We start from the raw sequence: 142,386 nt of genomic DNA, 5'->3' as shown, positions 1-142,386 counted from the left end.
TGTTTGCACAAAACACTCATGACCACAAACATTTTTAATCTATGCATACAAAATAATGTGTATCAGTTTTTATAAAAATGAGAAATGGACGAGCTGCATTAATAGGTTCATGGCTCTGTGGTAGGTTCAATCTCTCAGCTGGGATGCTCAGCAGTTCATGGGCGGCTTACCCTTATAATTGTTCGAAAACATGAGTGCGACAGTTGAGCTAAAGCAGGCAAGATTCTTCTGTGAGGAAGTCAAATGGCTCTAAGATTGAGGCCATGATGTTAGCCTAAACTGATTGGGTCAGGTCAAGCTCTTGTTAAGTCAAATAAAAGGTCAAGAAACTTTTTACTTATCCGTGTCACCGGAGGCCTCTGTTTTAAGTGCCCCCTCTGGGCAGAGTAAAAAATCTTAAGGTAACCCTATGCGCATGGACATAAACACAAGCCCAACTTGCCAAAGCAGTTTCCCTTTTGGGGTAGTTAAGCATTTATGAGGCCTGACCTCCGCTGGTTTCACTCGCAAAAACCCATTGGGTTCTAGTTCAAAAAGACGGCAAGAGAACGCCGGTCAGAAAGTGAAGAGAAATAACTCGACCCAGGCCTGTTACACCTCAGTCTAGAGTAATATAGGTTTTGTTAACATTTACATAACACTTTTGGCAGGCCTGGGATTCAATTGCTGCTCTTGTTTGCTGTCACTGATACAGCAATAATCATTATCCAAAAGGGTAATTCTCCCCATACTTGGCGAAGTCATGATTGTGAGATGTAAGTGATCGTTTTAATTTTCACTCAGTGGGATACAGCCGTTGCGCTCTGCCTACTTCTGTCACATCAACACTTCATCTTGGCCACCATTTCACAGAGGGCTATAACCGTGTCCCATTGTGCCTCTGACAAGGGTTTAAGGTTCCAATTGTCTCTATAAAACCCGGGAACAATGTTCAGATGTAATCCTTTTGGAGCCTGATGCCACTTGCTGGATTTTTATGAGAATGGTCAGTTACTGGACATAATGTCCCTTGTGTCAACAACTTCATCTTAGGGCGACTTTTCAAAGTGCTCTTTAACATTTAAGCAAATGGATAATCTACAAAACTTGGCTCTCACTGTTGTGATCACCCTGGCAACACAACAAGAGTTACTCGTTAAACACATACTCACAACAGACTAAAGGAGACTGCAGTTTCTACAATTTTTAAAGAGGTACAATTAGCACAATTGCTCTAGAACATACTTGTTTGCATTCAAGCCTTTAAGGTTTTGAGTCTTTTTATCAGATCAGCCAACTTTCAGTCACACTGTGAAAATGTCCATCCTACTCCATGGCGACCTTGAAGAACTGATCTGCTTTCAAGGTCTATAATGACTTCTGACATAGTTTACTAGCCTCCACGCTGTGACAGAAATGTCTTCTGGAGTCAAAGGCGGAAATCTCTGAAACAGGGCACCACTCTGGAAGCCTAAAGCCAAACATAGTGAGATTATACTTCAAGGGGGATTTTTTTCATAAAGGTATATGTATAAAAATGTGAGCAATAATAGGATAGATATATAATATTCTGAATATTGTCCTGCATAATTATGTTGATTTAACAGGCTCAAATCGTTTGCAAGCAATAACCTCCTACCACTAAATGATATGGACATACAGAATGGAAAAATAAAAATTATAATTATCAAAACTTAAATCTTGGGCGAGAACCTAATATGCACAAAAGGCTGAAAAGCAGCCAAATTTAAGGACAGCATGGAGAGACTGCACCCCACTAAGACACTGCTTGATACAGAGATGAAAACGGTCAAAATTGGACTACTGTAATGTATGTATGTAAATTGATCTTGACAAGCCAAAGTATTATCCATAGAACAAGATCTGATTAAAAAAACAAAAACCTTTAAGCCAAAAGTTCAAGTTCTGTGCCTTGGAGTATTCAGAAACACTGATCTCATTTAAAATGGTTACTTGCGCCCTTTGAAACCTCTGCAAGGATTTTCTTTGATCGTCTAAAAGCCTATGGTTATCATAACATGATGCCAATACAATCTGTACGGATATGCCGCAAGATTTACTGTTTGTAGACAGTCCATTTTCGCGGAGACTACAGAAAAGCATAGACTTGGTTATGAAGATGGAAATCTGTGACGATGACAGTCAAAGATTTTATATGCTTAGAAGTATTGCTTTCTCAAAGGTTTTCATGGTCCAAAGAGAAATGAAGCACAGATCAGAAAGACACTAACATGCTAGGATGAGATCACAAAATAGAGCTGTAAAACCTCAGAGATGAGATAGGTCTGTGACCTTAAACTCCATAAAGGGCATGTGTATGTGTGAGGTGGGGGTTGCCTCTCTGTATTATGGCATAACCACACATCTGTGATTGGCTCGATGTACAGCATGTCAGCACGGTTGGAGAGGGTATGAAACGTCTTGAACTATTAACGTCAGTTGGGCCAAGATGATGCCAATTTAACTAGAACTTCAACTATTGGTGTAGGAATACTATTGCATCATACAAGATATTGGCATGATTCTGAAACATTTGTCTAAACTGGCATTAAAAAGATATTTAATGTCATGTAAATCTGGAATATTTATTTAACTATGTGAGTTTTTCTGTTTTCAAACACTTAAGTTTGCTTATATCCAGTGAACTAGGAGCAAACAGAAATGGATCACTCTATAACTGACACAACTTTTCCCAACAATTTTCCCTTTGAAAAGATGCATTTTCCAACCACAAGAGTCTCTCAGCAATCAGCGTAGAATTCTGCTTGGCTGTATTTTTTTTAAACATGAGAATCAAAGCTAAGGATGCATGAGAAATCTATGTAACCCCCCTTGGACATAGACAAACATTCCATCAAGAACCAGATCTTTGCAAAACTTTGAACTCATGCACAGGGGACTAACATAAACAGTATTGTACTGCTTAAGAGCAATTGTTCCATTGGCAGAGCAATAGTCAAATCATGAGGGATTCCCAAAGAATAACATTGTGTGTTTACATTTCAAGTAATTATACTAACCTCAAGAAGAGTAACAGGAAAAATTAATTATTCAATAAAAAAGGTTGAGAGTCTAGGGAGACTGGAGGAAAGTTACGCATGACATTGAATTCCCCAGAGATGAAATAATGTCCTGAGACGACGGCAAAGGAAATTACTTAATAGCAATATAGAAGCAAAAGGCAACTGCAATGTCCTCAGATAGAAATCTTAATGTGGTCTTTTAACATATCAACTCTGACATTGGCTCTAAGAATATGAAAAGCTTGGTTTGTTAACAAATAATGAGGACATTGTGGCACACTTTACAGGATCTTAACTCTGGCTTAAATTGCGGTAGTACCAGGAAAAAAGAAAAAAAAATTTATATACATATATACACATATCTTCAGAAGCATTTTACAGTCCACTTGTGCAATCAAAAAGCAAATATTTCACATGTCAAGAGGTAATAACTGTAATATTTTTTTTTTAAATCACTAGACTTTTGAAAATCTCCATTTCAGATAATTAATATAAATAATTACTTAATCCCTTACATTTATGTAATGCTTCTCTGGGTACTTAAAGCACTTTACATTGTGAGGGGGGGGGGGGGGGGGTCTCCTCATTCACCACAAAAGTGCAGCATCCACCTGGATGATGCGACGGCAGCCATATTGCGCCAGAAAGCCCAACGCACACCAGTTTATTGGTGGAGAGAGGACAGAGTGATGAAGCCAATCAGAATAGTAGATAGTAAGCTAATGAAATGAAGATATGAAAATATTCCGTTATATGTCAGTACAGGGTACAAGTGAATAGTCTTAAAGGTCCTGTTTTCTATACTCATGTTTATATAAATACAGTTGTTTGGGTTCTTTCACATCTTAACCCTGTCAGCTCCTGCCATTTTGGGGTAATGAGTAGCACATAGACACACTACACTACTTACAGAATTTTGCTTTGTAATAAATCAGAGAACCACTTCCTTAGTAAATGTTTCAATATGTGCACTGGTTTTGAAGAACACTTGGAGTGGTATTCTCATGGGAGGAGGTTACATGGGCCTAGCAATTACATTCACCAAGGATTTCGCTGAAATACCGCCTTACCAAGAGCAGGCACTGTGGATCAGCAGAAAAAGCAGTCAACTTTTTTCTCATCGGTGTTGTTGGGCTGAAAGAAGACATGTAGGCTACTGTAGCTACATGAAGTCCACAACAACACTCATATCAAAAAACATAGTTACAGATAGAAAAAGCATTTGGATTATTTCTTAATCTTTCTAACAAATATTACTAAACAATGTAATATTTAATAGGCTGCACCAGCAACTCAATTTTACAAAATATCAAACAGCAGACTGTATCACTGTTTTGAGTAAGAATCACTGCCAAACCGCAGTTGTGAACGATGAATCGTGGTTCTGAAATAGATTCATATAAATTACACATCTGGCTAATAACAGCTGACCTAATTTAGCGGGTCATCTATCGAGGTTAAAAAAAAAGAAAGCTTCTAATAGCACACCGTCTTAACCCCCAACAGTTTTTTTTCTTTTCTTTTTTTTTCAACAGCTACATTTTAATTCCACTAGCATTTGAAACCGATCAAACGAATGCCATGATCCATAATGAGGACGCTATCCGACTCATAAAACCAACTGTTTCACAAATGTAAAATTCTGAACGTGTTTGCATAGTATGAGTTTTAAAGTAAGTGCATGATTTTAAAATTAAAATTTTCTTAAATTCAATATGAAAAAAAAACTTGTCCTATTATTAATCGTCGGTTATTAATTTGGCTTTACCTTGGAAAAAAAGGCCTAACTCGTTTTAAAAGGAGGGTAGAAACTTTACGATGGTCTACCGCCTTATTTTCACATAAATCTGCAAAGTAAACATGCATAATAAAAAATGATCAAGTCCAAACCTTTCTAAAAGGAGATGTAGTAAGGCAACAGTTAACTCAGTATTGCGCGCTGTCTGTGGGAACTGATTGCCCTCTGGCTATTGCCTTGACATTAAACTCTTCTAGGACAATTGGTTAAGTGGAGTTAACTGTTGCATATTCTCCCTGAGGTAGCTTCCTTTTTGATCTTGCCGAGACTGGCGCCTTCCAAAACAGGGCTTGTCTGCGTTATGAAATGCTTTGACTTTCGGTGAGGGGTTGCCAGTTGCGCCTCAATAGAGGCTTTCTGCAGCCTTAAAGGGCCAAGACAAGCTTTAAATTGTTGTAATGCAGCGTGACAAAATCATAGTCAGTTCAGTCACATCATTTTGTCCCGTCACAGTTTTATGGAAAAAGCTGAGACTGTTTTTTTCCATTAAACACTGGTTTTTGTTTTTCAGGTGAAACAGACTATGCGATTTAAAATTTAAATTTCAAAAAAGTAAATAATTTTTTTTTTTATCTCGGAGTCAAAAAAAAAACTAGTAGCCTATATCACAGGCCTTAATTTTCTACACATTCAATAAAACCCCTTAAAATTCTGTCCCACATGCGTTATAAAACAGTTTTCCACTATCTCCACTATACAGCGCTTTTATAAAGAAAACTCTCAGAAATCGTGGACGAGGAAGTGGTTTGTTTCGCTGTATGTTTCCAATAAGAGTTCAGTTAATGAGTACGGAGGCCCGCTATACAGACATCCCCTCTGGTTAATTGCAACAAAACTTCTCAAATGGCTCCTTGCCTCCAAGACTGGAGCCCCCAGAGCAATCAATAAACCACCTCGGCAAGACAAGTATGATTAACCATGCAAAATTTCTTTCAAAATCATTGTGACGTCTCAAAGAAACTGGTTTGACCAATCAGGACGAGCACGCGGAAAGTCATGTGGATGAAATGTCCAGCCGATTGGAGGGCGGCAGGGAAAAAAGAGAACTTTTGGAAGTTTATAGCTGCGAGTGCGCTCTGAAGAGTGAGGCAAGCGTCGCAAACGCGCGGCGGCAGAAGGGAGAGGCACTGGTGAACGAGTACAATTCAGGACGACTCATATTCTTATTGTATGGCCCCTTTATCATCCATGATGAATTCTTTTCAAGGGCCACTCTCCCAAGAAGGAAAACTACAGGAAGGCAAAAGCGCAGACAAAGAGGAGGCACAAAGCAACGATAAAGCGGCTGTCAAAGGATGTAAAGGCAAGGCGCTGAGTCTTCCGTTCAGTGTGGAATCTTTAATATCAGACAGAACAAGCACGCGGACTTTATACACGTCATCTGAATCTGGTATTATATCTCCGACCTCCGGTGGAGATGAGCGGCTGAGGCTCTCGCCCATTGCTCTTTACGCAGATAGAAAGATCCCAGTGGAGAGCGTCTCCAACCTATCCGACTGCAAGAGAGGAGATATGGAAGAACTAAATGACAAGGGACAGTCCGGCTGGTTTCAGACTCCCTCGTACACTTCTCCACCAAGTGAGTGGCTCAGCAGGGAAGCCTGTCAATAATATTATAGCCTAAACATGCATGCTTTACATAGGCTAGGCTATAGTAAAACGCACTGATAAAAATAAAATCGAGCAATATGTATATTATATTTAATCAAGCTCGTTTAGATTTAAAATTAGACTTTTGTATAAAAATTAAAAGAATGTGAGGCGTGGAGAGGAAGAGCCTGATGTCATCCAACAGTAGAATAGCTGACCAGCTACGTCTGCAAAGTTGCAAAAAAAGTTTAAGACAGTTTAGTGGATCGATTTGAATGACAAAAAAACAGGCTATATTTCCGTATCTGTATGTAGAACTTTTAAGATTAACCTGATAGGCTAATGCATAATTATGCTCTTCATAATGCTGAAAATAAACGTGTGGCTTCGGCAGAAAAAAGTAAGGCAATGGCAATGTAATTTAATGTAGCCTAAAGTAACATCACTGTAATGTAATTTACAGTAATGTAATAAAATACATATAATAATATAAACTGTAATATAATTTGTCAAACTAATCAGTTCAATGTTTTGTTATTTGTTCGCAGGGCACACAAGTCCACCTCCGTGCACCCTCAGAAAGCATAAGAACAACCGAAAACCGCGGACCCCGTTCACCACCTCACAGCTGCTCGCTTTGGAGAGAAAATTTCGTCAAAAACAGTATCTTTCTATTGCAGAGAGAGCGGAATTTTCCAATTCACTCAACCTCACAGAGACTCAAGTTAAAATCTGGTTTCAAAACAGGCGAGCAAAGGCAAAAAGACTACAAGAGGCCGAACTAGAGAAACTCAAACTTGCAACCAAGCCATTATTACCTGCGTTCGCCTTTCCGTTCCCCCTCGGAACACACGTTGGTTCTCCACCCCTCTACGGACCGTCCAGTTCCTTTCCTAGACCTGCCTTACCAGTCCCAGGACTTTTTGGTGGGCCAGTGACCTACGGAATGTATTATTTGTCTTAACTTTGTGAGCACGTCCTTCAGTTCACCGTCTGTAGCACGAGCGGTTCTGCCAGTCAGAAGACGAGTGAAATACGAGCAAAATATGTTTTGTTTAGAGAACTCTACAGCAATTTAAAATATATTACTCTTGTGATCTACACAGTTTATTCCAAAAGTATCGAGTCCACGAATTGGCTTTAAAAGTGCAATGAATCTTTCCTGAATACTTTATCCTGTATTATAAGCATACACAACACGCTATGTGGCTAATTGTCTTAGTCTCAGAGAAAATAATTTGAAAGAGATCATTTCTACTGAGGGCACCGCCGATTTGGCAAGTGTCTAGATCAGCATCACTTGTTAATGAGAGATGCGCTAGAAAACACGTAGTGTGCTCTGAAATGTATACATGGTCTGTACCAGTTCCAACAAAGCTCTTACAGAAATTACCTTATAATTATTACTAAGATTTTTCTAACTTAAAGAGCTTGTTGCGACTGACAGCAGAATCATAAAGTAAAAATAAAAAAAATTGCAGTTCAACTATGTTTTATGAGATTGCTACTTTCCATTACTTGGCTATAGGCTGCAAAATTCGGGCCTACATAGATGGTAAATGTGAGCCTTTTTAAAATGAATACGTGTATTTTCACGCAAACCAAATATTTTCTAGCATAGCCTATTACAAAGATTGTACCCAGTTAGCTACAATTTGCGAAAACACTGCCAATAGGCCCAAACGTCTTTTCTTTCCTTTCTGCATTAATTGGACAGGTTACCCAGTCTTAGTTTGAAATACGTGGCTTGTTATTCTGTTGGACTCTATTGAAGAGGAACTAGATGCAGAGACAACCAGCATCGTCCTATATAGGCTACCATATTTTTTTTTTTACTAAACTTCACCTCCCAAACGTTGGATACAGAGGACTTTTGGCCTGTTGATTGATTTTTCGCTTGTTTAGCCATAATCCCTTCAGTAGACTACATGTATGCTAGTTTGCTAGGTTGTAAAATTAATGTCTAGATTTTTATCATTGTAAATACACGTATATATCACAGATTTTGCATTCCCCATTTGAATAAATTACAAATAGAATTGCTGATATTTATACACTGTTTACATTTATCTTCTGTAAATTATTGTATATTTTATATGTATATACACAAATTAGAAAAAATCTTTTGCATTAAAAAATAATCTCACAGAGACTGATGTGTACAATGTTATTATTTATACGTTTAAAAACAAACTTTTATTTCAGTACTCCGCTAGATGATTTTTTTTGTTTTGTTTTTTGTTTTGTCATACATAAACCTAAATCAAAAGTCTAATCGATGCGCTACGCAGCTCGCTTTTGAAATTTGTATCTTAACTGTTGCTTCATGTATTAAATTGTTTCGGATACTGACAACAAACGTTTAATTTAGGCTAACAATCAGGCTAAACGGACAATAATAATAGGCTAATAATAATTTCAATGACATGAAGATTCTATTAATAATACACAGAAAAAAGAAACATATTCCAATAACAAGCAAAATAAAGCATATAAATTAAAAGATCACACGTTTTTACGTTTAACTTCACGACCAAAAAAGAAATAAAAAATCTTAAGTAGACTACATGCAGATACGAGCCCTTTAGATAACCTTCATGTTATTTATAGTGTTACAAAATCCAAATCCCCTTCAAACCGAGTGGAGAACACAGTTGCAACGCGTCTTGAGTTTTTATTAGTAGTTTTTGCGCGAGTTTCACTCGCCATCATTACACGCTTTTTATTCATTGAGTCTGAAAAATCTAGCGACGTGTTTGTGCCATTCGTTAAAAGCATTTATAAAGTTGAATATTTTTGAACATATTTAAAGACATTTTCCTCGACATTAGACTTTCAAACTCCTTGCCACAACCGACTGCCAAAGTTTTGCATCTGATTACTAATCTCAACCATAAAAAGAGACAAGACATCTTTTTAAAGACTACTTTGACAAGTTTTATTACAAAAATACTGCTCTGGACAAACAAATTCTTTACCAAGCAAACGTGGTAAATTGTTTGCATTTAATAAAAACGTTGGCCTACTTCTTTCTTCTTCCTCTGAAGCCTCTGACTGAGCCTTGACCGAAGCAAATGGATGATGGAACTCTGGAGGAAAGATGATAATCAACACAAATAGTTCTGATCACTGAGTCAACAGGGTAATGAAACTTAATCATTTATATGAATCCATGACCATAAATTCACCCACTTGTATGAATATGTTGGCTTTAGATTAGCTGTCTGCACTGGTTCTGTTTCTACAGTCTTCACGCTTTCTGGGTCCGGGGTCAAGGAGAAGTCCATCGACTCGCTTTCTTGGTGAACAGTTGCTGTTTCAGAAACCTCCATATTTGCAGCCTTCTTCTGTTGTGTCTTTCTTTCTCGCATTCTGTTGATTAGCATGAGATTATGATAAAAAAAAATTCTAGAGTGATAAAAGTAGCTAATTATATTAGGCCATTTAGGGTAAAATATGAAATGACTGGATATGAGAGCAAAATTTAAATTCCTATAATCTAAAATGGCCCATAATTTACATTAGTATTAACACCAAACCTTCCGCTCTTCTTTGCTTTGTCAAATCTGAAGTCTGCTGGATAGCTATGTGTTCTGATAAGATGATCTTTCCTCTCTTTGCTTGTTTTGAATTTCAGTCCACATCCCTCAACCAAGCATTCATACTGAAAATCGATATTAACATCACACAATCAGCAAAAATAAAATGTTTTCATAAAAAATTGCAAAAATGAAATATATTTGCTGGTTTAAACATGGAGGAAACGTGTGCTCATATTCTTTCACAACTGGTATTTTTGTCCCATTAAAATCAGTTTCAAACTACTGAAACACGCAATGAATTAAAGCAACTCGCTATTGAAACCAGTAGGTGGCAGCATTTCGCTACATAAAAGATATTTGAGTTTGATGTATATCTACTTTCCAAATGTATAAAATAGTTATGAATATATATTTTTAAATGATTTTATGTAGTATTTCCAGTGCATATATATATATAAAAGATATAAAACATATATATAGATATAAAACATCAAAAGTATATGTGCTGTGAGTATGCAATACAAAAACAAACTGCTAAAAACAACTTTTTTTTGCAGCCGCTGTTCTTAAATAAATAATTAATGGAAGGCTGCCTGCAATGACACTTAAATCCTTATTAACTTATTTAAAATGTAGTAAATAAAATTAAGGCTGATGATACACAGGGCAACTTTTTGATTAATGTTGCCATCAGTGTGCAACAAGGGGAGACACAGGGCCCACAACCAATCTAATGTATCCAGATAGAAATATGTTACCCATTCTCAGTGGGAAAGTGCCCAAGCAACATTGCTCAAAAAGTTGCCCTGTGTATCATTAGCCTAAACCTAGTAAGCATATAATCCTACAAATACCACTTAACGTGACCCCACAACTTCATACAACAATATGCATCACTCCCTACACTCCTATAACATCTGATGTTACAAATGATATTACCATGCATTGTTTCTCTGCCATGACCTGGAAGAGAGAGTCATGCCACTCCAGGATGTGCACCTCCAGCAGTTGGTTTGATGGAAATGAGCGCTTGCAGTTGGAACACACATTTCGATGTAATGAATTGTAGTGGTGTTCATACCCTTCCAAAGTGTCAAATAACTGCCTGCATCCCGCGATGTGACACCTGAACTCAGAGATACTGGGAAGAGGGTTGAAATATCAGTGGCACATTGTATCAATTCAAGAGGAAGTCAGTTGCTCAAAATGTTCTAGCACTCATCCAAGTGAAGTCATCAGTAAACTTATGGTGGAGATTCCCAGAACTTGACCTCATCTGATATGGTGGCATGACATTACTCAATAATAATACTAAAATCTAAAATCTCAAATTACATAATGACAGCCACAAAGAAAGAAAGAAACAGCCCGTTGACCATTAATATAGCGACATCGACTGATATTCTCCATAAACATGGTAATTAGCAATTTAGTTTTAAAAGCTTTAACCAATAAGATGAATACTAATGATCTCAATTGCATCTATCAATTCATTTGATTATTAATCATTTGTTAATTCATATTTGCTTAATTACAAAGCAATATTAATGGTGAAACCACGCTACTCACGTCGGAGCATGTTCATCATCTGCAATAGCCGTCACGACATCCTGTAGGTACATGTGCCTGTGAATGTCGCCATCCTGTTGAATTACACATTAAGAAATCAGGATTTTGCTAAATACCCCATCATTACGTCATTACAGTCATGTAGCCTACTCTCTACTAACTTCGTCACTCTTAAGTAACACACAAACTGAGAGATAAACAGGCAATTGTTGCTATACTAGCAAAGGGAAGGAGCTTTTCTGAAGTGCAATAAAAATAACTATCAATCTACAAACCTCAAAAAATTCATCTTCTGCAGCAAGTCGAAGTCGTTGAGGTCTGAAGCTAAAAGGAGAAGCAGCATTTTCATTCCCACTTTCTTTTTGTTGCAAACCATGCCACTCCGATTGCCTATTTTCAATCACCGGAATCTTTTCCGCAAGAATTTTGGGTGTTGCAGACCCCAACAGTTCAATTAATTCAGGTTGCATCATTATATTCAAGCTGTAGCATTGTATCAACATACTACATGTAGCCTACAACCGCCTTGCGATTCCGTGTCAAAATAAAAGTCCTCAAACTAAAAGCCACTTGAGTGCACGCAGGGTGTACGATTGCTTGAGAAGCTGTCTTGTCATTTTATTTTGATACGAAACAAAGTTCAATATAATAATTAAAACAAGGTTTATGTTTTATAGTTTTACATATGAGTCTTAAAAGCAGTGCCTGCAGTACCAAAAGGAACTAGAGAAAAACTGTCAAAATTGCACCTGCAGAATATATCCACAGGATGTCAGCACAGTCATTCCAGTTTTGCTGTTCATCCATTTTCCAAACCTTTTGTCCTTAGTATCACATAATAATATTAATAATTAACATCTCAATATATTGGCTAAACTGACAAAAAAATAACAATTTTAAATTATATCAGTTAGTTCCCTTAAACGACAATCACATTTTTAAAAATTGTTTTATTACTACTGTTTCATGTAATTGGCAATATATTAATAACTAATCCAAGTGTTTTAAAATTATTTTTTCTAGTCAAAATATTAAAATAAGTTTTTAAGAAGCCTAAATTTTATTTGGAATGTTGTTTTAAATGGTGTTTATTTTACGTGTGCATGTGTTTCCTATGTCCTCAATTACACTTTCTTTCCCAACTGTAATCTTTTGTCCTTTATGACATCTTCCAGGAAATTGCATAATTTCTGTTGGCAAAGCAGAACAAAAATAAAGCTACGATGTCTATTTTAGACATTTTCAATATTTATTTAAACTTTAAATAAAGTTTAATTAAATTAAAATATAAGCAATTAAATATTTATATCAGAGGTGTCAAACTTAATTCCTAGAGAGCCGGAGCCCTGCAGAGTTTTGTTCCAGACTTGCTCAAACACACATACCATGTAGTTTTCAAATAAGCCTTAAGGACTTGATTCTAGTTGTATCAGGTGCGTTTAATTAGGGTTTAATCTAAACTCTTCAGGGCTCCGGCTCTCCTGGAATCGAGTTTGACACCCCAGGCCTAAAGGCTTCTTGCCCTAGACAGGCTGCAATCTTACATTGGTAGTGGGAATTTATGAATATTTTGGTTCTGTGAACCACTTATAATTTCCTTTAATACCATGGTTGATGTATTATCCTGTACATGTGAAACTTGCTAAATTTGGTCATTTAAAAATAACAGCACATTCTCCTTAGAGGCGCATCTTCCCCCATCTAAACCGACTATTAGTGGATTCTATGAGGTATTAATTTGAACAGAAATAATATTTGATTTAGTTACAGAGTTGAAAAGATAGCTGCAAAATCTTAGCGCTCTAAATTATATTCTGTCTGGTGGCCTACATAGGTCTAATGTAGCCTAGAAATCGTTAATAACAAAACAAATAATTAAAAAGTATTGTCGTGCCACATTTACACAATGAAAAAATACTGACACATTTACAGGCCCGTGACTCATTAGTGACCGGTTTGCTGTTACCGGATGAGGAGGTAGTCTCTTCATGCTAATTTACCGGATAACCGAGGCGGAGCTTGAACTTTCAAGTAGTCAAGATCCCACAGCTGCCCACGAGTCCCGGAGCGAGTCCACAGGACAGTGAACCATGCGATACACTGGATTATTTATATCACTGCTTTCTTTTGTTTATACATGGGGTGAGCGCGCAGCTTTATGAAGATTATTTTACAGCGCGAATCATGTCACAGTGCGTGATGCGTTTTTAATTTACACGTAACACATACTGATGATTTGTTTATTCACTGTTGCTTTAGAGAATCTCGAGGCAGCTTTACCTCATGTGATGCGCTATGATGTGATCCGACTCCGACCTCAGGCACTGAAAGAGCGAGCGAGGAGGAGCGCCTCTGCTCTCAAGGTCCGCTTTTTTCAGACTAGTTTTGTAAACTGAAATAATATTGACATCTCTTGGGATGCTTGATTTGACTTTTACTCATGCATGCTTGCTTTCATCCTTTCAGATATATCCTGAACATCTTGAATATGATTTGGCTGTAGATGGGAGGAACTTCACAATTTCTTTGCACAAAAATATGTGAGAATATGGCTGTTTAGAAATATAGGCTATAACAACTCATGCTCTGAACTTGTATTCATACCCAGCCTAATTAAACTTTCTTTCCTTCTTTTTTTTCAACAGGGAGCTTTTAGGAAAACATTACACCCTCTTACATTATACCAAAGATGGGCTTTCAGAGACAGAGTCTTCAGACAGCACTGTATGTTTAAATAGTAGGTTGTTTCTGTCTGACACAGTATATGAATGTTGCTGCTTAACTGTTTATGATTTTGACTTTAGGATCACTGCTACTATCAGGGACATGTCCATAATTTTGAGGAATCTTCAGTCAGTGTTGGACTTTGCTCTGGCATGGAGTAAGAACATTTTCAATTTTAAGCCAATTTTGTAAACTATAGATGTGATTGAATATTAAATGCATTCAAATTAGTATCAAAATGTGTTAAATATACCCTGAATCCACTTTGTGTACAGTAAAAAAGATATTTCAGAGTTGCATTTCTTGGACTGTGCCTTTAATAAGTTGTTTTAAACAGTGTGATCTAAATAACTTCTAAATGTGTACAGTTAATATCAACAAATATTTTCTACATTTCTCCCTCTCTAAAATATTGTATCTTGTTCATCATTTAGAGGGTTTCTGAGGGTCAAAAATCAAGTTTACTTGATTGAGCCCCTAGAAGAGTCTTTGGATGGTGACCATGCAATTTATAAGCAAGAGCATTTAAGGACCAAGCAAGGGGTCTTTGGATACATTAATGACACCGTCTATGACCTTGGTCCAAAGTCTAGTGGGCTGTATAAAGGCAAAAATATGGTAATGATATTCTAATGATTCAGTTTAGTTCATATGGTGCTTTTTGTAATACATATTACTTCAGCACAGCTTTACATGAGATAAATGTTTCTAAATTTCAATGAATTTTTATCAAAGTAATGTCCATATGGCAGAATTATGCAGTAAATTAATGGCATGTATTCAAGCAAGTAATCATATTGTGTAATGTAAGCTTATTATATGAGGAATATGCTGTGTTTAGCATCATATATTTAACCATATATTATTTAGTGTTGGTTTCCAACATAGAAAATAATCCTGTACTCGCTCCTTATTTCATAATTAAGCAGCATGTTTAATTTGTACCTCAATATCTTATTTATAATGTGTTTACAATGTACAGTTGTAGGACAATAATTTTATTTCAACTGCTCTTCAGAAAAACAAAGCCCCCGTAGGAGGACAGCGGATTGTTGAGACAGTTTTGGTCATTGATAATACAGAGGTACGAATTTCGTTTAATGGGAAAAAATATCTTGAGTACTGATTTGTAGTGTTTATATTGTTAAAATATATCTACATATTTTCCTTCAGTACCAGAAGTTTGGAAGTTTTAAAAAGATTGAAGAAAGAATGATGTTGGTTGCAAATCACGTAGACAAGGTATCAGACAACTTTGATCTTTCATTAATTAACAGGTTATGCATGATGACTAAATTATTTTTAAAATATTATTTATATAATTGTTTGTTGTTGTTCACGTTCAGCTTTACCGGCCTTTAAACATACGTGTCAGGTTGGTTGGACTTGAGATTTGGTCTAATAGAAACTTGATTGATGTCAGCGATATACCAAAAGTTACTCTGGAACGATTTCTACTATGGCGTCAAGATAGCCTTCTCAAGAGGAAGAAGCATGACAATGCCCAATTTGTTACGTGAGTCACTGATTGCTCATCTTAATCAGTTTCTGTGCTGTGAATGCCACATTTTTACTCACACTACACACTTCCCTTTAAAATACATCCAACCACAAGCTTTAAGACATTAAACTTTTATGCCTCACGTTCTCTTTTTTCATCAGTGGTGTAGATTTTGAAGGAACAACAGTTGGGTTGGCCCCAATGCATGCTATGTGCTCTCCATCCTCTGGTGCTGTGAATCAGGTATTTTTATGAGCATATGTTTATATATGTAAATTAATAGATTAAAAATGTAACTTTTCTAATGTTTGAAAAAGCTTTGGTTGTGGTGAAGTATATAATGACATTTAGTGTTTTTTCTTTACAAAGGACCATAATAAAAATCCCATTGCAGTGGCATCTACCATTGCCCATGAAATGGGACATAATCTTGGCATGTCTCATGATGATTCAAACTGTGCATGCTCTTCTGACAAGGGCTGTGTCATGTCAGACACCATTGGGTGAGGCTAACTGAAAATACTTTTGATTAGAATACATTTATGCAATGGCACAAGAAATAAGGCAACTATTGTATTTGGTTTCTGCAGTTTTTTCACAGACCATAACATTTCTTACATACTTTTCCAACAGGGATGTTTACCCTGATTTATTTAGTACTTGCAGTCAATCGTCCTTAAAGGAGTTTTTGCAGAGCTATGACACCAGCTGTCTACTAGATGTACCAAATGAGGGTGAATTATATGGAGGCCCAGTTTGTGGAAATGCTTTTGTTGAAAAAGGCGAGGAATGTGACTGCGGAACTGTTGAGGTGTGACATTTTATAAAATTAGTTGTTTATAATGTAAGTTGATGCAACTTTGGCTTCTTAGTTAAAGTATGACTAAAATAGAGTTGTGTATTTGACTACATACAGTCAGGAAGAATACAGCAAAAACGATAATGTTCTGTAATGTTATTATAACTTATTATGAAATATTTAAATTTAAAATAACAATGAATGCAATTTAAAATGCATGATTATATTTAAAATTCTAATTTATTCCTGTGATGCAAAGCTGAAGTTTCAGCATTTATTACTCCAGTCTTCAGTGTCACATGACCTTTCAGAAATCATTCTCATATGCTGATTTGCTGCTCGGGAAACATTTCTTATTATCAATCTTGAAAATAGGTTTGCTGCTTGTTTTTCCTCAATGTTCTTTGATGAATATAAGGTTCAAAAGAACAACGTTATGTCTTTGAGTCTTCACTTTTGATAAATTGAGTGTGTCCTTGCTGAATAAAAGTATTAATTTCTATAAAAAATCTTACTTTTTTTTTCTTTCTTTTTTTATCCATTTTTTATTTCAATTATAGGAATGCAACAATCCCTGCTGCAATGCCACCACGTGTCGACTAACCCAAGGTGCCCATTGTGCGCATGGAGAGTGCTGCCACAATTGCCAGGTATCGGCAAAGCTGCCTACCAGGTCCCACAGGAAGACCAAACTAGTTGATATTGGACTGAAAATACATGTAAATGTAGATTATTGCCTTAATCTGTTTTGTTAATCCTCCCTTGTATAGCTGAAACATTCCGATAGCATATGCAGAAAGAGTGCTCACGACTGTGATTTGGACGAGTACTGTACAGGAGAGTCAGCCTTCTGTCCTGAAGATGAATATAAGATGAATGGACTCCCTTGCAATTATAATCAAGGCTACTGTTACAATGGACAATGTCCTACACATAAGGAGCACTGCAAGATGCTGTGGGGATCAGGTAATATTCTTACTGAGCCATTGCTCAGAAACCGCTTTGTGTCCTCTTTTATCCTTTTTACAAAGATTTTAACAAAATCTTTACAACTTTTTTTGTTAAATTAATGTGTTTTTGTAAAATAAAGATTCATAAAGAAATTTAGGAAAATAAAAAATATATATTAACATCAATATCTTGTACATGTTTAGATGCTAAAGTGGATTCTAACACCTGCTTTCGTAATAATGTATTTGACAGAACCTCCAAGAGTGATGAGTAAGTGTAACTTAACTTTTCTTTGATGGCTGAAGACTACAAATAATATTTTGTACATTGTTGACACAATGGTATTCTGAATCCTACAGGCACATGATGTGTGGGAAAATATACTGTTATGGTGGGAATTCTTACCCCATAACCAATAGAATATCAGCAGTAACAATTAATTCAAAAACCTGCTACATAGCTGTGGATTCCTCGCCCACAGGTGACTTAGGAATGGTTCCAGCAGGCACCAAATGTGACATTAATAAGGCAAGTAAATAATGAATGGATATTGCCTTACAAAAAAAAGTACAAAGTGTATAAAATCTTGAATTTTTTTTTTTTTTTTAATAACCAACAGGTGTGTTACCACAACCTTTGCCAAGACATCAGTATATATGGCAGTGAGGACTGCTCTGACAAATGCAACAGTCATGGGGTGTGTGATTTTTATATATATAATAATAATAATAATAATATATATATATATATATTTCATTTCCATTTTCCATTACTTTTATAACAAATATTCTGTTTTCTCTCTCTCTCTTTCTCTAAGAAAAACAGTGTTGCCTGCAATATTTGTAATTCTGTGATATTGTGAAAGTCATTGCTTGTATGTGCTAAAACTATTCATCCTAGTTTTTTTTATTATCCATCTTAAATTTACATTGGAGACAGATCATTTAAAAGCAGAAACATGTGTAAACATATTACTGACTTCTATTTTAAAGGTGTGTAACCATGAGAGGAAGTGTCACTGTGATCCAGGCTGGGCACCACCCCATTGTGATGTTCAATTCTCGGAACGTCAAAAAAGTAAACCACATCATTTCTATATCTTTATAACTTCACGTAATTCAGTCATTGACCATACAAAACTAATGCTATGCCATGTCAAATTTTTACCTTAACAGTGACAAAAGAATCTGTGATAATTGGTGTGACTGCATCTGTAGTTGTTCTTGGACTGATCATTATTATTGGAGCACTTGTGTGTCACTGGAACAAAATAACAGAATTTAGAAAGAAAAGGTAGGATCTGTTATGCAGCTGATAATCATGAACTATACATTTCTGTTGTCATTTAAATCACTGTACTATTAATTAAATGCATTCTATTCGAAAAGGTCTTTGAAGGACATCCACACTTCCTCAGGCCAGTGTAATCAGGCATTCCAACCAGGAAGTGCAAAGAACAGCCCCAGATTCACACAATCACGCATAAGTCAACCAACTTTCCTTGAGTCATCCACCACTATGGCCTGCAAACCTCTTTACTCTCCAGCTACGGCCTTTAGACCAGCACCAATGGTAAAGTCATTCATTTAGCCTTGAAAAGGGCTGTTCAATTTGTGCTTGCATTAAAAGTCAATTTTAGGATCAAAGACTTAATCTTTCTACCACTTATTTCTCACTATGCACAGCCTCCAAAGAATGCACCACAAACTAGGACAGAACAGGTAGTTTATCTTTAAAAATGCATGCAATTTATTTAAAACTATTATTTAAAACTAAAACAGTTTTAACAAAAATAAAAATGTGTGTTCCATATTCTATTAGATTGTGAAGCCTTCCGGCCCACCTCCTGGTATTTCCATAAACATTCATCCTGTTCAGGTGAGGCACAGAGTATCTTAAAATGCACTACTAGCATTCAAAATTATCAAGATATTTTTAAAAAAGAAATAAATACTTTTATCAGCGAGGATGCATTGAATTGATAAAAAAAAACAGCATAAAGACATCTTTAAAATTTTTCTATTCATCAAAGAATCCTAAAAAACCATGATTTCCACCAAAATATTACAGATAATAAACCGATTATAATAAGAAATGTTTCTTGAGCACTTAATCAACATTAGTGCTTGATTTCTATTGATTCATAGCAGATTTATTTCTGAGGGATCATTTAAGACTGGCATTGGAAAATTCAGCTTTTTCATCATAGGAATAAATACGATTTTTAAATATATTTAAATTGGAAACAGTTTTAATTTGTAGTAATATTTCACAATATAACTGTTTTTACTGCATTTTATCAAATTAATGCAGCCTATGTTGAGTACAACAGATTTCTACAAAATGTACCAACCTCAAATTTTTTAATGAGACTATACTGTAGAATATACTGTATAATTAAAGGTGGGGTAACTGATTTCTGGTAGTCATGTTGATATTTCAAAATCAGAAAAACAAACATGGCATATTTTAATAGCTTCGCCCCACACATGTACACAACCCAGGCAATGATTAAGGCAGAATCTGCTGTATTAAACACATTATCTTACTTTTCGGACAAACTTTAGGAGCTGACACTTGAAACAGACAGTTGAGGAGGTTTAGATGGTCCAGGCTTATAGGGTGTGGAAATGAATGTGAAGGGAACGACAATATGATTGCAGATGAACAAACAAGCGAACATGACACACGAGCGTATTCAAGAAAAAGCCAGCATATATTAGTTCTGTGAAACAAAGCAAAACCAATGTTACTCACCTATCGAGAATAAACAAAGAAACCTCGGCGTCCGATCGCTCTCTTGATTTTTATCTTTCTGTCATCAGTCAGCTCAGCTAATGTCCTTCCTGTGGACCGAACTCCACATCATGAGTAGACACGCCCCTTACTGCTGATTGGTTTGTTTTGGTACTCGGCCTGACTCTAAAGCATTTTTGAAAAAATACATACCCCACTTTTATGTAAAATTTTCATTTTAATGTTGGTTACTTTTATTGACTCTAAGCTTATTACAGAGGTGACATAAAACAGAGGTGACTTGAAAATATGGTGAGACTAAAGAGCATTGTGTCATTTCTTATGTCATGTCTAAATTTAGTTTCAGGCAAAGCCCCTACTTCCACCAACTAAACCACTCCCTCCATCAAGACCATTGCCACCACTCGCATCTAAACCTGTAAGAGGCAATTGTTTACTTGAATAATTTAGTCAACATAAAGCACACCATCTGACGAAAATACCATTCAATACTATTAACCATTCTTTGTATGCACTGATAGGGGACAAAATCAAAACCACCTCCAGTGCCTCCTGTGAAGCCTACTGGGTTGCAGCCAGCATTCAGTCCACCTCAGGTGTTGTATGGTTTTATTGCTTTCCATTTAGCAGTTCACATATAAACTATAAAATATGCTGTCAATTATCAGAAAAATGTAATTGTTAATGCTAATTTATTCAAACTGCTTGGCAGTCTAGTGAGTAAATATCTGTGTTTTAAAAGCTCTTTTGCATTTACTGTAGGTTATCCAGAAAGTTGCACTGAAGCCTCCTGTTAAGACCAGATGATCTGTAACAGTATGATTTACTCAAAATCACTGGGAGCTTCAGAAGAACCTTGGTTAACAAAACATGGGCAGCAGTTTACAAGCTGAACAAGGTTTGTTGTTGTTGTTTTCTGTGGTATAGCTCTGAATAACAAGATGAAGTTAAGGAGAAGGTAAAGCAGAATGTAAGATTTGCACTGTAGGAATCGCTTTTTTTTTTTTTTTTTTTTGACCTTGTATGTTTGTTTTGTATTTTGGCTTTCTTTTCCTGTTTATTTATTTTATACTTTAAAGAATGTTATTTGCAAATGTTTTCAGTCCGTTCAGATTGTGTCTATGAAAGTCTACAGAGTTCCTCCTTTTAAAGTCCACATCACATTTGCTGCCTAGGTGGGGGATCAAAGGTTCTCTTTTTTTTTTTCTTTTTTTTTTCAGTGTGTTATGGTACATTAATTTTTGTTTATGCAGCTTTTATGTATTTGCAGTTTTATATCTTGTAATTGAAATTTGATTTTCATGATTTTGTGTAGAATTTCCTATTTACTTTTTGAAATTTTAAGAGGGGACCTGTAAAAAAAAGCTTGAGCCATGTGACCTTTCTGAAGCATTATTTGTCCATACATTAGTAATTTGCCTTATTTATAATTTTTTTTTTACATCCTCTTTGTTGTTTGGTTGTGATCCTTGTGGTTTTTGCTCTCAGACAAAGGCAAAACAATCTTTGCCCACCAAATATTTAAATTCAAAGCGTGCAATGATCTCAGCTGGTCTGATTTTACTCTTTAAATATGAGAATGTTTTTTGGGGGGTTTTTTTGTATCATTTGTTAACTATAATAAAGTTTTTCACATTTCTCTTTTAATCCATTTGTGTGGTTTATTTCCATATATTTGAATCGCGTCAAACGTCTTTGACCTCTACAGCGCCCTGTATTTTCGTTGCCTAGTGATTTAGAGTAAGTGAAGCATTTCTTCCCTAAACTGGTGGAGCTGCAAAACTACATGCACACGAGTAACTGGAGCACCCTGAACAGGCAAGCAGATTTATTTGTGCTCCACGCAGACAGTAATGCAAACACTGCGCTGCTTATCTGAGCCCCCCGTGTCGCTTGATACATTCCCCGGGGAATTGGAGGAATGTGACATTACACCTCAGCAACAACACTGGGATCTCCAGCTGAACTGTTTAACACTGACTGAGTCGAAAAATCTACCTAGACAGCATATGTAGAGCAGTGGGGGAAATAGACAGCAGTTTCCTACCAAATAAACATCTTTTATGTTTGTCTAGAATTGAACAACACACAAGTGCATAATGTTCTCATTTCAGAAACATTTTCTCCAAGCTGAACTTCCATATACCTGAAGAGACGGTGAAGAATATTGTAGTCAGCACACAGTCTACATCAAACCAGTCCTTTGCTCTCTGAGAGTGAAGATAGAGAAAAACAATTAGATGGCACACTGGTGGGTCTGTGTGTGTATTTGCATTTGCATTGCTACAGCATCTTTCTTTCGATATAATTTCCTCTTTCTTTATAATGGTTGAATGATCAGTTATTTAACCCTGCCTTAATCTTTTTTACAGGATTTGGAATATTACAGCACTACAACTTGACAGTCCAGATCAGATAAATACTGTAAATGTACATAGAAATGTGGATTTAGGTTCCCATTGGTTATAATCTACAATATAGGGCATTCAGGGCCGGCCCTAGCGTTTTAGATTTTCAAAAGGGACCCCCGTACCTACATTTTTACCTAACCACCCGCATCCCATCCCAATGTACACATTCTACACTGACACCTAATTGTAAAGTTTTACCAATTTGTTTTACTCATTTATCTTTCAAGATATAGATAGGAAATATATATTTGGGTAGTTGACAAATATGCAGTAAAAAACACTTTTTTTGTAAAAAATTATTATGGCCATTTAACTAATTAAAGTTGTATATGGAGTTTAAAAACAGGATATCCTGTCACACCGGAAGACAAAGTTTTCAGTGACATAATGTATCAAGTTCATATGCTTTTAGAAATATATGGATGAAAAAAAAGATGGCCAATTACTAAAATAGATGCATATTTATTAACAATTGTATGCTTTTCTTTTTAATTTATAAAAGTTGTTATTTATTGAACATCCTTGAGACAGTCACACCATAGGACAATTTTGAGATTTAGATAAAAAATGTAAAATAATTGTTAAAAAATAATTGTTAAAAGTTGTTAAAACCATTAAATCCTAATGTAATGTCCCCAAAAACACAATACATGGTACCATTATTTAATGTTTTTAATGGTTAAAAGTTGATGGTTTTGGTGGGCCTATTTTGGAGAAAGTCCAAGGCCATTTTTCACTCCCAGTCCATCCCTGCTTTTTAGTTTCGCTTTTGCGATTGGGACATTTAAACAATGCCCAATTGACACTAAGGGGCCTAAAGTGTGCCAAGAAAACATCCCCCACACCATTACACCACCACCACCAGCCTGCACAGTGGTAACAAGGCATGATGGATCCATGTTCTCATTCTGTTTACGCCAAATTCTGACTCTACCATCTGAATGTCTCAACAGAAATCGAGACTCATCAGACCAGGCAACATTTTTCCAGTCTTCAACTGTCCAATTTTGGTGAGCTCGTGCAAATTGTAGCCTCTTTTTCCTATTTGTAGTGGAGATGAGTGGTACCCGGTGGGGTCTTCTGCTATTGTAGCCCATCCGCCTCAAGGTTGTGGCTTCACAAATGCTTTGCTGCATACCTCGGTTGTAACGAGTGGTTATTTCAGTCAAAGTTGCTCTTCTATCAGCTTGAATCAGTCGGCCCATTCTCCTCTGACCTCTAGCATCAAGTTTGTTTGCACATAAAGGTACCTTCTGAGGCAGCGTAAAGGTTTAGTAATCTGCAGCAAAATAAAAAGCTTTTGGAAAAAGTTGGTCAGATTTACTTTTCCGCTATGTATATTAAAATGGACTAACAAAATGGTCAGCTGTGTTTGGAAATAGGGCAAATGCACTGCATTGTCAGCACTCTTAACATTAAATAGAAGTTGCCAGATAGGTTAACTCATCATCTGATAGGTTAACCTCATCATCATGGTGTCTTAGTCGTGACATCATCTGGTTTCAGATCCATCTCCCTTTTGTTAGAAAAGGTCCTACATCTATCAGCTCCATTCACTAGATAGCCCTTATCACTTCCAACAGACTCAAAGCATTCGGCTAAAAGCCCTTTTCGTCCACAGAAAACTCAAGCAAACAGTAGATTATTGAGTCTGTTATGAGACCAGAGTAATTGTTTCTGATAGAATCATATTATCAAAGTGCAGACCATTTCTATTAAACTAACAGGAGTCCTGTGCTTTTTACTTTTCTTTTTCCTGTAGATGCTGTTCAATTTTATCTTATCTTTAATGGGATGTTTATAAGTTGAAGCACAGCTGGTGTTGATGATTCAGAGCTTAGAGCCAAAAAAAAAAAAAACCTCTCCCGCATAGTTATAGGTCTGGTGCCCTGTCAGTGTGTCTTTTTGACCTTATTGTGTTTAATGGGTTCAAATAGAGTCTAATTAGTTTAGCCTTCCTGGTTAAGCAGTTCTCATGAGCTTACAAATCTTAAAGTATGGGGGAGTACCACTCAGCTAGAGGAAATTGATTCAGTGTATTGTGAGAGTATTTTAGCCTGGAGGGATCCTGGATCTGCTGTCTATGCCAAGACCCGGCACTTGAGCCGAAGACACTTTTGTACAACACATTTCCCTTAGTGAAATGTAAAATGTTTAAAAGAAAAAACAAAAGAAAAAAAAATCTTAATCCCTTTGTCTGTTTTCTCTGAAGCCCCTCATACCAGTCCAGCCACTGTGAAGAAACAAGACAAAGTAAAGTGATAAACTGTGATGTGAAAAGGACTTTCTGAGGTTCATGAAGTCTTTCATGTATGCCTAAAAATACACATTAATAATAGACTTGTTGAAAATCTTGTGTAGTGCTGCTGTGGCCTCGAGGCCAAATGTTTTTTTTTGTTTTTTTTTTGCAATTTCGAAACACTGCAAATTTAAAGTTGAAGTGAATTTAAATCTTTTTTCTAAATGCATGTTATTGATGTTATTGTGAAAAATATATCAATGTATGTTATTTAGTGTTATTTTGTAATAATACAATCATTTTGTAGTAAAACAAAAATATCATCATTCACCTGGGTTTCTCCGATCATTTAGTCCACTTAAATCCCCTGAAAGCTTGCATTTATCTACATCTACAACTTATGAATCGTACCCTGTCCCCTCATCCTATATTTTCTATCTTACAGTGTGTTAGACTTGTATTTACATCACAATACAGAAGAAAAGGTCTGTTTGATTGTAACTGTAATGTACATAATAATTAGTATCAATTCATTTGAAATCTTTATTTCTTGCAAAAGATCCTTAAAAAAGGCAGATATTCTTTAAAAATGTTAAATCTTATGACTTGCAAATTGCAAAAACTAATAAATTTCAGCACTTTTGCATACAAAATATAACATACAGCTATGATATACGTCACTTGACAGTAAGACAGTTTTAAGGTTGCAGCAACAGATTTAAATGCTTGAATATTAATAATTTCATTTAGTTTGCATTTCAATAAAAAATATTCAGTAACTGTTCTATTTTATGAAATAATTGATCAACTTGTGTATTAAAAATGAAGGAAATGACAATGAAACAGAATGATTGCGACAGCAACCTTCCGTTTGTTCTTTAGCAATGCTGTAAACCTTTGCTTTGCAGGCCAAATCTATTTATCATAATATCTATCATATTTATCATATTCTATCTTTCATAAACATACAACCGTTATTAAATATTATGTACAGTAAATGTTTTACTTTGCTTCAGATTTTACACATTAAGGTATTGTAGCATCTTGTGCATCTTGAGATGTGGGGCGTGTTTGAACGAGCCGTTTTAGGGGGGCGTGGATAAGTCTTAACTTTTATAAAGAATATCTCTTTGGATTTGAGACTTTAGTCTTTGCAACTTTACGGATCTTCTTTATGCACCTATAAGAGCTAACTTTAAGAGATTTAACTTATTTAAGAGCTTGTAAAACAAAGAGAAAGGAAAAACTGAAATCACATCATATAACCCCTTTTAAATCTTAGAACATAATTTTCTAGAGCCTTCCAGCAGATTCAGTTTTTTTTTTTTAAGAATTAACTGTTAATTGTACTGTTATTTGAGGTCCACTTATAATGTTATCCAGATTTTTACAGTGTTTTTATTGATCCTTAGATCGGTGTTAGACTGTATTGTTGGAACACTAAGCCCTATGTTATCAGAGGACTTGCTAACATGAAGAAAACGTCCAGAGGTCTGTAATTATATGTAATTTAATGATCTTTTTAACTTAAATTACTTATTTAAACTTTAGTCGTTTTAACTGCTTTTATTCATTTTTATTGTTTAAGATTGCTGTGTGGTAATTATAGTGAGCTAAGTGCTAACTCTTAAATGATTAGTTCCCTTCTGAGTTAAAATGTCCTTATTTTTGAGGAAAACATTCCAGGGTTTTTCTCTATATAGTGGACTTCAGTGGGGTTCACTGGGTGGAAGGTCCAAATTACAGCTTCAGTGCAGTTTCAAAGGGCTCTACACGATCCCAGCCAAAGAATGAGCGAAATATTTGGTCATTTTCTAAAAAAAAAACTAAATAATAATAAAATAACATTTTCATACTTTTTAACCTTAAATGCTTGTCTTTTCTAACTGTGCATTCAGGTTCGTTTTTTCAAGAAAATGGCCGATCCGTTTGCTAGATAAGACCCTTCTTCATGTAGAATGCTTTGAAGCTGTAATTTGGACCTTCCACCCAGTGAACCCCACTGAAGTCCACAATAATGGTTCTTAAAATAAAGGCAGTTTTTGCTGCTTAACATTTCCTGGAAACATTTTTATGATTCTTTGATGAACAGAAAGTTCAAAAGAACATAATTTATTTGAAATATATTTTTTGCAACATTATTATTTTGACTTCTATCAATTAAATGTCTGTATGCTGAATGAAAACAGTCATTTCTATTTAATAACACACATATCAAACATTTGAATGGTTGTATATCATGGTTTTTGAATATATTAACGACCATAACTGTTTTTCAATATTGATAATAATCATAAATATGCAAATCAGCATATTAGAATGATTTCTGAAGATCATGTGACACTGAAGACTGGAGTAATGATGAAATTCAGCTTTGATCACAGAAATAAATTACATTTTATAATATATTCACAAAGAAAATATATATTTTAACTGAAAACTTTTTTAAAAATATAATTAAAATATAATTTGTTTACGTGTTGGCAAAGCTGAATAAATAACTTTTTATCATCAATAAATCAAAAAAGAAAAGTATCACCCCCCCCCCCCCAAAAAAAAAAGTAGCACAACTGTTTCCAACACGGAGTTTTGATCAAAGCAAAAAAATAATGTTAAAATAGAACATCATTATTTTAAATTTGGCTTGATGAGTAAGTGACATATTTCAAAAATATAAAAAATATGAATGTCTCCAAACTTTTGAGCAGCCCAGTCCCCTTATTAAGCAGACAGAATGCTTTAAGGTGCATCCTGAATGATAGAAACAGAGGGGCACTGCAGAGATAGACATGTATTACATTATATTGTTTTGTATGTTTTCTTTTTTTTTTTATAAAAACTTTGCCAAAAGATGCTTTTATTTCTGCTAACAGTATGCTCCATGTTTGAGTAAATTAACTGAGAAATTGTCCAGCAACGCTATATAACAATCTGTTTCAATTTCAGGTTCCATCTGAGAGCCAGGACTGTCAAATAGTAAGGTGAGTCCTTTTTTTTAAGTGTTCAGTGGAGGTTGAGTTATTCAAGCTCTCAAAAAAAATTGTTTGTGTGTGTGTGTGGTGTGTGTAAGCCTATATATATATATATATATATATATATATATATATATATATATATATATATATATATACAGTACAGACTAAAAGTTTGGAAACATTACTATTTTTAATGTTTTTGAAAGAAGTTTCTTCTGCTCATCAAGCCTGCATTTATTTGATCAAAAATACAGAAAAAAATTTAATATTGTGATATATTATTACAATTTAATTTAATAATTGTTTTTAAATGTATTATACTTTAAATTATCATTTTTTTCTGTGATGCAAAGCTGAATTTTTAGGATCATTATCACATGATCCTTTAGAAATCATTCTAATATGATGATTCGTTATCAAAGTTGGAAACAGTTCTGCTGCTTAATATTTTTTCAGAACACTTGATACTTTTTAGGATACTTTGATGAATAAAAAGTAAAAAAAAAAAAAAAAAAAGAAGCTATGTTTTTAAAATATTAATATTTTGTAATAACAATATACACTACTGGTCAGTAATTTGGGGTCAGTAATTTTTTATTTTGAATAAATGCAGTTCTTTTTAACCTTTTATTCATCAAATATATTAGACAGCAGAATAAGTAAACGAAACAAATGACCAGTGACATGTAGATCTCTTTAGTCCTAGCTACGTGTTTTGTCATTGATCACCTTAATTTAAATATCATAGGCTACAGCACAGAGAACTGCTTCTATTTACATCTGATGTCAAATTGACACTGAACAGACCTTACGCTGAAGGCAGTATCCAGAACCAGATGGAATCTGCAGCTTTTTTTGTTTTTTTTGTGCTTTGCACAGAGTGTTAAAGAATGGATTTCTGTTAAATGCAGGGTACTTTGGTTCAAATATTAGCTGGAAACAAAATCCTATCATTTTGTCTCAGTTTGTGTAGTTTTTTACAGAGTTCTGTGTAACAAATGCAGAAAATAAATCTTCAGTCTTAAGGTAGATTGCACTAAATGTTACATATTCATTTTTTCTGCAGTCGACATAACAGTTTACCACAATGGTTACCATGGAGATTTGAATGAAACCTTTTTTGTGGGTGAAGTGGATGAGGGAACCAAGAGATTGGTTGAGACCACTTATGAATGTCTTATGCAAGCCATTGAGTCTGGTGAGTATGAAAGCACATGCAAACAACTATAACAATTACATTTAGCTGACGCTTTTATCCAAACTGACTTACAATTGCTATATATGCCAGAGGTCGCACGCCTCTGGAGCAACTAGGGGTTAAGTGTCTTGCTCAGGGACACATTGGTGTCTCACAGTGGATTCGAACCCGGGTCTCTCACACCAAGTGCATTTGTCTTATCCACTGCGCCATCACCACCCCAACACTCCTACCCCAACTGTTTTCAACACTCATAATAAATCAGAATATTAGAATGATTTCTAAATGATCATGTGATAGACTGGATGTTACATGTGACACTGAAGGTTGGAGTAATGATGCTGAAAATTCAGCTTTGACCCACAGGAATAAATTATTTTTTTAAAGTATATTCAAATAGAAAACTATCATTTTAAGTTGTAATAATATTTAACAATATTATAGTTATAACAATATTATAGGTTTTTCAGTATTTTTGATCAAATAAATGCAAGCTTGATGAGCAGAAGAAACTTCTTTCAAAAACAGAGGGCTTTAGGTAGTAGATGTCATATACAAAGAAAAGTTTGAAACACAGATCAACTGCTTGTAGTATCGTCTTCTGTTCCATCGCCATTTTTATTTAAAATAATAAAAACTTGGTAGGAGTTTTCCTTGTCACCAAGCACCAGGACATATGGATTCTGGCTTGTCTCGTGATTCAAGTACAGCACTAATTAGTGCCAACCTTAAAAGAATTAAAAAGTTCAGTTAACATGCATTGTGATGATATTTCATTGAAACACTCACTTTACAAATGAGTGAATTTAAATGAGTTAAAGCTATAGCGAATTTAAATTGGTTAAATTGATAATTCACCCAAAAATTAAAATTCTGTCATCATTTTTTTTTTTCAAAATATCTTCTTGTAACGATTTGTATTGGACAACGTGTGTCTTATACAAAATAAATAAAGGTGAATTGACTACACAGGGCACTGTAATTTAAAGTTTTGCTTTTACTTACAGGTTGAAAGTCAATGCAGGACCACTTCATTTCCGTGTATGATGTGCACACCATTCTTCCATTTGTGTGGTATGGTGCAGATGGCAGGAAGGGTTTTAAAGACAATTTCTGCACGAAGGCCTTTAAATGACAAAAGTACAGAGAAAGCACAAGTTAAAAAACAAAAAACTGGGGATCTACTATCATTTGCACTAAGAGACAGACTAAACCAGTTTTCACTCCCTCCAGAAAATTTGTGGCAATATTTGCGGCTAATGTGAGTAAATTTTACCACCCTTTACCCTATAACTGATTTGGACTTGTAGGGGGGAACAAAAGTACACTGTAAATGAAAGTAAGCTTTGTTGGACGGAATACGGCAATACACTTATTTCACCTCATTTGTCTTTTTTCATAATTTTTGGAAGTCATAGGTCTAAGTAAAATTGAAATCTTATGTCTCATTAATTTAAATGGGTTACTTTGAAATGTTTAAATTAACAGGCAGAAATTCTATTGTTGCAATCTTTCCTTCACGAACAAGTCCATTGTCTAAAACATAAGTATAAACACATTTAGTACAACACATTTAAAAAACATGTAAATTAATCTAGCTTCATAAGAGAAATTGCTGTAATTATAGGGTATTCTAACAGATGCATAACAATATTCAATATGAATAAACCATTAAAACACTTTTACTGTACAATTAATTAGTGCTGGTGTGCTAAGACAAATATGGCTTCTGTTTTACGCTCTCCTCTTAAAGGTTTGTTGTAGGAGTAAGGTTAATGTTATGTATATTTGGGGCACTGAAAGAGCGGAATGCCTCATGACTGCGCGCTTTTATTTCGTCTGGGTTTTGAACATCTATAACAGAAAATTGCAGGTTCATTCAAACGATTCTCACGGATTCTGTTGTCTTTCGCCTGCTGATGTGCGAGCATAGCTCGCGCAGCAGCTTCATTCACTGATCCGATAGGATAAATGGTCCGTGCGGCTTTTCTAGCTTAATTCTAATGATTTCGTCAAACTTTCACATTTCACCAGACATTTTTATTAACTTTAAGTAATACTTGTCTAAAAAGTCTTGCAGTTAAAGGCAGGATAGGTAATAAATTTATAAACAACTTTCTTCCAAATTTGTTTAAACTTTCTATATATATCAATGCATAATTAAAATGTAAGTACTCTGATAAAAAGAGTATAAAAATCGAGTGACTCTAGACCGTTTTATCTGTATTAAACACAGCTCATTATTTCCATTTCGGGACGAAACATACGATTGGCTTAGGCGACTGTCACTCTCTCGCAACCATGGCATTCACAGTACCGGCCTATGCAGTTAGTGAAGGCAAATCAGGCAAAAAAAGGAAGACAGTACCAGTACAATAAAAGGCAATGAACAAAAAGTCTTTGGATAAACAAAGAAATAAAACACGAGTTAATATCGGCGTGGCTTTCCAGCGATGGCGAGAACTGAGGGAACTCAAGGGGCTGAAGTGACTCCTTGGTGGATTTATTTCTGCTGGACAGGTAAATCTTTCTTTTTGTATTTCGATCATACATATTTTTTTGTTTATTTTTTCATGAAGCATGTGTCATTAGCACACGTAGCTGCATAATATAGCTAACATAACATTACTTAGCGAGCCGTAGTAGAGACGATAAATAATCTATAGGAGCCCAGAAGGGAGGGGGTGGAGTGAATGGAAATAATGAGCTGTCTTTAAAACAGTCGTGAGAGGTCTACAGACACTCGATTTTTATACTTTCTTTTTCAGAGTACTTACATTTTAATTATGTATTGATATATAAATAAAGTTTAAACAAATTTGGAAAAAAAAGTTTTTTATACATTTTTTTACCTACCCTGCCTTTAATCTTTTAATTTATTAATGCTGGCGAACAAACAAGAATAGGATTCCTCTCTGGGGGAAACAAATGGACTAAAGGGAATTAAAACTTTTTTAACGTATGAAAAAAAAAACAATTAACGTATCAGACACATTACTTAATGTTATAACAGTTATATACATAATACGATTATATTAACAGTTACTTACCCTTCATAATCAGGCAGGCTGCCTGTGATGTCGCTGACTGTGAAGCGGGAAACATATTTAACCCAACAGTTGGGTTATAACTAAAAATAACCCAACGACGAAAAAAAAAATGACCCATCAAATTTTAAGATAACCCAACACATTGACCCAATATGTGTAACCCAACGGTTACTGTGTACTGTATATATATATATATATATATATATAGAGAGAGAGAGAGAGAGAGAGAGAGAGAGAGAGAGAGAGAGAGAGAGAGAGAGAGAAAATGAGCTGGACCAGATCCGACCCACATTTAGGCCAAATCATCATAATTCAAACCACATTTGGTCCAGAGCTGGCCCAGTTCTGCTCCAGATCCGGAAAAAACTGATCCATGCTGGTATTGACCCGTTGTGCCAAAAGACACCGGCCTGAGTCCGTTTCGCGGATCTGGACCAGAACTTCCAATTGGCCCGGACCAGATTTGGCCCATATGATTCTTGCTATCTGGGAACAGACTAAGCAAAAGTGATCACATAATGAAAACAGTTACACTTGTGTGGTGCAACATTGGATCCAATATAGTTGGTGCAGCATCATCTTCTAGTTTCAATCTTTGTGATAATCTTGCATTGAATTGTGCCATGTTCATAAATCAAATAAATTAATTCATCAAATAAAGTTTATAGTCTGGTTTCTGCATAGATCTGCATTTGTGTGTCTTAAATTTCTACACTACATATGGGAATCGGTGAGCGGGGCTAAAGTGATGTAAAAACAGGTGTTGATTTCATTCTGACCTCAGAATGGAAACTTGACTCATTTGGCCAACATTATTTGACAAAAATTATGCATGCTTATTTGCATAGATACTAAAATATCCTATGCAGATAATTTAACAGGAAATAAAAGTGCTTTTATGATGAAGCTTCACTTCTCCTTTCGTTAAGAATAAATATATTTTACCTCCTTTGACACATAGGAAACATGGATTGATGGTTCATGTCAGATTGTGTTGTTGACATATTTTTTTATAAACTGTATATCTTGTGAATTTGTTCATTTTTTGCTCAAATGTTACTTCAAAAGCAAAGAATGGCTTGAAGAAGGCTTGTCAGTAAGCAAATGCCCATGCCATTCACTTCCCCCTTGTGCCTATCCAATGTGTGCAGGGGTACTAACACATCATATTCTCTGTATTTCCCTGGGGGGATATAAACAACTCACTGTTTTCACCACAAGTTGTTCTTTATCATAAAGTCATCAAAGAGGAGACCAGTAATTTGGGCCTTTCCTTCAACAATGCAGATTTGGCTCCAGCAGAGTTGCAGCCACTCATCCTCTCTCTGCTCTTTTGGCCAGAAGAGTTCACAAAGCCATTTTCGGAATAGTATTTGCAATCACTTTGTGTCCCTCCCGTGAGCCATGTGTTTATGCTAACATCAAGCCCATGTGGAAACCTCAGACCAAATGTAAACATTTCTGAAGCAAAGTTATGGTGACATATTGCTGCCACACACACATTTTTTTTTACTCAATTATGTCGTAATGAAAAGGCTATTCCTTCAGTATAAAGTAAAGCCTGGAATTTTACCCATAAGAAGAACGTGATACAATGCGTGGCTTGATTCAGCTAAAGATTAATAATTTAATCATATATAATCACTAATACATAATAAATATATAATCAGACTAAGGTATCAAAGCTGCCCACACATGTAAAACAAATATTAAAGCATAAGCTCATTTGTTTACCCTCAAACAAAATTAGGCCTAAAAATATAGCTAAATTGTCATTTGCCTGTTTTTTAAACAGAACGTAATGCTAATTAATGCTAATACTGGCATTATTATTATTATTATTATTATTAGGTTATTATTATTGAACTATTAGAAAATCTCTTTATTTCTTTTTGTTCGTATTTCGATTTCTTGTTAAACCAAATTTTTGTAATTCAAAGAAATAATAAACCCAAGAGTTGATTATTCAAAAATAACCGTATTGATCTGATAGCCTGAGTCATGGGTCTGAGTGCAGTTATTGGATAGCACTATATTGTAGACAGATTGGAGATTGTGTGTGTGCACATGGATGGGTTAAATGCAGAGCACCGATTCCAAGTATGGGTTATCATACTTGGGAAATATCATGACTTTCACTTTCAATAAAGTTCTGAGAGCTTCCTGATGACTCAAGCTGAGCTCTCCGAAAAAAGAACCCAGCAGAACTTAGGGGTTGGAAAGCAGCATTAAAGCTCTCTGAGTCACACTGAATTAAAGTCAAAAGCATGCCTGAGCCCTTCAGCATGCAGACAACATATGAAGCACACTGTGAGAACGTCTGGAACGGGAGTTGTTCTCACAAAGATAGAATGAGTGGTACTCCCTCTGGTCTATAACAATGTCTCAGTTCTAAGACCATCAGTTTTAAAGAGTCTAATCCAATAGAGCAATGTAAACTAAAGTACTGCAGATACACCTCTTCGGTTCATTTAATAACAATTCACTACCATTTTAGGGTCTGTTTCAAGTGTGCATGTTTAGTGCTTACACTTCAAAAAAATCTGGTCTTCAGATGTTTTATTTGTCATCATGTTTTATGCACAACCCCGTTCAGAATCATGTTTAGGTTGTTTTCAAGTTTTATGTTTTGCAGTTGTTTATAATTCTGAATATTCTGGGTACACATTGACCTCAATCGCGAGAAACTGATTGATTATTGAATATTGATTACCACAAAATTTAATTTTAACTTTTACCTTCTTTAAATAAAAAAGTAAACAAGTTGTGATGAGGCACTTACAGTGAAAGAGAACAGACAATTTGTTTGGACTCTGAGAGTTAAAAAGCAGTAATATTAATAATAATATTAATAACTATATATATATATATATATATATATATATATATATATATATATATATATATATATATATATATATATATGAAGAGTTCAGATGCAAAAGCCTCTGAGTGCCATCTGAAATATTCATCTAAAATTTGGATTTTTATCAGGCTCCTATATGTATGTTCAGTTATTTCACTTTAAATAGCCTTGAAAAGGACCTGCACATTGCCATTAAAGTAAAATGGCTCAACCTAAGCATAGGAGCTTGATAAAAATCCTAATTTTAGATGAAAATTTCAGATGGCACTTTTGAGATGGCTTTTGCATCTGAACTCTTCATATATATATATATATAGTTATGGTTATCAAAATTCTGCCATAAATGCAGCTGATTCTGCTTAACTTGCACTGAACCCAGAATATTCCTTTAAGAGCAATGGATAATATTAGGCCTGTAAACCTCAAACTGAAAGTCTTCACCGCTGTGCTGTTTGGGTTTGCAGTGCAGAGACATTCAACCTAAGGGTTCATTATGGCAATTTATCAACATTTGGAAGGTTGAGATCATCAGGTCAAGTAAAGAAGTGTAAAATGTCATGACAATAGTGTTGTTCTGTTTTGCACACAGTAACAACAAACAAAACTCAAGGCATGACACTGCATAGTAAATTCATAAAAATGTGATGGTACAGTTCCAGTGAAGAAAAAAAATATTTGTTCGAAAGAGTTCAGCTGTATGGGATAGCCTTGATTACTGTACCAGTACATCTGTTTCTGTTCAGACCAAGACATGGCTGTCTGAAGTCTTTCTTTCCTTTATGTTGTTTAAATGACTCTTGGAAGATTAATGAGGGAGAAGTTTGTAATGCAATCAAAGCCACATGGTAATCAAACTGAATGAAAAACATTTAAGAAAAAATTTCGGAAATAAAAATGTCTTTTTATAACAGGTAACTGGCATGTTTATTGTGTTTTTCAACATATTAAAGTCACTTCTTTTTTTCATGAGCTCACTGAAGATGAGATAGATCCATAAACGTAATTTTGGGATTGACTTACATAGATGTTTCTATTGTATCCTTGCTGTACATAACTGCAGATGTTTAAGTAACACAATCTGTGTTCTTTGTTGAACTTTTCGCATGTGTAATCTGTAAACAAGCTGCCTGCTGTCATCAGAAACATGTTCCATCAGTTAATATCTATTAGTCTAAATGAGATGCATCCTGACTGATACTATAAAGACAAATACTGTACTGGTTACTATTCTAGACATGACAGTTGTAGGATTGAAGATGGCCTAATTTAAGTTTCATTAATGTGCTGGTGTTGAAATGAACTAGTCCAGGAGGAAACTGATGACAAGCATGGGAACAATCCTGGAGTGAAAAACAGAGTGAGTGATAAACTCAGAATTCAGACAGGTGTTATCAGGGAGAGATGTTAACCCTGTGACACACCCAGGGGTAAAACAAACCTCAAAGCATTGCTTTCAGATCTCACCCCTATAAAACAGACCTGCACTAAGTCAGAATGAGTAAAGGGTTGTGCAAGCAGTAAGATAGCAGTTCCTTCCCTTTGCAAGATAAGAGAAGTACACACATATGCACATTAACACTTGCCAAATACCAAACTGTTTTTGGCAAGAAATGGCAAAGCTGAACTTGCAGCATTCATTGTTCCATTCTTCAGCCTCATATGATCCTTCAGAAATCTCTCTAATATTAGCTATATTTTCTGAATCACTGACTCATACAACCTCTGTAAAAAAAAAAAAAAAATTGCAATGGGCTTGTATTGCTTTTCTAATGGTTTTAGCCAAATAATTGATTTTGCTGAGGTCGATGTTTCCATAAATAAAAGTCTTTAAGAAATTGTATTATTCTAATATGCTGATATGGCACTAAAGAAACATTTATTATTATTATCAGTGTAAGAAGCAGTTGTGCTGCTTAATATTTTTAAGATTTTTTTTTTTAGGATTTTTTGATGGATAGAAAGTTTAAAAGATAAAAATAGAAACTTATTAATGTCTTTACTGTGATCTTAATTCAATTTAATGCATCCTTGCTAAAGAAAACTATTAATTCCTTAAAAAAAGAGAACTGACCCCAAACTTTTGAATTGTACAATGTGTTTGTATATAGTACAAAATAAATATTCATAAACAGTGGCGGCTCTAGACAAATTTTACTAGGGGGGCCAAGGAGGGGCCAGTGTTTAACCAGAGGGGCACATTAAAAATGGCAACATATTTTATTTAAATGTGATGCAAATAAATACAAAAAGTAATTCTTGAAAAAATCTACACAGTAATTTTATACAATCTAAACATGTTAATAAAAACAAATTACTATTAGTACTCTTATAAAATTCAATCAGGCAATCATACATTTCACAATTTAATATTTATATATGAATGTCAAGAATTCAGAAGTGTCAATGTCAATGTCAATGTCACCTTTATTTATATAGCGCTTTAAACAAAATACATTGCGTCAAAGCAACTGAACAACATTCATTAGGAAAACAGTGTCAATAATGCAAAAATGATAGTTAAAGGCAGTTCATCATTGGATTCAGTTATGTCATCTCTGTTCAGTTAAATAGTGTCTGTGCATTTATTTGCAATCAAGTCAACGATATCGCTGTAGATGAAGTGTCCCCAACTAAGCAAGCCAGAGGCGACATCGGCAAGGAACCGAAACTCCATCGGTGACAGAATGGAGAAAAAAACCTTGGGAGAAACCAGGCTCAGTTGGGGGGCCAGTTCTCCTCTGACCAGACGAAACCAGTAGTTCAATTCCAGACTGCAGCAAAGTCAGATTGTGCAGAAGAATCATCTGTTTCCTGTGGTCTTGTCCTGGTGCTCCTCTGAGACAAGGTCTTTACAGGGGATCTGTATCTGGGGCTCTAGTTGTCCTGGTCTCCGCTGTCTTTCAGGGATGTAGAGGTCCTTTCTAGTTGCTGATCCAGCATCTGGTCTGGATACGTACTGGATCCGGGTGACTGCAGTGACCCTCTGATCTGGACACAGACTGGATCTGGTGGCCACGGTGACCTCGGAACGAGAGAGAAACAGACAAATATTAGCGTAGATGCCATTCTTCTAATGATGTAGCAAGTACATAGGGTGTTATGGGAAGTGTTTCCGGTTCCGGTTTACCTAATTAATGCAGCCTAAAAATCCTTTAACGGATTTGGATAATAAAAGCATATTAGTATGTTATGTGTATGCCAGGTTAAAGAGATGGGTCTTTAATCTAGATTTAAACTGCAAGAGTGTGTCTGCCTCCCGAACAATGTTAGGTAGGTTATTCCAGAGTTTGGGCGCCAAATAGGAAAAGGATCTGCCGCCTGCAGTGGATTTTGATATTCTAGGTATTATCAAATTGCCTGAGTTTTGAGAACGTAGCGGACGTAGAGGATTATAATGTAAAAGGAGCTCATTCAAATACTGAGGTGCTAAACCATTCAGGGCTTTATATGTAATAAGCAATATTTTAAAATCTATGCGATGCTTGATAGGGAGCCAGTGCAGTGTTGACAGGACCGGGCTAATATGGTCATACTTCCTGGTTCTAGTAAGAACTCTTGCTGCTGCATTTTGGACTAGCTGTAGTTTGTTTACTAAGCGTGCAGAACAACCACCCAATAAAGCATTACAATAATCTAACCTTGAGGTCATAAATGCATGGATTAACATTTCTGCATTTGACATTGAGAGCATAGGCCGTAATTTAGATATATTTTTGAGATGGAAAAATGCAGTTTTACAAATGCTAGAAACGTGGCTTTCTAAGGAAAGATTGCGATCAAGTAGCACACCTAGGTTCCTAACTGATGACGAAGAATTGACAGAGCAACCATCAAGTCTTAGACAGTGTTCTAGGTTATTACAAGCAGAGTTTTTAGGTCCTATAATTAACACCTCTGTTTTTTCAGAATTTAGCAGTAAGAAATTACTCGTCATCCAGTTTTTTATATCGACTATGCAATCCATTAGTTTTTCAAAGTGTATATATTTATAATGCTTACACTACACTACACAGAAATAATATACAATTAAATTATTCTTATTTTAAATGTATTAGGGTTAGGGTTAGGGTTAGATATAAAGATATAATGATATAATGAAATGCTTCAAAACTGAACTCACAAAGTGATTTTAAAAGTTTACGGCTTTTAAAACATGTGTTTGATCTAACCATAGACAGTAAAAGAAATGGACACAGCGACCCCATTGGAACTCAATTGAGACAAGTGAAGCCCATTTTTAGCAACCTGTCTGACAGATGTAAATCTTCTAGTAGCTGTGCGTGCAAACTGCCATCGTTAATCTTGCAGAGACGGCGAGCTTGAGTGGGGAGTTCTTTGGCGTGAGTGAGCAGGAGTAAGAATTCTGATTAATTATTTTGTATAGTATTTTGAAAATGTAAATTTTTGAATACTGAAAGGAGAATGATTGACAGCCGCAGAGGAGGGAAAACAAGGTTTCCGTAAACTTTAATTTAATGATGTAAATAGTCTTCTGTCCATAACATTAAGCTATGGAATTGCTTCAGATGACTTTGAGAAATTATAATCAGACCCAAGTCACCCAAACTTATGTGAAAAAAACGGGAGGGTGCGCTGCACTAATTTACCCGTGTAGAACGTTGCGTTACATTAGTTCCGCTTTTGGCGCTCGCATGTAAAATCCATAGACAGTAAAAGAAAATCATATTACTTTTTTTTTTCAGTACGGGCGTGGCCACAGGGGTGGCCAGGGACATGACTACAGAGGCACGGGCCTCCCTAGGCCTCCGTGTAGAACCGCCACTGTTCATAAAAAGTCAGATTTATTACAATTCACATGCATGCTCTCTACAGTCTGCTATGTCTATTCTGTTAAAACCACATCGTCATGTGTCTCAAAGTCAGATTTGAGCTTGTAGAAATCCCCTTAGACTGGCCTGCATTATTGTGTTAATCAGAGCTGGTTGAGAGAAGCCAGGCTTATCATCTATCATGTCCTCACAGAAGCTGCCCCATGACTCCCTGGTAAATTCCGGCAGCACGGCGCTTCAGGGGACGAAGCAGGGCGATGAGCCAGACTGAACACAGAAAACAATTGTTCAGGCTGCTGCTAGTAATTCATAAATCTCATCATAGTTGTCATGGGAACATTGCAGTCTCTTATGCCAGAGTCCCTCCAAACAGTTACAAAACCTGGGCACTGCCCTTCCTGCAATGGTTGTAGCCAGGTCACACATTTGCCAACAGCTCTACAAAAACAGAAGAAAACTAATTTTCTACTGGTATGTGTCCTGCTAGTCTGATGGCCTAGTTTTTCTAGTACAAATAAATAAAAGGGTTTAGTGGATATTTCATCTAATAGTGCACGTGGCTTATTTTCATTCCATTTCAGTGAACTATGGAAAGAAAAGTTGGCCAGCATCCTTGTGCTGAGTAAGACTGTGTAATTGATGCATCCTGTAGAAGTCATTTGGGAGTCATTAAAATCTTGCTGTCCGGTGAACTTTGATTAACGTGACTTATAGAATCAGTTCTGTTCAGTTAATAAAAATGTTAATTTCATGAGTAAACAATGTTTAAATCAAATAAGACTTAAAGGGGTCATCGGATGAACATTTTTCACAAGTTGATATGATTCTTTAGGGTCTTAATGAAAAGTCTGTAACATAGTTTGGTTAAAATGTCTCAGTGGTATCGTAAAACAACACCCTTTTAAACCATATCAAAAACAGCTCTTTTCAGAGTAAGACATTTTGTAGCATTTTCCTTTAAATGCAAATGAGTTCTGATGACCCCGCCCCACTCTTCAGAGCTGCTCGGTGAGGGACTGTTTACTTTAGCCACTTTCATCTTGAAACTTGCTAATTGGCACATTATTAGGAAAGGCAATTTGCAAATATTCATTTAAAACTTTATACTCCTATGGATGAAGCTGGATCACAAATTATTCACTTGAACATAGAGGCATTTATGTTGATCAGAGCCAAGGCACATTCCCTTCAAAAACAAACGTAATCCACTGCGTCTTCAGCGGCTCAGATGTCGTAAATGACAACTACCAATCAGGGCGGGGCTCAGGTAAGACACCAGTCCAGTCTGTGCTGAAACACCACTGTCAATCAAACTATCGTGGGAGGGGCCTGTCTATGTGATTTGAGAAAGGGAAAATTATTTAACGAGATAAAAAAAAAAAACTGGATTTTTATCAGTGGTTGTGTACACACTCTGCCAACACACATTTCAGTTCAAACAACTTGTCAAAGTGCAAGTAGCATCAGATGACCCCTTTAATGGAATCTGCAATCATGTTGGCCTTTCAAATCTACCACAATTCAAAGTATTGTTGGTCTCTTTCATTTCCCACACTTATTTTTGGTGGTGCCACTTTCTGTATATCATTGATGTGTAGTGGAGAAAGCGATTATGTGGTACATCCTGGACACACAAGCACATTTTAACCTAAAATATACAGACTCGAAGAAACAGCATGCATTTTATCCAATCTATAAGTCTTAATGCTAAATTCACTGTCAGGAACAGGAAATGTGCTCTTGTGTTTGGGGACTGACTCAGTCTGGTGATCAGATCTGAATGGTTGATATTTACTCAGGAGTTTTTGGGGGAGCTCAAGCTTCTGTTCTCTCTTTAAGGTCAGCTGGAGACATAGACCTTTTTTCCCACTTCCTGGAGTGACTGTTTCCTTCATTTGTCCTTCTTCCACTCATATACTGTTAGTAAGTCTGAGTCCTGCATCAAAAAGGTGAAGCAGGCTAATTTGTTACTTGGCAATGAGAGTTTTTGACATTTCCTGACTTGGACAAAAACCATTGACTGAGACACTCTGAGTTTATTTCCAAAGCAAATAGGACTGTATGGGTCATAACTGCTTGTTGGTATTGTTCATCAAGCAGTTGAGTTATTTTTGGAGAATAACTGGCTATCAGATTATTCCCAAAACAGTCAATGTAAGATTGAATCCAAGACTAACAAATACTTTTTTTTTAATGTCATCATGGAGCTTTTTTTGTCTGTGTCATAAGGTCAGAGATTTAAACACGTTCCATACTCTAGAAATCAAATACATCTCTAATTAAATTTTAGCATGTAATCATATATTATTATTATTTAAAAACAAGTCCCATAAACATACATTTCAGGAGTCACATCTAAAGATCTGAATATTAGAATAAGAGTGGCACCTTGAATAAGCTTTGCATGCACTTATGCTTTAGATTTTAAAATATTGTTCAAGATCTAGTTCCTATTCCTCATTTCTGGGAAATATATCCAAATCATATTAAACTAAGCACACTTAATTCATGACACAATCTATGTCACTAACTTTTGTGAAAGTTACTTAATAGGAAATGATATACACTTCCTTTATGTGCAAGGCAAGAACAGTATGATCACACTACTGCAACACCAAGGAAACAGTCATTTTCATGGTATCAAAATAGGTTTTATTTCACAGAACTGAACATTGTCAAAATGTTATAAATTTTGCATATAAATGTTTTAAAATCAGGAGCTTAAATTATGCTGACATATAAAAGTGACATTCACAGAGTGGATTTATTCCAGGGCAGTCAAGTTCTGTCCTCTCTCATTTAATCAGCCATAAGAATCACATGGATCATATGAACAGAGAAAAATCTTTGAGAATTGCTTCAAAGCTTTTGAGACAATTAAACTTACACCCTGAAGGAAAACAATAAATGTCAATTTTAAGGAAGAATGGGAGAAGCCAGACTAACTGCATTAAATGAATGCTTGTCTCTTTAATGGAAAAGTTTGTAGATGATGTAAGAATATGTGCTGCATGACAGATTTATAATGACCTTGTATCTGACCTTACAACTTTTATATGTTTGCAAAAAAAAAAAAAAAATCCAGGTCATGCAAGTCTCTTTTCCTGAGAGATAGTACTAGTAGACACTATTCACAGCCTTGTGTGGATGGTTTGATTTAATGCATTGTTATTATTATTGATTTAGTTGATTTTGAATCAAGTAGGTCTTTGTTGCCTAGTTTGATCCATGAAGAGCACTGGCTTCCCCTAGTGGTGACATTCTGATGAAGTTTTTGAAACTTCAGAAAATCATCATCATCTGGCTCCCAGCATGCAATAATATGATGTAAGAACATCTGATCATTAATGCATTCACCCATCAATGATTAAAAAATAATGCCTAATAATACAGCAGCCCTTATTGTTACTGAATTCCCTTTGAAATAAACTTCTTCCAGTAATGACAAAACAAGCAAGTTAAATTAAAGTCATAAAGGCATTTTCAGTCCTAAAGGAACTGACTCAACTATATAGAATCCATCCCTGTCCATCTCGTAGCTTTTCAAAGGCTGGAGCCCCGGATCAAAACTTTATCATTTTATGAGACTTTATGTGAATCAACATACCCATGTTCAGTGTGACACCTTCTAAGAACCATCTATTCAAAAACAGGCACAGGGCACTAACACACTACACAACACTATACCAAACCCACTATTTCTGACATTATATTAAATTAAATTTACACCAAAGTATTTAGGTGTCAAAATTCTCAATTAAATTCACACCAAAGTATTTAGGTGTCAAAATTCTCAAGCAGGGATGATTTTAAAACAAAGGATTCTTACATACACATGCAAAAGCCACTGATCACTGCAGTTGTGGCTGGACTAAATTAAGATTTTAGTGATGATGGAAATGAGGACTTTTCTAAAGGGATGGTTTACCTAAAAATGTAAATCCTGTCATCAGATACTTACCATCATGTTGTTCCAAACCTGCAGCACTCTCTTTCTTCAGTAGAACAATAAAGTTTTTGTGCATATATTAAAAGTTCAATTACAAGTACAACACTGAATCCCATTGACTTATTGTATGGACACAAAAATATATACAATTTTTTTTTTATATATTCCACAGAGGAAAGATAGCCATAGAGGTTTGGAATGACATGAGGGTGAATAAATAATGACACAATTTAAACTTTAGGGTGAAGTACCCCTTCAACAACATATGAAGGAAAGGTAGATGACAAATTTTGGCTACAAAATGAGTTTTATCGGATTGTAGCTCAATTGGCCATTGCCTTTGATCTCAATTAGTGTGATGCCTTATAATTCCAGTTATGTAAAAGACAACACAAACATAAACCTTGAAATGTTCACATACTTCACATAAATTCATTGAAAAATAATTAGCATGGATTTGTGACAAGCAAAAGTTGAAAGCAAAAAAAGGGGAAAAAGCACGATGATGTGAGTCAGGGAGGGGATTTGGATCGCATTAATTCGACCTGGCAATATTCAGTAGTACAGTTTCTGGACATTCCTTTTTAGTCCACAAGTGACTGCTGAAAAACCACAGGCTCTGTGTGTCAGTCACAGCACAGTTAGCCAAGCACCCAACCCCACTGCAGAAGCAGAGTGACATGCCTCACAAGCACCCACAGAAAGAGAGAGAAAGAGAAAAGAGAGAGAGAGGAACAGCAGAGGAAGAGGGGGTGGACAGCTCTCATGCCCCTCAGTGGCCTTCTGTGGCTTTGGGCTTGGATGCTTTCTTAAGACTCTCTTTCATACTCAAGACCTCCAGCTGCTCTGCAGAGTCTGCCGCACCCTGGCCCGCACTCGGATGGGAGGCACTGTTGTCTAAAAACATGTTTGGGATGTCTTGACCGAAGTAGATCTTGCTGTTGGCAGCTATGGCCTGATATTTCATCAGTTCCAGATACTCTGGTGTCAGCTTCAGCTGTGGAGGAGGGAGACAGTGGTATGATCAATGCCATGAGCACATCCTGTGTGGAATCATCTCTGCTGAAGAAATGTGTCAGTGTGCCTCCATGTGTCCAGAGTGGACACTAGTCACACTATGACCACAGCTAGAGCCTCCTACAGGCACTACTTAATATACTTGAGGTTAAAGGATATTTAAGTTTTGGGTGAATTATTCCTTTAAACCCGTAGGTTAATTTCTTTTTTTTAATGCACCAAATAACATTTTTCAATTTCTTTAAAAAATAAAAACCTACTCTTCCAAGGATTTCTCTAAAAAGTTACGTCAATAAAGTATTGAATGTTGAGCACCGAGTCTTACACAAATATTTCATAATTTTATTAGCCACACAAAAATTAGAAAATTAAAAAAAGTTTTGTTACCCTGTTGGCTTCTGCAAATTTTTCAGCAGTGTAATATTCTGCATCTGCTCTTGCCCTCTCTCTTGCCAGGAATGCAGCATCTGTTACAATCAAATAAATATATCTGATGAGCAACACACTCTGCGTGGCATGTGCTATGAAAATTTTCAGCAGATAAACCAGACCTTCAATTTCGGAGATCCTTTTCTCGGTTTCCTTCTCCATTACTTTTTGTTGGAAGTGAATCTCTGCCACCTGAGCCATTTTCTGAGCCTCTGCAATGAGAGCAACACATAAAATGAACAGGGACAAACCATAACGCCATACATGATCAGCATTATATTTGGAAGTGAAGACTCACCTATGATGGCCTTCTTTCTCTCAGTTTCAGCCTCTTTCTCCACCACTTTCTGTGTCTGAACGGTGATGAGCAGCCTGGTCTTCTCCGCTTCCCTGCAGATGATGAAAGTGAGGGAAATTTTGATTAAAACCATAGACATATGCATCCCAGGACAATTTATGTTAGAAAAGATTACTTAAAATAAATTCTGTTCTTCTGAACTTTCTATTTTTCAGCAAAATCCACATTTCTTGAGCACCAAATCAGCATATTAGTACGATTTCTAAAGGATCATGTGACACTGAAGACTGGAGTAAAGGCTGCTGATAATTCAGCTTTTCCATCACAGGTATAAATTACATTTTAAAATGATTTTAAATAGAAAACAATTATTTTAAATTGTAATAATATTTCACAGTATTACTGTCTCTACTGTGTGTTTGAAATAAATGTGGTTTTGGTAAAGGTAAAAGATTAAAACTGTTCAAGCCTTTAAAAACATTTTAATCTATCAAAAATCTATACAATAAAATTTATTCCGAAAATATATTCACTCACATCAGCTCATAGTTTCTTCTGATGGCCTCAGGAATTTTAGGTTTGGTGACTCGCACAGCCTGCAAAATATTATGGAATCATCTAATTCTGCTCAAGTCAAAACTGAAACCACAGAGTCAAAACCATAGAGATAAAAACCATACCTGAATCGTGAGGCCAGGAGCCATAGCATTCAAGTCCTTCTGAAGTGCAGTCTTTAAGTTCTCATCAATTATGTCTGTCAAACAAAAACGACACAAATGCAAGACCATGACAAATATTCTTGCAGTGAAAAAAGCACCAAAGACAAAACAAATGACACAGCAGAAACTGCAGCACTCTATATATAAACAACTGAAAGTTCACAGTATAGTTGGCTGAATAAACTGTTTGACATCTCAGTGACTTACCGAACAGTTCTATGTAGACTTCCTGTAGTGTGTGCACACTGCAGAACTGGTTTAACTCATGGTGAATTTTGTTAAAGATTAGCGTTTTGTCATAATCTGCGGTGTAGTTCTTCACTATGTCCACCACTGTGGAGGAAGAGAACAAGAGCATGAGCTTGTTTAGTCATAAAGCCCAACAACTAATTTTTCCTCCTACTGAAGACATACAGGTCAAAGATGTTTGGAGGAGGGTTGAGGGTGAGTAAATGATGACAGAACCTTTATTTTTGGGTGAACTATCCCTTTAAGGCTCTTACCTGCTGACGGAACCAGCATGTTGACCACCTCAATTCTGTCAAAATAGATCATGACACCTCCACTGTGGAAGACAAAGAAATTATTATTTTCATTCAGGAGCCCCAGAAAATATCCAGTACAATTTAATCATGACCAATTTTAAGCAGTTTTCAGGACATTTTGATAGAATAACAACACGAAGGAGTACCTGGTTCCACAAGGCACATTTTTTATTTCATCTGTTTGCAGGGTTGTCTATAAACATAATGCAAACGTGAGAAGAAAAGAAATCAGCAAATTTTAACAATATTCTACCTTGGTTTCCTTTCTAACTTTATTATAAAGACTTCTGCTAAATGCATAGATGTAAAAATCAACTCATTCATTATAAATTGTATGCAATGTGTACAACTGTAATAAAACAATTATTATTTTTTATACGGCCAACTATAAATACATGACATTTGTACCTGCACTGATCTATATGAAGTGATGAAAGGCAGCATTATATGGTAACCCGGGCCATTAGGATTTGTCAACAAAGCTCCTCCTCTGAAAAAATTGGGAAAAAACCATGAACCAAAATTAGGAAGCAAATTAAATATATGAAAGATAAATATGCCATCAATTTCATTTGTGTAGAAATATTACAACACCTATTGCTATAAAGAAGCTGTGTAGTTACCAGTTGATCCAAAAAAAATTTAATTCTGTTATCATTTACTCAACCTCATGTCATTTCAAACCTGTATGATTTTCGTTGTTCTATGAAACACAAAGGACAATATTTTAAAGAACGTTGATAATCAGATAGTTTTGGTGACCGCTGACAAGCCATAAGATGGACAAAAAAGTTTCTCTTTAATCTTTTTATTAAAATATTACTTGTAGAAGTTATATTTACTTAAGAAGTCACAGAGGCTTGGGCAAACAACACTTTTCTTTTTTGGATCAACAATGCCTTTAAAAGCTGTAAACATACAATGTTAACTGATCTAGCCTTTCCACCAAATTTCAACTATATTACGGCCATTTTATTAATTATTAACATAAGCAGCATAAAATCTGTGCATATTTTCAATGCAACTTCCTACCACTCACCTGTAATACACAGCTAAATGCCCTTCCTCAATCTTGTGGATGGAGGAATGAAGCAGAATGGCCATCACACCAGCCATTGCTGCGATTACTGCCCCGACGTGTGCCATTGTCATCTAGCCTGCACTCACCTGCGGAGAGACAAGTTTGCAAAAGAGAAAGCTGAGCTGATCCTTAGAAGAAGAAAAAACACTCAGTTTGGGTGACAAACATCAGCTTAGAACACAAGCATGGGCCCCGATTGCAAACATGTAAGCAGATCAGCCTGTGCTGCATAACCTCTCTCAACTGCTCCCACACACGCATAAACAATCCCTGGAGAGCTGCACAGCAAACTGAGATAACAGGTTTTCAAAGTCCATCAGACCCACACACGGAAGTCATGTTGCCAAATGCAAATGTAGAATACAAATATATACAAATACATTCGTATGGCAACATCGTACATGTGAGAGCTGCATGAGCCTCTAGCTATTTTAGGAAAACGAGTGTTAATCATAAGGCTGTCAGTGACCAGAAATTGCAGTCTGGCTCTGTTTCAAAACCTAGGGCGCTGCCTAGAAAGACAGCAGCAGCAGCACAAAAACAGCTTTTTGTTCGAATGCGCAGATGGTGCTGTCTAGTTAGGGAACTCACTGGCTTTTTAAAACACAGCCTCTCCATTTTCTGTCCTCGCTAGCTATCAAGTCCTGACTCGCACGTACTAATGTAAGTTACGTTACATGGCACGAACTGATATGAATGAACGTAATCTGTCGGTAACGTTACACACGCTAAAACAACCGTCACAGTCATTCACGTGATCTGGACACTGCAGACTCAATCACAGCACTCACAAGACTAAACTTAAGCTAACCAACGCCCGCGACTGGCTAACTAAGCTAATTATTTGAAATGCAAGCAAACCTTGTGGCAAAACGCCCTTCTTTCAAGTTAAACGACATATACGAGGGGATAATACTAGCCGCAGGAGGCATTTACCGATCATTCAATTAGTTAATGGACAATGCTGTCCTTACGCTTTTGCAAGACATTACTTTATTACTCACGACGACGTGCCCAACATTGTAGGTTTGAAGCCTCCCACTGAAACGCTTTGTGAATCCGATACTGATTTCCCTTTCAAAATCAACCTCAAACACACTTTCAAAATAAAAGTCACCAGTAGGCTACAACTTTGCTGCTAGGATAAAATGACATAGGTCGTTAAATTAAACAACCTAACTACTTGCAAATTAATAATAATAATAATAATTTGTATTTTTATTATTTTATTCGTCGCTTTGGTAAATATATTTATAAAAAAATGTTCTCATCTACTCGCTGAAACTACCTAATAACATTAATAAAACATAAAATTGTAAATAAAAATAATGTGTGTGTAATATCAAAGAGTATAGAAGCAATATAATTTATTTTGTAATATGTATGTACGATGTGTTATATGTACCATACATATTTATGTGTACGATATGTTATATTGTTATATTATATGATGTTTATTATATATTTTTATAATATTATATTATGTTTCTTATGTATAGCATGATCTAAAAAAAAATCAAATGAATGTAATTGATACAGTAATGAAAATGAATTGTTTATTATTCAAGTCCGCGTGCTATGGGTTGCCATGGAAACAGACGCAAGCACAGAGGCTGAGCTGACGGATTGAAATGGATGTGCTGGGAAACTTGGAAGTTCGGTGAGTTACGAATCATTTCTTTTAAAAAAAACCCTTGGACAATTGTTAACATTGTTTCCATTGCAGATCATTAATTTGTAGTCTGTAAAGTTATCCTGTTTTGAAAAATAAAAACAAGTTCTGCATCAGTATCATAGCTAGCGCCCTAGCGTCGAGCAGAAAACACTCGAGTGTACAGCGCACACTGGAAATACCGCGGGTGTTATAAAGTAAATGAAGTTTAAACGCACTAATCTCAAAATCTGGAAGAGAATATCAACTTTAAAATAAAAACAAATAAATTATGAATAAAACCAATGCCACTTTTATTTTTATTACTATGTGAAAGGTGGGTGCAAGGATTCAACAATGGCACATTTAGATTTGTTGACAAGAATACAACATGCTACACCTGTGGGAACTTTATTGTTTTCCTCGATATGGAAACTAAGTCGAGGAAGACTCTGCAGAGTCCTGGTTCTGGTATTGGGGCCTTTACAGCCAGTGGGCATCGCAGATGTCTTGCTTTCTCTGACCTCGGACTCAATCCTTCCATCTTTGTCTACAACTATCCAGAGCTCGAGCAGATGTGTAAACTAGAAGGTGAGTCAATTTATTTTAAACATTTCCTTGAACGACAAACCATTATAGCTGATTGTAGTTGCTCTTAAACTGATTTAGTGTCCATAAACTTTTATAAATGTATAAAACTTACACTTTTAGTGCTTTTTCATGTTTTAGGCACAACTAAACTGGGCTATACAACTTTGGCACTGTGCGACACTGGCCCTTATTTAGTCTGTGCTTCCTCCATGCCTGATCACACCATCTCATTATGGTAAAATGCATGTTTCATATTAGTCTGACATTTTCTACAGCAATTATTTATATTTTACCTTTTTTAAAACAATATTTGAATATCCACTATTTAGGAACTGGGAGAGCAGCATTCTCCTTTGTAGCCATCCACTCTTGGGAGAGGACGTCACAGCATTGGTTTTTAACCCCATGAACTGGTGTCAAATTGGTGCTGTAAATTTGAGGTCCCTTACTATCTGGAATGTTGAAAGATGTGACGACTACCATTTGATGAAGCCTAGGTAGAGTGTCTCTCCAGCAGATGTCACTGTTATTTACAAATTGATTTCATATGCCAACATTAGGATTCATGCACTGACAGTGTTTATTTGACCCATTATCCTTTCTTTATGTTTTCTTTGCAGTGCTATCGATCTCCCCGCCGCCGATGGTTCAGTTATTGAGTGTGAAGCAAACCTGTCTAGTATGCTCAGTAGGAAGTTGACACACTTAGGTCCTCAGATGCCCATATCAGCAATCGCTGGACTGAGTGGACACAGAGCTGATGATTTTGTGGTATGGGTTGTTTCTCCAGTAGAGTGTTTTCTTATATACCAGTAGCCCTCCTGAAGATTTTTATTTTTTAAGTTTTATCAGTGAATTTTATTAATTTTTTTGACAATATTTTATGATCAAAATTAAAGTACAGGTGTTGTATTTGTTTACATAACACTTTATGTTTTGTCAGAGTCACAGCATAATATAATTTGTCTGTCCCAACAGCCTTTGAAACAAATAAAACCAAAACTGTGTCCAAGTGCCATCTGCTGGTCAACTTCTTCTGACCTATATGTTGGCTCCGAGGAAGGTTTCCTGCTTTGTGTGAATCCTGACACTTTACTTGTCTCTGTCCTATATAAACCTCAAACTGAATTAAATCCCAGAGGTAAACTCATACTTGATAAATATCAAATCAGAACATTTCAGGATTTCACGTCAACTGTATGAATTTTAAACTTAATGTAGTTCCTTGTCTTGAGAGCTTCATTTAATTGCATTTGTTGTAATTTTACATCACAGATGACAGTAAAACATCCCTGCAGGAAGGCAGCTTCCGGAGCTTAGTACTACAAGACTGTAATGTTTTTGCTGCAGGAATGGTAAGAAATTGTATTTATCATCATTTTCAAGTGAGACATAATTTTAGCCCAATTCAAGATCATTTCCAAATCTATTATAGGAAGGCATTTTACGAAACATTCAAATTAAAGGAAACAAATGGGAGGTAGTGCAGGCTTGGGCTTTGGTTGAGGCAGCCTCGTCTATATGCTTTTCCCCTGATGGTGAGACACTGCTGATAGTTTCTAATACAGTAAGTGTTTATATTTTATGATGTTAGTGTATTTTTTATGATTCATATTAAAATAATATGAATGTAAAAACAGCACTGTTGCATTATATGGATATACTATCTAATAAATATTTTATTTAAAAATGTCATGATAAAAACTCACAATATTCTTAGACTGCAATACAATACAATAAAGACAATGCTGAAAAACATAATTAACAAAATTCGTTATTTCTCCACAGGGCTGTGTTTACAGATTGAAACCACTGCTGAATGATAACATTGTCAAAGTTCTGGATGTACTCTGTGGAGATTTTGTGGCTGTTGCTCCATTATACACTGACAGAAACATTTGTTTGGTAAAAGAACATGTGGTGTCAATTGGTTAATTAATCACAATAAATACACTGATACATACAATAGTAAAGTATTACAATATACATATTAAAATACAATGTCTAGATATATTATTGAAAGAAATATTATTGAAAATAATAAGGCATCTGTATCTTCATTGTTGCAGTCAGTCAGAGAAGCAGGAGATTTACAGCTGTGGGCCCTGGATGATGGACTCTGCATGGGCTCCGTCTCTCTGCAAATACATGTTTGTGCTATAATTAGGGATTCTATACGACATCACAGTAATTGTTTTTCCCAGATCAGGTGAATAAGTTTCCTGTACTTAAATCTGTGTTATTTGGTATGACTTTGCTTCAGGTAACCAGTATTGCATGCTGCCCCATAGCACAGTATGTTGTTGTAGGAACAGCCACTGGAGACGTTCTGTTTGTGGAAATGACCTCAAAACAAAAACCCAGACTAGTTCACAGGGTTCATCTCTACCGTGTCCCTGTAGACCATTTGGTGTGAGTTTCACAGCACTGTGATTATTTGCTCTCACATTTCTTGGGAATTAAGGCATTGTGAACTGAATGTTGGGAATACTGTATGTTATATTTGTTTAACAGGTTTGATCAAGGTGGCAACTTCTTAATCACAGGAGCATCAGACTCACGCATGTTTGTGCTGAACGCAAGGCCATCAAAGGGATTTCAAATTATAGGATGGACTGGTAATTCTCAGAATCATATTACTATTCAATTCTCTCTATTTAGAGTCTGTAATATTTTCTTTTTTAAATAAATGTTTACTTTTATTCAATGCTATAAATTGATCAAAGGTGACATTAAAGAAAAAAAAATATTTATATTTCACATAAATTCCATTCTATTGAAATGATTTATCGAAGAATCCTGTAAAAAACATAATGAATTCCACAACAACAAAAAAAGCAGCACTGATAATAATATTACTGTTTTACTATATTTTTGATCACATGATGAAGAGGGTTCTTTAAAAAACATTCAAAAATCTTGCCACCCCAAACTTTTGAACTGTGTTATATTTACATTTTATGCCTAAAGTTTAAAGTAATTTCTAAACAGTCCTTTTACATTCTTCCAGAGGCTCCGGGTGCCATTGTAAACCTTTCCACTCAGTACCACACGGAAAGTAAACAGGTTAAAGTCCTGGTGCTATGCAGCAAGACAGAGAGAGAAATCAATGAGAGAAATGAGCTTCTGCTACTGACTTTGTTTGTGCAACAGCTTACAGGTATCAGGAAAACACAAAAAAAACACCATAATTGAGGCTGGCATGCAGAAAGCTTCTCTAAAAAAAAGAAGGACAAATCATAGACATTCAAAAATTCCATCACTCCTTCTCATAATGTTGTGCCACTTCCAGACTCGTCAGGTTGTGTGGATGTCTATGGCTGTCTGTGTAAAGATGTCCTGCACAGCTGCCTATATGAGATCCCTCGCGCTGTCTGCTCTTGTGTCCTGGCCATGAACAAGATATTTGGTTACTGCCAACAGAGAAAAGTCTTGCAAAGTTTCCGTATCCCTGAGGTGGTATAAGAACAGATAACACCTATAGTCTGATGACAGTTTTATTTTGTGTTTTTGGCACTATTCCTAACTGCTTCTCATGTGATATACAGAGTGGAGTAAAGCCATCTAATGCACAGGAAGCAGTTCACCTGATCCTAGAGAAGGAGGCAGGGGGCCATTTACTGAGTCCTGCTTTTCTACAGCTCTCCCCACATCAAAACTGGCTGGCAACAGTTGGCAGGGATGGACTGCTGCGCATTTGTGAGAACTCAACAATGGTATTGTTGTTAAAACCAACCTCTTCAAGTTCATCCATGTTTATGAGTACTTGGCTAGGAGAAACATGATTCACGGAAACTGCCCAAATATCTGAGGAGTATGTAAATGTGCGTACTTTTGAAATGCAGGACAGGTACGTGCAGCTTCAGTGCCACTCATGTTGGCAGGGTGGAGTCGGATCTGTTTGTTTCACCCCAGACAGTCAGACCCTCATCACCTCTGGCCTGAGGGATGGCTCACTTGTCTGCAGCAGGCTCAGGTGAGCTCAGGGCTCTCAAAAAATATTAAACAGACAAATATTACTATAAAGCTTTGATCTATAGCAATATTTTCTCTCTCTGGTAGTTTCAAAATGCCCTTGAAGCTGGACCTGTAGCATTTTTGTTTTTACAATGCATTCAAATTTAACAGGTTAAAGCTTTCTGGGGCCGGCAAAGCAAATGCAGCTACCCAGTATGCTCAGTCAGTTGCTGATTCTTTTGAGTCAATAGTATCCTCAGAGAACACCATCCTCTCCAAAATGACTGACTGGGATCCACAGACACAATCCCTGACCAGTTGTTCGTCATTTCTAACAGGAGAAGTACAGAAACAGTGTTTTCTCATGTTTATGCACAATATTGTACCTGGTTAAGCAGTTTTACTGGGGAGATATTCTGTTCCTTGAGACACAGAATATAAACTGCCATAAAATTCTTCCTGCAGGGAAAGATGAGTCATGAAGCTGAACAAGAGGAAAATTATTTTGTGTCCCCAGCTAGTTCTACATGGCTTGATGGAAAACTAGATGCGGTTAGTGTCTGAATGTATTTATGTGTTACTGTTTAATTAACAATATAATATTGCCTTGTCATTGTTCTCAATTTAATAATATAGCATTATTTGTAACGAGCGGCTAATACTTTTCAGGTTACAACACATTTTGTTTTCTTATTTTATGAGGTTAATCACAGGCCTCCATGAGAAAAAAGTTCCTAAGATTACAAAATATATTTATGTAAAATAATTAACATTGATGTGGTACAGGGAAAGGTTTTACAACCTAATGCAAAATTTGATTAACAAAGTAAGATTTTATATATTTGTATTATCATACAAATACGTATACGTAATACGTATGGTTTATAATGGTAGGACAATATTTGGCCGGTTTATAATGGTAGGACAATATTTGGCCGAGATACAACTATTTGAAAATCTGGAATCTGAGGGTGCAAAAAAATCTAAATATTGAGAAAATCGCCTTTGAAGTTGTCCAAATGAATTCTAAGCAATGCATATTACTAATCAAAAAAAAGTTTTGATATATTTACGGTAGGAAATTTGCAAAATATCTTCACGGAGCATGATCTTTATTTAATATCCTAATGATTTTTGGCTTGTTTTTTTGGCTATTGCTAAAAAATATAATGCAAAATATAGCGACTTAAGAGTTTTGTCGTCCAGGGTCACAAATCAGCCATTTAGAATTGCCATCACAGAAATAAATTAAATAGATGAATGCTTGCTTTTATCAATTTATACACTTTCGTTCAAAATATTGGAATACTTTGAATACTACCAGAAAAATGGCTGCTGAACATTTCTTTTTGCTATTAAAGAAATGTTACATTTGTTTTAAATATATTAAAGTAGACAACAGTTATTTTTAATTGTAAAAATATTTCACAATATTTCTGATTCTGGTTCAAAATACAGTCTTACAAGGAGACTTATTTCAAAAAGATTTTTTTTAAACTTACCAATCCCAAACTTTTGAAAGATTGTTATGATATTGGTTTCCAATAAATAAAATCAAGCATTTTATTTGAGTGAGAAATAGAATAATTGAAAGATAATACATAATAATAAGATCATGACTCCAGTGGTTTCCAAACAGGTTCTTCAAGAAGAGACCCAGCAGTATGCAGAGACCAAAAAGTACCTAAGAAAAAACATCAAAGTTCTTCGTGACACAGTAAGAGAAAGGACCGTCCGCTCTTTCATATTATTGTGTCCATACATACATACATTTGAAGTTGAAAGGTTAATCTTAATTGTCTCTGGATCATTCCAGATCAAAGCAATGATACAAGAGAATGAGAGTCTGCCAGACATGGAGAAACTTGGGCACCAGGAATTTAACCTGGATGTGGAAGAGCAACAGAGGATGCAGCTCGAGGCAAAACAGGAAGTTACCAGGGTAAACATGGTTATTTACAGATGATGAAGAGCAGATTAATTAAAAACATGCTCTTTGGTTTATATAAGGATTTTTCCTACTGTATTCAGATGTTTATTTATGTTGTTTAAGGTGAGGAAAGAGATCGAGATGGAGAATCTGGCTAAGTGCTATCAGAGGGAGATCCTGAAGAAAGAATGCTGGGATTCCATGCAAGTCAAAGGCAAAGCCATTAAGGTCTCTAGTCTAAAAAGACAGTGTTTTATTGTAGAGCCAAAACATTTAATTATAATATCCACATCGATCGGTTTTCACCTGGTGTACCTGGAACTAGAAATTCTATACAGCTGCCGATTGTCAGTGTGTTTGTGTACGTTTTGTTGCCTTCAGGCCTTTCATTCAGAAAATGAGGTGAAGAACTACCCCATGAAGGAACGCACTGAAAAAGAACTTGAAGAGCTTCAAAGGATTGAGACCATGAGGAAGATTGAACAGGAAAATTCACAAGTAAGTGTACAGTGTGTTTCTAATATGATACAGTGCTTGTTTCTGTTTTTTCACAAGATTTGACACAAATAATATGAATATTCTTCATAGCTTCAAGAGATGATTTTAAACACAATCTCTGGAGACAAAGAGGAAGAAGAGGCAGAGGACAGTAAGAGCGAGAGTCCTGCTCTGACTGGCAGTCTGAGTGCTCTATACGGAGGGGTCAATCCTCATCTCTACAGCCAGTTTAACTTGCACATCAGAGAGCAGAAAATTAACCAAATCACCTTGTTAAAGGTGATGACTTCTCATTTATACTTTGATACATGAACTTGCTGTTTTAGGTTTCATTTGGATGTTGAAATATTCCCTTTTAAGTATAGAAAAAGTTTAAACAGTGAAAATTGTGTCATACAGTATGGTCTACCACTGTTTAAAATGATAAATTTCATGGTTGTTTAATGAAGGATGTTATCTACAAAGTGAAGAGCACATTCAACAAAGACTTTGAGGCAGTTTACAAGCAGAAGGAACAGGAAATCAACCGTCTTAGAGAGAAGAACAAGCGTATTTCTGAGATTATGACTGAGCTGGACCTCAGTGAGACACTGTGGGAGCCTGGTCTCACGGATAATGAGTGTCCTGAGCGAGCTCTTACTGTGACCGACTCAGAGGTAACACAGCCAGTCTCTATATAAGATAAAAAAAAAAAAAATCCAAGTCTAATCCAGCATTTATCGCACCTTTATTGGTCTAACAGGTCTGTACATAGACCTATTTTTAATCTTTCAATCTGACATTGTTTTTATATCATTTCATACATGTAATTATGGCAAACACTGATTTATTATTTTGAACAATGAGCCTGACAGGCAAATGTGTGTGTTTCTAGATTAAGGTTGAGAAATACCTCACCCCTGAGCAAAAAGAAAAAGAAGAACGGCTAAGAGAGGAAGATGAACAGCAAAGGCATGCAGCCAAGGTATAAAACATTACTGTACCTCACAACAGATCTTACAGCACTTTTTAACATGAATCACTGAATTTTTCTCTATTAATTATATATTCATGTATATTTACATCAAATTTGCACCAAACTTTTAAACAAAAGTGTACATTAGAGTGTATAAACTTTTTCATTTTAATGTATATACATACCTTTTTATTACCAAGAATGCATTCAATTGATCAAAAAGGGGACATTTGTTATATTACAAAAGATTTAACTTTCTATTCATCTTATGTATCACAGTATCAACAATAATATTAAGCAACCGTTTTCAAATGTAATAATAATAAGAACTGCCTCTTGAGCACCAAATCAGCATATTAGAATCCTTTCAGAAGAATTATTGGACACTGAAGACTAGAGTAATGGCTGCTAAACATTTTGCTTTGCCATTACAGAAATATGTTACATTTTTAAATATATTGAAATAGAAAACCGTTTTTTTTTATATTTAGCAATTTATTTTGATCAAATAAATGCAGACTTGGTGAGAATAAAAGACTTAAAAAACTTAAAAAAACATTTAAAAAAATGTTTAGTATTTATGATGCATTAAACTGAAATATGAACGCTGTAACATAGATATATCAGTTTGTCTCATGCTGTAGATGATAACAACTGTACTGCATTTTCAATGCAGTCTGATAACACAAGAGATCAAGCGCTAAGTGTTATGATGGGTGGAGTTCTGGAGCTTAAAAAAGAGGATGTGCTGAGGATGGTGAGCAGAATGAACCAGACTAGAATGCATAAGCTTAATTACCAAAAATAAGATAATGGCAGGGCAAAGTAACATTCAAAATATGCTTATCTTACAGGAAGTACATCAGCCTGAGTTCATGTCTAAACCTGAGGTACAGTGGACAGAAGAAGAAAGAAAGAGCTTCAAAGAGTTTGAGAAAAAAGCAAAGGAGCTCAGTGAGGAGAAAGAGAAATACAGAAAAGTATGACTTTGATAACACCTTATCCAAAATTTTGTCGGATTTAACTGTCAGGCTTCAAAAATGAAATCAAAAACACCAAAGTAGTCTTTCAACACATATACTGTATTACGAATCATCCGAGACTATCCAATAACTTTTTTGTGAGAAACAGACAACACAAAGCCTTGTAAAAATATGTCACAGTAAATAGAAAAACAAATTGTGCTTGGCATCACAGATGTCAACTCTGCATTTTTGGGTGAGCTGCTCTTATTATCAATCACTCCTTTCCATTTCAAACCATTTTAACATGGTTTCCTGTTTCTTTAGACGCTAGAGACAGAAATGAAGAAACTGCTGACTTCTATTAAAGAGGCTACACAGATGTTTGATGAAAAACTCACAAAGCTGTTTGAAAAGAAAGTGAAATCAGAGATGGTCATATACCAGGTAAGATGATACAGTACATCACTGCACCTCATGTCACCTTTTCAGTGGTCTATATATAATATAATTGTAGTTATGTACTGTAACAGTAACTGCACTCTAACACTTATAGATATATTACAATATATATATATATTGTAATATAATTATAGGTATAATATAACGATAGACAATTTTGTATATACAGGTATATTATTGCACATAATATACCTGTACATACAAAATTGTCTATTATAATATACCTCTACAAACAATATTATCATTTTTTTATTGTTATTCCTTATTTACTTATTAGTATTTCTATTTATATTCTTTTATTATCTGTGTTTTGTCTTGTCACTGTCATTCTGTTGCACTGTGGAAGCTCCTGATGAATGTGTAAAACATACAAGCTCATTTATAGGTTGTGAATTTTTATTTTTCAGGAGGAGCTCAAGATTGCAAATCTGGTTCACTCCATTCAAACCGAAGAAGAGATCCTAAGCAGAGAGAAACAGTTGAGTCTTAATCTTGAAAAGGCACGAATTGTAAAGGTGAACTATAGATATTCTATCTTTTATCTTTTTGCAGCCTCGCTATCCGTTCACAGTAACTCTATATAACGTCAGAAATTGGCAGTTATAAAACAAGACTATTAAAATGTTCCTGATGATGAGACAAAAATTTCATGCAAGAACAAACTTGTGTGGCATGCTAATCCGTTCCTGTGAGACTATGTTTTGCTCATGTTGAACTGTATGAGTCACGTCTCTTTCCTGTCAGAATGAAATTGGGGAGGAATTGAAAAAACACAAGGAGACTGTTGATGTGTTTAGAGAGGAGTATGAAAACACAGTCACTGAGGACAAAGTAAGATTATGAACATGTTTGCATATACATATCCATAATGTTCTCACCAAGAAAGTATAATTTAATAAATCATTTGCCTTTTTTTAAGCTTCTTGACAAAGGATTTCGCAAAGAGTTTTTTGACGTTCCTGGACACATAATTGACCAGCTGTATAAGCTTTACAAACGCAGACCAAGGTATTATTTCATAGGAGTTACAACATCATGAGACACGTGCATAAGACATGCGATTGTCTGAATAGTTACCTCTGAATACAGTAATGGTGTTGTTTAACAGGGCTCAGAGGATAAAAACACAGACTGAAAATAACCAGTTTAAAGAGGGAGCACTATTAGGAACAGCACCATCTGATGGACTGTCTCTGATGATGAAGGCCATGGAAGAATTGGACGCACCAGAGAACATGCCGGAAGGATTAGATCCGTTTGTGTGGGAGAGGTTTTGCCTGGCCAGACGGGCCAAAGTGGAAAGTGAACAAAAGGTGAGAATGGGTAGAGATAGCAAATGAGCTAGAAGTCATCCAAACCACATCTTGTTCCTCAAAAAAAAAATTAAATTGCCTTTTAATGTTGACTCTTGAAGGTCAAACTAAAAGCATTGACCCTGGCGGAGACGCAGGCTTTTCTTCAGAGGAGAACAGATGAGGACGAGAAAGCTCAGCTTGAAATAAAAAATCTCATTGATGAACTCAATAGGTGAGGAAACGGTTATAAAAAGGAAAGCGCACTGGGAATGGGATGTTATTGAACATCCATGACCATTGTTATTATTGTCCTAGCATCTGTGAAGAAAAGATGAGGTTTCGACTAGACAGTATGGTTCAGATCGTTCTACAGCAAGGTCAGGTGGAAGTGGAGGCTGGAGACTTCATTGCTGATTATACTAATGCTCTGCTAATACATCGCAAAGTAGTTGAGGACCTCAACAGCACCATCAGGGTACAGAGAATTATCATCTTTCTCTTCATTTCAATTTTGCTCACACTACAAATCATTATGGTCTTACTCATAATCAGTGTGCATCCATTTTAATATTGCTGATTGTTTCTGTGCATCAACCAACAACTAAGCACAAAACGAAATCTGGATAATGGCCTTTTGTACTAAATGAAGTCCTTAAACTGACGCATAAAAGCCAATATCTGATTAAATGAAATTTAGATTATTTCAACAAATAAAAAATATTGATCAAACACAATTGTGTTTTTGATAATTTGAGGTTAATTTGACTTAAATGATCAAATTACTTATCTATTACATTTTTATCTGTCAGGCTTTAGGAGATCAGAAGATCGCCAGCATGGTGGAGTGTAAAGATTTCCGCAAAGGAATCATACAGCAGGAGTGGGATCACAGGAGAATGAGAATGCATCTGGAGGATCTCAGCAATAAAGCCAGAGACATACAGACCCTGCGCATCACTCAGGAGATTCAAGATGTATGGATGGATTTAATCTGTAAACTAATATTGCTGGAAATAATCTTCATTCATTTAGTGTCTTTTATATGATTGATAAAGTAAGCTAGTGAAAATTGAAAAAGGGTGATTTAACCGATCTATGATAAGAAAACACTATGGCTCAGGACTACCTTTGTCTTTGCTTTAAAGTGAAATTGAATGAAACATTATTACAAATAATTCTTTCTTTTTGTTTTTCTCACATTAGTACCTAAATGAAACAAGTAATGACAACAGGGTGTCAAAGCAGCTCACAACTCTGGAGACGAATCTTGATTTACAGAAAACGGTAAACTTTCTCATAACTGTTTAAGTGCATAGCAAAGATATTAGGCACAGAGTAACTTTTCCAGATGTATGTATCTCAGCGAAGGTGTTACTCTCTTGTAAATTCAGTCTTGATGATTACATGAATCAAATTCATTGACAGATATAAAAGTTTGGTTTGTTTCACTCTTTGCCCAGACTCATCACAAAAAAGTTGAGGCTTGCAAGAAACAGATGAAGCACCTGGACAGACAAAGAGTGCAAATGCAAGAGAAGAACGCAGCCCTCGACTTGAAAGTGTCTGACATGGAGATAACTGTTGCAGATAGAAGAAATATTTACGAGGCTGTTGGTAACTGACTTCATATCTTGTCCCATTAAAGAAACAATTTGTTTTTAGCAAAAATAGACTACTTTGTAGTTTAGAGAACAAGGGGCCTTATTCAAGGGGAGATTTTTGTGTTAATCATTTATGAATGCATTCTTACATAGGCCTACACTACTGTTTAAAAAATATATATTTTTTAAAGAAATTAATACTTTTATTAAGGAAGGACACATTCACTTGATCAAAAGTCACAGTAAAGACATAAAACAACAAATAATAAGACTAACAAGAAAAAACAAAAAAATAAACAGGTTTTTTTGTTGCATAGGCATGGTGCAGCCACTGAAAAAGCATAATCACCTTTTAACTTCAAACGGGACCTTAGCATGATTAGCATCAACCTATCTGAGGATCTTAAGATCCTAGAACATTTCCAGTGGTTTAGGAGATCTGTAATACATTGCGGAGCATTTAACACCTTATACATATACTGTATAGCAAAACCTTCAATTTAACACGATATTTAACTGGTAACCAGTGTAGAAAAACCAGAACAGAAGAGGTGTGTTTCCTTTTAATTATACCAGTAAGCAGCAATAGCATGTTCCTGCTCAGCTGGAGGCTGCCGTTCTAGGAGCGCATTTCTAGGATTCTATTTTTTGTGACAGCACCATCTTGCCAATTCTATTTCAACAGAGAAGACCTGATTCCAACATCAAACAGATGCAAACACTAGATCAATGTTAGCTATATATTTTTTTATCTTTCCATCTTATTTTTAATGTAAGAGCAAGCGTAAACTTTAGTGTTCGAGGGAGTGTCCTGCTGGATGTAGTAAACTGGTATTTGTATTCAAATTATTTCACATTTATTAATGTACTAGTAAACACTAATTTGTAGCTAAATTGTGTATCACACAATTTGAGGTGAAGTGCTGCGCTATGGCTAAAGAAACTGAAGACACAAGACTTTCTGTCCAATAATATATATATACAGTACAGACCAAAAGTTTGGAAACATTACTATTTTTTATGTTTTTGAAAGAAGTTTCTTCTGCTCATCAAGCCTGCATTTATTTGATCGAAAATACAGAAATAAAAAAAAAAACCAGTAATATTGTGAAATATTATTACAACTTAAAATAATAGTTTTCTATTTGAATATACTTAAAAAAAAAATTATTCCTGTGATGCAAAGCTGAATTTTCAGCATCATTACTCCAGCCTTCAGTGTCACATGTAACATCCAGTCTATCACATGATCATTTAGAAATCATTCTAATATTTTGATTTATTATGAGTGTTGGAAACAGTTCTGCTGTCTAATATATTTGATGAATAAAAGGTTAAAAAGAACTGCATTTATTCAAAATTTTAAAAAAATTCTAATAATATATATTCTAATAATATATTTTCTTTACTATCACTTTTTATCAATTTAACACATCCTTGCTGAATAAAAGTATTGATTTTATTTTTTTTTAAAAAGAAAGAAAGAAAAAATTACTGACCCCAAATTACTGACCAGTAGTGTATATTGTTATTACAAAATATTATATATTTTAAAAACATAGCTGCTTTTTTTTTTTTTTTTTTACTTTTTATTCATCAAAGTATCCTAAAACAGTATCACATGTTCTGAAAAAAATATTAAGCAGCAGAACTGTTTCCAACTTTGATAATGAATCATCATATTAGAATAATTTCTAAAGGATCATGTGATAATGATCCTAAAAATTCAGCTTTGCATCACAGAAATAAATGATAATTTCAAGTATAATAAATTTAAAAACAATTATTTTAAATTGTAATAATAGATCACAATATTAAATTCTTTTCAGTATTTTTGATCAAATAAATGCAGGCTTGATGAGCAGAAGAAACTTCTTTCAAAAACATTAAAAATAGTACTGTTTCCAAACTTTTGGTCTGTACTGTATATATATATATATATATAGAATGTACTGAAATAAATTAGGTTTGTATTATTAATAAATGCTTATTTCTTTAACTTTCTATACATCAGAGATTCCTAGAAGAAAAAAAAACGGTTTCCACAATAATAGTAAGCAGCACATTTGCTTTGAACACTGATAATATAACAAATGTTTCTTAAGGCTCCACATCAGAATATTAGAACAATTTATGAACTACAACCCGAATTCCGGAAAAGTTGGGACGTTTTTAAAATTTTAATAAAATTAAAACTAAAAGACTTTCAAATCACATGAGCCAATATTTTATTCACAATAGAACATAGATAACATAGCAAATGTTTAAACTGAGAAAGTTTACAATTTTATGCACAAAATGAGCTCATTTCCATTTTGATTTCTGCTACAGGTCTCAAAATAGTTGGGACGGGGCATGTTTACCATGGTGTAGCATCTCCTTTTCTTTTCAAAACAGTTTGAAGACGTCTGGGCATTGAGGCTATGAGTTGCTGGAGTTTTGCTGTTGGAATTTGGTCCCATTCTTGCCTTATATAGATTTCCAGCTGCTGAAGAGTTCGTGGTCGTCTTTGACGTATTTTTCGTTTAATGATGCGCCAAATGTTCTCTATAGGTGAAAGATCTGGACTGCAGGCAGGCCAGGTCAGCACCCGGACTCTTCTACGACGAAGCCATGCTGTTGTTATAGCTGCAGTATGTGGTTTTGCATTGTCCTGCTGAAATAAACAAGGCCTTCCCTGAAATAGACGTTGTTTGGAGGGAAGCATATGTTGCTCTAAAACCTTTATATACCTTTCAGCATTCACAGAGCCTTCCAAAACATGCAAGCTGCCCATACCGTATGCACTTATGCACCCCCATACCATCAGAGATGCTGGCTTTTGAACTGAACGCTGATAACATGCTGGAAGGTCTCCCTCCTCTTTAGCCCGGAGGACACGGCGTCCGTGATTTCCAACAAGAATGTCAAATTTGGACTCGTCTGATCATAAAACACTATTCCACTTTGAAATAGTCCATTTTAAATGAGCCTTTGCCCACAGGACACGACGGCGCTTCTGGACCATGTTCACATATGGCTTCCTTTTTGCATGATAGAGCTTTAGTTGGCATCTGCTGATGGCACGGCGGATTGTGTTTACCGACAGTGGTTTCTGAAAGTATTCCTGGGCCCATTTAGTAATGTCATTGACACAATCATGCCGATGAGTGATGCAGTGTCGTCTGAGAGCCCGAAGACCACGGGCATCCAATAAAGGTCTCCGGCCTTGTCCCTTACGCACAGAGATTTCTCCAGTTTCTCTGAATCTTTTGATGATGTTATGCACTGTAGATGATGAGATTTGCAAAGCCTTTGCAATTTGACGTTGAGGAACATTGTTTTTAAAGTTTTCCACAATTTTTTTTACGCAGTCTTTGACAGATTGGACAGCCTCTGCCCATCTTTACTTCTGAGATACTCTGCTTCTCTAAGACAAAGCTTTTATAGCTAATCATGTTACAGACCTGATATCAATTAACTTAATTAATCACTAGATGTTCTCCCAGCTTAAATCTTTTCAAAACTGCTTGCTTTTTTAGCCATTTGTTGCCCCCGTGCCAACTTTTTTGAGACCTGTAGCAGGCATTAAATTTTAAATGAGCTAATTAAGTGGATAAAAGTGTAAAATTTCTCAGTTTAAACATTTGCTACGTTATCTATGTTCTATTGTGAATAAAATATTGGCTCATGTGATTTGAAATTCCTTTAGTTTTCATTTTATTAAAATTTAAAAAACGTTCCAACTTTTCCGGAATTCGGGTTGTATCATGTGTGGCTAAAGACTGAAGTAACGGTGCTGCTTAAAGTTCAGTTTAACCACAACAGGAAAAAAATACATTTTAAAATATATTCAAATAGAAAAAATGTTATAATATTTAAATTCTAATATTACAGTATATACACAGTGTTACTGATCAAATTAATGCAGCCTTGGTGAGCATAAGAGACCCTTTGAACTGCAGGGTAAACTGTACCATTGAATTACATGATTTTTAAATAAATAATAATAAATAAATAAAAACAGTATGCTTTGTAATGTACATTCTGCTAAGGGTTCATGAATAAGGCTCAATAACTTTAATTTATATTTACTTATTCACAAAATGTTGTTATCCAGCAATGGGAGATAACCAGGAGACAGAGGCAGAGAAGAACTACCAAGACATCATCTTGAGAAAGAAGCTGTTGAACATCGCTGGAGCACAATCTGAAGAGATACTCATACTGCGGGCGGAGGTGGAGAAACTGCGCATGAAGAACTTCCCATCTCTTTCTCAACTAAACTACAACTGATTCAGGACATAAATGAGATTTATTATAACAGCTTTCGGTTGAAAGATTTAATTATTCCAATACATACAGTAGATGTGACATTAGAACACAAGAAAAATGTGTAATAAATAACAAGAAAGTTTAATGAACCTACCAAAATTCACAATGTCTTTTATTGTTCCACATTTAATCTGAATAATCACCCTATCTGAATGTACTGATGAAAATGTACCTTTTCTGAAAAGGCTTCTTCCTACCCATTTAAATATTATCAATAAAATAATACAATACAATGAATTTCAGTTGTCTGTGAAGTCTTCCTCTGTCCTGTCAAAGTGCAGTATTTTGTCATCTAACCCTAAACTGTCTATAAGCCGAGACAGACTGACTTGTTTTCCCTCTGAGGGTAATTCACTCTGTAATTCACACAGCACAGACTGGGTACAGGATCTCCATTTGTCTACGAGTCTCTGCAGCTGGGTCAGGTCATTCTATGAGAAAAGACAAAGCAAAGAAATTAAAACCTCTAGAACATCATCCTTTGGCAATATTTTACTTACTTGATATACTTGAAATAGAGCTTTACCTTTTTTCTATACATCTTGGCCATCTTTAATCTTCGCAAGGTTTCTGATTTCTCCTTCACTGTTTTTCTTAGCTCTTCACATTGCTGGATCAAGTCTTTTTGTGCAGGTTCAGCTTTGTGGGGTGAACAGTCTCTTTGCTCCCTCATATCATTCCGATGGCCTTCAACACCGGACTCTCTGTCGTCAGTCACACTGTCTCTCGGTTGTGAGGTCTCTGGTAGACTGTCATCTTCTATTTTAAGGCGTTTAACCACACTGAGGGGGGATCTGAATGAGTGGCGTGATCTTTTTAGCTTCTCCTTCAGTGAGGAACTCATGGACTAAAGGAAAAGTGTCAACAAAATATTAACAAAGTTCGTGTGATTCTAGACAGTGATTGATTTTGTGAAAAACAAGCCCTTCACGTGTTTGAACGTAAACTTTACTATTTGCTAATGTTAAGCATAATCTGAAAAATATTAGAAATCAAAAAACAATAAGACGTAACGTTACCTTGTTGGCGCTTGACCAGCTTGAAGAAGTCTGAGCTGTATTTGGTGTACTTTCATTAGCAGCTGTCAGTTTTATCGGGGTTGTCTCCATGATTCACACCACATAAGCTCGCTATGAAGAGGAGAAAACTGCTAACGTTACATAACTCTAAAGTAACAGGTCTACTATTCACGTTTCTTCTGGCGTAAAAATACAACTGGGAGCAAATCTTTACAGCTGTAAAGTTATCAGTAGGCACTCTGATGTTTTGAAATAGATACTTATTTCGTCGTCATTTCCGGGACGTCTATACGTCATTGTCATTATCATGAATCATGGGAAACGTAGTACATGAAGAACTGTTTTCTCATTTATTAGAGGTAATTTATTAATGTAATAGAATAGAATCGTTGTAAGTTTAATTATATGCAGTTATTAAAATAATATAATTTTATTTGTATATTTTTGTAGTGCATTTTTACCAGATAATATTTTGCACCACAGTTAGGACTTAGACAAAAATGACAGTCTGAACAGATTAATAAATGCATATTAACTAAAACTAACTGTGTAGGTAGACAACATGGCTGAAGGAGAAAATTTGAAGAGAAACTGTATTATAAAAAATACATAATTGGTTAAAACTTAGAATGCAGCACTGCATACACTGAAAAAAAAAAAAAATATATATATATATATATATATATTTATATATATATACTCATTGAATTTGCTAAATTTGTTTAAGGTAAGTGGTTGCAATAAATTTATTTTAGCTACATTTAAATAAACAAATTTAGATGAAATATAAAAACAAATTAGTATGATTTTTTTTTGTGTAGTTTATTATTTTTAAATCACTAAATAACACAGAAAAAACAGATTTAACATTTTTAACATTTTATAGAGGACTGTTTCCTGATCCTGGGAGAGCAGACTACAATGCCGTCTGTTCTGACTCACAGTCTGTAATAACGTTTTCATTCTTAAAGGATTTGCCACTGATGATTCAAAAGCGAGTTTTGAGCAGTGTAGAGTGGCGCTTGTTGTGCCTAAAAAGACTGAATAAGTCATTATAATCAGTAATTATGTCCCCACTTGATGAGACAAATGCCTCTTTTATAATGGGTTTTAATGTTTTTGTCTCTGCACTCCGGGAGAATGTATCAATGTATAGTAAGGGGGCGTAACATTTCCTTCACACGCTTGAGGTATTCAGCCAATCACAAAGTACTGGATAGCTGGCCAATCAGAGCACACCTCGCTTTTCAGAACGATGAGCTTTGTAAAAATCTACGCGTTTCAGAAAGGCGGGGCATAGAGGAGAAACAATAATGTACAGTATGTGGGAAATAATGTGTTTTTTTATCCTTAAACCGCATAAACACATTTCATTACACCAAATTCACAAAATAATGTTTGTTTTAGCAACATCATATAACCCCTTTTAAAAAGTATGAATGTCCATATACATAAAGAATAACATATGATAGATCTAAACATATTTCTTCAGTCTTCTTGTCTCGTGCAGTTGAAAGAGACTAATAGGATTCCTAAGCTGAATCAGAGTTGAAATTGGTGACACAGTTTGAACGAATCCATATTTAAAAATAAAAAAGAAGGATGTTGAAATTAATCAAACTCTGAATCATTATAGTGATGAATCCAGCTTATATAACAAACATAGGCCTACTCAAGCATCTTGTGCAAAAGCACTGCAAAACCAGAAGGAAAAAACACTCTCTTTTCAAATTAAGATGATTACATTGGTGGTTCAGTTCATTCATGTTCATGATCTTTTTTTTTTCCAAACAACGCCATTACTCTTCTGCTTCTACTGGAACTCTTTTCTGTCTTGTTATAACTTGTCTATGAAATTAAAATTTTTTAATAGCTGTATAGTCATGCAACCATGTCTTCTCATGTTTCTAAGATTTGTATGGGGTCTAATGCAGTGAAGGATGCATATGGGCTGGAGTTAAACATTGTGTGACTAATTTGCATTTTGTATCAACAGGTTGTGCCCACTGGGAAAAAATGAATCCATAGAAAATGGCATGTAAATCCAAAGGGAAGCAACACCCTTTTCCCGTGGAAAGCGTGTATGTGCATGAATTCCTTTAGAACATTTGCATTGTTCTTTGATCCAGCTGTCTTCAGATTATATTGAGAAATAAAATTACTTATTACTGTATGTATCGCATATGAATTGCTAAAATGGTGTGCATTAACACTAATGCATAAAACTGTAAAGATGAGTAGTTAAACTCTTGCTGGTAATGAAAGCCGGACACTCGTCTGACCCCTTTTCATACAAATGTTCTGTCAGTAATCAGCTGACGCATTCAGCTAAAGTAAAATTATTATTGTCATGTTCCTACAGTTTATTTAAAGATGCATGCTTTTTTTTCTGTGGTAATTTGAAAGGTGTTAAAACATGATTTAATTCCAAGAAAATGTGTGAGCTTATCAAATGAATAAATCAAAACCCTCACTTTCAAAGTGTACTAATATGTAGCCTACGCTTTAGAACAATTTTTCCTGAGAATGTCTTGAATTCAATGTATGTTGCTCATAAAGCACTTCTGTAGTGTATTTTAATAAGAGACAAAGCATGAGCTCTTCGAGACAAAGCATTAAGTCTTTATGACCTAATATGGAACTTTATTTATTAAAAATGTTTTCTAAAATATTTTATATTAATTGCTTCAAGCTGAACAAAATGCATTTTCTGCCATTTTTTTTGCTGCTATGCCAACAGTAGTAGATTAAACTTTTTTTCTGTATGTGTGTCCCCGTTTCGGCGAAGTTAACTGACGCACAGATAACGCATCCAGCCACACCTGTGTTCACCTGAACATGTCCTAAACCTTAGTTTGCTGGAACATAAAAGATAAAACTGTGAATCCTGAGGGTATTGTCTTCTTTAAAAGTCTGTCTGTGCATCTGCCAAAAGACAGGGGAGTGGCTCGGTATAAAATCCTACCCAGAAGTCCTGTGGAGGCTTGCCGGTCGAAAAAGCGAGAAAATCAGAAAGAAAACAGCAGGAGTCAGGTAACAACATTTATACTGCACAGGTGAAGTTCACAGGCAACTCTTAGGTGGACTTTATCTAAAATCCCTTTCTCTTCAGATTTTCAAGGATCAGAGGTAAAACATTTTGTTAATGATTTAGTTTTCAAACATTTATCCATTTTTCTTACACAAAAAGAGCAACTATAAATTATTTGCAGTAGCCTACATTTGTGCTTCAGTTAGACTTCATATGTGTGTGTGTGTGTGTGTGTGTATATATATATATATATATATATATATATATATATATATATATATATATATATATATATATATATATATATTCCTTCTTATTTATTCATAATTATTGCTTTTTATATGATTCTATCAGCCCGTTGCTCTCCTGAAATACTTATTAATTTGCAAATGGAACAATCAGACTTCTTCATATCTTGTTTCTGTGTGGGACTCCACTGAAGACTAGAACCCAGACTGAAACAGTAGAAACCAAAAAATCTTTATGATATTAATAACAAATTATGGGTCCATTTTATTGGTTATGAGTTGCTTTTAATGTTTACTTATTTTATTATAAACTTTGCAGTAGATGAAGTGGAAAAAAAGTAGTAAAAATCTGAACTGATTCTGAAGTCCCGGCTGAAAATCCTTGCACGGATAATCACCATTAGCAAATAAAGGCATTATTTGTCTGTGCGGGGGACAATTCACTGTGTTTAGCTTTTTCATGTATTGTGGATTGCAGGGAAACAGTAGCTGGTCTTGCATTTGAAACTGAAGATGTGAGGAGGGTGGGGTGGTGATAAATTGCTTTACTCTCTCCACTGTAAATATGAGACTGTAGTTGTACTTGCAAGTCTTTTGTTGGAGCAAATAATTACCCCTTAGGCATTATTTTTCATTACCATTGAATATGGGTATGTGTCATTTATAATTACTTTTTTGATGTGGGTTAGGTTGCAATTCTATAACATCCATACCTTGAAATCTGAGTAGAATCTGCCAGGAAAGCGAAGAAATCCTTTTATCAGTGTGCAGGCAGTTAATATTTCTTGTTAAAACTTGTTGTTGTGAAAAACGAAGACAGTAAAACACACCATCTTGTAAAAACTATTTATTGTGTAAAGTCATACAGCAATATATCACAAATTAAGCATAACTGATTAAATAAGTTTTTGTATAACAGTAATATAATACGCGTAATATATATTGCAGCTCTTCTCATCCAGTGCTATCCCACAGTTCATCTGTAATAGAAACACCTTAATGCTCATTCAATATAGAATATATTTTAATTTTAACGACCTGTAATTGTTTTGCTACATTTATTTAGAATGGAATGGATGATCTAAGAGAGCAAAGAAACTATTCAGGAGGAAGTTCAGGAGATAGAGGTAAGGGCGTTTGATTAGCTTGCATCAATTTGCTGCTAACCTGAACCAAAATCTTTTGTGAAGATCTTTTCATTGTGAAGACTGTGCCACCTAGTGGTTCTGTAATGTTACTGAGAAGCTTGATTATTATATTGATGAAGGGAGACTGTTTTATTCAGCTATGTTTTTGAATTTCAAAGCAAGAACTGTTCACATTTATAAGACATGTATTGTAAAAACAGGCATCAGGGAAACAACAATGTCTACTACTAGAATTACATCTTTACCTCCACGTAAGTTACCCCTGTTCACCCTACAGTTTTATTTGTTCTCATATGGCGTTATTTCCCTGTCAAATGTCGAGAGCGCATAATTGTAGCGCGAAAGTACATTAACCCTTTCACGCATAGTGGTCACTACAGTGGACAGCTATTAAAAAAGCATTTTCTTGAATATGTTTTTATGGCAAAGTTGCACATCAATCTCTTCATTGGACCCTGGTGCATCATCCTATAAATTGCAATCAAGTGGCAAGCCTTTGTGTTTCTATTCTTTTCCCCCTCCAAACCAAGATGGCCAAGGCCAAGGGTCAGTCAGACATGCAAATTTGCTCCACCCATTCCTTCTATCCTAGGAGACTCTTATAGGTAAAAAAAATATTGCAGCATAAAGCAATATCTAATGAGTCATATCACAGTAAAATTTTCCAAGTTTTGATTTTAGATTGAGAGAAAACTCTGATTAATCACATGTCCACTGTAGTGGACGTCATGCATGCAATGGCTATATTTCATCTGATTACATAATGCATGTTACTTGTAATGCGTTTCCTTTCTCATAACATCAAAAAGTAATCTGGTTATGTAATGTGCGTTATTGTAATGCGTTTTTTTTACTCATAACATAAAAAAGTAATCTGATTACGTAATGCATGTTACTTGTAATGCATTTCTTTACTCGTTACATCAAAAAGTAATCTGATTAGGTAATGCACATTACTTGTAGTTAATTACTTGTCAGATCAAAAAGTAATCTGATTAGGTAATGCATGTTACTTGTAACACATTACTTTACTTGTAACATCAAAAAAGTAATCTGAATGGGTTATGCATGTTACTTGTAATGCGTTACCCCCAACACTGATCATTTCAGATGAGATTGAAAATACGTATCGCTAGGTTTTCTCAGAGGAGGGCTATGATAGAAATGTGCATGTCCATCTTGAACATAATCAGAATTATCAGCTAATAAGGGTAAATCTCCATACTCTGGTGCACTGGAGGGAGCATCTGAATGGTTTCCACAGTTGTACCTTGACAGGCTGTAGAAAATTCTGATGGAATCACGTCCTCATGTTCTGATATCATAGATACGCGAAGTGCAACTTGTATGAAGTTGTATGAAGCCATTGCAATATTTTGCATTTATATTTTTTGCATGTTTTATAGTTTTCACATTATTTGATATAATTGCATTGATTAGTTTGTTAAATTCACATACTTTATCTGTTTGATTATTGTCTTATAGTTAATACAGTATATCTTCAGTTTAAACCAACCGCATGCTGTCCACTCAAGTGGACATCTGAAGATCTCTTTGAAAAATTTGTAAAAAAAATAAAATAAAAATCAATTCTTTCAATTCTTTCAATTCTTTTTCATGCCCTAAGAGCAATAAAAACACATAGGAAAAAAATCCTGACTGAGGTTATCATAATTCATACATGAAAGGGTTAATATAATGCGCGAGCAAAAATCTCTCTGCTCGCGCGCGGAATATAATGTGCAGAGTGCGAATCTCTCTGCTCGCGCGCATATAATGTGCGGAGTGCGAATCTCTCTGCTCGCGCGCTCTCAGATACACGTTGCTCTTGTAAGAATTTTCTCTGGGCTCGCTTAGAGAGTATGCATGCACTTAAAACGTGTTCAGTGCAATCGCGAATCTCTCCTCTTCGCTTAAAGTAAGTGTGTATGTGCATAGACTGCGTCCAGTGCGTTCGCGCATGGCCAAGTACTCTTCTCTTCGATTTCTTTCTCTTTGCTCTTGGCATAAACGCTGTCAAAACGGCAACAACCAATCAGAAATAGGCTTCAACGACTGACCAATGAGAACGCGACATCGTACATGGAATCTTATTGGTTGATATTGAACCGCACATGGAACATTACATTTACATTTATTCATTTAGCAGATGCTTTTATCCAAAGCGACTTACAAATGAGGACAGTGGAAGCAATCAAAAACAAAAAGAGCAATGAAATATAAGTGCTATAACAAGTCTCACTTAGGTTAACACAGTACATAAAGCATGGACTTTTAAATAATATAATCAAAAATATTAGAAAGGTAGTTCGATTTTTTTTTTAAGAATAGAATTAGAATAGTGAGTGTTAGCGGGTCAAATAAAGATAGAAGAGATGGGGTTTAAGCCGATTCTTGAAGATGGCTAAGGACTCAGCTGTCCGGATTGAGTTGGGCAGGTCATTCCACAGGGAGGGAACATTTAATTTAAAAGTCCGTAAAAGTGACTTTGTGCATCTTTGTTCAATCAAGACGAGCCGAGATGGATCCACCGAATCGACGATCTCAGGTAACCAGTTTTATTTGTTTTGATGTTAAATATGTCAAATGTATCGTCTTGATTGAACTTCAGTGAACTTATTCCATGTGTTCTATGTGCGGTTCAATATCAACCAATAAGATTCCATGTACGATGTCGTGTTTTCATTGGTCAGTCGTTGAAGCCTATTTCTGATTGGTTGTTGCCGTTTTGACAGCGTTTATGCCAAGAGCAAAGAGAAAGAAATTGAAGAGAAGAGTACTTGGCCATGCGCGAACGTATTGGACGCAGTCTAAGCAAATACACGCTTAAATTAAGCGAAGAGGAGAGATTCGCGATTGCACTGAACACGTTTTAAGTGCAGGCATACTCTCTGAGCGAGCCCAGAGAAAATTCTTACAAGAGCAACGTGTATCTGAGAGCGTGCGCCCAGTTCCCGCGCGCGAGCAGAGAGATTCACGCTCGCACATTATATTAATGTACTTTCGCGCTACAATTATGCGCTCTCGACATTTGACAGGGAAATAACGCCATATTCTCACTGATTTATTCATATTCATTGTCTTGTTTCTCTGCTGAATTTATGCATCATGGGAAAATTCATACTGTGGCTGTAACCTGAGCATCTTTTTCAGTATGTGGTCAAAGTGGACATTGCTGTAATTGACTGTATTTTAACCCCCAGGAGGCTTCAGTGCATCCGCCAATAAGGGCATGTCAAGCACTTCTGGGTCTCCTGGCCTGGAGAAGAACATTTTGACTCAAAACAACAGCAGTCCTTTTTTCTCATCCTGTAAGCCAATCAAACATTATTTTTGAAGAACTATACTCTATGTTTAATGTACTGTATCTCATATATCTATAAATGGCTTAAATTGTCCCTGCGTCTGTGCCTCAGCATCTGTGGGTGTGAGTGCAAGTGGGTTTGGCTCTGGATCAAGGGAATATCTGATAGAGGAGACAACTGTGAGCAGGTTGACAGGTGGTGCCTCTGGAGTTTTTGAGAGTGTCTCTGGATCGGGAACAGGGTCAAAGGTGAGATCCAGCTCCACTGATGGCATGAGAAGAACGCAAGACTCCCCTTTGTTTGTGGAGAGGAAAAGCAAAGCTACTCATTCACGTCGTTATGATGGTTAGTCACAGCTGAGACACTTTAATTAAATAAATGAATACTTTTTTTCTTTTTAGCATTTTTAGTCAGTCCTTCATAATTAGCTATACTAGCATGTAATATCTTTTTTTAAAACTTCAACAGGAAGTTCAAGTGACAGCTCATCCCCAGAAATAAAAAGAAAAGACTACGGTAAGACACTTAGACAAATAAAAATGATTAACATAGTTTTATATGATGGTAACAAGTCACTTGTTTTGGAGACAAACCCCCCCCCCCCCCCCCCCCCCCAAAAAAAACACTTGTTTTAAATGCTCTGTTTCCAGGTTCAACTAGAGGAAGGAGTCAAAGCAGAGGTGAGATTGTTATTTACACTAATGCAAATAGTATAAAAGTTACTTTGCAGAGGATAATCATCTTTACTGTACGATTATATTACCCCCCCCCCACACACACACACACACAAAAGACATGTCTATGGAGGTAAAATTACTTAAAATGATATAAAGATTTAAATGTATAAAGATTTACATGTGCAGTGTAATATTTGTGGAAGTGTACATAAGACTGTAATCGTAAATTAAATTTACATGCGCAAGAGAAACTTTATAAATGTGTAAATCGTGATTCAAGCGCAAGAAAAAATATTTGCAGGATTTTACTGTTATTTGTAAGTGTAATTAATGTATTGAGAAACTGTAGCTTCATGCTAACGCAAAATAAAAATGATCTGCATTTTTCTGACTTCAATTTTTTCTGTGCTTACAGCAGGATTAGCAGGATTCTATCACTGAGTTTTGCAAGCGTGAGGGGGAGGGCGGGTCCACCTTCTTCTCGTAGCCAATCAAATGAGGCTTTTGTGGACTCTCCATTTACTCTTATCTGATTCAGTTAAATTCAGTTCATTTTTATTTGTATAGCGCTTTTTACAATACAAATAAATAAATAAATAACAGCTTAATTAAAACATTACATGAGCTGTGTAGTTTCCTTCTCCTCATCAACAGGCAATGTTATATGTTAGTTTATTGTTATATTATATTGTAATTTTGATGATACTTAAAGAAGGTCTACTGTATGTAAGTATCTGCACTAGCCTAATACATGCATAATTTCACCTGTCTACTTATCCTTTTTTTTTTTTTACACAAATTTGGATTAACAATAATTGATTCCAACAGAACCAACAGTAATATATATATATTTTATTTAACGTTGTAATTTAAGGGGATTTTACAAAATACTACTAAAATATTTATTTAAATATTCATGTCTTACTCATTCACAGTTTATAATCTATAATCATATCGTGTAACCACTAGATGTAAAAGATGTATAGCCTAAATGCACTGTAAGTCGCTTTGGATAAAAGTGACTGCTAAATGCATAAATTTAAGGTAAATGTCTTGGCATATGATATGTTTATTGAACCAATCAGATAAGAGTAAATGGAGATTCAGTGAAAGCCTAATTTGATTGGCTACGAGAGGTAGGTGGACCCGCCCTCGCCCTCGCACTTGCAAAACTCAGTTAGTGAGAGAATCATGCCAAAATTGTAAACGCAGAGAAAAGAAAGCTGGAGCTGTACATATCGGATTATTTCTAAAAAAAAAAGCCCTACGTACACAACAAGTCATTTAGACATTTGCAACAGTTTCCTGAGACACGATTTACACCTTTACAAAGCTTCTCTTGCACAGACCCGAACACAGTGATTCACATGGAGTGATTCTGATTGTCTGAAAAAGGTTACACCTTTAATTTAGGCCTGTTTCTTTCGTTATCAGAAATGTATTCACAACTACTTGATTCTTATTCTTAACTCAAAGCATTCAGTTGTCCAGTATTTTTTTGAAAAATACCATTGTCTGTTGAAACGCTGTAATCATCGCTGAACATTGTTTCCTACAGCTGTGTTGTTGTTGCGTAGTATTATTTCCCATTTTTCCCTAGTAATTAATAAAATAATTTCCACTGAATTCAATATTCAATATCTATGGAATTTGAAAAGTAGGGGAATAAACTGGACAGTGTGCGTGGTAAGTCATCAATAAGGAAACATCGCCAAGTTCTGTTCAATGTTACTCAACACCGGTCCCAGGACATTATTGATCAGTTACATATTTAAATATATGTGCTAAATATATGTGTTGGTGTTGAAATAATGTGGAGATAATTAAATGTGTCTATCTGTGTTTCTGTTTTAGAGACGGAAATCAGGACCAGGCTTCAGAGTGCATCTCCCTCCACAAGATGTATGTTATAATCTTAGGAAATCACAAAAATAGGCTAAAATAATAATAATAAAAAGAAAAACTAATATGTTAAGAAAAGTTTAAACAGCCTCATTAAAACTTGAGGAAACAAGTAAACAAATGTAGCCTATACAGTTTTTTCATCTTCTTCTCGGAGACTCAATGAAAAGCTATAGAGGTTGTTGATCACCACAGCGGACAGTCGTGTGAGATAGTGAACCTGAAGACACGTTTAGACACAACTAATATAGTGCTGCTGCTATAGGGACAGAGCTGGATGATGTGAAGAAGCTGCTAATGGGATCCCGATCGGCCAGCGTCAGCCCCACACGATCTCCCTCCTCCTCCCCTCTCCCTATACCTCGCAAGGCCAGCACCTTAGACACCAAGATCTCCACCAAGCAAGGTACAGAAAGCTGGATTAGAAGAGCTCAGGCCGTTATTTGTATACATGTGTTCTTTGTAAAGCTTACATATAAGTAAAGATATAATTAGTTAACACTCCTATCACACCTATGGTGTGCAGAGACCATTTATTTTCATGCACAAAAAAAAAAATCCAAATTCCCCAGTTCATCCATGCATAGAGATCTTGTGATCAATTCCAAGGCGTTAAGACTTCCTTTCAATTTCTTCAGTCGAGCAATATGACACCACTATTCTTGACGCTGACCTGGCCTCATACACATGGAACAGCTCCACCCTGCCCTCTACAGTCTCCACTGGTGCTGCTTATGGCTTCAACAGCAACACCAACAACATGTCAACGGGAGCTACTCTTGTTACCAGCACATCGCCATCCTCCTTATCAGGTCTGCACAGTTTCTGGTGTATTATAAATAAAACAAGCCTACTAATACATCAAAATATTCAGTTGAAGGCATGGTCCTCAAACAAATATATTAGCTAAATACATGTTATTTCTTGATTTACAGTGTATGGCTTCCACAACAATTTAGCTCCTGCAAGTGGAGTTCTAACTTCCAGTGGAGTTAACACATACTCAGGTATCCTCTGAGGCATATAATATTAAATAATTGTGATGACATGCTGTGACAAATGACAAGCTAATAACATTCCTTGTAAGCATGTTGATTTATGTTTTAGGATATGGAGTGCAGAAGAATTATTTGACAAGTCCCAGCAGCACTCTTGGTTCTGGCACAGGCATCTCCACCGCAGGTGTTTGTTATATATTTTTTTCTGTACATGAGAGAGTTTTGGGACAGCTGATAGAATCGTCACTTGCTCTGTCGCCCAGTGCTGAACCGTCAAAGTTGTAAATAATTACAAAATCAGTATGAATTTTCACTGTGTTAAAAAAAAGAATAACATTTGAGGAAAATTGTAATTATAACAATATATACTGTAAATACACTGCTGTTCAAAAGGTATGCTCACTAAGGCTGCATTTATTTGATCCAAATAAAGTAAAACAGTAATCCATAATAATTAATTAATAATATTACTGTGCAATTCTATATAAATAACTGATTTCTATTTTAATTATATTTTAAAATGTATTATAATCATATTATAGCAAAACTCAGTGTCACATAATCCTTCAGAAATCATCTTAACTGGCTGATATGCTGCTCAAGAAACATTTCTTCTGATGATTGATATCTTCTGATTATCAATGTTGAAAACAGTTGTGCTGCTAAATACTGTTGTGGAAACTATGATAGATTGCAACCAGGTCAAAGTCTTTACTAAAACATTTGTCCAGTTTAATACATCCTAGCGTTTTTCTGTTTGGGTAAGTGAAAATGTTGTAAAAATCAGAACTATCTTTAGATAATTCTCTAAAGAGGTAGTCATTGTTAGTTGATGAACAGTGTCATTTTAAGTGGCAAAGAAATACTTGGCATTCAAACATCTTTGTTTATTTGTTATGTGTCTATTTTTAGGATATGGAGTGCAGAAAAATTATTCCTCAAGTCCCAACAGCACTCTTGCTGTCAACACAGGAGTCTCCACTTTAGGTGTTTATTATAGTCATACAGGAACAAGATTTATGGCTACTGTAGTTCTTTAAGATGCATTCAGAGTGACTTGATAAACAGGAAGATTTCATATTTAGGAACTGGTACAAGGACCCTTAATGAGAATGTGTCAAAGAGATACCTGACGCTGGAGAAAGAGAACATTCCAGTGAAGAGAGAAACCGAAGAACTTATCCTAACCAAAGACAGTGGCAAGCAGTTTACAAACAGCACCCCTAATGGGACAGCAGGTAAAAAAGTAGTACTTCAAGTTTATTTTATTAAGTATACTTAAGTAAAGTTCAAGTATATTTCAAGTATACTTTATGTAGCAAGTATACAAATATCAGTGTTCTAGTAGTATACTTGAAGGTGTACTGTTTCAATACTCATTGGGACTAAATTTCTAGTATATAAAACTTTCTAGTATATAAAAGTGTACTTTTAAGTATACTTTAAGTATAACAGTAGCTTGAGTACTTTGAGTACACAATTAGTTTACCTCTATGTTTGTAGTTTGTACTGCAATTATACTAAAAGTAAACTTATAGGTTTACTGATAATTTACTAATTAAATGCTTTGCACACTTTGAAGTTTAGTGTGAGTAAACTACTAGTTTAGTAGTTTTATACTGCAAGTATACTCATAAGTTGTCTTTAAGTGAACTTTACATAATACTCTAAGTATATACTACTATGTCCCTATTTAGGATTGAATTTGTATTTATTTTGTTATATGAATTTCTGAATATACAAAACATCCAAAGAAAGAGTATCTGCTTGTAAACAAAAACATTTTATTCTAGTTCCATGCATTCTTTTTTTAGACACTTTAATGTGGGTAAGTTTCATAAAAAATAAAGAAATAACATTTTGAACAAAAAGTTGAAAAAAAGACTATGAATTGGAATCAGAATGATAATCAAAACATAGATGGAGTCGATCAACACCCCAAAGCTCATTATTACCTCTTCATCGGTCGACATTTTATTCCATAACGTTACAGTTTTGATGCTGTTTCATGTCAGATGTTTGTGTTACATGTGTTCATATCTGTTGTTTCTTTTTTCTTCTTCACTTGTGTTTTTTTTGGAAATGCTGTGCAGAAGTTGTGTACTAGCGCCCTCTACCGTGTAATAATGAAAACACTGATTCTAGGATTATAGCTCAAATATATTTAGACTTTTTGTAAGTATAAGTCAAGTATACTTAAATGTTATTTTAAGTATATTTATGAGGAGTATATAAAGCCCATTTCTGAGAAGTTCATAAAAAGTATTTTTAGTTTAAAAGAAGTATATTAATAGCACACATGAATAAACTTATTTTTCGTAAGGGACAGGAGACTAGTTTTTTATTTGATGTTGCAAGGGGAATTATTTGTGGTGTTTGAATGAAAGCGAATAGAAATATAACATGATTAATGTTATGACATACACTAACACTGCATTCTGATTAACTGAATACACTCTTTGCTTTTAAGGGTCGTATTCAGATGTTTCAGTGAAGAAGGAAACTATGTTGACCAGCTATTCTGAAAGTGCCCCTGTAAAGTCTAGCTCTGGCACACATTGTAAGTGCTTAATTTTCATGTATCTTGATGTTTTTTTTATTTACATGTTTTCCTCTTGAGGCACTTCTAGTCTCAAAGAAATCTTGATAATATCTGTTGACATCATAAAACCATTTATATATATATATTTTTACCTATATAAGATGGCTCTACATCAGTGTCAACAAAAGACAAAGCTACTTATGCAGGTAAAACCTTTTTATTTGAAAAAACAAAAAAACAGTGCACACAGTATGTACAGTCATACTGTTTAAAACAGAGAATCACAATCTTCCTGTGTTTGTCCTGTCAGAGATTCGTAAGGCCAAGGTTCTTGATGATGATGATGGCTGTAATGGTGGAGGGGGTCTTTGTGGATGTGGGCCAAACTGCTGTTCCTGGTGGAAGTGGCTGCTGGGCTTTTTGCTCAGCCTCCTGTTGCTCCTCGGCCTTCTGTTTGGACTCATTGCTTTATGTATGTCTAGTCAGTTTAATGAAAGACATAATTTATTCACTATTTCTCTTGGGGTAAAATTATAGCTTCATTTTAAAACTGTACAATATAAGGTTTTCAAAATATGAGGCAAATTATGGTTCACCAAATAATTTCAATAAAATGTATTTGAAATTTGATTAAAAAGTTATTTAAAAAATAATAACCAAAAAATTAATTCTTACCTCTGTGGATTTGGTTATTGGGATAAGGGAATTGTATCTTATGTATCAATGTGTATTTATCAATAGAGGATTACGGTTTGTGTACAGCTCAACTCAAGAATAGGTTTTCTGCCTAACTTAGGTATATGTACTATTGCATTTTGTCTTCTAATCTGAAGCAAATCTCTTTTCCTTGAAGCTGAGGAGGTAAAGAATCTGAAGTCTCGTGTCAGCGCTCTTGAGGAATTATCCTCCTCCATGACAGCTCGCACGAGTCGACTGTCCGCTCCTATTGATGACACTGGTATATATAAAGAAGTTGGAAGTAAAGCGGCATATGTTAGTTCACTAGATTCTGCAGTTTATTCAGACAATTCTCTACTGCAAAGAAATGTACAGCAAATACTGAGAGAAGAGTTGCAGTCTGAAGACATGAAAGGTACATGTGAACACAGTTCTGCTTAAACACACACAACAAATGCACCTGAACATGTACAATGTTTATAAAATGCCATGCATATATGCATATGTCTAATACAAATAATATTACATTTAATACATATTTTTGTGTATCTAGCCTTACTTGCTTCTTCAGTTAAAGCTGAAAGAGGACCTCCAGGGCCTAAAGGTACACCAGATATACAGTTTTTACTGAACTGCCAGTACAGAAAATTATATTTATTCATTCTATGGAGATTTAATAGTCAGTAACCTGCTTTTCCATCACTACTGCATCAATCACACATCTGCTCGTTTCACCACTTTCAGGTGACACTGGATCTCCAGGAACAAAGGGTTTGTACAATTTTAAAACTGGCTGTGAAAAGTCTGTGAACCAGTTGACCTAGATTATATGTTTATATTGATCTGCTCACAGTCTTAAACATGAAAACATAAACAATGTAAACTCTTTTTTTCAGGAGATAATGGTTCTCCAGGCTTTCCAGGTAAGAATAATGTTTGATCCTGTGTGGAGCTAAGACAGTTGTGCAGAATGAAGTCTTAACAGATGTTCATCTCTAGGTCCATCAGGAATCCCAGGACATCCAGGAAGAGATGGACAAAAAGGAAGTGCAGGTACCTGAAACAATACGCAGCACTTTTATTTTGTGGGAAAATCATTCACCATCATTAATTCTGTGTTTAAATCACAAAGTATATTAACAAGTACCCCAAAAGACAAGGCCTAGAGGTTAAGGTTTAGAAATACAGTGCATAAATGCTGCATCTGACAGGTGCTAATACTGTAGCACAAAAACAAAAACTTTTAATAGTCAATTCTTACAATCCATTTGAGAGACTAGTCCCTACCTACATTCAAGATGCATCTGTTCCTGTAGCTCAATTGGTAGAGCATTGTGGCATTAAGCGCAAAGTTGGGGGGTTCGATTCCCCGGGAACACATGATAGGTAAAAATTGATAGCCTGAATGCACTGTAAGTCACTTTGGATAAAAGCGTCTGCTAAATGCATAAGTTTAATTTAATTTAATCTGTTCTGTGAACATTTAACTCAGTCCTGTTAATGCTCTTAGTTCTTTTGAAAAAAGAAGGAACCTTTTCCAGATGTTGCCTCATCAAAGCTTTAAAATGTGCATGACAGGTGAACGTGGTCCAGAAGGACCACCAGGTTTCAGAGGAAGAGATGGTCAGCCTGGACCCCGTGGAGATCCAGGTCCCCCAGGGGCCGGAGAGAAGGGTGAAAGGGGTAAGATACTGCATACTTTGAGAATATGGCTCTTGAGCATTTAATTTTTTGTATTTCATTCATTACAATTACAGGGTTCTCATACACAAAGTAAATTCAACTGCTATTTTGATCTAATTTGCCATGTGTCTGTGCATCTGTTCTTTCTTCAGGTATTCCTGGTCCTTCTGGATCTCCTGGTCTTGTTGGTCCACCTGGGCCTAAAGGTCAGTACACAAAAAGCTATTTATATAAAGGCTAATACTTATTATATTCAGTGAAATTAGCTGTACAGAATCATTTGAGATTGGCAAAAGGAAATGCATTGGCATAAATATATAAACTTGAATATGAATGTTTTCATAATAATTAAACAGTAATGCAATATTTGCAAGTGTTTGATCTTGGTTCTCTTTTTGTCTGTTTGTTCAACAGGTGCTAGTGGTTTACATGGTAATCAGCTCTTTTTTTACAAAAAATATTTTAGTGACATTTTGCAAAAATTTTTTGTGTTCTAAAATAATGACATTAAATCTGTTTTCTGTGTAGGTGAACAAGGCCCTCAAGGCTTCAGAGGTGAACCTGGCCCTGCCGGTGCTAAAGGTGTGTATCACAGCAAACACTTTACAGTACGTATATGAATAAAATCATAATCTTTATAAATAAATAAAAAATATTTCTTTCCAGGTGATAGAGGACTTACTGGTCCACCTGGAATTAAAGGTTTGTAGCTAATTATATTTGAGCTTGACGTACAGTATCCAGTTCTTAATTATAGTCAATGTGAATTCATGTAAAATTGTGCATGTGTTGTGTCAGGTGATCATGGTGATAGAGGAGAAAATGGATTGCCAGGTCTGTATATTTGTACTGAGCCATAAGAACTTTATTATTTTGTGCCATGTTTACAAATATGTGCTTCATTGTTAAATCAATGTACCCTCTGTCAGGTGCTCCTGGTGCTGCAGGACGACAAGGACCATCTGGTGAGAAAGGAGCTAAAGGATCAGAAGGTGATTCATCTGTAGGAACAGACACAAACCTGAGATTTTTGTCTTTTTGCTATTTTATTATTAGAACAGGGAGAAAACAGACATGGTAGGCAGAAAAGTGTGACTAAGTGTGACAGCAAATGACTAATTAGCAGAGTGTAATTCAGGTTGTCTGTATGCTGTATATCAGCACTATATGCATATAGTTCAACGTCAGACAGAGCTATATTTTTAACCATGATGTGTTGGCCATCAACAGCAAAAAATGTAGTTTCGAATAAATGCTGTTCATTCTATTCATCATAGTTTGCACAAAAATATTAAGCAGCATGACTGTTTTCAACATTGATAATAATAATAAGAAATGTTTCTTTAATGCCAAATCAGCATAGTAGAATGACTTAAGGACACTGAAGACTGGAGTAATGGCTGCTGAAAATTCATCTTTTCCATTACAGGAATAAATTGCCTGTTAAAATGTAATGAAATAGAATAAAGCTTTTTAAAATTGTAATAATATTTTTGTATTTTTGACTTTCAAAATCATTAAAAAATCGTACTGACCAAAGTATATCTAAATGAATGGCCAGAATTTGTTTGTGGCAATTATTTGTCAAACTATTTGTTTTCCTGAAACGAAATCAATAAATAGTATTGCTTCATTGAATATTCCAAGACTGGATCTGCTTAGTTGGCTGTGAGTGCATGGAACCTATTAAAGCTCTACAACCCGAATTCCGGAAAAGTTGGGACGTTTTTTAAATTTTAATAAAATGAAAACTAAAAGACTTTCAAATCACATGAGCCAATATTTTATTCACAATATAACATAGATAACATAGCAAATGTTTAAACTGAGAAAGTTTACAATTTTATGCACAAAATGAGCTCATTTCAATTTTGATTTCTGCTACAGGTCTCAAAATAGTTGGGACGGGGCATGTTTACCATGGTGTAGCATCTCCTTTTCTTTTCAAAACAGTTTGAAGACGTCTGGGCATTGAGGCTATGAGTTGCTGGAGTTTTGCTGTTGGAATTTGGTCCCATTCTTGCCTTATATAGATTTCCAGCTGCTGAAGAGTTCGTGGTCGTCTTTGACGTATTTTTCGTTTAATGATGCGCCAAATGTTCTCTATAGGTGAAAGATCTGGACTGCAGGCAGGCCAGGTTAGCACCCGGACTCTTCTACGACGAAGCCATGCTGTTGTTATAGCTGCAGTATGTGGTTTTGCATTGTCCTGCTGAAATAAACAAGGCCTTCCCTGAAATAGACGTTGTTTGGAGGGAAGCATATGTTGCTCTAAAACCTTTATATACCTTTCAGCGTTCACAGAGCCTTCCAAAACATGCAAGCTGCCCATACCGTATGCACTTATGCACCCCCATACCATCAGAGATGCTGGCTTTTGAACTGAATGCTGATAACATGCTGGAAGGTCTCCCTCCTCTTTAGCCCGGAGGACACGGCGTCCGTGATTTCCAACAAGAATGTCAAATTTGGACTCGTCTGATCATAAAACACTATTCCACTTTGAAATAGTCCATTTTAAATGAGCCTTTGCCCACAGGACACGACGGCGCTTTTGGACCATGTTCACATATGGCTTCCTTTTTGCATGATAGAGCTTTAGTTGGCATCTGCTGATGGCACGGCGGATTGTGTTTACCGACAGTGGTTTCTGAAAGTATTCCTGGGCCCATTTAGTAATGTCATTGACACAATCATGCCGATGAGTGATGCAGTGTCGTCTGAGAGCCCGAAGACCACGGGCATCCAATAAAGGTCTCCGGCCTTGTCCCTTACGCACAGAGATTTCTCCAGTTTCTCTGAATCTTTTGATGATGTTATGCACTGTAGATGATGAGATTTGCAAAGCCTTTGCAATTTGACGTTGAGGAACATTGTTTTTAAAGTTTTCCACAATTTTTTTACGCAGTCTTTCACAGATTGGACAGCCTCTGCCCATCTTTACTTCTGAGAGACTCTGCTTCTCTAAGACAAAGCTTTAATAGCTAATCATGTTACAGACCTGATATCAATTAACTTAATTAATCACTAGATGTTCTCCCAGCTGAATCTTTTCAAAACTGCTTGATTTTTTAGCCATTTGTTGCCCCCGTGCCAACTTTTTTGAGACCTGTAGCAGGCATTAAATTTTAAATGAGCTAATTAAGTGGATAAAAGTGTAAAATTTCTCAGTTTAAACATTTGCTACGTTATCTATGTTCTATTGTGAATAAAATATTGGCTCATGTGATTTGAAATTCCTTTAGTTTTCATTTTATTAAAATTTAAAAAACGTCCCAACTTTTCCGGAATTCGGGTTGTATTATCGTCTTAGATTGGTGTAAAAGAAGTCCCCAGATAGTAATTTTGTCATTTCATTTTAGGGCCTCAAGGACCTGATGGTGAAAAGGGACAAAGAGGTGAGAGGCATTTTCAGATTTGATGATTCCAAGCCAAATATTTTTTTTTCTTGTGTACCTATATCTGCATCTTTATTAAATTTGTCTGTATTCTGTATCATCTTTTACTCATATTTAGGTGAGCCAGGCTCAATTGGCTTACCAGGAATCAGAGGACCACCCGGACCACCCGGTGATGCTGGGCAACCAGGTATAAAAACATGAATCCTCATTTAATATAAATAAAAAAATAGAAAACAATAATCCTAATTTTGAGAAAATGACATTAATCTTCATGTTATAAAGCAGTTTCTTACATTTGCCAAGGGGTTATACACATTCATACTAAAGTTTAATAATGTTTGAAAAAAAGGGGAATTATTTTAGTTAAAATAATAATAAATCTACTATTCTCTTTAAATCAGGAACTCAAGGGATTCAAGGACCTCCAGGTAACCTGTCACTTGTACTGCATTCTTTTATGTGCATAATGTGTTTGTGTTAGAATTTTATGCAATTTCGATTTTTACAGTTTATATCCGTTATGTATGAAGATATAATGGTCAACATATTGCTTTTTGCATAGGCCTACCTGGCAATCCTGGTCAGCCTGGAGCTAAAGGTGCAGTATGGTGGTTGTTTTAGTATACTAGACCATAGGACCATGTTTAGCAGTCTTTTGAAGTCTTACATTTTTAGCAATATATATATATATATATATATATATATATATATATATATATATATATTTCTTATTATTGGACATTAGAATCATGTGTGTGCAACAATGTCTAAATAATGAATCTGAAAATCTTCACAGGTGAGGCTGGTGAGGCTGGAAGAGTGATCAATGCAGGTAAGACTGCATGAAGTATGAAAACATATTTAACAGTTCACTGTGCAACCAACTTACATTGAGATCTTTAATTTTACAGCAGGTTTTAGCTCAGTGGCAATCCCAGGACCACCTGGAAGCCCTGGTCCTCCTGGCCCACCTGGATCTCCAGGACTCTCAGGTATGTTCATAATCTTTATTCTTAAAAAAAAAAAAACAGATTACAAAATGTCCTGTTAATCAGTGAAATCATTATGTGCTTTGAATATGTTAACAATCCAATGAATGACATATACTTTAACTAATTGCACTGTTTGGGTGGGTACATCAGAATATTTATCATTTTATTTTATCGTATTTCTTTGTATGTCTAGGACCCATTGGCCCTGCTGGACTTCCTGGTCATTCTGGTAAATTATCATTTTTCATCTGGTCTTCCTGTGTAATATTGTATATTAGTAAAATAAAAACTGTATCCAAATGACCTTTTATCCACCTTGATTTTTGTGCAGGTCCTAAAGGTGATAAGGGAGATCAAGGAGAACCGGGTATTGCTGTTAACACTGGTGAGACTTTGATTGCAACGCGAGCAGAAAGTGAGTCTTTATTTAAAAGATCTAATTTGAATGTTAGTAACGTTTAGATATGCATTAATTTAAAACTTGCGTGTCCTTTTTAGGACAGTATGGTGCTGGACAAGTTTCTGGACCACCTGGTCCTCCTGGTCCCCCAGGGCCTCCTGGACGTCCAGGTACCATAACATTATCCATGAAACATTTAAGGATCAACATCTGATTTTTTTGCCACATACATTGTCTTTTGAATGTGAAATGTAATGTTTATGGAATTATTTAGCCATACAAAATACAAAATAAAAGAGATCATACAAAATGCTTGCTATTTTTTATTTAGTACTGTCCTGAGTAAGATATTGTGCATAAAATATTTTTGTAATTATTGAATAAATTGAATTAATTGAAATTATTAAAATAACCCCATTCAAATGTTTGGGAACCCTTGGTTCTTAATACTGTGTGTGGTTACCTGATGATCCACGACTGTCTTTCTGTTTTGTGATGGTTGTTTACGAGTCCCTTGTTTGTCCTGAACAGTTAAACTGAGCACTGATCTTCAGTAAAATCCTCCAGGTCCTGCAGATTCTTCAGTTTTCCAGCATCTTTTGCAAATTTGAAACATTTCCAGCAGTGACCGTATGATTTTGAGATCCATCTTTTCATACTGAGGGCAACTGGGGGACTCAAACACAACTATTAAAAAAGGTTCAAACATTCACTGATGGTCCAGAAGGAAACACGATGCATTAAGAGATGGGGTGTAATGAAAACTTTTGAACAAGATGAAGATATCCAAATCTTGTTGAAATATCACTTTTGTTTCATTTAGTAATGTCCTAAATGAAGCAATAGAAGATACTTGCATGTTTTCTGGAACACAAATTAAGTACAATTTACCTTGATCTTCAAATACCAAATGTTTTTACCTCCGTCTCTTAATGCATCGTGTTTCCTTCTGGACCATCAGTGAATGTTTGAACCTTTTTTAATAGTTGTGTTTGAGTCCCCCAGTTGCCCTCAGTGTGAAAAGATGGATCTCAAAATCATACGGTCACTGCTGGAAAGGTTTCAAATGTGCAAAAGATGCTGGAAAACTGAAGAATCTGCAGGACCTGGAGGATTTTACTGAAGATGCTCAGTTTAACTGTTCAGGACAAACAAGGGACTCGTAAACAACCATCACAAAACAGAAGGACAGTCGTGGATCATCCAGGTAACCACACACAGTATTAAGAACCAAGGGTTCCCAAACATTTGAATGAGGTTATTTTAATAAATAGTCTTTTGGACTATATGTAATCATCTTTTATGTAAAATATCTTACTCAGGACAGTACAAAATAAAAAAAAGAACTTTCATTTAGTATGATCTCTCTTATTTTGTGAAAATTATTCACATTTTCACAGATTCTGCAAGGGGTGCCCAAACTTTCGCACGCCACTGTATATGTCATGGCCAAAAATATCAGTACCCTTGGTAAATATGATCAAAAAAGGCTGTGAAAATTCATCTTCATTTTTAATCCTTTTGATGTTTTATTCCTGTCATTGGATAATAAGAATTTAAAATGGGGGAAATATCATTATAAAATAAAGGGTATTTCTCTAATACACAACGGCACCCTTTTATTCAATACTTTTAGAAACCTTCATTTGACAGTTTAACAGCTCTAAATGTTCTCCTATAATGCCTGACGAGGTTAGAGAACACCTCACAAGAGATCAGAGTTCATTCCTTCATCCACAATCACTCCAGACCCTTTAGATTCCCAGCTCCATGTTGGTGCTTCTTCTCTTCAGTTCACTCCTCTCATTTTCTGCAGGGTTCAGGTAAGAGGACTGGAATGGCCATAGCAGAAGCTTGGTTTTGTGCTCAGTGACCCATTTCTGTGTTGTTTTTGAGGTTTGTGTTTGGATTATTGTACAGCTGGAAGATCCGAACATGGCCCATTATAAGATTTCTAACAGAGTCCGTAACTTACTGATTTTTTATCTGTTGGTATTTGAAAGAATCCATGATGTCATGTATCTAAACAAGATGTCCAGGCCCTCCAGCAGAAATATAGGCCCACAACATCAAAAATGCAGCAGTATATTTCATTGTACACATGGGGTACTTTTTATCCCTGTGTTCACCAAACCCATCTTGAGTGTTTGCTGCTAAAAAGCAAATTGTTTAGTTTAATCTCACGATAGAAGCCAGTCCTATTTGAAGTTCCAGTCGTGTCTGATAACTGAATATGCTTTAGTTTGTTTTTGGATGAGCTAGGAGAATTTTTCTTGTAACCCTCCCAAACAACATGTGGTGTAGTAGGTTCTGTTTTACAATTTTTTAAAGGTTTTCTGAACCCAAGATTAAACTATTTTCTGCAATTCTCCAGCTGTGATCCTTGGAGAGTCTTTAGTCCCTCAAACCCTTCTTCTCATCGTGCATTAGGACGATATAGACATGTCCTCTTCCAGGCAGTTTCGTAACATTTTATGTTGATTGGAAATTCTTAATTATTGCCCTGACGGTGGAAATGGGATTTTTCACTGCTCTAGCTCTTTTCATCAGAAATACATTCTTTGGTTTTTCTTATTTTGATGGATGATTAAGGGAATTTGGGCTTTGTTTTCCCTCCTCTCTATATTTCTGTGAAACAGGAAGCCATGGCTGGATAATTTCATGTTTATAATCACGCTGGAGTGCTCAAAATTGTGAATATGAATGGGAATATACTTCAGAGATATTTTACTCATAAGAATTTATAGAGGTGCCAATAATTGTGTCCAACGAGTATTTGAGAAAAACCTTTATTTCATAATGATATTTCCCCCATTTTAAATTCTTATTATCCAATGAAAGGATACATTTTTGTGAATTTTTTTAATAAAATATCAAAAGAATTAACAATGCAGATTAATTTTCACAGCCTTCTTTGTTCATATTTACTAAGGGTGCCGATATTTTTGGCCATGACTGTATGACAGAATAGTTTTAAAATGAATATTATACTTTTAGAGCAGATTATATTTAAACACATTTAATCCATTTTCACTGTTTACTCCCTGTAGGTGATTCTCGACCAGGTCTTCCAGGACCACCTGGTGAACCAGGCACACCAGGTAAGATGAACATTCATGCTTATTTTCATAATTTCCTGTAGTAGCATACTCTTCTCAGCTTTTTTGTTACTGTCTCATAGGATATGGCAGACCTGGTCCTAAAGGAGACAAGGGAGATCCAGGAAACTTTGTGCCTAATTCAGGTTTAATTCCACCATATGTCTTGGTCAGGGCATTGAGAGTGTTGTGGTTTCTTAAGTCTCACAATTTTACAAATGTTGCCTACACAGGAACATTTTTTGCGGGACCACCTGGGCCACCAGGACCTTCAGGGCCCAAGGGAGCAACAGGTTAGTCTTACCCAGAATTTGTATCTAATTTGATCTACTTGTTGATACCTTTATTCCAGCCTATCACCAGTGAACAACTATTATCAGATACTTAATGATATGTTTATGTAAATTTCAGGTGCCCAAGGTCCAAGAGGATACCAAGGTGAGGCTCCATTCTCCAGCTAACACTTCATATTGGTCACAAGAACTGATATAAACAGTAAAACACATAAAGTACTTAGATCACCACATCTTATAATATAATATAATAGTGCTTTATTTGTCATATGTGGCTTTTTTTAGGGGAACCAGGTCAACCTGGCATTCCAGGGAGCCCCGGTAGAGTTAGTAAGTTAAATTTTTGTTTAGTTTATGACCCTATATGTAATTTTTGCTTTTGCTTTTCATTAAAATATAGTCAAGAGATTAAACGGTTTTAATTTTTCATGAAAATGAACTAATATGGCATGTATTGTTTATTTTTATTCTATAAAGTCTCTGATTATGGTGTAGCTCAAGGTCCACCTGGTCCCCCAGGACCTCCTGGACCACCTGGACGAGATGGCCGTAAAGGTAAAAACCTTCAAATAATGATAAAGGGACATTGTATTCCTGTACATTAATATCTACAGCACAATAATCTTTAAAATGATTCCCCAGGGGATCCTGGAGTACCAGGTACAACAACATTCCAAGGAGAATCAAGAGGTAAATGTTAATATGTTGCACTCTACTGTATATGTTCACCCAAAAATTACAAACCTCATCTCATTCAAAATCCATAAGACTATCGTTCATCTTTCGTTCAACACTAATTATGTTTGTTTTTTTCAAGTTCTCTAATCATATACATTTTTGGGTGAACTAAATCTTTAATATAGCACCATTTGCATTTGCATTTATTTACATTTATTTAGCACCATTATTAGATTTTTAAATGTGGTTCCTAAAGCAAAACACTATTGTAACCCTTAATTCACTTCTTGTTGCCTTCAGTATCAGGAGCAGTTGCAGTTGGGCCCCAAGGGCGGCCTGGTCCCCCAGGACCTCCTGGTCCACCCGGTTCTCCAGGTCATTCTGCTGGATCCCATTCTGCTGCAGATTATCGTCATTACATCATGGAGTATATGAAGAGTGAGTACCTGTTGATTTGGATGATCACACTCCTGCTCCTGAAGGTCATTTTCTCATGAATGTGTGACATCTTTTCCACAGGTGACAGCATGAGGCAGCATTTGTCTGGTATTCAGGGGCCACCAGGTCCACCTGGGCCTTCAGTGTCTGTAGAGGACGTGGCGTCTAGGGTTATTGCTTACATTCAGCGTAAGTTAAGATCTGCTGTGTAATGTTTAATGTATGTCCTGCTGCATTCACAGTAAAATATATAATTTTGAATCAGGCTCTGGAATTAGCGGTAACAGTATTAGCCAAGGTCCTCAAGGACCTCCAGGACCTCCTGGCCCACCTGGAAGCATAAGTGCTGAATACATCATTTCCCTTTTACAGAGTGAGTAAACAATGTCAGACCCGCTTGTGTATGAATGGCTTTTTGAATCTTGAATCTAAGAATGGACCCAGTGACTTTCTTATGCTCAGGAGAAGATGTGAGGCGTTACGTGACTGGCCCTCCAGGACCACCGGGTTCACCTGGCATTACTGCTAGTACCTTTAGCGCACGGGAAGTGGCAAACTATGCCATCAGATTGATGAATGGTGTGTCTTTAACCTGAATCTTATTTTAAATAGGAAATTGATTGACTTCTGTCTTATTAATGACATTTGTGAATTTGTGTTTTTAGAGCAGGGGATGACAGGCAGAACTGGACCACCAGGTCCTCCTGGCCAACCTGGGCAGCCTGGCCAGCCGGGTGCTTCCTACAGTGAAATAACCACTCTGCTTCAGAGTATGTTCTTGTGTTTTTGCAATATTTTTTAGTTTTGTTTTTGAACATGTAAAGGGTTTCCTTTCCTCATATTCCACTTTGAATGTGTTTGAAGGGTCAGGGCTTAGTGGAGGCGTTGGACGTCCTGGGCCCCCTGGTCCTCAAGGTATACAGGGACCCTCTGGTCCTCCTGGTTCCCCAGGAGGCTCCTCTGCAGTCTCTGGTTACAAACTAGAGGACATCCAGCTCTATCTACAGAGTGAGTCCTCTCATGTACTGTCCTCTTATTGTACTGATCTGATACTTTTGCAGTTTTGCAAAAAAAAAAAACTCATATGATTCTCTGTTATTTAGAGTCTGGTTTTAGGGGACCTCCTGGCCTACCTGGTCCACCAGGACCCCAGGGTCCTCCAGGAGACACCAGGGGCCTTGTTTCATATTCAGGATCTTCTGCGCGAGAACAGATCCGTGCTGAGCTGCAGGACTACCTAAACAGTGAGTGTCACTCACCACACACTCTAATCTGGGAACTGACACCTCAGAGTAACTTTACATTAGTGTATGTTTGACTGATTTTAACAAGTGATCGCACTCCATTCTACATTCTCAAAGTTAAACGCACGATTTGAAACTCTCTGTGTCCTAGATTTGTCTGACCAGTTCCTGGAAACACTTTGTGGTTGTTTGCAGCATCAATAAATAGTCTCATATTTTTTTCAGGTGACACCATGAGACACTACGTTCATGGTCCCCCTGGGCCTCCCGGACCGCCCGGTCAGAAGGGTGAACGTGGTGAAGCTGGACACAGTTATCAGAGTGCCAGAAGACAATACGGCTATGGCTCTGAGATCAGTGAACCAGTGGACTACTCCAATGTTGCACTCAAAGTCACTGATTACATTAAGAGTGAGTACAGTATCATCCAAGTCAGAATGATGCGTCAGAGTTCTGGTCATAATAAAGCAGTTAAATTAACTTAATCTTATGATTCTTGAAAGAAATATCCACACTTGCAATGCAGTCTTAGGTATTCATTGGTTTCCTAGTGCTTCCTAGTCCTTAACAAGTTACTGTCTTTAAGAGTGAGCCACTGAATCATTCAACCAATTTGTTCTCCTCTCTAAGTAGATGCTTATTTTAAGTAAGTAATCATGTCATAAAAAAAGTATTTTCTATATAGTGTGAATGTATTCTGGACTTAATACATTTAACTTTTTATTTATAGGCATTACACATAATTGAAAGATTTAATGGGATTGATGGAGAACAGTAGAAAACTTTGAACTTAGAAAACCATTTTGATTTAATTGCAAGTATTGTTTTTTAAATGTGCACAAATTGATGATCATTTAACATTTTTATTGTGAAATAGATATATTTTAAATGTACTTACATCTGATCTCGCACTCTTTCATGATTAAAACAGAAGTGCAGCACTGGAATTCATGCTCGCTTTCTGTGACTTTTTCTTTATTGTTTTATGAGTACTGTGAATTTGTAAATATTTATAATTCACATACTGTTCTTTAGTCAACTATATAGTAGGGGAATATGCATATCTAAATGCAGCTGCTGTTTGCGTGTGTCACTGAGACATTCATCTAATCGATTTGTTCAAAAACACTGACTCATTAAGGAACAAAACACCACTTATTGTGTGTGGTGTATGATTCTGGTTTGCTATACTGCGAGTAGCTGGCAGTGTTGTGTCAAATAGTACAAAGCACTGTAATAATAATCAAAACCATCCTTTTTCCAAAATCCTATGCAGTTACAGAGATACCGAAATCAATCCGAGTGTCTTGGTGCCATAGTCAGGGAAACACTGTGGGCAGATGGTCAGGCCATCACAGGGCTAGTGAGCAAATCCATCTTGCTTGTTTCCTTTAGATCAAGGTATACTGCAGGACCTGACAGAGGGATACTGGAGAACACAAGCAGGAAGGATCCAAGGACCCGCTGGGCCTCCTGGTCCTCCCGGACCACCCGGGTACAGCCGTGTGATTGCTGCCTATGGAAATGTGACGGCTGACTTAATGGACTTCTTTAGAAGTTAGTATCCGCTTTACTCACATACTTTATCACATATACTGATTAAATATTTAATCACTGTATTTGTCTTGTAGAATTATTCCTAAACATTATTTATCTTTTCAGCATATGGGACCATCCCAGGGCCTCCTGGCAGGCCAGGACCCAAAGGAGACAGAGGATACCCTGGTCCTAAAGGAGAAAAAGGTACCAGTCATGATTCATATAGCCCTACTGGACAAGAAATCAAACTGAAAAGCTGCCTGTTTGAACATGAAAGTGAAGAGCGGTGAACAGAAAACTGTTTGTATGTGATCTACAGGGGAAATGGGGAGCTCAGGGATACCCGGCCTTCCAGGACAAAGAGGGCCAGAGGGACCAAGGGGAGAAAAGGGTGAAAAAGGTTAGAAAACTACATCAGTCATAGTATACTTGGTTTCTCATCATATACATGAAATAATATTTTTTTTTTATGTCGTCACATTTATGTAAAAATCATCAAATAATTATGTATTTTAAGGCAGCACTGAATCCAGCAGTCATTCTGACATGCATCTCTATATATAACTTTAGGTGATTTCCAGACTGGTAGATGGATTCGGACCAATGGTGTGTAAGGGCACACACATTTGCAGCAGCACACTTTCGTGGATGCTCTGACGATGTAAAGAAACGATACATATCTTTAAGAAGATCAGTTCATAAACTAGCCTTTTTTTTTATGAAGTAATACAGATCAGAGGCTTGTTTGGGTCCTATTTTATCACAGTATCCAATTTTATAACCAACCAAATGCATGCAATATTATAATCCATACATTTCAAACAATTTTCAGCTTTACTAGTAAAAACGCTATTTTACGATTAAATCTAATCTAATCTTATATCATGTTACAAAATGTTTTCATTTATGAATTATAAAAATGTAAGTTTGGATTGTGCACTATAAAGTCTATGTTCAAAAATGTGATAGTGACAGTTAAGGGGTTTTTAAGACATCAGTCTTAGTTTTCATTAGCTTACATTTAATATAGCACTTGAAATGTACTTTTTACCCAGTAGTGGACTACCTAATTGCCTTGGTTTTTTTTTTGTTGTATTGTATGAATCCTGCCTATGGTGATGTTTGGAATTTTTTTCTCTTTTTGGTACACTAACAAAAGGGTCTTAAACACTTGAGATTTTTTTTTTTTTAAATGTGCTTTAATGTGAGTTATTATTACAAGTAAAAAGCCACTGAATGTGTAACAAAGAATGGAGTATGATTTTACTCCTACCCAAACGGTTTCGATACTGAGCTACAAAAAAAAAACACACCAAACGAATCAAAGAAAATACAATGAGTTTTATTTACAGCATACCAATGGACACAAGCAATTAGATACTTAAACTGACCTAAAAATATGCATCAGATATTCCATCAAATTGCTGCAGGAGCTTAGGGTCAGCAGTGTTCTGTCTCTGAACAAGTATCCTGATGTTTAATGCACTCTTTGTGCAAAACTAACTTTTAGAACCAGCCTTTGTAAAATGCATCGTCTATTCAAAAAGTTCATGCCTCTGTTAAATTACAGCATTTTGGATTTATTTCAGCATGCAAAAAGTATATGAGCACAGCATGTCATATTATGGATAAGATACAGGTGTGTAATTTTTTTGCACAAAACGTGTTATCAAAAATAGAGCTTGAATCAGATGAAAAGTCCTCCGCAACAGTGAGAAACGTTCATCTCTTCCCACTGAAGCACTTCTGTGGACTGCAATGGACTAAACACTGCTCTACATTGATCAAAGAAGGGGACATTGTCCCCTTTAATAAAAAAAAAAACTAAACTGCAGATAAACCATCTAACATGTGCAAGTTCATACTGCCCTTATATATTGATGAAACAGGAAAAAGAACTAACAATAAAAAGTTAAATCCATAAATAACTTTCTAACACCATATATGAAACATTCAAGAAGGCAAAGACTGCCCTATTCTTCTTCAAAGATGTGATATTAACTTGCTTAAAAAAATAAACTCAGGTACTCTGGACCACAAAGTGACTTGTATACAAAGACATCATTGTATACAAATATTTGTTTCCTTCAAAATGCACAAAGAGATCACTACTGCATATGTTTTTGCTTTAAAGTGTGCAATGTCATCTTACGGGTTACATTCCTTGACTGCAAATATCTTTCACCATAAGTCAAACAGTAAAAGAAAAAGTTAAAAAGAGTAGTTTGTTTTAAAAGTATCTTTACGTGGACATTAAAAACAGAATAGGCCAGAGTATTCAACAAATACAACATATAACAGCTGCTGCTACAAGACCAAACAGTACTGAAGCTTCATTTGAACATTTAGAGAATTGAGTGTAACAGTGACTAGTGTCCACGTGTCCTGTTAAATATGACCTATCACTATTTAAGTGGTATATTTTTTGTTTGTGATGTTTTGTTTGTTATGGGCATCAGTGACCCTCATTAAGGCTTTCTCATGCATGTATTCCACAAAGACAAGATGATATTGCCTGAGTGTATTCACTGCTAATTTGTGCTAATGTCTCGAAGCACAAATTAACGTGACTAGAAGACAACATACAGAAAACTAAAGTGTTAATCTGTTGGATGCAATGTGGCAAAAAAGCATGTGCAGGTAATGCATGGGGTTTGTCCATCACTGTAAGATTCCAGCTTTCAGGTTTTCTGGAATTTCATATCAACCCTGTGACATCTTTTCTGATTTCATACCTTTAAAAGGCTAATGGGCTCTTGACTGGAACAGCTCTCCCTCACTTTAGATAAAGCTCAGTGAATATTAAGAGCTGGAGGAGTGCACACTGGGAATGGGGTAAAATTTAGAGACTCTGCTCTGGGCGGTTGGATTGAGGCATTCGGACTCTCCGCTCATCTTAAAGAAGACTTCCTGTTCCTGCATTTTACGTGTGAACTCTTCCTCCAGAGCCTAAGAGAGAACAGGAGAGAATTATAAAGTATGTGTATTTACAAAGATAAGTCCTACTCAAAATATGAGATGGCACTAGGAGTTGCACAACTACTGATTTCTGCGAGTCGAATTCTTATTTAAAAAATACTCGAGTTACTCGACTACTCGTTATTCATGCTACTGTAAATGAATAGACATGAAATAGTTCTTATCAATAAACACTTATTAATTAATTGCCTAATGCAACAATTGCATATAAAAAAAAAAAACTTATGACATTATATATTTACATTTTCATGTAACACCCAGTATTTGTATCTGTATTTGCATCTGTAAAAATCTCAAAATTATTCGTATCTGCATTCAGATAGAGCGTCATACAGTTAGTAGGCCTATGTCGTGTTAAAGTAAAATAATTATTTCTAAAAATTTCTAAAAATATATTTATCATGCAAGCAGAGAGATGTCATGACAAATGTTTAGTGATCATTTGAAGACTACTGAATCAATTCAATGCGCACATTTACATTACTCTTTAAGCGAGTCTTTTTGTGAACTTCCCTAAACAAATGTGCATGTGCCAGGCAAACCAGCAAAAGATAGAGATGCAAACATGTAGGTCAAGTAGAAAATGTATCTGAATCTAAGTTGATTATTAGCCTACTCTTTAGAGAGAACTGGTTTGTTTTTTTAAAAACAAGCACAACGCGGCTGTTTGATTGGTGAGCGTGCTGTGCTTGTTCCATTCATTCATTTCATATCGTAGCCTAAGGTTTAAATCATTGTGTTTTAAATATATATAAATAGAACATTTATGATGTATTATTATAGGTGATATTACTCTTGCCAAGCTCTGATTTCTGAGAGATGCACAGAGAGCAAACAGCAATGCTGTGTTTGATTTGCACTCTTTTCATTCATAAAGTTTGCATTCATTCACTTCACACTCAATTACGTGACTTTAGTGGTCTGTGTATAATATTGCACTGATCCCCTGACTCAACTGTTATCTAGCAAACACCAGACTGTGCCAGCCTCAGCCGAATATTCAGGCAGAATTATTCCTTGTTGGTTTTTGAAGACATTATCCGTGCCATTACAAATAAAGTATTCTGCTTCGGGAACACCCCTAATTATTACATTACATATTTTAATTTTACATGCAACATAAAGTCATAGAAAGGAACAGCTACAAAAAATATTGTAATCCTAAAATTCAAGTGTACTTCCAAACTCCGTGAGTAGTCGATTGTTTCCACAGCACCGACTAGTGGTTGAAGTAGACGATCACTCGACTAGTCTATGCACATTATCATTCCAGAGTAGAGTTCTTCACAGTGCACCCGAGACCCGTCGACCCAGGACCCGACCCGGGACCTGTACGGGTATTACCTCGGGTCCCGGGTCTGTTTAACATTGTGTGTAATACCCGTGCGATCGGAGTCATCGGACGCGGAGAACACCCAGCCGTGATCAAAGACTGCTTGTGTTTTTTGTAACTTGCAACTTGTAAAATTAGGAAAAGAAAATAGTGAGCCAAAAAAAAGTGATCTCTCTCTCTCTCTCTGCTTTTAGAATCAGAGCGCACAGACTCAGAGTTAATACAAGTGCACGCATGGTATTAATGCTTGCAGACTTGACACACTCATATTTAATATATTTCAAATCAGCAACACAATCTGAGGTGAACTGTCACATGAATGTTTTCTATGACGCTCAAATCGCGTTAAAGCATTTTAGGTAGATACAGTTAGCACGCATGTGCAGTCTCGAGCGCATTTCATGTTTCTATAGCAACCAGTGACGGACACTTCGACCGCCAAACCGCATTTTACATTTTCTCCCATTTTTATAATATTATAAATGAACCGTTTAATCTTAAAGTTTTAGTGGTCAGATTCAGACTCGATGCAGAGCAGAGAGCACTGATGATGCACTGATATCAGATGATAGCAAATAAATAACGTCAGCGGCCATGGCATTGCACGAGCGATCGTTATTATAGTTCAAAAGGGCAAACAGTTGAAGTTATTATGCGAATTAACTCGAGTCAGAATGTACATGTGCACAGTAGCATTTGTCATCAGTCACCGTGAAATCAAGTGGACTTTTGAAGCTGAAATAATGAGTGGATTCAGCTTGGACTTGGAATAACGAGAGGAATAACATGAATATATATATATATATATATATATATATATATATACTGTATATATATACACACACACACACACACCACTTTATTAGGTACACCTTGCTAGCACTGGGTTGGACCTTGGGCTGTGCGATATGTGGAAAATATCTAATTGCGATTTTTTTGACAAATATTGCTATTGGGATTTGCGATTTTAAATTTGCAAAGTCAAGCTTCAGCTCAATATTGTCAATAATGTGGAGCACATAACCTGCTAAAAATAAATTACAATTCCCATTACAACCCTGAAATCCTTTCAATTGTGTCTTGGGATGGGTTCGTATATATATATATATATATATAATTGACTAAAGAAATATGAGTATCATTAACCTGCTAAAAATAAATTACAATTCCCATTACAACCCTGAAATCCTTTCAATTGTGTCTTGGGATGGGTTCGTATATATATATATATATAATTGACTAAAGAAATAAGTTATTTATTTATACAAAAAATAAAATTTCCAGTGAAATTTAGTAACTAAGTTAATTCTATAAAATTAGTTATACCATTATAATCTTGATTGCTAAAAAAAAATAAAATAATTATATATATATATATATATATATATAAATTTTATTTTTTATATAAATAAAGAACTGTATTTCTTTAGTCAATTAATAAAGTATTATATGTTACATTGTATTTGGGATTTTAAGAACAAGTGGAAAATGTGCTGAATGTTTCATTACATTCAAGTGAAATCAGCAAGCAGTTAGACTGAATTAACATTAGTTTTAAACGCGGAGCCAGGCGCGAGCCTCATCCATACTGCCAGATGCTTTCTTTTTTTTTCTTTTTTTTTTATGGTGGGCGTTTACACAGTTGGTTAGAGCCTTGCTGATTGGGGAGAACGGAGGTGCCCTCACTCTATTGGTAAGTAAGACTCACTCAAGGCTGACAGTCATGCATATGCTCTGGAACAGCGTAATATCGCATCCACATCGCAGGCTTTTGCGAATAGAAAGATCACAACGTCTCAAATCGCGATTTCAATTCGATTTTGATAAATCGCACAGCCCTACCCTTTTGCCTTAATTCTTCGTGGCATAGATTCAACAAGGTGCTGGAAACATTCCTTAGAGATTTTGGTCCATATTGACATGATAGTATCACACAGTTGCTGCAGATTTGTCGGCTGCACATCCATGATGCAAATCTCTCGTTCCACCACATCCCAAAGGTGCTCTATTAGATTGAGATTGGGTGACTCTGGAGGCCATTTGAGTAAAGTGAACTCATTGTCATGTTCAAGAGACCAGTCTAAGATGATTTGAGCTTTGTGACGTGGAGCATTATCCCGCTGGAAGTAGCCATCAGAAGATGGTTAAACTGTAGTCATAAAGGGATGGACATGGTCAGCAACAATATTCAGGTAGGTTGTGGTGTTTAAAAGATGCTCAATTGGTACAAAGGGGCCCAAAGTATGCCAAGAAAATATCCCCCACACTATTACACCACCACCAGCAGCCTGAACCGTTGAGACAAGGCAGGATGGATTCATTCTTTCATGTTCTTTATGCCAAATTCTGACTCTACCATCTGAATGTCGCAGCATAAATCGAGACTCATCAGACCAGGCAGCATTTTTTCAATCGGTTATTGTGTATCTTGTTGAGCCTGTGCGAATTGTAGCCTATTTTCTATAGATATTTTCTCTTTTTCAGACCATTCTCTGTAAACCCTAGAGATGGTTGTGGGTGAAAATCAAAGTAGATCAGCAGTTTTTGAAATACTCAGACCAGGCCATCTTTCACCAACAACAATTCCATGTACAAAGTCACTTAAATCCCATTTCTTCTCCATTCTGGTGCTAGGTTTGAACTTCAGCAAGTCATCTTCACCACATCTAGATGCCTAAATGCATTGAGTTGCTGACTTGTGATTGGCTGATTAGCAATTTGTGTTACCAAGCAATTGAACAGGTGTACCTAATAAAGTGGCAGGTGATTGTATACGAGTGTGTATATATATATATATATATATATATATATAGATATATATATATATATATATATATTCTTTGACTGAAATAACCACTCGTTACAACCGAGGTATGCAGCAAAGCATTTGCGAAGCCACAACACGCACAACCTTGAGGCGGATGGGCTACAACAGCAGAAGACCCCACTGGGTACCACTCATCTCCACTACAAATAGGAAAAAGAGGCTACAATTTGCACGAGCTCACCAAAATTGGACAGTTGAAGACTGGAAAAATGTTGCCTGGTCTGATAGGTCTCGATTTCTGTTGAGACATTCAGATGGTAGAGTCAGAATTTGGCGTAAACAGAATGAGAACATGGATCCATCATGCCTTGTTACCACTGTGCAGGCTGGTGGTGGTGGTGTAATGGTGTGGGGAATATTTTCTTGGCACACTTTAGGTCCCTTAGTGCCAACTGGGCATCGTTTATATGCCACGGCCTACCTGAGCATTGTTTCTGACCATGTCCGTCCCTTTATGACCACCATGTACCCATCCTCTGATGGCTACTTCCAGCAGGATAATGCACCATGTCACAAAGCTTGAATCATTTCAAATTGGTTTCTTGAACATGACAATGAGTTCACTGTACTAAAATGGCCCCCACAGTCCCCAGATCTCAACCCAATAGTGCATCTTTGGGATGTGGTGGAATGGGAGCTTCGTGCCCTGGATGTGCATCCCACAAATCTCCATCAACTGCAAGATACTATCCTATCAATATGGGCCAACATTTCTAAAGAATGCTTTCAGCACCTTGTTGAATCAATGCCACGTAGAATTAAGGCAGTTCTGAAGGCGAAATGGGGTCAAACACAGTATTAGTATGGTTTTCCTAAGGTTTGATTTATATTTTAAACGTACTTGAAATGTGAATGAATGAAATGAAAACCGAATACCTTCTTCCTTGGACGAAGCTTCTCCCTCCAGTCTTTCAGTTCCTGACCGTGCTCCTCATCCAGCTCCTTCAGCTTTTGAGTCTCATGCTCAATCAGGAGGTGGCATTTCTCATTCTGATAGCAAAAAGACAACAAATCAGACGTCACAACCAAAGATAGAGGGCAGCATAATTTAATTTAAAAGTAAATGTCATTGAAAATGCAGGCCCTAAGGAAAGAGGTCGACAGTAAGATTGTATATATGTGTTATATACTTGACCTGCATCTGTTGTAGTTCTCTGATGTTGGAGTCACACTGCAGCTGCAGGTCTCTCATCTGGTTCTCATGCTTCTGATGCTGATGAAGTCTCTCAATCTTCTGTCTCTTGTCCTCCTGAGTGGCAAACTGCTCGAAATAAAGCAGAAAACACCCTCAGGTTTGAACACAAGTCTGATTCCTCTGATCTTTACCAAAACTTCCTGACAGAGGGTCTGACCTGTTTGATCTTCTCTCTGTCCTGCTCTGGTGTTCCCGTTCCAGTGATCCGCAGGCTCGTTTTAAACATTGCCATACGGGTCTTGGCTTCACTGCGCTGGATCTTGGGCAGTCGAGTTTTTTCCTGTGCCTGCCTGTTCTTCATCTCCTCTATCAGACGCTGGTTATAGCCCTGCATCTGCTCCTTCTCCTGACGACCCGTTGTGTGGGAATAAACAGTCAAAGAGTGGCTACAAAACATAACCATCTTTGAATAGAATGACAGTCAAGTCTCACCTGGTCATGCCTTTTGAGGAGCTGATGTCTTTGCATGAAGTATTGATCCTTCAGCTGCTGCTTCAGCAACTGGTGTTTCTCCTGCAGGTGGCGCTCCTCCAGCTCCCACATGGCTGCCTCTCGAGCTGCGGGGTTTGTGAGCAAAAGAAAAAGGAAATAGATTAAGTCTCAGCCATTAGAACCAGACCGTTCAACTCCATGCAGGTTTAGACATGTTTTGCAGACATGGAGTCATAAAGCTCATTACACATCATAGACGGCAAATCGCAACAAATCATTTTCACATGCACGTCTCATCAAATGAGATCTGGGCCGCACCTCAAGAGACATACGGCTGGTCTTTATAAGAACTGGAGAACTTTATAATTTGACCCCTGTCTAAAAATAACATGGAGTTTAGCACTATTCCAGGTAAAGAGAGCTTTACTGTCTGTAGAAGCAGGTAACATGTTTAGATTGTTGCCTTTGTGCTTGGAGTTTTAAGTGTGACCTAAAAAAAAAAATCTATCACCACATATGCGCAGCTAATTTATTAATAATGAACATAACCACAATTTAACACAAAAGGTCTACAGGACTTCCTCATAGCATCAAAAGGCAAAGTTTGAAGTGCAACTATTTAAGGACTTACTGCAGCCGCAAATGCTTTCCATTATTATTTATGTAAGAATATTTTTTAGTGGCCACCATTGATCGAGTGCCTGACCTCTCATGAGCTGCTGCTTGTGGTTGAGACAGTCTCTCTCAATAGTGGCGATCTCTAGTTTGTGCTGCTGAATGATCTTCTTTAGAGCTCCATCCAGCTCCTGTTGCTGCTTCTGGAGAAACTCTTGCTCCTAAGAGAGATGGGTGGAGAAAGAACAAGAGAGAGCAAGAAAGGAAGGAAGAGGAGGAATCGGGTATAGAAACAACAGGGATTAAAAATTAGTAACTGTACATGATCATGCTCCAAGGGGAAGCAGTCAAAGATCACTGATAACACTGCATTAAGAGGAAAGTCACACACTTAAACCATTTAACAAAGATAAAACATTTATAATTCATGATAAATGGATAAAGATTTGTGAAAGGAAGTAACTAGAGAAAAGATTAACAATACATATAAAGTCACAGTACAGCGTAACATAACCTTAAGGTAGGCCCAGGCTGAATTTTTATCATATTTTCTGTGCTGATTTGGGAATTATCAGGATGGAGTAAAACATGGTTAAATGTTACTACAACTTGCTGAAAGCTTAAGTGAACAAACAATTTAATGAACGCAAAAAGTCTCTTACACTCACCAAGGCTACATTTATTTGATCAAAAATACTGTGCAAACAGTACTATTGTGAAATATTAAAATGTAAAATAACATTTCTATTAATATATTTTTTAAAATGTAACTTATTCCTCTAATGGCAAAGCTACATTTCCAGCAGTTATTACTCCAGTCTTCAGTGTCACGTGATCCTTCAGAAATCATTCTAATATGCTGACTTGGTGCTGCTCATGAAACATTTCTTATTATATTCAAATGTTGAAGACAGTTGTTGCTTATTTTTCGTGGAAATCAATTCTTTGATCAATAGAAAGAAAAAAAAAAAAAAAAACAACGCATTGCTCTGTGTTTTGAAATGTATTCACTGTCACTTGATCAATTTAATACATACTTAACTGAATAAAAAGTATTACATTTCTTTAAAAAACTAACATTTTTACTGACCACAATCAATTGAGTGGTAGTGAACGTATTTGTATAGTTTTATAAATGTAATTCTAATTGTCAAACCTGAGCAGATTTCAGATCCATGTGGGCCTGCCTAAAGGACATGTATAATAACACTGAAATATGACTTAACCACAGCAATACTGTTAACATATACATCATTTATAAGCTGATACAATAATATTAAATCTACTAAATTAAATAATTAATCTTCATTATGCATTTCAAAAGTCATCCTGATCTTCGGCTCCTGCTTTAAACTTGGCCTTCAGTGGCACAGAGAAAAAAGCAGCACAGGTGACACACAGAAACTTGACTAGTGTTTCAGTAAAAGTATGAGAGAGTGAGCGGATAGAAGATATACTGAGACACTGCAGCAGCACAGGCGACAGCACTCCAAAACAACAGAGCACCTTCCTGCCCGCATGTGCCGTCCACATCACATTCAAACACTACTGCACTGTTACAAAGGGACGTGCTTCAGTGGAATCAGATCAGTTCTGCTAGACTCACTCAGCAAATATATACTGTAATTCAGTTGTGACAAAAGTGTTCGGATTCTAGACAGGCTCAAGTGAACTTCCAAAGAGATGAGCTGACAACTTGCATTTTTGTACTGGATTGTATATCATTTTATGGCCTATTTTGTCCTGTTTTATAGTTTGTTAGCTAATACTATTTTAATTACTAAACTATAAGTTAGCTAAGCTATTACAGCGGTAATGTGCATTTGTGTGTGCATCTGCTCTGTATCTTGTGTGACGGACGGGCACATGTGAGAGGGTTGAGTCACGAGGAGAGTGGAGACTTACATCCTGCATCTGAGCGTTGAACAGAGCACATGAGGACAACTGAAAAGACTGTATCATAACCTGGGCCACACCCTGTGGAGCAAAACACAGCCAACTCCACCACGTCAGGAACAGGGGACACACACCAGCACTCAAGCGTATCTCACACATCTCACAATATCATCTAGTCTTCTCATTGCATTGCAGTAATCTGTTAGTTTCCTGGGTCATGTGCAGTGAAATGAGTTCTTCCAGATGATGGACGGAGAGCTGGTTTAGCAGCTGGTGAGTCTGAAGGACCTCGATCAGTTAGTGCAGCTGTTTTCCTTGACATGCGTGATGAGATGCAGCAGTCATCGTTAGTCTGTTTTACTCCTCAAGATCAATGCAACATCCATCCTATGTGGCCAAAGTGTGAATACCCTCCCCCTTTTTTTAAACCTGTTTGGCTACTTTAGCTACCCACATTTTTAACAGGTGCGTAAAAATTAAGCTGTATGTTTCAGAGAATAGCACTGTATTCTTTTACACACCAGCAACTTATGATCTGGTGTTTTCAGTTTCACCATTTGCAGCAGATACTGCATCTGCTCTGAGTTTGGGCCTCTTATAAGATAGATAGGAAGTCGATGAGCCATCAGAACAGCCATCAGAAAGAACAGGACACAGTATCCATTAATGGCCATGAAAATTTATTTTTTAATAGGAAATCCATGGAATAACTTTGATTTTAGACAGTCTTATAGTTGAAGACCAGAGGAGCAGAAAACAGAAGTGAAAGTGTAAAAATAGTAGCTGGTTACTAAATTACCTCTTCATGTTGAACGACTGCTAGGTCTTCCTTTAAGCGTTTCATGAGCTCTTTTCTCAAGTGTTTAGGGGACATTCCGACCTCTTGTTTGACCTACAGTGTGAGCATGCAGACTGTTGGGAATGAAGGCTTGACTTGCATAGGGTCTGATTATGTAATTCATTAGTCGAAGACTGTCATGCAAAATATGCCAGGAAGGGTTAATTTACTACCATGACGAAAGGATTAGTATTTGAGAGATAATCATCCCCAAACCACTGATGATTTCTGACTGGGTTAGCATGATTCCAATAGTCCATGATCAGCCACTGCCGGTAAGAGATGTTCAGAAGGTGAAGAACAGTGAAAGCCCAATAACAACTGCTAAAATAAATCCCCTTTTTACCTCCACAGCCATCAGAATATAGATCCTTTCAAAGTAATCTCTAAAAGATGCACACTTCTATATTGCTGACATTTATCTTTTTGTGAAGGAAGCGGAACTGTTTTGTCAGCAGCAGGTCATTGTTTTCAGCAGATCAGCCTGAGAAGTCAAGCGTCAAAATGTCAAATTGTCAGGATGCAGAGTTATTTTGCTGGGGGAGACAAAATGGTTTAACTGACCCTAGATTGCCTTCGTTCTCAAAATGCCAGTCACTGTTTAACTGAAAACATTTACACTTACTTTAAGCGACAAAGTAATAAAGTATGTAGACCAACCCAGCATGATTAATCAGCTAAAATGATTTGCATTGGCTGACTGCCATGTCTAAATGTCAGATTAATAAAAGGGATCTTTTTTTCTTTTTCTTTTTTTTTTTTAGTAAATACATTTATTTGAATAAATATTACATAACATGACCATTATTTTTTTCATTCTAAAAGTAAATATATTATAGTTTCATATAAACTAACATTAAATTGTTTGGGGTCACTAAGACTTTTTTTATGTTTTAAAAAGATGTCTCTTATGCTCACATTTGTGATTAAAAGTGGGTGCATTTATTTGATCAGATTTTTTATTGAAATATGATCACAGTTTTAAATAACTATTTAATATTTTAACATATTTTACATACAATTTATTCCTGTGATGGGAAAACTGAATTTTCAGCAGTCATTACTCCAATTTTTAGTGTCACATGGTCCTTCAAAAATCATCCTAATTTAATATCATCATTTAATATCATATAAAACATTTAATATCATCATCAATGTTAAAACAGCTGCGCTGCTTAAAGTGTTTGTGAAAATAATGATACTTTTCAGGAATATTTGATGAGCCAAGTTAAAAAACACCATTTATTTGAAATAACCATCTGTCTTCACTGTCACTTTTGATTTAATGCATCCTTGCTTGAGCATAATTTGAATCATACTAACCCCCAAACTTTTAAATGGTACTGTATATATTACTTTATCTGCCGCTCTGCAACTGAGGTGTGCATCTTGAAATGAAGGTCAATTTTAACAGTATTTTTTAAATGAAAGGAAACTTAAATCTCTAGTACTTAAAGTCTATAAATACAGTGTGTTCCTATCAAGAGAAGAGGCCCTTCACCACAGCACTGATCTCCACTCATTACATCACACTCACACAGGCAACATAATTAGTGACATTTACAAAAGCATAATATCAAAAACAGTACATTTTAAATGGAACTTGCTCTCAATAAAAATAATAATGTCATCACTTGATAGGTAGAAATAATAAATATCAAGAAATATTTGAACAGTGTCATGAAAGGGAGACAGAGAGGGAGAGAAAACGAGACATTTTCTTATCTAAATCCATTAAGGCACTCTGTTCATGCATATGGCAGCATTAGAGAAGAGCAAGCTGTCTATTACAAGTACCAAAGAAAAACCAAAACCAAAAAGAAAAAGAAAGAAAATAAGAGAGACTCTAATAGTGCTAATTTACAGTTTGCCAAATGCTCTGAGCATGTATCATGCTTCCTGATAATGCAGAGACGACGAACATCTGTTTTATTATAATGTTAATGACTTTGACAGCAAATTCACCATGCACCACGTAAAAGCAAACAAGACCAGTCACAGATCCACACTAGACTCCCTATTATGAAGTCATGCATGCACTGAAATCCCTCCATTTGAAAACACCAGCAGGAGGAAGATGAGATGGAATGAAAATAGCCTTTATTTTCCTACTGAGCCATTGCTTAGCACCCAATTAACCTTTAAAGCAGTCCCTGCAGCCTCTATGAGGATGAAGATAATTGAATGTGAGAGCCAGAGTTTCGTAAAGCAAACATAACATGATAAGAAAAGAACTGCTTTGCATTTACAAGTCTGAATATGAAAGCAGGAGACACAGCTGAGATGTGTCTAAGAGGAGAGATGAAGAAATCAATTCCACTTGAAGCTGCATTGTGATTCAGAAGCAAAGCTGCCAATGTACAGTAGCGAAACGATAGTGTCTGATTGGCATTTGCATCCCCAGAAATCAAGAATGAAAAAAAAAGATGCTAAAAGCATACTAATTAGGGATGATCATGAGTAATCCATCAGTCAAGTACTCATTCTTCAAACTAGTTGTCTAGCAAATGCAACTTACAAATACATTGTCACCTTTGCCTGCTATACACTCTAATAAAATTTAAATATATATATTTAGTGCTGTCAAATGATAAATATGCACACATACAAACACATGCAGTATATATTTTGAAAATATTTACGTTTATACATTTATATTCTTATTTTATATATTATATATAAATATATTTAATTTGTAAACATAACATTTTTCTTAAATATATGCATGCACGTGTTTGTTTTTATTTATATATAATAAATATTCACAGTGTACACACATATTATGTAAACAAAAAACTTTTATTTTGGTCACGATTAATCGTTTGACAGCACTTATATATATGTAAATTCACGGTTCGGTTTGATACGGCACAGTGGTGTCATGGTTCGGTGTGTGTTTTCGTTACGGGGGTTGGGGGTGTAATTGCTTACGTCGCAATGTTGGAAATATTTCTGTTTTAAACCATAAAGGCGAGCCACTAGATATCCACAAGCAATGTTTAAACTTGTTTATGTTTAAACAATGTTTAAACATAACAAGAGTTATGCAGGTAACACATCTTAGTCAATTCTCTATGCAGAAAGTGAAAGTAAAAATGCAATGAAGGAGTAATGATGGAGCTTTCGGCATCTGACTAGGGCTGGGTGATATATCTAATGATATGATCATGTGCATCTAGTCAGTAAATCTGGTTCCGTGATTATTGTTAAATCACCATCACCTGCTTTCAAATGGAGCAGCACTTAATAGACAGAGCTGTAGTAGATCACTGACAAGCTATGCAATATTGCGTTCATTATCGAAGGTGATTCATCTTATATTCTCTCAGAGACAACGAGAGAAGACTCTACTTCAACATATGCTGATAACGGTATACAGCTAACTGTTTTTATTTATTTCCTTAACATTTCTCTTGTGGCCCGTACATAGTGAAAAAAAGACAAGAAATGTATTTCATGTTAAACAGGTTGTTTTTGAAAGTCTTGAAGTCTTGTTTTTGGTAGTGCTTGAAATAGGCTAAAGATTTTATTATTATTTATTATTCATAGATTTTATTAACTGATGACTGCAGAGTTAATATTTTAATTATAGGACTATAATTAATTGTATAAAGACCTTTTTTAAACATTTTATTTGAAGAGTAATTAGCCTAATCTTTTGTTATCCTCGCAGCGCATCAGTTATGCGGTAGGCTAATACTGCGGGGCAATTTAATTTTCATTGTAATTTATTATTAAAAGCAACTTCATAATAATAACAAGCCTAATAAAAATAAGAATGTAACAGGCCTACATTAATTGGAAATGCCAAATCCTTTTAAAGCTGAAGTAGGTAACTTTTGTAAAAATGTATTTGTGAAACCTGTCATTATGTCCTGACAGTAGAATATGAGACAGATAATCTGTGAAAAAAATCAAGCTCCTCTGGCTCCTCCCAGTGGTCCTATTGCCATTTGCAGAAATTCACCACTCCCGGTAAGAAACAACCAATCAGAGCTGCGGGGTCCATAACTTTTTTTGTGTTCAAGATTTACAAAATGTATATAATAAGCGAGTACACCATGAATCCATTTTCCAAACCTTGTTTTTAGCCTGTCCTGAATCACTAGGGTACATCTATAATAAGTGTTTATATTCGGACTATTTTAGATTGCTTCGGGGGTACTGCGGCGGAGTAACCCGGTACCTTTGTGATTCTTCATAGACATAAACAGTGAGAAGTAGCTCCGGCTACAATGTTCTTCCGCAAGACGCAAGCAGTTCTGTTTATTAACCGCTAGAGCGTCAAAAGTTACCGACTGCAGCTTTAATGGGCCTATTGCCAATAACTGTTGTTTTCATCATCATCTTTCAATGCACCCAAGCAAGGGGAGGTTATCACTGGGCAGACAGCATGATGTTATGTCGTTTGGACTACCTTGCTGAGAACATTATATTTCACACACTTATAGCTCTTTTAGTTTCCATATGTAATAGGATTATTCCACGAATTGTTCGGTTTGTTATGCGTACCGAATGGTTCAATACAAATGTGTGTATTGTTAAACCACCTATATATATATATATATATACATATATATATATATATATATATATATATATATATATATATATATATATATATATTAAAAAAATTAATTAATTAATTTTTTTAATCTAGATTAATCTCACTGTGATTTTAAAGTTAATCTAGATTAATCTAGATTAAAATGGCTGATTCGAATTCTGACGAAGGCATTCAGAATATGTGTGTTACCCAAATAAAATTGACAAACAGTAAGTCTTTGAGAAGGGGTTTATCAAGCTAGGTGGTGCATTAGAAAAGGGTCTCATCTCCTGTTTCCAAAATGCATCACAAAGTGTTTGAAAAAGCTGTAAACTAATTCCACATTGCACAAGGTGCAAACAACCTTACGCCTGTTTCACACATACTTCGTCTGCAGTGTGTATGCGTTGCCTATTTTTTTTTACGCACCCATGTTAACGGACTCCAGTTGCATTCCAGTAGCGGTGCATCTGCAGCAGTGCAGCGATCTTTACGTACCGAGTAGCGAACTGCAAACGCGTGCTGTGTGAAAGCACATCGAGTAACGCACACGGACTGCATACGCACTGCAGACGGAGTATGTGTGAAACAGGCGTGAGCAGGGCCGTAGCTGGGGTCAGCGGGGACCCAGTGAAGGTTATACCAGTGGGCCCTATTTGAAATTGTTTAATTGGTATGTTCGTTTATTTTTATTTATTTGTGCTATTTACACAATGTTTAAGTTTTTTTTCAAGTTTGTAGGTGTCAAGGTACAGAAACCAAATAATTAAATGTAAAATAGCACTGGATAGTCTTCAATGAAAAAATGAAATATACAATCAAACCTACATTTATTCAGACACGGTCAACATTTCTCACATTATTACAGTTTTGCTATATATATCAAAAATTATATCTGGTGTCTGAATAATTTTTGGTTTGACTGTTAAAACTACAAAGTAATTCAGTCAAGAGCAGTGAGTGACTTTCATTTTCATTTTCTTGGATTAACATTACAGCAGCTAGAAGCTAAATTAGGCGCGGTCACTTTAAGAGACGATGAACGCATCCAATATAATATTTCCAAATTATTTCCAAAATTTCCAAGATGGATATTTTGACATATTTTGTATGTATTTTTCGGCACAAGAGCAAAAATAAGCAAATTCGGTTGTGGCGAGGGGGGCGTGGTTTGGCAGAGTCTGTAACGGGAGAGAGACGACGGAGCACAGCGAGGCATAAGTAGGTCAAGTGCAAATGATGAACACGTGTGTTTGATTTCAGTAATTGGCGTGGAGAGACCGGATATAAGCCGGAGCACGACAGAGAGAGAGAGAGAGACAAGCTGGGACCTCGTAGGTGATGCTGGGAGTGACAACGACAAGAAGTCTGAGTTATTGAGTAGTTTTGTGCAAGGGCACACTGAACGCGCTTGGTGCGCACTATTGTTTGCTGTTTTTATAATAAAACGAGAGTCCCAGCCTCAAGCCGACCCCCGTCTTCTTCCTTCCTTATCATTACTGAGCCGAACCTCATCACATCGGTGTTCAAGCGTTTTGAGACGCCTCTCTCTGCGTGAGCCCTGAACACCAGAACACCGCGAGTACTGAATTGGGCTCTTTCCCATCTTTTTGTTTGTTCAAACTGCGATTTGTATTTGTTCGTTCAGGTGCAGGAGGGACTTCGAGGAGAACTTCGCAGAAGAGAGCTCGATTCAGTGTCGCTGTCCGTGATACGCGGCTCTCTCTCTCGTGCGCACCGAATACAGCGCGCGAGTAACCAGCTACTCTGTTCAGCTTTTCCGCGTTTTGAAATTGTGACAACTTGCTAATAAATAAAAAAAGCAAATGTTGAGATGAAAGATTTTTTTAACACCAATTTATGAAATAGCTTAGCATAAGTGAATATTCAATTTTTAACTTAAAGATAAATTAGTGTAAACTAATTTTTTAAGTGTTATTGTACTTGGCTTTTAAATTACTCTAAATGCTCATCCTCAGTACCAACAATTAACAGTTCATGGCCTGGTGAACTAATACATGCAAAGCAAATACAGTGCATCCGACTCTGCATCTCTCTTTCTCGGTTACCTCTTTTTTGCGGTTCTTCAGCATGTTCTGGAACTTGGAGAGCTCCTTGTCCTGCTCTGCTTTGATCCTCTTGGCCTCATCTCTTAGCCGGTTGGTGTGGTCCTGCTCCAAACGCTCTATGGTCTGTTTCTGCTGTTTCTCTAGGTTCTCCACCTCTTGGTCATACTGACGCTTCTTCCCCTAAAGAGAGAGTGAGAAAGAGGAATACTGAATTACTGTTACAGACCACGAAAGCATGTTAACTTGAGCTTGCCTAACTCGATATGCCTTGCCGATTACAATGGATTACAATGTTGATTGTAGACAAAACTAATGAAGGAAAGAGGGTGCTGACCGTCATTTCCTGCTCGAAGCGCCTGAAGAGCTGCTCTTTCTGCTGCTGCAGTTTATCGCTAAGCTGCTGTTGAGCTCTTTTCTCCTCTTTTTGCAGCAACCTCAGTTCTCGTAACTCCTGACGCCTACAGAACAACAAATGTCAGACATTTTCTGACCATCTAAAATATGATTTATGCATTATTAGATACACTATCATTTGCCTATTGCAAAATAACTAGAAACCGTAACTAACAGTTTATATACCTATAAAATCTCAGTTCCTCACTCTTAGTGTCATTGTCGGTGACCATCTTGGATGTGGTGACACTGACTTCCACCCCGTCGACCATAAACTTGCGAGTCTTTTTCAGTGTTTTCTTCTGGCGCTTGATATCCTGTGGGATTGAATAAAGTTTAATGAAGATATTTTCTTCCAGGACCTTGATTTTAAGCACATCTGGGCAGAGTTATATGTACCTGTACTGAAAGAGATCCTTCTTTGCTTTTGGAGAGAAAGCTGGAGATTGACAGATTAATGTCAATGCTGTTAGTATCTGCAGCAGAACTGAGGCCCGAGTCAGAGTCTTTCTCCTTTTCAACATCAGGTTTCGCTACCTCTGCATTCTGGTCACTCTCAGGCATGGTAGATGCTTCCTGGATCTCTGGTCTGTCTTCATGGGCTTCTTGAGGTTCCTCCGTTGCGCTGACCTCCTCTTCTCTTATACCATTGATGACAACAACAGGGAATTCATTCACAATTTTTTCCTCTACTACATCTACCCCCTTGGTTGCAAGATCGTCTTTGGGTTCTGAACTCTCACACTTATCTCCAGCTTTTTCTTGGTCCACTGTTGCCACTGGAGGAAGATCCTCCTTTACCTCTTCTGTAGAAACATCTGGTGAAATTTCAGTTTGCTCCTCCTCTAACTCTTCTGTTGGTTTCTTTTTATTCATTTCTTTCTCTTTCTCAATTTTGTCTTCGGTTTTTTCTGCAACCTCAATTGGTTCTGTGATAGCTTCTTCAGTAACCCCATCAGATTTGTTCTCTGGTTCAGCTATATCTGAAGGCAGGGTAGGTTTGTCTTCGTCATCTGTGGTGTTTTGCATTTTGGCTTCTTGCTGTGTTTCTTTACACTCTTCTTTTTTCTTCTTTGGTGGCTCTTCCACCTTCACTTCCTTCTTTTCATCCTCCCCAGTTTCCTCACTGACGGTTACGATCTCTTGGAGGACAGTGTCATTTGACACACGAGGATTTGGCTGACCAGAAATTTCTACTTCTGTGGTCACAGGTGTGGGAGATTCTTTGTGTTTTGAAATAGCCTTCTCACCAGAACGTGATTCCTCAGTGCTGGTGTCTGATGGACTGACCTCCTTTACCTTCTCATCCTTAGCATGGTTGGGTTTGCTGGCATCCGCCATCATGTCAGAGGTATTATCACTAACTTGATCCTCTGAACTGGGCTTTCTTTCAGGTTCAGCCTTCTCTGTGACTGACTCGAGAGTTGATGTGTTCTGATACTGCCTCTCATCCTCCAAGCTGCCAACGCTGGTGTCCGATAATGCACATTTGTGTCCAGACACCACCTACTCATACAAAACAGACAAAGTGACTGCAGCAACAAAATACTGTGTGCTGTGCCTGCAGATAATCAAAGGATTCTGTCTGGAAACAATGGCACCATATTATCATGACAATTTTAAATTCTCTGAATGGGTTTCTATGTTCTTAAAGTGGTTGTGTTCATACCAGCTGGGACTCTGGCTCTTCTTCTTCCTCTTCCTCTTTGCCCTCTTCAAACTCCTCAAACACTTCGGCTTTAGCCTCAGCAATCAGCTCTCGCACTGGTTTGTTATCCATCACATTTGAAACAAATGGATGCTGAAAGCAGACCATGGCTGATCACTATCTTGTACGTTTTAATTATCACCTTTAAACTGAACTGCATCAAGAAATACAAGATGGCCCAACCTGTAAGAGCTGCAGTGCACTCCACCTGTTGTCTACATTTTTATCCAGTGCTTTCTGCAGGAAATCACTGAACTCAGGAGACCTGTTTAAATGAGCGGATGAACAAATATGAACTCTGTGCTACTTGTGAAAGGGCTCTTCATTTGGGGTATTACAGTCAAAACTATAAAGCAACAGGCTATGCAGTTCTAGGCTGACCATGTGTTAGGACTTTGGGTGGGATACTGCTTGCATGATTCATCAGCTCAATAACCTCCAGCCTGGATTTTTCATTTTTCAGTTGGGAGGTGATTTATCATATCAGTTAAAAGTTTTCAAAATTTTTCAAAATATAAAATATGAACTCACTGAAAAATTCTGTCCTCGGAAACAATCAATATAGTTTATATTCTTAAATCACATTTTGCTTCATTATTGACACATGTGGAAGATAACGGCGCTGTGAGTCATAACTCTCACCATCGTGATGGAATTGCAAGTGTGGGGGGCTCAGACTTTGCTATTTTTAGCAGGACTCTCATTGGGTTCATCTCGTGGTTAGGCGGCTCGATCTGTGCCAGCTCGATCAGAGTCACCCCCAGGGACCAGATGTCTGCTTTGTAGTCATACGGTCTGTCCTTCGACGTCTCACACATCACCACCTCGGGTGCCATCCTTACATTTAAGAGAGAGAGAGAGAGGGAGGGGATTTTGAAAAATTGAGAATAAAGAAGCTTATTATGTGCCATATTCACAGCTCTGTTCTTACGTAGTGACAGATCTCATGATTCAGTGCAAGACTAACCAGTATGGTGTTCCAATGAAAGAGTCTCTTCTCTGAAGGGTCTTTGTATTCTTTGCAGACACTCCAAAGTCAGCTGAGAAGAAACAGTGATCAAAATTAGAGACGGAGTATGGCTGACAACAATATGCAAGAAACAGATATGATTTTTAATCAATAAGTAAACTAAATTAAAAGCTAAAGTAAAAACATTTTAGTCTTCTTATATACGTACATATTAACTGCTAAAGACACATTTCTGATAATTTTTAACAAAGGACTTTTCCATGACCTTTCCAGATTATTTACGTTTCTGGATAACATTTAAAAAACAAAACAAAAATTACAGAGAATATTTGAAAAAGAAGATGAAGAAGAAAACTGGAAAAATTCATAAATAAACAACTAAATAAATAAATAATTTCATTTAAAACAAACAGTTTAAGCAGACTTTATGAGGCTATTACCCAATTTGACTTCTCCATCTGATGTAAAGAGAATATTTCCAGCTTTTAGGTCCCGGTGTATAATCTTATTCTCATGGAGGTAAGCCAGCGCCTCCAGAGTATGTTTACACACAACCCGGATCTGAGGCTCTGTCAATGCCCGCTCCAGCTCTGCAGACACACACACACACACACACACACACACAGAGAGAATAGCTGTAAACAGAGTCACCGCTAAGCAAGCACACTTATCAACTCTTTTATTTCCAGTGATGTGTATTTAAGTTAAATCAGACAAATAAACTACAATGTAACAGTGACAAAGGGCTGTGGCTCATTAATAGCCAAATTCTCTGTTGTTTTCGACTAGGTAGAGCACACTGCTTCCTTGTGACTGAAGCAATGCAAACAAATCTTTATTACAGCAGTGCTGCTGGGATAGGCCCTTCCGGAACAGACAGAAGACAACAGAGGGAGTTATAACAGTACAAGCAATGAGTTAATAAAAGCATTTCCATCAAAAGAACACCTCCCACGGCAACACCTCTCTTATAGGCTAAATGTAGAAGAGGCCAGATTTTCATCACAGCAGACTAAACCGTCATAAGAAAGGGACGTTTTATTCTTACTGGACATTGTTTACAATTGTGAAATGGTCTTCCCAACAACTACAGTGATTAGATTTGTGATTGGAAAAGTTTTTGTAAATAGTACAGATGAGACTGTACCAAAAGAGAGGAAATTGGACTATTTGTTAGGGATTTATGCATTGTTGAAAAACCATGAAAAACTTGTAAAGTTTACTTATGAATTTGCTAACATGGAATGTCACTGAAAAGATCTGATGCGTGTGGGAACATTTCAACAAAGCTTCCAACCAACAGAGAAAAATGCTGAGTAGCTTTAAAAAGAGGCTAACCACTCCTTGAAATCTGACTGATAATTATATGGTCCAGTCCAGTGGCAAAAATGAGCACAGTGTGCTGGTGTGCCATTGAGGTCTGGAGGAATGGAACACCATCGCACAGTAGAACAGACTCAGACGACCACAGTGCTTTCTATTTCCTTCAGTTAAACAAAGACCACAAAACTTACCCAACATCACAGCATCCACTGCTCCTCCAGCACAAAACTCAATGAGAATCTAAAGAAGGGGTGAAAGAAAGAGATCCAGAAGATGAATGGACTAAGAATGACACCGATACCACAGTTTGCAATGTAGAGTTTACTTTGATTACAAGCATCTGATTGGTTTGGTTGGGTGGGTGTTTTCCCTCTTAAGTAGAAATCACACACCACTGTTTTTTTTTTTTTGGGGGGGGGGGGGGGTGGGGGGTTATAACACTGTATATTTTTAAATTCCTCGTCCTGTTGTCGATTCCACATGTACATAACTTAAGACTTCCTATACATTCATATATGTGCAAACAGGGTGCGATTTGTAAGGGGGGGGGGGGGGGGGGGTTCCCCTTTTTCTGGTCTATGTATCCCTGCCTCTACTGCAATCAGCTCGTCAACTCATCATGCAATACTGACTGATGGATCGGCAGTCATTAAGAAATTATGGTTTTATTCTGTTTAATGAAATATGAGGTAAACATGTGAATACAAATTGTGTTCACACTTTTGGAGTAAAGCACTGATCAAAAAGAATTGGAAGCAAATGCGATTGAATGTTTTTGATACAAGTTTTTGTCTCTTTATTCTATTAAAAATATCATTAACTCCTGATTGATTTTGCATTCAAAATGCAGAAATTAGAAGTATTAATGTCATTGTAACCAAGTATGATCATAAATAGTGGTCAAGTATCTAAGCTATCTAATCTCAAGGTCAAATCAGAACATTTATTGTAAAAATGTTTTTGTAACAGCTGACAAAAAAACTACATATTTATAGCTCCACTGAGATTTGTGATATATTTTCAAGGAAAAAAAGAAAAGAAAAAAAATTCAAAAGATTCCTCTCTCTGGTTTGCTCACAAACCGCACACTGTGCGCAAATATATCTATTACACGGTAAACGGTATTGCACAATATTAGGGTACATTATGTGCATATTATTGGTTTCTTCTGGCTTCTATTCAAAGCACTAATGACTTCCCTTACAAACCTGTTCAGAAGCCTTTATTAATTCCTCTCTCAGGTGTCATTAGAACAACCCATGATGAGATGAGAGCATTTTCTGAAATTGATAAGCCAATTACTGGGTTTTTTTAGATTACCCAAGCATTCACTTATCTTTTAGTATATTGGATAATGGTATTGAAACTTTAAACTCTGAGTGAAATGATAAAAGCATGTACTGTAAGTGAACACCATCATATTACACTGACCACAGCAGCTGGTCATTAATACGCCACCTAAGGTAACATGCTTCAGGAAAATTAATACAAACCTTAGGGATGGGTGATATGGCAAAAATATCATAGCACAAAAAAAAAAAAATTAACGATTCACAATTAAATGAATTAACAAATTAAATGTTTTCTCCTGGTGGAATGACCTGCCCAACTCAATCTGAGCAGAATCAAGAATCAGCTAAAAACACATCTCTTCCATCTTTATTTGACTCTCTAACTCCAGCATTCTATTCTAATTCTATTCTAAACATTTTTTTTTTAAAAATGCTCCTTTTAGACTTGCAATCTATTTATTTACTAACAGTGTGTTTTCTTTAAAAAAAATAAACTAACACTAGATTTTCAAACCTTTTTGTATTCTACCTATGTTTTCTTTTTTATTTATTATACAATTACCAAAGGCAAAAAAAGGCCCCCCGTTTTCTTTTTATATATTATATGATTTAAAAAAAAAAACTATATTAAGCTAACTGATTATATATAGTGCTATATACACATTATAGCACTTGTATATCATTGCTCTTTTGCAACCCTCTACGGACAACTTGGCAATTGAATCGCCATTTAAATTTAAAATGCATAATTTCAGTAAGGGTGAAGAAAAGCTTTTGGCTTCTCTTTTGAGGCCACAAGAGTGCACATTGGGCAAAATATTACTAATACAGGTTTATTCAAAGCATAAGAAAATATGACAGTGAAAAAAGTGCATAATTTTTTAAATAATGTTTATAAACCAATCATAATAAAGTAGCTTAAAGTACTATAAACAAAACAGCATCATGTGGACATGCATAGTTTAATACAAAGGGGTGAAAGCCAATCACACAGAGTAAATTTTTCACTAAAACATGAGAGGTAGTAGGATGGGGAAAACCCACCATTAAGTCTCAAGATATGTTTTTGAAAAAATTGAACCCAGCTTAATTTTACATGGCTTTCTAAATATGTGGCTCTGTTGTGCGAGACACGAGTGCAACGGTGATAGAAGATGTCCCTCTCTAGAAAAATCATGAAATATGCGTTCTGTGTGAATGGCTTGGTTTCAGAGCTAAACAGTAAACAAGAGCTTCTCCACATTCTCTTTTTCCGCAATATTTTGATTGAACATCGCAGCAGAGCTGCATCTGCTTCAACTATAGGTTAACAAAAACATTATAATGCAATGACACTTATATTGTCATCGCATCTCGTGCGCTACTGATAAAGGCCAAAGTATAATTTGACCATCCGCGCACCGTCCGCATTATATAATTTCCGTCATCAAGAGGGCTCTTGGACAACCGCGCATCCGAGGCTGTGTGTGAGACGGAACAAAACGCAGAATGTGAAGTATACCCAAGGCGAGCCTTAAAGCTGCCTCCTTAACAGACACCTAAAATTAGAACACAACATTTTTGCATTCGAATCTTTTGTTCGTTATCTGGCTCGGCTCGGTGTTCATCTTCAGTTCTCTCTTCACAGCAGTTCAGTCAGTGTACTGTTTGAGTAAATGAATTACTCCGGGATATTGGTTTGTTTGAACTCAGAGGGAGTGTCAGCCACATTAAAAAAAGTTATTGTTACATCGGTTACATATTGTTACATATAAGTTACCGGTTACATCGAGTGATTAGTTCGCGAACCGGATATCATTGAACTGTTGTGTTTTGAACTCTCTCACAACAGACACAGAAGAGAAGACAATGATGAATAAAGTCGTAGTTTTTGCTATTTTTGTACCAAAATGTATTTTCGATGCTTAAAAAAATTCTAACCGACCCTCTGATGTCACATGGACTACTTTGATGATGTATGTTTTCTTACCTTTTTGGACATGGACAGTATACAGAAAGCTCTCGGACTAAATCTAAAATATCTTAAACTGTGTCCCTCCATTGAAAAAAATGTGTGCACGGTATACTGTCCATGTCCAGAAAGGTAAGAAAAACATAATCAAAGTAGTCCATGTGACATCAGAGGGTCAGTTAGAATTTTAACTGATATGCACTGCCAGCCTGTCAGTGGTAAACTCAGTGGCTACTGGCAATTGTATGGTGAATTCCCGCGACAAGACGGTAGCCTTATTTCTGGACCAGACCGCAAACCTTAGCAGGGCAGCCTGGGCAGGCTGCACAGTGCATCTGTCTGCAGTACGCAGTCTCGTAGAAGAGAGGTTGATAAGCAGTTAGCAGTGAGTTTAGAGGTAAGTTTGACACCCAGTCGAAAAAGTCCATAAGCAGACAGTTAACCTTGCAACTACCACATTGTTATGTTATTTACATCCGCGATACTTTGTTGTCATCAAATCTGTCTATGATTGTCAGGTCAGATAAGTCTAGCTCTTTGTGTGTAGTGTAGAGAACAAAACACCTTCAATGAAAACCGCAGCATTTTAAATTATGAATAATGTCCATGGCCCCCCTCCTGAAACCTCATGCCACCCCAGGAAAAAATCTCTAGATCCGCCACTGGCGCCATCTTCCTGTTTCAGTTGAAATTACATCACCACATAAAATAATGCTGTGTATTTCAAGGCACTTCAGGGGACCTTTAAACAGCCACATTCACAATCTCGTCACAAACCCAGGGAACTTACAGTTTATTAGACAAACCTCTTTGCTAGGCTGGAGAGCATCAGCTTTTCCATATAATGTTAACTCATACTGTGTCTGTGTTAACTATAAACACTGACAGAAGGCTGGAGAGTTATGACAAACAATTGACTGCTGTGCAGATTTTAGGCTGCTTTCTATGAATATTTTATAAATGCTGACACTGAGGGCCGGAATGACCTCTATGCGCATTAAGAAGCATGCTTGTGCTGCTATGAGCTATGCATTCATATCTCTTGATTAACAGCCAGGCTAAGCAGACTTGACTTGCATCTAATTAATTCATGAGCACTTTCTCTGGTCATTTGAAATAGCCCATTATCCTTCTATACACGCAACCGCAGAGGGGAGGATCATATGAAACCATTCTGCCATTATTATCCTGGGAGCTCTATGATAGAAAAATAGGATCCCCTGACACTCTTTAGACAGAGATAAATAGAGAGGTATTATTGTAGACTAATATGGAGCTATGAAGCCTTACTGTTGTTATTCAGGATTAAATTATTAAACATGAAATTAGCAGGTTTATTAATTGTTAAAGAATCCTGTTAGGTGCTTTTGAACGTTACTGAGGGAAAAAATAATATGGGGAAGGACTTGGGATTATAACATAAGATTTTATTGAGAAAAATTGTTAGCCTGGTCTGTGCAATTAATCGCATTCGATTGTCATGCGCATCTCATCAGTAAAGCCGGGCCTGTGATTAGTAGTAAATCTCCATCACACGCTTTCAGACTGAACAGCTTTCGATACACAGATCAATAGTTCTCTGACAATTAGGCAAAGTCATCCTGATAATGGCAGATGAATCAAATTCGATTTTGAACGCGATATCGCCTATCTTGTCAGTGAACTATGGCTCTGTGTATTGAAAGCTGTTCAGTCTGAAAGCAGGTGATGATTTATTACTAATCATGTGCCCGGCTTTACTGATGAGATGACTATCAAATGTGATTAATTGCACAGCCCTAGCCTGATTAAAAAAATCTATAATAATAATAATATATATAAATAAAAGTAAAAATACAAAATTCAAAACTATGACATTTACATGGAGGTACAAACTTGTTACAAAGTACAAAATTAACATTATGCTTCTTTAATAGGCTGTAAGTGTGAGACATGATTTGTGTACAAACACTTTTTTAACCAACAGCATAGTGCTACTCTTTGATAAGTAAGGAGAGACTGAAGTGTGCTCTCACTTCTCCTACAGAGGTCTGTGCGTGCGTGTGTGTGTGTGTGTATGGCTGCAGTACAGCTGAAATAACCAAATGCCTCCTGAGAAGAGTCACTCACCCATAGTTTGCTCTCATAATAGAAAGCATCCAGCAGTTTGACTATGTACTGATGGTCACAGGAGGCGAGGATGTCGATCTCCACCATGTAGTCCTCCAGCTCCTCTTCTGTTTTGGTGTCGATCACTTTAGCTGCAGCCAGGATCCCGGTCTGTTTGTTCTGAGCCTGTGATAAAAGCAACCAGTGGTTCAACAGGTAGCAAAGGCACACAATGTGTTTTCTGATGCTGTGCAGGCCTTGTATTCAAACAGCAGCTCTTGCAGCACTTTAATGTAAGTGACAGGGGCTTTTTCTTCATTCTTTAACAAATTTTCATCTGAGCTGTAATAACGGTTAGTGTCATTGCAAGTCACATTTATGATGCAGTGGCGATGCTACATAAGCACCAGCATGGCACTGGCCCACTCAGATTGACAGCGATTCCACCCAATGTATTTATGCAAAGTAGAAGTAAAAAGCAATAACATTCTGGTGGATGAGTGCTGACCTATAAGCTGGTGACAGGTTAGTTTATTTTAGCTAGTTTATATGGACCACATAACTGATACATTTGTTTTGACCATAATCCACGCACCAGAGCTGAATGTGGACGGGGGCACCCTATGATTTGAACGCCACCCCCGAAGGGAGAAGAAGGTTAAAACTAAAGGCCTTAAACTTAAAGAAACCACAGAAATTACCATAATCTTACTCTTTCCACTTCGGTGATGACAGACCCACGCATAACCATCCATTCCCCGAGAAATGAATGATGCTCCAGTGAAGACTACGAGGGGACGTCTCATCAGGATATATCCACAAACAGGTACGTTACAGCTTCTTGTTAAGTTACGTGCTCTAACAAGACATTGTTTAAACTATTTCTTTATCGATGACACTCGTTATTTCTATCAGCCCAACCCTAATTCAGACATCCGACTGCTAGGTAGTGATTTTGTTTTTCAGCAATAGTGTGCACCCTTAATTTAAAGAGAAAAGAACCTCAGGGAAAAATCTGTAAATGGCAAAATCTCCATACAAGTTCTTTGTGCATTTTTCTTTATGTTACTTTGCACTTTTTGTTAGAAAATGTTTATTTACTATTTATTCAGTTTTTTTAAGGTATCTAGTATTTTAATACTTAATTTCCATGATCTAAATATTCTTAAAAATGTAAAGTTTTTTTGTCATTTGGAAGTGTGTAGGCCTCCTGCATTATTATGCGGTTACGTTATGATTATATATTCAGTGGCATAAAATGGTCTTTAAAATGACACTAATATTTATAATATTATATTTATAATAATATCACAATTATTTCTAGGGCAATATATCGCACACCAAAGTTGTTTTAATGACAAGCCTAAGGATCACCTCAACATCTACACATTGTATTATGGTGTTTGGGCTTATAATTATTATTATTTATTTATTTTATTTTTTTACATGAGAGAAATCTGCATCTCTATTTTTCTCTCATGTATTGCAAAATTATGCACTTTATTTTGAGAGAAAGCTCTGAGGTCGTCTCTATTTCACCAAGGTCCACTATCAAATTTCAGGCTTTGCCACTAATATAATGTTCTTCTGCACAATGGCAACCAATCGGCCACAATCAATAAACTGAAGCTCAATTTCTCTGGTCTCAGCCTCGGATTGCCCACATAGCTTTAACATTTGATGCATATGACACACTAAACTGGAAACACTCCTGCAAAGTCTAAATCTGTATGGCTGACTTCAACCAGGTGTCTGGGAGCCTAGTGTGTGGCAGTCTTTATTGGTCTGCCAGGAAAAAAAGCAATATCCTTGAAGACAACTAGCACCTCACATGAGATACTAAACTCTAGATTTCAAAAAGTTTGTGAAGGTGAAAGCTAGGTCTTTTATTGTAGCAACATTTACCTGCCTTTAATCATGAGATTAAACAAAACAATCTGTTATATTAGACTCTTTACATGTTATATTAGAGTTGAGCTGATATGCAATGTCATCGTCCATCTGCAAATCATTCCCCATCGTCCTCAGTCATCTCTCCTGCAAAAATTTGTAGACATCGCCCAACCCTAAGTCAAATAACCTCTTCCTTCCTATCATCTGATATGAAGTGCAGAAATAAAATAAACTGTTAACTTGACCTCTGAACTGTCTGATATATGTATGTTCCTATCATAATGGTGTGATAAGAAATCCGAGTAACACTTTGTGGTATAAGGAATATCAAATAAAACTAAAAAAGAAGGAACTTCTGTGTACTTCGGTGTAATTTAGAGCTAAATTTACTAAGAGAGAAATAAATTCCTGAAATGTACCCTGAGATTAGTTTATTGCCTTTGACCTACTTCATTACAAAAGCTCTTATTCACAGCTTTCCACTAACAGGAGAGACCATTCAGAATGAAACCTAGAACCATCTAAGCACACTGCCCTTTCTAACAAATTAATTTGTAACCTACTGTGTTGGAACAATAAGCCAACAAACATCAAATTTGTAACCATGTTATGAAATTAATGGAATAAAGAACATGAGATATGTACATCTATGATAACAAAAAAACGGAAACATCTTGTAAAAGATTAGCCGTTCCCTGTAACCTGCAACTGACACACATCAGCAACACCATCTATTCTTCAAAAAAGCAGAAGAAGAAAAAGGAAACAAGACAGGGTTACCTCATCTAGAGGCATGCGAGAGGCTGTTTGAGGAAATACATATCTGCATGAAGCTTTGAGTATATCACTATGAGCTACAATACAAAACCAATTAAACTCCTCCAGTTGTGTTAAGTGTTTGCATTAGCTAACTGTTCCAGAATATTCTATTCAAAGAGGAAGTGACTAATGGCGGGTGTAACATGCTATTCCATTCAAAATTTTTCCATCTATTCCAAGAAACACTGTTTCTATTCTGGAATAAAGCTCTTCGTGTTTACAGCTACCCGAAAACACAAAGGAGCAGACAGAGAAAGGAATGGGTCAAGTGTACAGAGAAGTGTGCGAGTGGGTCAGAGTATATTGTAACAAAGTCTTCTCTCTGCACTTTTTCACACCTGTTTCTACTCTTAGACCAACAGGAAATCAACAGCATCTGCATATCTGAAACAACCACAAAGAAGGGTTAATTTTGACTTCCATTATCATACAACAGAACTAGCGAGTCTGGGCGGGTGACACTCTTCATACTTCATCAGAAGAGTCAATAACTGTCATAACTGTATTGTAACAGTAGAGATACGAATGCACACTGACAATTCAATGGCAAACTCATCTAATTGTTTTAGGAAAGATAAAAGACTGGTCAATAAAACAAAAACAAACATTTCAGGTCATAAACCAGTCAGGCAAAGCTTACATTCACAATACATCCCAATACAACAAAGTAGCGAGGAACGACACATCTTGTCTTACATAATGTGATGTGCGCAATTGTAAAAACGCCTGTTTCACAATACTCAAAATTAATGAAAATTATAAAAAAAAAAGCAAAGGACAAATACTATAGAATAAAAAGATACAAATGAAACAAACTGTGCTTTAATTTTTTTTTATGCAAGTCTTAAGCTTACAGCCTACTACAGAAATGAATGACAATGTAAAATAAAACAGCATAGTCTTCATTCCAAGAATTAAACTTTTTTTTTATTCTTATTAAAGCTACAAAAGTCCTTCACTCAAGAGCAGTGTGTGATTTTGCATTTGTCTTTTGTTTGATTAATATTAAGCACACAGTCGCAGCAGGAAAAAGCCCGCTATCACTTTAAGAGCGTATTTTCGTTCTCAACTCTTTACGTTAATTTATTACATGATCGACGAGGGTATACATGAACAATCACTCAATTACTGTATTTTCAAAATCGCAGGAGGCCAAAATCGAAAACGAAACTGTTTTTCGATTAATTGCACAGCCCTAATTAAAATTACACACTTTTGATGAATAAAATAAACCTGATTTCACACAAAACGTGCTAAAATGCACAGAATAAGCATGTCTTGGGTGTTTTATCATGAATTTGATGTCAGTTAAGAAAATGAAGAATCAAAAAATATGTAAGATTTACCCATTTTAACTTGTTTTTAATTTTTAATTGCCATACGAAAATTATAACTTAAAACATTTTATCAAACTCACAAACAATTAATCTTGCACAGGATCTTAAGTTACAATGGAGTATATACATAAGAAATTAATTATTCACTCATTATTGATAGCTTCTGTAAATACTGTTTCAGTAAATATTGCACGTGTTCACTTACGATAGACGTGACAAACTTATGCCTTTTGTTTATTTTCAGTTCCACAGTTACAGAAATGGATCTATAGACACAATAAATCCCCATGTTAACAAACTTTGAAGACTTCAAAACATTCAAGTTTATAACTGACCAACCTCTAAACACAACACACATTTATAGTTGTCTTTGTAAAGAAATATGTAGCTTTGGAGCCGCTGCTATGACGCTGTACAAACGCTTCCAGTGTGAATACTCTGGGGCATCTGCAGCGACTTCACTGAAAGATACAGTAATGACATCTGATCTAAACATTATGAGGTCAAAAAAGAAAGAAAGAAAGATTCCTGAACAAAGTATTCATAGTAAGATCTATAACTTGCTCTGACAAAAATAGATAAGGCAAATTTGTCATTTCATGCTTTAAGTTTGCAACAAATCAAATCTCAGAAATCCACGTACTAAACTTGTCATGGAAAACATGTAGGACGGGGCTTGATTTTATCGATCTTTGGAAATGACTGAATGGTGGGCGTTGGAAATCAGCACTGAGCCATGTTAAATGCGAGTTATTATAGCTATTTGACTATTGGTTGATATATAATAGCCAGCATGGCCTAAGTGATGTCACTGGGCCAAGTGGTTTCAAGGGAGTGTTAGCGAATTTGGATTTATGATTATTACGAAGACAAAGAATTGTTTTTCCTTTTTGTTATAACATTCACTGATGAATCTTTCACTGACCATGAATGTGCAATAATTTTATGTTTTGAATAGTTTTGAAAAGTTTTAAAGAGGAGGCACAAAACACAGCACACTTTATCTCGATATAGGCAAGAGAGAGGAGAGGGGAAAAAAAAAAATCTTTTTTTTTTTTTTTTTTTTTTAATAAGGAAACTGTAGCGAACCGCTGATAAACCACACAAGCAACACAAGTATCACTAACATCACTGCAGGGCTGCTAAACTGAGGCAGGAAGACATTGCTGATTCACTCTCTAGATCAACACACATTCATTCACAGACTGTAGGTGCGTTTACATGGACACTTTCTGCTTCCATCGGATTGAATTCATTCTGATTGACGAATCCGAACGTAGTGTTTACATGAACGCTGAATAAAGTGATTTCAGGTTGATATGCGCATTTACATGTCACAAGCTTCTGATCGGATTTACTCTTTTGACATGCGCACAATGCATGAATGTAGAGTTTCCCACTGCTGTCGCATGCTGTTTTAAAAAGCACACGTGATATTTATCTACTTCGGGTCCTAATTAGGCGACGACCAGCACATGAACTGTTGTGCTGCTTAACGTTACTAAAAAAAAAAAAAGGTGTAAAAGTGTCCCTTCCCGCACCCAAAACTACTCGTCTGTTGATGAGAGTCTTAAACAAGGACTGGTGGAACGTTACTAAAAAAAAAAAAAGGTGTAAAAGTGTCCCTTCCCGCACCCAAAACTACTCGTCTGTTGATGAGAGTCTTAAACAAGGACTGGTGGAACGTTACTAAAAAAAAAAAAAGGTGTAAAAGTGTCCCTTCCCGCACCCAAAACTACTCGTCTGTTGATGAGAGTCTTAAACAAGGACTGGTGGAACATGTTCCTGTTCCACTTCACATACGCTGAGTGAAAGGGGAGTTTTATAATGACAGGACACTTATTTATGACACTTTAGTCACCAGGAAGAACAGCTCGTTCCGCGCGTCATACGTCATTACGCTATTTCTACGTCACTGCGCATGCGCAGAATTTTCCCGTTTACATGTCCTCCCGCTCGGATTACAAAAGGAATAAACAACCCCTTTCAATCCAATCAAAATTTTAGTCGGATCTGGCCAATTCAATCCGATTGACGTGTTTACATGTGACTTTTTTATTCTGATTGTGCTTCTAGTCCTATTACGATCGGATTATAAGTGTCCATGTTAACGCAGCTTTGGACAATTTACCCTCACTTAGTTCAGAATAAGATGACTCAAATTTCCTTACTAATTTGGAATAAGATTTCCATAAACTGAAGACACTGATTATACTTTGCAAAATGTTTTGTATAAAAAGCATAAAATTAGCTTAGTCTTTAAACAACAAAGACTAATCTGACAGCATATCGAGCCAGTCACTAAACGATACTTCAAGATGCGTTTGTATAATATATTTAGAATAACACACCCAACTTGTAGTGTCAGAAACACAATGCATTCCATAAATGGGAGCAGTATGGAAACATTCTCAACCAGATTAAAGCCTGAAGCAGGAAATGACAGGAATGGTGTGAACTGGTCCTACAACACCAGAAATATAAAATATACATGAACTAGGTACCCGAGAACGTAAAGAGATAAAACAAAACCAAATATTAAGTTTGATTCTATTGTTGTATAACATTAGGTTTAACATTTATGCATTGTACGAAGTAATCATTTCCTTCACTTCTCTACTGCCCTCATTTATACACTCAAGTTGTTCCAAACCAGTTTCTTGCTTCTGTTAAACACAAAAGAAGATATTTTGAATAATGCTAATAACCAAACAATGGGCCTCCTTCACAAAACATTCGTAATTATAGGAGTAAATTCGGAGTCATTTGTGCGTAAAACGGACCTTCCCGAAGACTCTCCGCTGAATTTACAAACACTTTGTAAACATCATATTTGATAGTTAAACATGTGTATGTTAATGAATTCCATTCATTAGTAAATAGGGCTTTCGTGCACACACTTTGATGGCAAAGCGTTTTTCCAGCTGAGGGCCTTTGGTTGCTAATATGATTTGAAATATCTACGGCAGTAACTTATTTCTAGTATCTAATTTTGAAGAATATTACTGAATATAAAAATGCAGTAACCAGTAATATTAACTTCTCCATTGTTGTAAAAGTAGGATGATTGGTCGGTGTAGTATTTGTCCCGCCCCTCCTCCATTGATAGGATGGCTGGGTAAAAAGTGACAAGCACTGCGTTTTACTCAAAGCTAAACAGTTTATCCACTCTCAGCTACCAAAAAAAATAAAAATAAATAAATAAATAAAACAGAGCAAAACAAAGCAAACAAACTTGTAAAATATTATAATGGCAATGCATCAAAATTCAGTGTCATCAGTTTGCCAAAATAAACACAGAATGTTTTCTGCATCATTTACACGTGGTAGGGAACAGGTGTATATTTATTTTGAACCAACTAAAATTTCAAAAATACGAACATTTTCATGAACTCAAAAGTTTACGTCAGAACTGCTTTATGAATGATTTACACAAAAAATGTATCTTCTCATGTTTGATAAATGAGGCCCAATGTGTGGTCCCCACTGACTTCCACAGTATTTTTTCCACTAGTTATCAAAATTCTTCTAAATATCTTTCTTTGTATATTTTCATTTTTGGGTGAACAATCCCATTAAATGTGAATAACTGTATCTCTGAACTCAAATTACATTTCAGGTCTCATTTCATCAGTCTGATGATATGCACCACAATGTGCAAGAAACAGGCCGATAAAAATAAAGAAATCAAGAATGGTCAGGATAACATCACATGGTAATGGAACATAAGTACAGACCTGGAATCAGTTAATGGGGTGGTTCACCTTTCACCTTCACTCCATTAGATGTTAGTCAGAATGACACCCAGTCACCATTCACTTTCATTGTTTGGAAAAGATATGCAATTGAACTGAGACTGGGGCTGTCAGTTCTTCCCAACATCTCCTTATGTGTTCCACAGATAAAAATAAAGTCATAAAGGCTTCAAAAGACATAAAGGTAAATAAATGATTACACATTTTACAAGTTGGAGTGTACCTTTAAGATTAATCAGTAGAGCTAGGGAGAAATACAAATACACTCAGGTGACACGATCACTTTCTGGTTGATATTTACCTTGTAGACTTTCCCAAAGGCTCCATCCCCAAGTTCTCCCACGATCTCCCAAACCTCCTCTGGGTTGATGTCTCTGTGAACGTGCTCATATTGTTTCTTCTTCTTCTCCGTCCCCAGTTTAAATATCTTCCGAAAATTGAAAAAGGACATTTTCTAAACGCAATCTAAATTACTATCTGTGGGGGGGGGGAGAAGACTGACACGACATAAACTGTTAATACTCTGTAAAAACGAAAACACTTGGGGAGTTGGCTAATGGGCTAGCTGTGGATGATGGATTTTACCATCAATTCAATTTAACTATACAGTTGCAGAGAGCTCCAAGTAATCCTGTGAATGATGACGAAGATATTAGACGCCCTGGAAGAGGCCGAGATGTCGATTTTTGTGGCATTTCGCGTCTCCTTCCACCATGCAGGGATGAAAAGTAACTTAACTGTCCACTTCCTCAGCTAGCTTCACAACGGCTACATGTGCGTGATCCTCTGTATTTACCTCACCCGACGAATAAAAAATACAGCTTCCTAGTTTAACAAGCATCGAGTATTCAAATGTGTCGTTTAAAAAAATTACAGCACAGTAAAATCCATAAGGGTGGAGTCGAAAAGGCAGCTAGCACACTGTGAAAAAGCTGAGCGGATGCTGATCAATCTCCAGTCTGAGCTCAGTCTACTCGGGAGGGGTGTGTTTTACAGTTTAGCCAACCAAAACTGTTTCGATAAAAACCGATCAAACAAACCACAGAGCTGGGAAGTAACGGATTACATGTAATCTGGATTACGTATTCAGACTCCAAAACTCAAGTACTTGTAATTAAACTACTTTTTAAAATACTAGTAATCAAACTACAGTATATTTTTTATGGATTACAGGATTGCATATTATGTACACAATGGTAATAAATCGTTCACAATTCACTGACTAAATTTCAATTTTTTTAATGTTTATATTTTTTCCTAATAAACCTGTTAGAACAATTTCATTTTTAAAGAAAGACACGGGGAAATGTCAGTGTTCGGTTTAAACTCTGCCTACCACGGATTATTTTGCTGTCACGGAAATCTTTGACCTAGCAAAGTTATTTTGGGGAATTTAATGTTCTTTAATTAAAAAAAAATTGTAATGTTGATTTTTCTTCATTGTTACTACCACCGTATAAGCATACATTTTGTATCGTATAGGCGTTTCGTCCACACGGATCCGAAGTTTTGGGAGAGTGAAACCAATATATTGTTTAAACCGGTCCCAAAGTGGATATATATTTGAAAACGCAACATTTGTGTTTTCGTGTGGACAGCGAATCCGTATATTTTGTGAAACGATTGCGTCATCAGCCCACGTCTCCCCCAATCAGACACCGCTAAGCCACGTAACAGCAACAAAAACATGAACAAACACTGAACGATCGTAGTTTTATTAACTAACATTAACACTGATTATTTAATAAATGTATTGTTCCATGTTCGTTTGTATACCACGGCAAGGTTTATTCACACAGTCTTCTTCTCAAGGACGTTTGTCGCGCCTCAGTCAACGGTCGTTCGGAACTGTTCGAGGATTTTGCGGGAAAGCTCGAAACGCGAGCGTTTGGACCTGGTTTTTATACAGTCTATGGTTTGGACAGGGAAGGCACGTGCTCGGCTGAGGAAAGACTAACGCAGGCGCAGTTGGTGCTGACTGTAGCGTTCTGACAGACTGCAACCAATAATGGTGTGGGATTTGATTCATTCCACTGAATCGATTCTCTAGAAACACTCAATTTGGGTCAATTGCTGTGTTCGAAATGCGATACTGTCATGATACTATACTCTTACTATTTCTACAGTATCCACTATCCAGTATGTATGCAGTGCATAGTGTGCAAACTTTCTGTATGCATCAAATACCCGGATGATTTAGTATTACCAGAATCTGCTAAAAGTACACTGAAATCAGTACAGAATCTGTGTTCATCCTACTCCTAACTGGAGGCGGGGAATGGTAAATATAAAACATTTTTATACATACATGTTAATGTAAATTATATAAATTGTACTTTAATCTCTACAGCACGTTTCCGATCAAGTCAAATAACTTTACCTCTGTAGTGCTTTATACAGTACAGATTATTTATAAAGATATTGAATAACAAAAACATTGAAGTAATATAATATATTAATAATTTGCTGGCAGAGACTATTTACACTAACTCCGCCCACCAATGCCTGGATGCGATAAACAGCACTGCGAAATATGTCCATATCACTGATATCAGTAGCGCTGCGGGTAAAAGACGAGTGATGAACGATTTTGACACCAGCGACCCGACTTTGGTGCCGCCCTTTACCAAAACTTGTTCTAGGCTACTCCTTTTCCCACCACATATCAGATCAGAAAGGAATTTATTTTCAATAAAAATAAACGAAATGTTTGAAAATTGGAAATAAAACGTCTCATTAATAATGCAGTGTAGTTAGCAGTATAGGGAGGTTTTTGTCCCAATAAAATTGCATTAATTTAATAATATTTTTAAGCATGATAATTTAAACATACTATGTTATTGCATACTGTTTTATAATGTATACAGTTCTGAAATATAAATAATGTGCTGAATTAATGTTTTGTCATGTGATAACACGTTAGCACACTACTTTGAAACATTTATTGCTTATTGTATACTGTTTCACACACTATTCTTTAAAAAACAGAAGATTGTATACACTGTGTGCTGGGCAGTAAGCAAGTATGCAATTTAGAATACGGCCAATCTTTCTTGTAGTTCGTTCAGAAACACGTCAGTTCATTCAGTTTGTTTTGAACTCTTCATTCAGCGAAGTTCCGCCCCGAATCTCATTCAGAGTTCAGACTCAACACTAAAGAGATCAAGTAAGGGGCGTATTCGCACCTTTCTTTTACTGTCTATGATTCGCACTATAGGTCCAACCACTGTTGGAGAGTGACATACATTTAACTAAATTACGTAAAAAATAAATTTAATTGTAATCAGTTACTTACAAAAAATGTAATTAAATAACAGTTAGGTTATTTATGAAAATGTTAACTTTTACAAAGGGGGTTACATCTGAATATTTCTTTTTACACACCCACATACAGATTTAATTGATATCTTTCATAAATTGCATTGACAGCTCTACAATATGACACTCCAATGTTTTTTAGGAGTTTAGGACACATGCTTATTCTATAACTGTTTTATTTCCTATTTGGGTTGATGTATGGTTTTTGGTGGATGTATTTTTTTAAAAGCTTAACTGTTTTTCCCAAGCCATTAGATGCCAGTGTTTCCTGTATCTATGCAAAGATTTGATTTCAAAAGCAGTATCGCTATTAAACTACCTTGTTATGGTTTAAAATTAAATTATTATAACCCTAATTCAAGCAATGAAGGATTTTGAAATTCTGACAATAATCAGTGTTGAGTGAGTCACTGTTAATCCTGCCTGGTTTATATGTTTCAAAAAGATTAACAGTTGAAAACATTACATATTTAGAAAAGAAATTAAAAAATTAATAAAATGTAATCAGTTATATAACCTTCCCAACACTGACCAATGATATTGTTCCTTCACAGCCCGCACTCACAAACTCGTTCAACAATCAGTATTTGAAAGCAAAAAAGCAGTCACACACTTTTGGTTTACTGACAATTTACTACATAAAGGCACACTTAGACAATAATTGGGAAAGGATGTTAAATGAAAGAATGGCCATACACTGACATCTTCTGGGGTAAACAGTGTAATGCAGAAGTGTCACACCTGGAAATGTCACTCATGTTGCCTACTCTTAAAGCCACTGCTCTCTTCTTTTATTCCTGAAAATGGAGAGCGTGGATCAAATTTTGTCTGAAAGTCCCTCTATTGAAGAGCTGGAGGATTTGTTACATGGGGGTCAGCTGTCCTGTAACCATGTCGATGAAGTGTGGCCTAATTTGTTTCTGGGGGACATGTAAGTGCATTTATGTGGGACTTCTCTCCTTTATAGTTGTTGATTAAAAGAAAACAATCACCCTTTATCATGTCATTTTTTCATATACAGGTACATGTCTCACGACAGATATGGCCTCTGGAGACTGGGTATAACTCATGTTTTGAATGCTGCACATGGTAAAATGTGTTGCAAAGGAAATGATGATTTTTATGGGACAACCGTAAAGTACTATGGTGTGCCAGCAAATGACCTGCCTACATTTGATATTTCACCATTTTTCTACCCATCAGCACACTACATTCATGATGCTCTCAGAACAACAGGTGGTATGTAACATAATTTCCATTTTAAAAACAGTATGACATATTTAGACATGAACACTTGTTTTTTTTAGTTTTTATTTTTTTTTATTTTTTTGATTTTTCAGCTAAAGTGTTTGTGCATTGTGCTGTGGGAGTGAGCCGTTCAGCTGCTCTGGTCTTAGCTTACCTAATGATATATTGCAATTTCTCTCTGGTGGATGCCATCTTGAAAGTAAAAGAAAGAAGATGGATCTTTCCAAACCGAGGATTTCTAAAGCAGCTGATAACTCTCAACAATGAATTAAACTACAAAGCGCAGTCAAAGTAATTTTTAAAAAAAGTATGCAATTCAGAAATCTGTCAATTAAAAATAGTATCTAATAACATTTGAACAGTAGGCCTGGGCTACTGATAAACAACTATCATTAACATGAGTATAAATATTTCTTATTTATAACAGCTTTGTGTCAGACTTTTGTCAAATTTAATTAAATATGTAAGAATTCCAAAGCAATATACTTGTACTATATGGTCAATAAAGGGGTCATTTTTGGGCTCTGTAAATGTTAATTTTTCATTATAAAAAATGAATGATTTATTTGTTTATTTTATTATCATTTGATAATTACCTCACAATACCACTGAACACAAATGAAACCTCAAAATCTGTATATCTTTCATATAATACAACAAAACTGAAGTTGTCCGAAAGTGATTAAGGGCATGAATCTTCCCAGGATTTAAATCTTGAACTGAAGTGAAGTAAACCTATGCAAATCTATTCAACCCAAGATGATGAGCAAACACTGTTGTTCCCTCTTTGTCTATAGATGCAGTACAATACTCCCAATGTTTACTGATGTTCACGCAACACAATTGTCACTTATTGTACTGTTCTCTCGTCATCGGATGAATCATCTCTAAACTTAACTAGTGGAACAGTCACAATGACCCACCACAGAAATGGAATAAGCTGGATTGGAAATTACACGAAATATAGCTATAGTATTTGTCCTAAATAACCGGGGAACGAAGTGTGTAAATAATAATTAACAAATGTGAATGCTTTAAAGTATATTGTCAATTCAGTGACTATTAAAGTTTTCAATGTTATTATTAGGTTTAAACCGATGACGATGTTGTACATGTGGTGCCTGTTATTTTTTTCCGCGCTAGTCAGAATGGACCAATCAGAGTCATTTGTGATTACTGGCCCAGACAGTATTTTATTTAATTAAAAAAGGCTAATGTCGTAATTTATATGCATTTCTTTTGTCTGATACCATGCCTTAGGATTCATATATTTAACATATTATAGGCTATTTCTTTCGCGCAAAAATATTTCCAGTAGGCCTACGATAAAAACATCCGAAGATTTGAATGTGACTCAACTGATGTTTTTGACATTCTGAGCCACCAGGCGCCCCCTGGAGGAGGTAAACGTAGCATGTGTTGTACGCGCGCGCAGACGTCTCTCCTCTCATCAGCGGAGCGCGAGCTCTGAGATGCTCAGTGGTGTCGGGTGACCGAACAGCGTCATAAAGAGCACCTGTTTGTGTGGATCACGGCGTGCCAAACCTGTTCTGTATACTGAAGCTTCGGGAAAACAGCAGAAACACATCTTCACGGGCATAACAATCTAATGTGGGTCAACTGAGAAGAATGACAGCTCAGAGAAACAAACACGGACTCATGGCTATTAAGGAGTTAGAGAATATTCTGGACACATGTAAACTTGATCTAAATCCAGTCGACGAGGTCTGGCTGAATTTGTACATTGGAAACGTGTAAGTACTAGCCTAGCCTACTATATAACTGATCATGTGATGATGCAGCGCATTATGCAAAAATAGCGCTTATTTGGTTTATATTATTGTTATATTAAAATAAGATTTGAGAACAAGCTGTTCTGTCAGAGCAACTTATGTGTTTGAGATTCAATCATACTGTTCATCCTTCTAGCGAAGTCGATCCTAAATCACTTTTAATGACTTGCCATAGTGTTTGCCCTGTTTCATTACATAACACATATTTAGCTTTTTCTATAGGGCCATTGCTCAAAATAGAAATGCATTGAGGAAAATGGGGATCACTCATGTCTTAAACGCTGCCCACTCCAAGCAAGGCAGCATTGGGGACCAGAGTTATTACGGCAATACAGTTGAGTATTATGGCATCCCAGCAGAAGACTCTTCATCATTTGATCTTAGTGTATACTTTAAACCGGCTTCTGATTTCATCCACAAAGCCTTGAGGAAGAAGAATGGTAAGTGACCACAGTCAATGATATTCATGTAATGCAAAAAAAATTTTTTTTGAAGTAATAATAGAATTTTGAATTCTTCTTAGAAAAACTAAGCCACTGATGTATATAAATAGTAGTTATACAACCTTTTATTATCCTAAATAACACATGACATCAATACTAATTTGACATACAATCCAATACCACCGATTCCTTCAACATTGTTGAACTTAGATTTGTAAGTAAATTATTAAAATATTTTGTACTAAAATAACAAATAGGTCTGTTTTACTGTAGGTGACTTTAGACAAAAAGACTCCAAGAAAAAAGATACATTACCTCTTTACCTCATTTTCCTCTGAACTTAATAAACAACTCATCTTCATTCTGTAAATTCATTATAATATCTATTTCTAAGGAAATGAAGTGGTTAAAGTATTCAATTATAGTATTAATCTTCTCCTGACAGTTATGGTGTCTTTTATCTATAGGAAAGGTGCTTGTTCATTGCATCATGGGAATGAGTCGGTCTGCCACTCTGGTTCTAGCGTACCTTATGCTGCGTCAGCGTCTTTCTCTCCGCACTGCCATCCAAACAGTTGTACTGCAAAGAGCAATCTATCCTAACAGGAACTTTTTGAGCCTTCTCCTGGATTTGGATATTCAGCTACAGAGAAAGCGAATGCTGTGTCCTATTCTCTGACAGGAAAAACACAAATATCATGAGCACACAATTGGCACATGCATTCATTTTATGTAACTAAAAGGTAAGGAGGTAACCATCATTGGAATGTTTACATTATTTATGATATGTATATATATCGTTTCATATAGTAAAACTTGTGCCTTGCAGGTTAAGTGTATGTATAGGCCATCTTTGTACTTTTCCATACATTTACAAGGTTATTAAATAAAGTTTAAGAATTTATCTATAAAACACTTTAATATTGAATGAAAGTTTTAATACTGACTTACGAATTTTTATTTTACATGTTTGCATAGTCATATTAACATAGGTGGCTTGAATGTACAGTGTAGTGTAAATAAAGGAAATGAGAATGTTGTTTTTAAAGAAAATCTGTACGATATATTCAAGTTGCAGCTCTGAACCACAGCACAAAAGTGCCACATGCTCCTCACACTGTGAATAATATTTAACAGTGGAGTCAGTATTCAGCATAGAATACCAAATTAAGCAGTATTAAATGATTGAATTGTGGTTTATTATTCAGCTGCAGAGCATACCCTCACTGTGAGCAGTATTAGCTTTTACGTTGCTTTTGGCAGACACATTTGGAGAAATATACGGGCCAAGCACAACACTCTTCTGTTGACTCAATCCTAAAAACCTTGTTTAAATGACTGAACAGCACTCACTGGTGTGATTTTAGTGCACCTTTTTGTTTTAATAACATAATAATGTTTCATTCAGCTCATTGATTCACAGTAGTTCCTTTGTTATTTTGGAGAATATTTAGTGTATAAATGCACAGTTTTGTAAATGCCCTATATACTTACATTTAATTGCACATTAGACTCTGTTGAACATGAGAGGGATGAATATTGAATTTGTTACACTGTTAGATATATCTGTTAAGTATTTTCGAAAGTGTAACAACTGCACTATTGGATTCACGTTCAAATGTTCCATACAGACAAGGTGCCAAATAAACATAACATTTATATGTATTTGTTCAAATAAAATGTATGTGAAAGTTGTTCGGTTGTTTCATTCGTTTTTTACTTGTATACTTATAATAAATACATTTCTAAAATGTAAAAAAAAAAAAAAAATGCTCACGCTAAGACAGATGCTCTATGAAAAGCCACATGCTCATCCAACTGCAAATAACAGAGCCATGCATGTGTCCGTTATAAACTGTAAATGACCCTGTCTATAGTACAACATTATAGTTTTGCTTCACTTTCCCTTGTGCTTCTAGCTGTTTCCAGCAGGGTGCAGTGTTGCGCCATGAAATGTTTGCAAACAGGGTTTTCATACTTAAAATCTTGCTGTTTTTTATGCTGAGTGTCCTTTCATAATATTTTTCTTTGCTGTCCTTCATAGCTACATTAAAACAAGCTTCTTTTGTTGAGTTCAACCACTTTCAAAGAAATGTAGATAAATAGTTTACAGATTCAAACCTGTTCTTTATCACTTGTCAATTACATTTCATCATGCAGATGTACTTGTAGGACCCCATCACCGTCCTACCAGAACCGTAACAGAACAGCATTAACCCCTAGAATCGAATTCCCCTGGACTGGCTCTTCCTGTCACCCTGACAGTGTGTCCTGCAGCTGTGCAGCCAGAGGAACCAGGACCAACACGAGTCCCAGGACACACATCGCTTTCAGAGAACATTCAATTAAGACACTACTCTGCTTCCTGATTAGCTGCTTGGCATACAGCGTACGATGATAAATCATGGAAACAGTCGAGAAGAGAAACAGAACAGACGCAATCAGCTGAGCCAAGTGTGTGTATATATTCTCAGCTAAGCTAGTCATCTCCTGATTTGACTGTGGAAGAACCAGAGGCACAGAGGGGGTGATGCTGAAGACCACATTAATGTCACACAAGTGCTCTGGAAAGCAGATGCATCTGTACATGATTACATCGTGTCAGTGTTTTCTCAGGGAAGACTGTCAAGCCTAAGATATCAGGGATAAGAAGAACAAATGAACAAATCAGCCCAAAACAAACCTTTGAAGAAACAGCAATAGTAAAGCAGAACTAAAACACATAGGCTACTTTCTTTTACCTTTTTAAATGCTTTTGAAAAAAAGTATGTTATGCTTTCTGTTTAAATATATTTAAAAATTTAATTTATTCCTGTGACGGCAAAGCTGATTTTTTTTTTTTTAGCAGCCATTACTCTTTAGTGTCTCTTCAGTGTCACATGATCCTTCTGAAATCATTCGAATTTGCTGATTTGGTCCTCAAGAAACATTTTTTATATTATTATTATTATCAGTGTTGAAAACAGTTGTGCTGTCTAACACGATTGTGGAAACTGATACAATTTTATTTGAAATAGAAATGGTAACATGATATGTTTTCACAGTCACTTTTGATCAATTTAATGCATTCCTCTTTGCTGAATAAAAGTATTTAAAAAATCTTACTGACCCCAAATTTTTAAACCGTAGATATGCTATTGTACAATACAATATTGTATTGTATTGTATTACTTTAAATTCAGGAAGTCTCCATGACTTTTAGAAAACCACAAAAGAAAAGCAGGCTGAATGATTCATGGATTGGATCTACCACAATTTGAAACTGGCAAATTTGGACCACTTAATACAAATTACATACACTGCTTTTCCAAATAAAGATTCAAGAAAGCCAAGCTTAGTCACTGTAATACACTTCAGTGTATTATTTGATTCACCCGGGCAAGGACTTTAAAAAACGAAAGAGAAAAGTCTATTAAAATCCACAAAACATACGATGTGTTATTGTGATTCTTTCGTATACAGTACAGGGTTTCGATAATAGTGAGTAATAAGCAGATCTTGAGGAGGAACAGGTGTATGTGGCTTTCACACCCAGGCCATTAATTCCTTTTTATTAGCTTCATAAAACCATAATTACTACGGGGCTCAAAGCTTATTTTACCAGCATGGTAAGAACAACTCTTAGTTAAGACTTTTCCTGCTTTACACATATAGCCTAATTTACTGAAGCATTTGAGCACTAACTAAACACTTTCAGCTGGAGTGCAAAGAAGACAGCATATCTTTGAGAGGGGTATCTGACACGCTCCAATTACCCAACATGTCACTTCACTTGCATGTGCAAAGATCTCACCATTTATCAGAGACTCGCCCTCAAGGCAAATGAAAGGAACATCTGGATTTCAAGAGTTTAACCTAGCAGCTGGCAAGACCTCGTGAGATGCATTTCCCTGCACAATGACTCATGATAAAGATGTATGTGTTCAATGAAAGCCGCTGATGACCCACCTTTCCTTCGTCTGCACTGCAAGAGT

General features: G+C 36.2%; 10 protein-coding genes across 17 annotated transcripts; 6 read left to right on the top strand and 4 right to left on the bottom strand.

Annotated features, from left to right (window-relative positions):
• The first annotated feature begins 5,880 nt into the window (after positions 1 to 5,880).
• On the top strand, positions 5,881 to 7,852 carry msx3 (muscle segment homeobox 3). The gene is made up of 2 exons (XM_059565525.1): positions 5,881 to 6,400; positions 6,960 to 7,852. The coding sequence occupies exons 1-2, from the start codon at positions 5,992 to 5,994 to the stop codon at positions 7,373 to 7,375; spliced, it is 825 nt and encodes a 274-aa protein (XP_059421508.1). The 5' UTR covers positions 5,881 to 5,991; the 3' UTR covers positions 7,376 to 7,852.
• Positions 7,853 to 9,324: 1,472 nt separating this feature from the next.
• znf511 (zinc finger protein 511) lies at positions 9,325 to 12,074 on the bottom strand. The gene is made up of 6 exons (XM_059565524.1): positions 11,798 to 12,074; positions 11,523 to 11,596; positions 10,893 to 11,094; positions 9,951 to 10,075; positions 9,604 to 9,783; positions 9,325 to 9,500 (listed from the first exon to the last, which is right to left on the bottom strand). Exons 1-6 carry the CDS (start codon positions 12,023 to 12,025, stop codon positions 9,434 to 9,436), a joined length of 876 nt encoding a protein of 291 aa, XP_059421507.1. The 5' UTR covers positions 12,026 to 12,074; the 3' UTR covers positions 9,325 to 9,433.
• Positions 12,075 to 13,081: 1,007 nt separating this feature from the next.
• LOC132157107 (disintegrin and metalloproteinase domain-containing protein 8-like) lies at positions 13,082 to 21,839 on the top strand. The gene is made up of 26 exons (XM_059566291.1): positions 13,082 to 13,252; positions 13,455 to 13,664; positions 13,782 to 13,885; positions 13,989 to 14,062; positions 14,168 to 14,246; positions 14,327 to 14,403; positions 14,681 to 14,864; positions 15,265 to 15,330; positions 15,420 to 15,488; positions 15,593 to 15,762; positions 15,909 to 15,990; positions 16,117 to 16,250; positions 16,381 to 16,558; positions 17,107 to 17,196; positions 17,317 to 17,512; positions 17,701 to 17,767; positions 17,857 to 18,025; positions 18,117 to 18,194; positions 18,490 to 18,574; positions 18,673 to 18,790; positions 18,886 to 19,069; positions 19,183 to 19,218; positions 19,319 to 19,375; positions 20,595 to 20,672; positions 20,776 to 20,850; positions 21,017 to 21,839. The coding sequence occupies exons 2-26, from the start codon at positions 13,613 to 13,615 to the stop codon at positions 21,059 to 21,061; spliced, it is 2,547 nt and encodes an 848-aa protein (XP_059422274.1). The 5' UTR covers positions 13,082 to 13,252; positions 13,455 to 13,612; the 3' UTR covers positions 21,062 to 21,839.
• Positions 21,840 to 43,785: 21,946 nt separating this feature from the next.
• Positions 43,786 to 48,944, bottom strand: erlin1 (ER lipid raft associated 1). Of its 5 annotated transcripts, none has more exons than XM_059566288.1 (12): positions 48,826 to 48,944; positions 47,780 to 47,907; positions 47,149 to 47,230; positions 46,887 to 46,933; positions 46,699 to 46,760; positions 46,403 to 46,528; positions 46,157 to 46,230; positions 46,014 to 46,072; positions 45,477 to 45,568; positions 45,301 to 45,390; positions 45,137 to 45,216; positions 43,786 to 44,729 (listed from the first exon to the last, which is right to left on the bottom strand). In XM_059566288.1, exons 2-12 carry the CDS (start codon positions 47,890 to 47,892, stop codon positions 44,505 to 44,507), a joined length of 1,050 nt encoding a protein of 349 aa, XP_059422271.1. In that variant the 5' UTR covers positions 47,893 to 47,907; positions 48,826 to 48,944; the 3' UTR covers positions 43,786 to 44,504. The 5 variants fall into 5 exon arrangements, with proteins under 5 accessions (XP_059422271.1, XP_059422270.1, XP_059422269.1 ...); XM_059566287.1 differs by having other exon boundaries at positions 48,814 to 48,934; XM_059566286.1 differs by having other exon boundaries at positions 48,683 to 48,873.
• A 449-nt stretch (positions 48,945 to 49,393) lies between these two features.
• On the top strand, positions 49,394 to 65,998 carry cfap43 (cilia and flagella associated protein 43). Of its 2 annotated transcripts, none has more exons than XM_059566284.1 (38): positions 49,394 to 49,481; positions 49,810 to 50,063; positions 50,202 to 50,298; positions 50,393 to 50,560; positions 50,684 to 50,834; positions 51,042 to 51,204; positions 51,339 to 51,418; positions 51,499 to 51,630; positions 51,852 to 51,968; positions 52,133 to 52,213; positions 52,327 to 52,475; positions 52,578 to 52,681; positions 53,074 to 53,223; positions 53,356 to 53,519; positions 53,612 to 53,779; positions 53,909 to 54,039; positions 54,192 to 54,363; positions 54,486 to 54,572; positions 55,660 to 55,737; positions 55,837 to 55,962; positions 56,074 to 56,178; positions 56,332 to 56,448; positions 56,539 to 56,727; positions 56,898 to 57,104; positions 57,323 to 57,412; positions 58,080 to 58,160; positions 58,258 to 58,383; positions 58,693 to 58,812; positions 59,235 to 59,342; positions 59,572 to 59,658; positions 59,747 to 59,835; positions 59,936 to 60,140; positions 60,242 to 60,354; positions 60,438 to 60,597; positions 60,932 to 61,096; positions 61,326 to 61,406; positions 61,583 to 61,736; positions 65,823 to 65,998. In XM_059566284.1, exons 1-38 carry the CDS (start codon positions 49,453 to 49,455, stop codon positions 65,996 to 65,998), a joined length of 4,974 nt encoding a protein of 1,657 aa, XP_059422267.1. In that variant the 5' UTR covers positions 49,394 to 49,452. The 2 variants fall into 2 exon arrangements, with proteins under 2 accessions (XP_059422267.1, XP_059422266.1); XM_059566283.1 differs by having other exon boundaries at positions 53,356 to 53,522.
• Positions 65,999 to 66,036: 38 nt separating this feature from the next.
• Positions 66,037 to 67,331, bottom strand: sfr1 (SWI5-dependent homologous recombination repair protein 1). The gene is made up of 3 exons (XM_059566285.1): positions 67,057 to 67,331; positions 66,564 to 66,884; positions 66,037 to 66,468 (listed from the first exon to the last, which is right to left on the bottom strand). Exons 1-3 carry the CDS (start codon positions 67,144 to 67,146, stop codon positions 66,277 to 66,279), a joined length of 603 nt encoding a protein of 200 aa, XP_059422268.1. The 5' UTR covers positions 67,147 to 67,331; the 3' UTR covers positions 66,037 to 66,276.
• A 2,711-nt stretch (positions 67,332 to 70,042) lies between these two features.
• LOC132157102 (collagen alpha-1(XVII) chain-like) lies at positions 70,043 to 96,186 on the top strand. Its single transcript, XM_059566282.1, has 57 exons — positions 70,043 to 70,185; positions 71,402 to 71,462; positions 71,684 to 71,734; positions 74,687 to 74,794; positions 74,900 to 75,133; positions 75,257 to 75,304; positions 75,439 to 75,468; positions 77,320 to 77,367; positions 77,633 to 77,773; positions 78,006 to 78,179; positions 78,303 to 78,374; positions 78,475 to 78,549; positions 79,278 to 79,352; positions 79,451 to 79,603; positions 80,836 to 80,925; positions 81,069 to 81,113; positions 81,218 to 81,379; positions 81,761 to 82,000; positions 82,139 to 82,189; positions 82,330 to 82,356; positions 82,482 to 82,508; positions 82,585 to 82,638; positions 83,164 to 83,268; positions 83,421 to 83,474; positions 83,683 to 83,700; positions 83,797 to 83,850; positions 83,935 to 83,970; positions 84,067 to 84,102; positions 84,198 to 84,260; positions 86,631 to 86,666; positions 86,785 to 86,856; positions 87,071 to 87,097; positions 87,232 to 87,267; positions 87,466 to 87,501; positions 87,581 to 87,661; positions 87,855 to 87,890; positions 87,993 to 88,076; positions 88,160 to 88,231; positions 91,112 to 91,162; positions 91,243 to 91,305; positions 91,393 to 91,452; positions 91,571 to 91,597; positions 91,738 to 91,782; positions 91,930 to 92,007; positions 92,095 to 92,142; positions 92,431 to 92,568; positions 92,650 to 92,757; positions 92,834 to 92,941; positions 93,031 to 93,147; positions 93,234 to 93,338; positions 93,433 to 93,576; positions 93,672 to 93,812; positions 94,038 to 94,223; positions 95,208 to 95,369; positions 95,475 to 95,555; positions 95,671 to 95,751; positions 95,922 to 96,186. The coding sequence occupies exons 2-57, from the start codon at positions 71,408 to 71,410 to the stop codon at positions 95,963 to 95,965; spliced, it is 4,593 nt and encodes a 1,530-aa protein (XP_059422265.1). The 5' UTR covers positions 70,043 to 70,185; positions 71,402 to 71,407; the 3' UTR covers positions 95,966 to 96,186.
• A 342-nt stretch (positions 96,187 to 96,528) lies between these two features.
• Positions 96,529 to 132,586, bottom strand: slka (STE20-like kinase a). Of its 3 annotated transcripts, none has more exons than XM_059566278.1 (19): positions 131,912 to 132,586; positions 123,828 to 123,992; positions 118,667 to 118,715; positions 117,593 to 117,742; positions 117,150 to 117,222; positions 116,825 to 117,019; positions 116,366 to 116,447; positions 116,144 to 116,275; positions 114,874 to 115,980; positions 114,661 to 114,791; positions 114,416 to 114,539; positions 114,082 to 114,261; positions 107,428 to 107,520; positions 104,824 to 104,953; positions 104,118 to 104,242; positions 103,843 to 104,031; positions 103,626 to 103,751; positions 103,367 to 103,480; positions 96,529 to 98,300 (listed from the first exon to the last, which is right to left on the bottom strand). In XM_059566278.1, exons 1-19 carry the CDS (start codon positions 132,059 to 132,061, stop codon positions 98,154 to 98,156), a joined length of 3,462 nt encoding a protein of 1,153 aa, XP_059422261.1. In that variant the 5' UTR covers positions 132,062 to 132,586; the 3' UTR covers positions 96,529 to 98,153. The 3 variants fall into 3 exon arrangements, with proteins under 3 accessions (XP_059422261.1, XP_059422262.1, XP_059422263.1); XM_059566279.1 differs by lacking the exon at positions 107,428 to 107,520 and adding an exon at positions 106,638 to 106,709; XM_059566280.1 differs by lacking the exon at positions 107,428 to 107,520 and having other exon boundaries at positions 131,912 to 132,585.
• Positions 132,587 to 135,676: 3,090 nt separating this feature from the next.
• si:ch211-223p8.8 (dual specificity protein phosphatase 13A family protein) lies at positions 135,677 to 136,707 on the top strand. Its single transcript, XM_059566281.1, has 3 exons — positions 135,677 to 135,859; positions 135,950 to 136,167; positions 136,269 to 136,707. Exons 1-3 carry the CDS (start codon positions 135,732 to 135,734, stop codon positions 136,469 to 136,471), a joined length of 549 nt encoding a protein of 182 aa, XP_059422264.1. The 5' UTR covers positions 135,677 to 135,731; the 3' UTR covers positions 136,472 to 136,707.
• Positions 136,708 to 137,619: 912 nt separating this feature from the next.
• On the top strand, positions 137,620 to 140,107 carry zgc:153981 (dual specificity protein phosphatase family protein). The gene is made up of 3 exons (XM_059566277.1): positions 137,620 to 137,930; positions 138,192 to 138,409; positions 138,880 to 140,107. The coding sequence occupies exons 1-3, from the start codon at positions 137,806 to 137,808 to the stop codon at positions 139,089 to 139,091; spliced, it is 555 nt and encodes a 184-aa protein (XP_059422260.1). The 5' UTR covers positions 137,620 to 137,805; the 3' UTR covers positions 139,092 to 140,107.
• Positions 140,108 to 142,386: the final 2,279 nt, after the last annotated feature.

Source organism: Carassius carassius, chromosome 14, assembly GCF_963082965.1.
Source record: "Carassius carassius chromosome 14, fCarCar2.1, whole genome shotgun sequence".
NCBI lineage: Eukaryota > Metazoa > Chordata > Actinopteri > Cypriniformes > Cyprinidae > Carassius > Carassius carassius.
The sequence above is the reverse complement of the archived record's forward strand: the minus strand, read 5'-3'. Positions and strand labels throughout refer to the sequence as shown.

Excerpts from the sequence above, each read along its gene's own strand:
- znf511 (XM_059565524.1), bottom strand. The coding sequence starts at position 12,025 with ATGTTGATACAATGCTACAGCTTGAATATAATGATGCAACCTGAATTA. Across the intron at positions 9,784-9,950 it reads AAAGCAAAGAAGAGCGGAAG|AATGCGAGAAAGAAAGACAC; the intron begins GTTTGGTGTTAA and ends GCTAATCAACAG. Across the intron at positions 9,501-9,603 it reads AAGCCAACATATTCATACAA|AGTTCCATCATCCATTTGCT; the intron begins GTGGGTGAATTT and ends TCTTTCCTCCAG.
- msx3 (XM_059565525.1), top strand. The coding sequence starts at position 5,992 with ATGGCCCCTTTATCATCCATGATGAATTCTTTTCAAGGGCCACTCTCC. Across the intron at positions 6,401-6,959 it reads CTCGTACACTTCTCCACCAA|GGCACACAAGTCCACCTCCG; the intron begins GTGAGTGGCTCA and ends ATTTGTTCGCAG.
- LOC132157102 (XM_059566282.1), top strand. The coding sequence starts at position 71,408 with ATGGATGATCTAAGAGAGCAAAGAAACTATTCAGGAGGAAGTTCAGGA. Across the intron at positions 92,008-92,094 it reads TGGACGAGATGGCCGTAAAG|GGGATCCTGGAGTACCAGGT; the intron begins GTAAAAACCTTC and ends ATGATTCCCCAG. Across the intron at positions 92,143-92,430 it reads ATTCCAAGGAGAATCAAGAG|TATCAGGAGCAGTTGCAGTT; the intron begins GTAAATGTTAAT and ends TGTTGCCTTCAG.
- zgc:153981 (XM_059566277.1), top strand. The coding sequence starts at position 137,806 with ATGACAGCTCAGAGAAACAAACACGGACTCATGGCTATTAAGGAGTTA. Across the intron at positions 137,931-138,191 it reads AATTTGTACATTGGAAACGT|GGCCATTGCTCAAAATAGAA; the intron begins GTAAGTACTAGC and ends CTTTTTCTATAG. Across the intron at positions 138,410-138,879 it reads AGCCTTGAGGAAGAAGAATG|GAAAGGTGCTTGTTCATTGC; the intron begins GTAAGTGACCAC and ends TTTTATCTATAG.
- sfr1 (XM_059566285.1), bottom strand. The coding sequence starts at position 67,146 with ATGGAGACAACCCCGATAAAACTGACAGCTGCTAATGAAAGTACACCA. Across the intron at positions 66,885-67,056 it reads GCTGGTCAAGCGCCAACAAG|TCCATGAGTTCCTCACTGAA; the intron begins GTAACGTTACGT and ends CTTTTCCTTTAG. Across the intron at positions 66,469-66,563 it reads CCAAGATGTATAGAAAAAAG|AATGACCTGACCCAGCTGCA; the intron begins GTAAAGCTCTAT and ends CTTTTCTCATAG.
- LOC132157107 (XM_059566291.1), top strand. The coding sequence starts at position 13,613 with ATGCGATACACTGGATTATTTATATCACTGCTTTCTTTTGTTTATACA. Across the intron at positions 13,665-13,781 it reads TTCTTTTGTTTATACATGGG|AGAATCTCGAGGCAGCTTTA; the intron begins GTGAGCGCGCAG and ends CTGTTGCTTTAG. Across the intron at positions 14,063-14,167 it reads ATTTCTTTGCACAAAAATAT|GGAGCTTTTAGGAAAACATT; the intron begins GTGAGAATATGG and ends TTTTTTCAACAG.
- cfap43 (XM_059566283.1), top strand. The coding sequence starts at position 49,453 with ATGGATGTGCTGGGAAACTTGGAAGTTCG. Across the intron at positions 50,835-51,041 it reads ACAGAGCTGATGATTTTGTG|CCTTTGAAACAAATAAAACC; the intron begins GTATGGGTTGTT and ends CTGTCCCAACAG. Across the intron at positions 61,097-61,325 it reads TCACTCAGGAGATTCAAGAT|TACCTAAATGAAACAAGTAA; the intron begins GTATGGATGGAT and ends TTCTCACATTAG.
- slka (XM_059566278.1), bottom strand. The coding sequence starts at position 132,061 with ATGTCCTTTTTCAATTTTCGGAAGATATTTAAACTGGGGACGGAGAAG. Across the intron at positions 115,981-116,143 it reads AAGAGCCAGAGTCCCAGCTG|GTGGTGTCTGGACACAAATG; the intron begins GTATGAACACAA and ends TTGTATGAGTAG. Across the intron at positions 103,481-103,625 it reads GAGAACTACAACAGATGCAG|AATGAGAAATGCCACCTCCT; the intron begins GTCAAGTATATA and ends TTTTGCTATCAG.
- si:ch211-223p8.8 (XM_059566281.1), top strand. The coding sequence starts at position 135,732 with ATGGAGAGCGTGGATCAAATTTTGTCTGAAAGTCCCTCTATTGAAGAG. Across the intron at positions 135,860-135,949 it reads AATTTGTTTCTGGGGGACAT|GTACATGTCTCACGACAGAT; the intron begins GTAAGTGCATTT and ends TTTCATATACAG. Across the intron at positions 136,168-136,268 it reads TGCTCTCAGAACAACAGGTG|CTAAAGTGTTTGTGCATTGT; the intron begins GTATGTAACATA and ends TTGATTTTTCAG.
- erlin1 (XM_059566288.1), bottom strand. The coding sequence starts at position 47,892 with ATGACAATGGCACACGTCGGGGCAGTAATCGCAGCAATGGCTGGTGTG. Across the intron at positions 46,529-46,698 it reads CATGCTGGTTCCGTCAGCAG|TGGTGGACATAGTGAAGAAC; the intron begins GTAAGAGCCTTA and ends CTTCCTCCACAG. Across the intron at positions 45,569-46,013 it reads AGAAGAAACTATGAGCTGAT|GGAAGCGGAGAAGACCAGGC; the intron begins GTGAGTGAATAT and ends CATCATCTGCAG.